Source organism: Wolffia australiana, chromosome 6 (genome assembly GCF_029677425.1).
Source record: "Wolffia australiana isolate 7733 chromosome 6, ASM2967742v1".
Taxonomy (NCBI): Eukaryota; Viridiplantae; Streptophyta; class Magnoliopsida; order Alismatales; family Araceae; genus Wolffia; species Wolffia australiana.
In genome coordinates, this window is record NC_135840.1 from 7,578,137 (window position 1) to 7,712,439 (window position 134,303).

Below are 134,303 nucleotides of genomic sequence, written 5' to 3' on the forward strand. Positions count from 1 at the left end.
GTCCGACATCACTATTGTATATGTATGTCCTCTCATTCTTTTTAATCATCATTTATAGAGTATTAAATCCCTAATTTTTATGTGACTCGTATGCATCCATTGTCTAGAATATTTATGTGAGAATGAGTTTATAGATTTTATGGATTAAACTCAAATCCAATGATGACGTATTTTAGACCTTAAATTTAAGTTTATCTGTCAGCACATTACCACCCATCTCCGCAACTTGAGGAAATCTCCTCCCCACCTACACAGTATATAGTGACCAACTATTGCACTACAACATCACCTCACCACTATCATATGCATGTGCACTAACTCATGATGATATTTACCCCTTCCATGAATAGGAAGAAAAGTTTCCATGTCTAGTACATTTTTTCCAGCCCCTCTCAAAATAATACTTGAAAAAGAGCAGAAGCCCTAAATAATAAAGAAACCCGAAGGATAAAAAGACAAAAATTTCACAACTGTTATAGATTTTTTTGCAAATAGTATGTGTTAGATTTCTCTTTCACCACATGATAATATGCATTTTTGATGCGTTCCTTAGTTTTGACTCTTTTCATTATTAATGATATCACATCAATAATAGTTCTAGTGTTCCATTTATACATGGTCACACACATTTATTAGTCATCCTTCATGTTTAAAATAGAAAAAATATTGAATTTTTTTACTAAGGCCTAAATTGCTGCATGAATTTATTTATGAGACTAACCCAACTTGACCTCCTTAATTCAAATTCATAAACTCTCGTGTCTCCGTGGACCTTATTTCAGATATCAGACCTTGGTGGATTCAACAAGAAGTTAGTGGTATGAAAAGGGAAAAGGAGAAGCCAAGCTCATTACATGGACCGGCTGAGGATGCTAAGAAATTAAGCGGATTATATAAGACTCAAACTAAGATAATTAGATATTTGGTTAAATCGTCAATCACATGGGTTTCCAGCTACAAATTAATTCAATGTGGCCCTTAAAGTCTCTAGGGTTTAAATTTCAAGGCTAGGGCAATCGGCTTCCCTCTATTTAATCTCCTCTCTTTGCTTTGTAATCTTAATCCTTCAGTTTTATTTCAAATACTTTTCTCCAAGAGTGGCTCATCTCTACAATACTCATTGGGCCAATACTTCAACTCCAAAGTTGTGGTTAGAATCTTTTGGCAAGACTTCAAAATGATCGAGGAAAGAATTGAGCTCTCCTTGGAATTTAGAATGGGTTCCTATCTTTGAGATTTTTTGCCAACTTTTGGTGGCAGGATGATTAAGCTCAAGAAGTCTTCTGTAATTCATTCTTTCAAAAAAAAATTAAGTTGTGGGAATTCTATAGAGCACAACAAGAAAAAAAATATGAAAACTTTGATCATTTATTTGGGGGTGTGGTTTGAAAGGTTCATGAGATCCTTCCTGTTTTGCATATTGACTTCCTCAAAAAAATTCAAGGTTGTTATTTGGTGGATAACCAAGATATTTAGGTTTCCAACACCTCTAACCACATCCCCAAGACCCTCTCTAAGCTCCATCTTGGTCTTCCTAAACCACCATAATTTTTTACTATTCACGGCCATTAGTCATGTACTACCAATACCAGTTTACAATTCCCCACTGCCCCATGCTATTTCCACTAGTTTTTTCATGTAAATCCGTGTTATTATCATCATTAAAATAGTAATACATGTGTATTAGTAAACCTAAAATTAATTATCACATTTTATAATGACTTGCATACTGTTCATGATTTTATGATATTTCAACATAATATTTTGACATTAATTTCATGAATAAAATAACTTTATATGTAAGAAAAAATAAATTTAGCTTTATGGAAATATTTTTAGTAGTTTATTATATTTTAACATAATATTTGAAATTATTTGATTTACTCATATTTTTATGAAATTTTCTTACGTTAAATTCGGAAATAAAAGTATTTTTATTTAAATATTTTAAATTTAAATTTATTTAAATATTTTAATTTTAAATTTATTTTGATTTGAAAAATATTTAAATATTTTAATTTGAAATTTATTCAAATATTTCAATGACTTTTTTACATTTACCACCTTCCTAAAATTTCGTGCCATGATTGAAATCCATCACATGGATCAATGGAGATAGAAAACTAGAGGAGAGAAAATCAGCTAGCTCAAATTTCTCCAAATCCGAACAATGATATCTAACAATCCACAAGTAGTTTCAAGCTGATTTTAGAGGTATTGTATTTTTACCTCATCTATTCATTTTCATTTTTAGATCTATAAATATAACCCCATCATTATAAAAAAGACACCCCTTCATTTTGTTCCTAATTACGATTGGTGGAATGATTTTCTCATTCATAATATATTTTTTGTCTTCAATCTAGCATTCCAATATTGAAGGGTTGCAGAATGAAGTTCAGGTCAAGACCCAATAAGAAAAATACCACTCGGTCTATTAGGCGCATGATGACAACGTTAATGTGATCTTCATCTTTTTTTGACTCACACCTATGTCGTTTTCCCTAGTTTCTCATTGCTGAAAGCCTAGGTTTCCACCATCATGCATGCATCTCCACTCTGCAAACTGTTTAAGTGTATCCACCTCCATCTCAATCCTCACCAACTAAGGTAAAATTTTATCACTTGTCTGCACTATGTCACTCCCCAACTCGTATTACCACCAACTCTGTCGCAATCAGTGGTCGTATTTATTTCGTCTTCTCCGCTCCACTCATGTGCACCATCATTGACCTAACCAGTGCTATCAAGGCATCGAGCTAAGACATTTTTACTAAAATTAATTAGTATTTATAAATATAAATTTCTATAAAAATTCCCTAAATTATTCATATTAAATTTTAACAAATTAGGTTAATTAGGATATTTATTTTCTAATAATTTTTGGATTATTTTGAATAATATTTAATTGTTTTATTTTATTGCATAATATTTAATAACTAAAATATATACACAAAATACAAAAATAGAAATTAAATTTAAATTTCACCTTTTCAATACTTGCTCCTTATGGATTCAACCCTCTCTATGTTCTTGTTAGGAAATTTTATTAATATATTACCATAAAATAGAAGGCCTTAAACAATATGATTAACCTTACTTTATGGTTCATCAAGTGTCTCCACACGTCTCACTTGAGGAAACAAGAAATCAAAAATCTGATCCATGCCCAGGTGATTTGATCAAGTTATTTAAAGTGTTGTTTCCCAACGCAGGAATCCCTTGAGTTTTATCCAAATCAAACCCATTTAACCCAACACCAAAAGGGGATTTTGCGAGTGATCTTTTGGACATTGGAGGATATACTTAGTTTCTAAGCTTTTTTATGAAACAACCCCCTTAGGTAATAGGAGAAAACTTAAAACCAAATTCAACCAGACTTGAATTCTTCAGGTTCCATCCTTCTTATCTTTGTCTAATTAGGCACCGTTCCCTTTGTGTGATTAGAGTACTGAAATGGAAATGGTGGATACATGACAAGGCTCATCAAGACGGAGTAGGAGATTTGAATAGCCGGGATCATGTGGATACATTTAGAGGCTTGGCACATGAACATCTCAATAAGTCTTCCTTTAGGAATTCATAAATTATATATTCAATCCTTGCAAAGGTGATTTGATCATTGATTTTCAAAGTCAATTAGATTTTGGTTATGTCTTCCAACAAACTCATTTAATCCTAATGCCAATCACTGCCATAAAATCCACCACAAACTCTTTAAATGGTTTCAAAATGGGTGGGAAAATGACTTAGGAATTTTGTCCCAATATTGGCTCAGCAGGTGGACATTATAAAGTCTAATAATTTTATAAAATATATCCTAAGTATAAAAGAGCAAAATTCTTAACTTTGGAATACCTATTGAAGTTTCTTCTTAGGGCCCCCTTTTTCTTCTTTGTTTCCTTGAGTACACTATCCCCTCTGTGTGATTGTAATGGTGGATAGTATTCGCCCGTCGAGATATCGGTGACGGATGACAAAATCTGGACTGATACTGTATCAGGTACCAGAAAGGGAATTTCCGGTATCCATTTTTTTTGATATCAGGATATTGGATATCGGTTGTTGCACTGCCGATATTTGATATCAATTTCCGTCTCAATGTTGTCATCCGCCTCCGTCTCAGAGGGAGGATGACGACATCGGATATGAGTGTTGGATATCGGATTCTGATATCCAACTTAGAAGGGTTGTTTAAAAATATAATTTAATCTTTATTAAGCAGAAGTTAGATGAATCATCGTGCGGAAGAGGGTAGTTAGGAGCTTTTAATTTATTAAGAGTCACGTTTAATATATAGAGCTCGAACTTTTTTTTCCCATATGGGATAACAGCAGGATTCCAAGTTTAACATCAAACTGCGAATCCTTTATCCCATATGGAAGAAAATAGACATTTCGGGCTCTATTTATTGGATGAGTTAATAATATCTTAAATATATTTTATATATAATGGGCTTAAAATATACTGAATTTTTATTAATATATTACTATATCGTTTAATAAATAGTATACTTTGTTTAATATATACAGCGCACGATTTCTACTCTCTTCCGTATGGGATAACAGGATTCGAAGTTTAATGTAAACTCCAAATCCTGTTATCCCATATGGAAGAAAATAAAAATCTTGCACTGTATATATTAACCGAGGTCGATAACATATCAAAAACGTATGACGTTGGATTTAAATAAATCATTGAAGGTGATGAATAGTATTCTTTTTATGTTGATACCGGATATTGATATCCGGATACCTGTTCAGCTATCCAGATATCAAAATCCGATATCCGGCATCCAATATCCATCTAAACCTAACGGACAGATATTGTCTGATATCCAAAATCCTATATCAGACACCGTTGTGGTTTTTTCCAGATATCGGATATTGGTTGTCCGATACAGGATATCAGACGGATGTCGGTTGGACAAACACTAATGGTGGATGATCGTTGCAGATCTCTATAGCTATTAATCTACTCAAGTACAAGGAGATCTCAATGTCAAGGATAACATGGATATGTTTAGAGATGGGACACATATTTGGCTCGCAAAAATATTGATCAAGGAATCAAATGGTAGTGATTTTGATCTTTATACTACAGAATTGATCATTGCATTTTTTGTTTCTAAAGGTCTGATTTGATATTTACATATTCTTACCTTAGACGGTGATAAAATAATATAATACTTGATCATGTGGCGTTTAGAGTTTCCAATATATTTATGAACATTGGGATATAATATTGACCATAATTATCACACAAACATACTGATTTTCCATAAAGCTTAAAATTTTGAAGATGTTGCCAATCTTCATGAATTAATGTTGATGACATGCCGCTGTCACCATTATGAGGATAAAAAATCATACAAAGTTCATAATATGATCACTGTATCTATCATGTTATCATGGGGCCTTCAAGGGTGGTGGTCTACTCAAAACCATAGTTAGCAATGTAAACAAATTAAAAGCAATATCTGAACATTAGGGAATGAACATAGTTTATAAGTTTGACCTTATCCATGAGATATGAAGTTAAATCAATATTGTCAAATATTGATTTTGTATTGGAAGTATTACCTAGAGTATATTGAAATGTAGAATGATATGTAAACTGATAAAGAGAAACAAATTGAGAAGATAATTGATGACAGTGAACTAGAATTAATTTCAATTCACGTAAATATAGAGTAAGTACATTGAAAAATATTGAAATGTCAGTAAACATTGAGTAAATTAGTAAGGAAAAGAAAATTTATTGTCTTATAATTGTATAAACTATGTTATTTATAAAGATATCTCCCAAATCAGTATTTCTAACATGTGACTCATGACATATTTCTTGCATTGTTTTTTTGTTTTCTTTGATATCAGTAATTTTGATTTCAATGTTGAATGAGGCTATTGAATGACATGCCTTCTATAAAGGACTTGATGGCCGAAGGGTCGCAGCCCTAGTTGTAGAAGCCTTGATGGGTGAGACCAGTAGATACTTCTTGTTTTTATTATTATGTTTCTATTATCATTTTTCATACGGCTAAGGCTTTTATTTCCTATACTAATTATACAACATGGTAAGAGTGAGGATATAAGGAAAACCATATTAGATATTAATAAGAACACGTATAAATTTGTGTGTCCATATCATTATTGCTTAGACTTATTCTCTGTATAGTAATATATATAGCTGTTATATATCTTATTACTATATATGAGTTTTACGCACTTAAATAAATTATATAAAATATCTAATCCCTCCTTAGGTATTACCTAACATCTAGAAACTAATAAATACCCCTATAATTTGTTTTTTTTCAATATTTTCTAAATATTCTAATATTTAAAGGATACTCAAAATATCATCACACTATCTAATTGTATCAATATCTTCAGTATGGTTGATCCTATAGTCATTGATGTGGAGACACGAAGGACAAACAATGGATGCTCATTGGGGAAAAAGTGTAATAAATTGATACTATTACTGTCGCTATACTTACACGTCAATTTGTTTGACTCTTTTTATGGCCCCGTTAGTGGTCCTAAGACATGAGAAGCCAAAGACATCTTGGGGATATATGACTATGTTTTGAAAAAAACTTATGAATCCCTAATCATGGGATTGGAATTAGTTATAGTTTGAATACAACTAGAAGTCCATGAAGATTATTAGAGGGTCAATATGGGATCATCCACCCGTAGTATGGGATGAATTTGATTCAGGAAAGAAGATGCATTGAATCCCTAGATAGGGGTAGTGGAGGAGTTAGAGAATACATTATCCAATGATCAACATTGCAAAATATTGTAAACTAAAAGGAGAAATCAGGGTTTGATGGAAAATGATTATACATAAAAGGCAACTAATGGTAGTAGGTTCCATGAGATTGTTAATACACTCCTCTATATATTCTAGGGCATGAGGTGTAGCTTGGCACCCCATGGGCTGGAAATTGAAGCTATTAATTAGATTAAAGTGATCATTATAAAATTGATTAATTTATATGTTGATATAGTTAATTAATAAGGTTGTTCAATAAATGTTATTTGGCTACTAAAGCTATTAACTAGAAGGATAAAAGGGCCTAAAGGGTTGTACACAAAATATCTATGGACATGGGAGGTATAAGTTTCTTATACCTTTTATGGAAATGTCCTAAAGAGTGTAAATAGGGAACACCCATTTAAGTGCATTTGCAAGCCACCTTTTTCTTCTTACCCTATCAAAATTATATCCTTCTAGGTGAACCTACATGGTGAAAGGATCAACTAGATCATTAAAAAGGGCCGAATAGATTCCAGGGATCAAATAGATAAATCAAGATGCAAAACATGCAAACAGCTTGACGACACTCTTCTATGGAACCGAACAAGAGTGAAATCTGTTCGACACAAGGTGATTTGGTCCTATGTTTTATAATGAAAATCTGACTTAGTTTTCGGTTTACTGCATAAAAATATCATTAAAATATTCAACCAAGCCTATAGAACTCCACACCTATTACATTAGGGATTGTGATAATCAAAACATTTTTTAATAAATTATGCCCACCGTCCTTCCTCTAATTCATAAAAATCTTTGCAACGTGACATCCAAACACTAAATATCTCCATTCATATGTCAACAAAGAGTGACATTCGTATGTTAGCCATATAAACCTATTAAGAGTATAGTGAAATTTAAATTAAAATATAATTCAATAGAGAAAATGAAAATCATAGAATGGAAAGTACATCGAGTCAAATAAAATTTATGGATATCATATTGATAAATTTTAAAAATACATGCAAACGAAAATATAAATGAACAGAAACTCATTTGTGAATACTTTTTATCAGGTTTCATCAAGTCAAAAAATTGATGCACAAGGTTGACTCGCCAGTAGGGGGTGCATAGGGGGAAAACAAAATTATTACCTTAAGAGTTTTTCATATTAGTATCTATTGCATATCTTTTATTCTCATCATCTGATCTTTTATTCAAATATTCACCCTATTTACAAATTTTTATCCCCAACGTCGGCTGCCACTGAATTCCACTAGTGCACGACCTTTGTTAACCATGTAGTGTTGCGCTATAGCCGATTCTCAAAGCTCACATTGCATCTATCATGATCATCATGACCACCACCATGATCATCATGGCCACCATCATGATCATCATGACCACCACAAAGATCATCCAACAATTCTTATGCAATAAATACATGGGCCATGAAAAATTGGCCCATTGGGTACTCTTTCCAGGCCCATGTCATGCTTAAGCCCTAAACCCTAGTCGAAGTCTCTTGAGCAACAGTAGAAAAACAGTCTAGAATCTTCTATCGTTCTGCTTTCGCCCTTCTTCCTCGTCCTCTCGATTGCTCATCGTGCGGATCGAAGTTGAGGGCAGAATGTATCGTGCCGTTGCTCGGCTTGCTTCCAATGCTCGGTAAATGCTGCTAATATCTTGATTTCATAACTTTTTTACGATCTCCGCCGTTCTTTTTCTTTGATTCTTCATTTTGATCCTATTCGATCCGTCGTCATCCTGTTTTTTCCTCTTCATCTTGTCAAATATCCTCTTTTCTGGCTAATATCCATCGTGATAAGCTTCTTGCGTCCTTATTACGTGTTTTTTTTTTACTTTCAGGCATGCTGGGAGTCAGAGCCAGCAGGTACAATGCTCTCAATCTGCGTCTTTGACTTATCGATCGATGTTGTCTATTCCATTAGTTTAGTTTCTGTCGATAATTTTTTTTAGGTGTTCTTCGCACTGCAACTACTGTCTAACTAATAGATTTGCAGATCGCCAGTAGGCTGCGTTGGAGCAGAGGCTATGCCGCGAAAGATATTAAATTTGGTGTTGAAGCTAGAGCACTAATGTTGCGAGGGGTCGAGGATCTCGCTGATGCAGTGAAAGTGACTATGGGGCCGAAGGTTAGGAGATGTCAATTGATTTTTTTTTTCTAAATCACAGCATGATTTTGCGATGATCTTCAATAATTTTTATATTGAAAATGGTTATTCACGAAAGCAGGCCCGTTGTTTCAGTTTTATTATTTTGAAAATGGGTCATCAATGGGTCACCATTTGCATTCTTGAAATAGTAGCGTTTATATTAATATAATTAGATTTGGGTTGAGGTAGAGGGCATTCTTCTTAACCGTGATGTTTGGTTAATTTTTTTTTGAACAATTGTGATATTTGGTTTATTAGTTGTTTCATGTATTCAGGGTCGGACTGTTGTTTTGGAACAAAGTTACGGATCGCCCAAAGTTACAAAAGATGGGGTCACAGTTGCAAAGAGTATTGAGTTTAAGGACCGAGTCAAGAACCTCGGTGCCAGTCTTGTTAAACAGGTGGCTAATGCAACAAATGATGTGGCTGGAGATGGTATGTTCTTAGGATATCCATCACGTATCCTTGCGGTTTCTGTGGATTGATTGTTTTTAAACCATAATCCCCAATCCCCTTAGTTCGGCAGTCGAGGCCACACCTGGACCAGTTGATGACATCATGATTATGCAGTTTAAAACAATTTATTAACTTGTTCAAAAAAAGAAAACAATTTATAAACCACAAAACTATAACTGTTAAATATGAACCTAAGCCCGAAACTCTCAATACTATACTCCAGTCCTGGAACTGTAATCCTAGTCCCTACAGTCGTACATTTTGAAGAACAATCCCTGTTCTATGAACCCATAAACTATATTTTTTGAACCCTTAATGCATTTTTATCTCCTTTTTAAAGGAGAGATTTATTTTGAATGATCACCATTTGCATACTTGTGCAGGAACAACTTGTGCTACTGTGCTTACCAGGGCAATTTTTGCCGAGGGCTGCAAATCTGTAGCTGCCGGGATGAATGCCATGGATTTGCGACGTGGTATCTCAATGGCTGTTGAAGCTGTGGTCACTAATTTGAAAAGCCGAGCACGAATGATCAGCACCTCGGAGGAAATTTCTCAGGTACTTAATTACTACATGTCATAATTTTTAACCCTTATGATTCTTCCTAGTTTTATTTTAATGCGCCTCTTGGTCAAAACTAAGTTCTGTGTTTCTTCATTTTTCGTTTAAAGGTTGGTACGATATCAGCAAATGGGGAGAGAGAAATTGGGGATCTCATTGCAAAAGCTATGGAGAAAGTTGGGAAGGAAGGTGTTATCACAATCGCTGTAAGTACTTCTAGTGACCGATTTTATGTTTCAATTTTTCAAAAATTTCACTTCTAATGCGGAAAATCTGGTTTTTCTTTTCTTTGGAGTAGGACGGTAAAACGCTGTACAACGAGTTAGAAGTGGTGGAGGGCATGAAGCTGGATAGAGGCTTCATATCTCCTTATTTCATCACAGACCAGAAAAATCAGAAATGCGTTAGTGGTTTTAACTTGAAATTGGTACATATTTGTAAAAATTAGTGTTCCAACTCTATTTTCTTGTCTTAATTTACAGGAACTAGACGATCCATTGATTCTTGTCCATGAGAAGAAAATTTCTAGCATCAATGCTGTAGTAAAGGTTCTGGAGCTTGCTGTAAAGGTAACTTTTTACTTTAATGGGTTGAAATGGGGGAGAAATATTCTTGTCCCTGCTAATTTATTTCCTTAAACTAGAAACAAAGGCCCCTGCTAATTGTTGCCGAAGATGTGGAGAGTGATGCTTTGGCGACTCTGATTCTTAATAAGCTACGTGCTGGGATTAAGGTTAGTCATTTATTATTTTAAATTTCTTCTCAAATCTGAACTGAAGTAGGCCGTTATGGGATTTTAGGTTTGTGCTATCAAGGCTCCGGGCTTTGGCGAGAACAGGAAATCCATCATGCAGGATCTTGCTGCTCTCACTGGGGGCGAGGTGTGTTTTCCTTCGGCCTTATTGTTTATTTTTTGACCAGTCATTTTGTCTCTCCCCCTTATTGATTGATTATTGTCAACTATTTTATTTTATAAAATTGCTCAGGAAATTGACAATACGATTATGATTTTAACATTTAGCTTTAATTGGTTGTCTGTTTCCGTCTGGCATTCCTGGGACGAAAACTCATACTGTCCGACCTGTAAACCCTAACTGAAGGCCCTGCTTTGAACTTTTCTCTTTTGTTGCGTACAGGTTATAACCGAGGAGCTTGGGCTCAATCTTGATAAAGTTGAAATTGACATGCTTGGTTCATGCAAAAAGGTTTGCCGAAATTTTGGTTAATCAATCTCGCTTCAGTTATCAAAACTGTTGTCAAATTTTCGTCTGTTTTTGGTTTTTTTAGTTATCTAATTTGTCAAAATCATATTATTTTTTAAATATATGCAGGTCACAATCTCTAAAGACGACACCGTCATTCTGGATGGGGCGGGTGACAAGAAAGCCATTGAAGAAAGATGCGAACAAGTTGATAATCTCTATTTCCCTAGCACCCACGTTTTATAGTTGAAATCGTTAGAACTCATCATCTGATCTGCCTTCGCAGCTGAGATCCGGGATTGAGTTGAGCACCTCTGACTATGACAAAGAGAAGCTTCAAGAGAGATTGGCCAAGCTTTCGGGGGGTGTTGCAGTCTTGAAGGTTCTTCCTTCCCTCTCTTCCGTCTCCTTCCTCTCTTCTCTTTTCAGTCCTGAACGTGCTCAATTCATACTAGATTGGGGGGGCCAGTGAAGCAGAAGTAGGTGAGAAGAAGGACAGGGTAACAGATGCCCTGAATGCCACAAAAGCTGCTGTGGAGGAGGGAATTGTAGCAGGTCATCGGCATCATCATCATCATCAAATCATGTTTTGATGATTCTTAAGTTTCTTGGAATTTTTTATCTTGGTGTCCAGGTGGGGGGGTTGCCCTCTTGTATGCGTCTCGAGAGCTGGACAACCTTCACACCGCCAACTTTGACCAGAAGATTGGGGTTCAGATAATACAGAACGCCCTCAAGGTATTGTCTTTCTTTCTCTTACGTGATCCCTCTCTCTGTGTAACTTATCTGTTGATTTTTATTTTTTTGAACGAACTTATTGGTTGATTAAGCTTTTATATTCGTGTGTGCTAGACTCCCGTCCACACAATTGCCTCCAATGCCGGAGTTGAAGGTGCTGTGGTTGTGGGCAAGCTGCTGGAGCAGGATAACTTGGATCTTGGGTTTGACGCTGCCAAAGGTATCAGCATTAATCTTCTACACACTTCCCTCACACTAGAGGGATAGAAATGGGGAGAGAGATGCATATATATAGAGAGAGGTTGAGAAATAGATATATCTATTGGCATGAAATTATAGTTATATATGTATACATACTGATGAGGGGATATATATAAATGCAGAAGGGGGAGAGATATATATGGTGACAGAGTTAGAGATATATTTATGTACAGGGATATATATATGAATACATTACATACACACACATACATATATATACGGTAAGAAGGGTCTATTTGTCTATTTCGAGAGAGGGATAGAGAACAATCATAGAGAAATGTCAGTATGGGGGGGGAGAGAGATATATAGAGGGAGGGAGATAAGTCTATATTTGTTTATGTATAGTGAGAGGGATAGAGAGAGATATAGAGCAAGAGAAAAAGATATAGACAGAGATATAGGAAGAGCCATAGAGAGATATATCAGTACGGGGGGAGAGAGTCTGTATATTGGGAGACATATCTACCTTATATAAAAAGGGATAGAATATTTCGGATCATTGATGAGATTAAATTGCAGGGGAATATGTGGACATGGTGAGGTCAGGAATCATCGATCCTCTGAAGGTGATTAGGACTGCTTTGGTTGATGCTGCAAGGTGAATGCCAGGATATCATCTATACATTTTCTTATCATCATATGTTCACTTGAATAATCTTTGCTAATAATCTGCCCATCATCTTGGCAGTGTCTCGTCCCTCTTGACGACGACAGAGGCGGTGGTCGTTGAGCTTCCCAAGGAGGAGAAAGATGTTCCGGCCATGGGCGGTGGAATGGGCGGTGGAATGGGCGGTATGGACTACTAACTTAAGTCACAATTATGGTGAGGTTCTTAAAGAACTCTTCTTGCCTGGTCTTCCTCTGAGTTCAGAGTAGAGAGATAGAGTGAGAGATATAGAGAGAGGGCGACATCGCCCTTGAGAGAGGGTCAGTGTTATTTTTCCCTTGGGAATAATGGATTAAATTTATCTTCAAGCAATAGTCACTTTAGCTGACTAATTCCCAGAGTTAAATATTTTGATGTCGTCTGTGGGATATGAAAAATTTTGAATCAGTCGTTCAGGAGTAGGTTTTATTTTGATTATTTTGGAACAATGATATATTTGGCCAAACTATGTTTCATTATATTTAGAATGATCTTTGCGTTTTTTGTATCCTTCAATTTAATTTCATTTGATTTTTGAAACCTATGAGATTTCTCCTTCTGATGGTAGTTCATGTTTGATTTGCTCATCTATGAACTTTGCCCAAATCTGGTCATGGCCTTTGGAATGGTCAGGAGCCCACCCTTGACGTCTTGGGCTAGAGTTAGTTTTTGTTTTTCTGGATGTTTTGAATAGACATGTTTAATGCACATGATGAGACAAATGCTCCTTTTGAGTGCCTCAAAAATAAAAATAAAATGAATAAGTAATCTTCATCATTTTTACACTGTCAACTCAAGAAAGTATATATATATATACATATATAACTCAAGAAAGTATCCACCAGGTTAGGAATGCAATAAAGTCTCCAACTTGATCACGATGAGCTCCTGAACACATTTATTTATTTAAATAGACTTACACAATTTGTTTTCCCAAAAGAAATTTATGCCATAAAACTTCACCACTTGATTTTCAGATTCAAATCAAAGGTTCTGTGATGAGACATCCTGTGACTAATTTTATCTCGTCGCCATGTTTGAAAGCTTGTGCCTGTCATAAATTAAATAAATCTGTACTAATATAGATTCAACTTATTACCAATGGGCATTCAACTTATTGAGCCAAAAGAATTAGAACGGATTCATACTAAAGTTATATAGATGACTATCACACTTTGTCAAACTATACCTCTCTAAATTTTGCACAAATGTATACCTCAAGAACTATAGGTCAGGAACTATTATACTATATCATCATGTTTATCTACAGTACATTGAATAATTCAGCCATATACTCGCACTGGTTGACCTTGAATACTGCATATTTATGTTTACATCATGTAGTACCTTAATCATGACTTGAATCATATGCAAATATTTATGATTGTATGTACGATGATTGCATCTAGAGAATTTAGTTTCCGTATCATATTTATTTAAATCTAAATTGACGAATAAAATTCTAATCATTGTGTATATGTTCAAAAATATATTTCTATCGCCATTTAGTGCTTCTGCTGGTACTATTTGTAAGAGTTATACATGGCTAAGCTATTCAAATGACAGTTACATGTTCTAGGTTAGTTTTACAATCATCACTTGTAATTGAAGATCACATGTAACATCATTTACTTAAAAATGTATATAATTGTTTTAATGACTGTCCAATGCATACCTTTTAATCAACGCTGTTTAATTTAGATAAACTAAAAAACAAACAAGCGGATATAACTGAAAAATATTGAGAAGCCTGACAATGAAGGCAAAAACATTTTAACTTGAATTTCTCAATATCTCCATCCTGTTAAGAGAGTTGACATTTGACTATACATTCCAGAGGTGTCAAATGTGATGTTGGGCATGAAGGTTTGGGGACACAACGATCAGTCAAGCTTAATGTGACCCATGAGATAGGAAAATGAGATCTAAATTAAACTGATCTAAATTTAAATTAACTTTTGGTAGGAAAATGAAGTCATTGTATCTATTCTATATCAGAACTTTTCATAAAAGTTAGGAGTTAATTTTTACAAAGACGCTGTGCATCTTTGTCAACGTGTGGGAGGGGGTCCTTAGCAATTTTTGCTCCCCCTCCCACACTTCCCTTTGTCTTTTTTTTCATTTATGTTTTAATTTCCCTCTAATTGTAATAGGGGGCCCATTATATAAGGGCCCCCTAATGGACCCCTTTTTCTTTTGTTGACCCACTAAGAGGGGGGGGCATTGACCTCTTCCTCGTTATACGGGAAGAGGGGGGCGCCCTAGCCTCCTCAGACCAGGAAGAAGGAAAATTTTCCTTGTTGTTTGTTCTCTCTTTGTCTCACCTCCCCCTTTAGAAAAGGAAGATCTAAAAGGGAGGAGAGTGAGGGTGAAGCATCGAACGGGGAGAGGAGGCTGTTCTGGGTAATGATAGAAGCTTCAGATCCCGTTCCCTGCCCCACCCATGAGCCACCAACAGTCCAGGGGCCAGCGACCCCCCGTAAACCGTGACTCACCCACCGACTCCGATCATCGCCCGTTTATTGCATTTCTAACTGGATCTGAAGGGGGAGTCACGATTTTCCCCGGCTACCCGTCGGGCGAGATGATGGGTAGCCGGGGAAAATCGTCCGATCCCTCCTTGCCTCCGCTTATGAGTCGCCCGTCGACCAGGGAATCCGCAGCTGTTACAAACGGCGGACTCACCCGCTGGCATCGATTGCACTCTACGGTGCGATCGTGGGTCACACCCCACCCGCGAATGATGGATCCACTCCCCCTAGTCAATTCTCGGGACAGGATCCACTACGTGGAACATTCTAGAGGCTTCGACAAGGCGATTACCAATCGTCGCCTGACGATCCAACCTGGGTGTGCGACTTGACAATCTGCACCGTCCGGGACTGGGACTCGACCTGGTCCAACCTGGGACGATTCTTGCCGAGGTTGGGCCTCCTCTCTCGCTCCCGAGGGTGCCCACTGCTCCTCTTGTGAGCACTGAGCGGAGCTTCGGGGTGCTCTCTCAGATCTTCACAATGGTGTGCTGTCCCACCCCTAGGGCCTTCCTCCGTATGCTGCCTGGTCCCAAGGGGGTGTAACCAGAGGGTCGGGGTTCCAGTGCCTCTACTAGGACCTGTTGTATTATACCCCATCACTGGGGTGTACAGTGTCTGCTCGACGATTTCTCCACTCCAAGCTGCCAACTGATTGAGCGCACATAGCGCACGAAACATTGGTTCAGATCCGTGCGGCTCCGAACTAGCACCTTGTCAGTCTAGTCGATTCAGCCATCGCACTGAACGCTCCACTTACGAAGTCATGCGCCCAAAGCTTGGTTAGTTGGTCGAGTCCTTCATCGCTGCTCGCCCTCGCTCTCATCCCTTCAAATGCTCCTGCGTCCGTCGCTAGTTGAGCCGCCATTAGCTCTCCAGCACCTCTCTGCCATACCTGCTTCCATAGCCGTCGATTGTTGACAAATTCTACACCACAAGCCACGCGCAGACGAGGTATGCCGCCCTCTCGCATTGCTTGTTTAATTACTTCTTGCAGTGTAATTTTTTATTGACTCCAGTGTGCTCGAGCTAGGTAGGTGAGAGAGGTTTTGAGAGAAACTACGACATTTTTGAGTGTCTTATCGGTACGCACGTGACCGTCCGTTACGTGCAAACCCTACGGATTGATTCCGTTCGGCGACCCCATCCAAGCTTGGAGCTCGACACCTCCCTCAAGTCGGAGCCTGCACATACGACACATGGGACATCCACTTTTGCGTCGTAGTTACATTTACCCATTGGGGTTTATCCATCAGACGATGACACCGTCAACGTTCAATACCACCATCCATTATCGGTACCAAGCCATCATACTCGGTGCCGACCGGACGACATCCTCGATGATGTCCGACATCAGTTTCTGTCATCTTTTTATGTAAGAGAACCTCAGAAATATTATGTAAACAGTGTTCTGTTAAAGGAAAAGGTTATCATAGAAAGAGAAATGTAAGATTCAATTACTGTATTATCACAAGTATGATATATACATACTGATATCCCATGTCAAAAGACAATAGTTTATTTATCAACTCTTTGGCCCATAGATGATGGGTTCAGCTTTAGTACGTGATCATTGTTTGACGAAGAGGGGCTGTAACTCCAGAAACATGAAATTCCAAGATTGGAGTAAAACTTAATAATATGAAAATTGCTTTAAAATATAATATTCCTAAAGAAAACACATATATGCACGCTTGTTGACTAAAATGGAAAATTTTCAACTAGTTTATTCGAATTTGAATTATTTTCAACTCGTCCTTAATTGTTAAAAGTTCACTTAATTGAGGAGCCCGATATTCTCGGTGTTAGTGATGGTTTTATTAATTGGCAAAAAACACGGTGCCGGGTATGGCCAACCCCAAGGTTGTGCCCGTAGACCTATCCAGCCGTGCCCTAGATGTCACCTAGGGGGCTTTTATTTATTAAGTGGATTTTTCATCAGCGTGGAGCGAGCGTAAATGTCCTACTTGCACACAGACCCTGCTCACCCACGCCCAGGGTGCAGCAAAAGAAAAAATACATGAGTGATACCTAGGAAGTGCCCAGAGAAGTTCTGACGTAGTGGTGATGCATGGAGTATGCAGGGCTCTTTTGGCCTTCATGAGGTGCCAACGTGGAGTTGCGCGGTGGGATCAACAATCAGGCGAGAGGGTGATCACTCCTGCCTCTAGTGCTCCATGCAATACGCCAGTTGCGGGGGCCATCCGTCGACAGGTCAAGGCGCTCTATGCAATAACATCCCCAAGCTTCCCGAGGAAGGTCATGCCAAGATAGGTGAAGAGAGGAAAGGGCTCGAGTGCATACCGCATGGTTGACAAGGGCATCCGCTTTCTGGTTGCCCTCACGTAGTTAGTAGCGGATAATAGTCAAGTTGGGCGACACTGCATGATGCCCTGCCACACGCTCTACAGGCGTCACTAAGAGCATCTACCTGCACAGAACATATCGACTAAAACCTATGAGTCTGACTCTATGACAATATTGTGAAGGTGTCACTCCTCATAGAGGAGCAAGCCATCACGTATCACCATAGCCTCCACTGTTGTGTTAGTTTGTATGTTGTAAAAAGATGAGAAAGTGAAAGGAATACTCCTTGTATGATCTCGGAGAATATCGCCTCATCCGGTCAGTCCTAGGTTCCCGTTGGCCACACCATCCACATTTAGCTTGAGAATGCCTATTGGCGGCCAATGCCAATAGAGAATCTGTAGCCGAGTGGTGATGGGGTTCAGAGTCACCAGAATGCTTCAAGTGCAAAGAAGATCGCATATAAGGTCGAAATTGCATGCAAAGGGTGGTAGGAGATGTCGGGTGCATCGTATCCATCGCTTGACTCCTCGCATGATATCCAACGCTCGCTTGGGGGTCCCTGAAAAATGAGATGAATTTTGCCCTTTCCATATCTCCCACAGTAAGCAATGGTGATGTGTAAGTACAGGCTCTTCTTTGAGCGTGTGGGCAAGATAAACATCTTGCCAAAACACTCCAGCAATGATAGAGAAGTGCAGTTGACGAGTAGTGGATGCCCACGATGTGTAAATTGGTGCCAATAGTCTAGAGCCATCTCACTATGGAAGAAAAAGGCGTTCAATCTTCTCAACCTGGGAAGAAGCAGGGCAACAATGACAATGCGAGCTGAGTGAGTGACCGATATGGGTCACCCGATGATCAGTCAGGAGGCCATGATGCATGAGTCTTCAAAGGAAGAAGGAGATGCGAGTGAGAATTGATGGAGGCCAGATGCGACAACCCCACGTCTGTGTAGGGGATTTGTCACAAAAATGGCCCCGAGAGGATCGACAGGAGAAGGAACCATTGATTGTCAGCATCCAAATGGGGTGATCACTAGAGGGTCATATAATAGTATTCAGAGCATGTGGTAACGTTTTGAGTGGGAGGCCATGATGTTCCAATAAGTGGCGTGTGTTGCTCGTGAGCAATTGTGCCACACTCAATCACAATCTATGTGGTACGAAGTGGGCATGGCGGGCTAGGGGCGCGTCGGCGAGCCATGTATCATACCACACGCTAATTGTGCCTTCGTCTAGATGCCAATGTGTGATAGTGGATAACGCTAGCTAATGTCTCTGACAAGTCCGCCACCTTTTGTGGCCCAGAATATCCGACTCTCTACGAGCCCAATCGCCACACCTTGGCCGAGATGAAACTCTCCACCAGGGAGTTTGTGGTATGCATACGCCACATGAGCTTCTTTTGAAACATGTCTTGGACGTCCTGAGGGCGTCTGATCCCTAGACCCCCCTCGTCCGTCAGCCGACAAAATTTTTGCCAAGAAACCTAGTGTTGCCTATGCTCTCCCTCGAGGTGACCTGACCATAGGAAACGCACGCATAGTCGCTCCACGGAGAGGACCGTGAACTTTAGTGAATGGACCGCTACGGTATGCAGTGAGATGCTCATGAGGACGTGTCAAATAAGTTGGATGTGCCCACGAGTGGAGAGAAAACAAAGTTTCCTTCCATCCAGTTTCTTTCTCAGCTTGGCCAACAACGCGAAAGATGGGGCATCCGAGATAGTCAAACAAAAGGCATCCTCATGAGTGTTGTGTATAGTGTTGGATAATCTGGGAGCGCTTTACGGTGGTAGATGAACCAACCATAAAGCTACTCCTTGCGGCATTGACGAGCTGACCAGAAGCCCACTCGTACGCAATGAGTAAACTCATAAGTTCCTTAATAGATTTTTTAGATCCATTGAGGAAAAGGATGGCATCATATGTGAATAGAGAATGCGAGAAGATCGGGAAACCCTTTTTTTTTAAATATGGTTGGTTGAGGCCTCGTGTGATCGCTCGTGTGAGAGATCGACTAAAGTCGTCCTCCATCAATATGAAAAGGGTGTGTGAGATAGTATCACCTTGTTGTAGACCTCGCCTGGTAGTGAAGAAACCAGTGGAGTTTCCTTCCACCAAGAGAGAGAAATGGTTCTCTCTAATGCAAGCATCCACAAGAGCAATGAATGCGTCGATGAAATCAAAACAGGATAACACTATGGTTAGGAAATTCTACTCGACTCTATCAAAGTCCTTTTCCATATCGAGTTTGATGATGACATTCAAACCCTGAATATGAGTGTCCAATGATTGTGCTAACTCGCGAACTAGCATGGTACTGTCCTTGATCTATCGACCCAGGATAAAACCGTACTGTTTAGTTGAGATGAGTCTATCAAGGAAGGTCCCTAGCCAATTTGTAATGATTTTGGATACAACTTTGTAGCATACATTAGAAAGACTAATAGGGCAAAAGTCTCTAAAAGAAGCTGGATTATCCACTTTGAGAATAAGCGCCAAGAAAGTGGACTTCCAGCTTCTAGGTATGATTTTACGTATAGAGATCTCGTTGATAGCAAACACCAAGTCTATGCCTACGATATCCCAACAAGTTATGTAGAATTCCCCAGAAAATACATCTGGCCCTGGGACTTTGTTCCTACTAAAGGAGAAGACCACCTCCTTGATATCTCAGTATTAGTGATGTATTATACAGGCATTCACAAAAGCCCTTGCGATTTCCAATGTATTCAAGTTTTTTCTTTATAAAATACTTATAAACATAGGATGTGGCTATTGAGACGACACAAATATTTCAGAGATATTTGATATTCAGTACATAAAAAATAAATTGTAGTTGGGAAGCAGACGATCACTCTGGGGAGACACAAACGACCTGCTTTCCAACGTTCTGTCCAGAGAAGAGACCAACGAAGGCTTTGGGAGCTATCTCAAGGCCATGGTGCATATCCTCGAGGTACGCAATCTTCCCTTGTTTGTAAAGATCCGAGACGCAATCCAAAAACTGAGGGAATAGATGGAGGTGATCACTTTGGAGAAAGCCTTGCATCTTCACTCTCTTCGGAATAAGCGCCGAAAGGTTGTGGATACCCTCCACAGAGGAGACACTGTGCTGAGAAATCATTCCACAGATGGCTATCCTGCCATTGATTCTCATGTTCAGAAGCGCCGCGTCGAGCGTCGGCCCACCAACGTTGTCGAAGTAGATGTCGATGCCTTCAGGAAAGTACCTAACCATGAGTATCGAGAATGTTAATCACATTATAGCGAGTTATCATGATCTAAGAAGAAGAAGAAGAAGAAGTTAGATCAGGAGCAACAAACCTTCTCATGGTGCTGACCAAACCCTTCTCCTCCTTGTAGTTGAAAGCCTCGTCAAATCCAAATTTGTTCATCAGGAGATCAACCTGCGAGACAGATAACAAATTTAAATGCTTATTTCTCATAGTCCTAATATTTTTTATTATTTCAGTCACCTTTTGCTTGGTGCCCGCGCTACCAACGACGTAGCAGCCATGCAACTTAGCTAGTTGGCCGACGAGCTGCCCCACTGCGCCGCAGGCCGCTGAAACAAAGACGCGATCCCCTTTCTTTGGAGAGCAGATCTCGTAGAAACCCACATATGCGGTAAATCCTGGCATTCCTGAAAGTCGACGTTTGATCTTAGATTAACATGCCGAATGAATTTCTATCGTAATATATATCAATATAGGCTTTGCCTGACCTAGAAGACCTAGGTGATAAGAGAGGGGAATCTTCTCATCCACTTCGATTTTCTTTAGTTGTTCCGTGTTCTCGATCAAACTATACTCTTCCCAACCTGTAAATCCCGATACCACATCGCCTGGCTTGAAAAACTCATCATTTGACTCTACAACTCGGCCGATCCCGAATCCTTTCAGTACCTTGACGGAATTAAGAACTGTAAACGACATGGCATTCCATAGGTAGAAAGTAAATAATAAGGAAATAAGGAGAAAAGATGCATCAAATAACGGGGCAATTAATAAAATACGATTAAAGTAAAACAAGATCAATTAACGGGGAGACAAGTAAGACAAATAAAAAAACAACGCAACGGAGAGATTAACGAGGAAATAAAATAAATGACGAGGAGATTTTATTGGTTAATGTTGGTTACCGATCCGGGGGAGAAGGGAGGAATGTATGAGTCGTAGTTTTCCCTCATGCGGCCTCTCATGTATGGGTCACAGGAGAGGTAGATGTTCTTGACGAGAGCGCCTTTGATGCCCTCCGGGATCTTGAGTCCCACAGTGCCTTCTCTGAGCTCCATGTCTGTCTCCTTTGGCACGCCTGTGATGAACCCACGAAACAAGATCTGCTTGTTCTTCACTTCCTTCATCTTGTCGATCCCTCCTCTCTTTCTCTCTCCTTTCTCTCTCTCTCTCTCTCTCTCTCTCTCTCTCTCTCTCTCTCTCTCTCTCTCTCTCTCTCTCTCTCTCTCTCTCTCTCTCTCCACTTACGATAAAGCAGTGAATTTCAAGATCATGCCAAGTAGTTGGTGTAAGAAGTGGTAGGCAGGTAGGTAGGTAGGTAGATGGGTGCGCCAAAGAACTTATTTTTCTCAAGCATTCCAGAAGACCGTTATTGGGTACTTCAATTTTGATAGGCAGCCCATTAGTTGTCCCCTTGAACGCCACGTGACTATCAAGTTCCTCAGTCCTGATGCCCTGGTCCTCCAGCTCCTTGCCCAGGCTCCCAATGTTAGACACATCGACGGTTTTAAGGATAATAATATAGACTGTATAATATAAATACATGAACCACAACGACCATGAAAGATCCACTAAAAGGACCAGTCACTACACACTCCCCCTAAGACCCAATAAAGGACGAACATGATGAGAGAACTGCTCTAGCTTGGGATAAGGATAGATAAGAGGGTGATCGAGAATCAGTTGTAATCGTTTTATCTCCCCATGGGAATTAACACTTGTTTCGTAGTTATAATACAGTATAATAGCCGTTAAGTTGCTAAACTTAATATAGCCGTTATAACTAACTGTATCAGATATTAGGATCTAATCCTCACCGTTAAGATGTTTCCAGCTAGATTTGATAATAGCCGTCTATCTGTTTTTCTATTTAGATTTAAGCTTATATTGAATCCTAGCCACTAATTCTCATAATGAGTATGGGGGCATATGTTTAGTTATTACTAGCTAGTATTAATTATAAGTTGTATTGGTCTATGTGGCAGCTGACTTTGATGCGGAGTTTTCTGACTTGTTTACAGCCTCATCAAGTACTATGGCGGAGGCACTGCCAAGATGTTAAGCATGTTCATTACTGTGGTAAAATGAGCTTTGGTAAGTGGCTTGGTCAACGCATCTGCCAACGACTAGCCACGTGGTCTTCACTGGACACACATTTGATTTTGATGTTCTTACTAGCCACTTGCTCCCAAAAAAAATGGAAATCAATCTCGATATGATTGGTTTTGGCATGGAATACAGCAATGACAGTGAGATATGCGGCTCCGATGCTGTTGCGCCATAGGATTAGTGACAAGTGGGGCAGGATGTTGTTTTCCTTTAGTAGAGTTTGTATCCAGAGTACCTTGGCTGCACTCTCGGTCATTGCTTTGTATTCGGCTTCTGTACTTGAGCGTGTCATTGTTAGCTGCTTTTTAGAGCTCTAGGAGAGAAGATTTTTACCAATGTAAACTAGGAATGCACCTGTTGATTATCTGTCAGTATGATCACTTGCCCAATCTGCATCACTAAAAGCATTCATGGTTAAATGTGTTTTTTTTTTGAAGGAGCAAACCCGACGAAAAGTTACCATTAAGGTAATGAAGCCGATGTTTCAAAGCTTGCATTTCAGTGTAGGTGGGTGAATGCATTTATGCCATGCTCAATACACAACAAAGGCTATGTTGGGTTGAGTGAGGGTAATATACTGGAGAGCCCCTACCAAGTGCCTATATAAGGTTTCATCGACATTGGTGGCCGCGTTGGAGGAGAAGCTTGAGTGAGAACATAAAATAGACAATGGTCTACAATTTTCCATTTGTGAACGATGTAAAAGGGAAGCAATATATTTAGACTGATAAAATATACCCATTTTTGTGTTCAGTGGGTTGGATTCCTAGGGAGTAATGTGTAGGACCAAGTCCTTGATGGAAATTTTAGACTGAAGTGAGATATATTATTAAAATATCATCAACATATACTGGAATAAAAATGGGATCATGATATAATATACAAAGCAAGGGTGTATCTATTTTGGACTCGAGATAGCACGAAGGGCTTGTTTAATTCCATTTAGTGATTTCCTTAACTGATAAAAATGTGTGGGATGAACTTTATTTTTGAAGCCAGGTGGCTGTTCCATATATATAGTTGATAATCTCAATTTTAGGGGTTTTAATTTCGTCATTGGTAATTAAGATTATTCGATAAAATTATATTTAACCGTACTTAGGAATATTTAGTTTGTGATGAGTACGGATCGTCTCCACAGGGAACACTGATTAAGGATTTAATTTTTTCTCTATAGTGATTATCGGTATGAGAAGAGATAAATATGAGAATAGAATAGGCGAGATATTAATATCAACAAAATATAAGTAGAATTATGCGAAGTGTTACGACAATAAGGTGGATGGTGCGCCGACTACTATAGTGATTGGATGCACCAGTATGATGATGAAGATAGAGACAAAATAATGGGGACGTAAGTAAGTAAAATGATAAATCAAAAGTTGATAAAAAACTATAATTATGATAATGATCATGTCAGGAGAGAAACAACGTAAGGCGAAGACACTTACCTTAGATACTTACATTCCGCAAGGATCATGGCAATTTGCAAGTGCCTCTAAGCTCCCCATGTTCTCTTATGCTTCTTCCCACACACCCAAGACACCAAGAACACACTTGATGGATCTCAAAACTCACTATCTTTCAATCAGCCCACACAAGTAGGAAACAAGTTCAAGATGAATTTACAATGGTTCAGGCCTCTATTTATAGATCTAAGGTAATGCTGAAAATTTCAGCTCAATCAGAGTTATAGATCAAAAGTTATGGCCGTTTGAAGTTGAACCAATCCGAGCCCTTGATATCCTTCTCTTTCCTTGTCAGCATCCTTGTTTTCTGGCTCGTTAAGAAGTCAGAGTGCTTGAGATTATGCTCTTTTCATATTCCATGCAGGCGTTCTTCGTATTCCGTGCCATGTGTAAATAAAAAAAGGATAAAGAAAAACTTTTAAAAAAATTCTCAAAGATGATATGATGCCACGTCACTCTTTTTCTTCTTTTTTTCTTTGTTTTAAATGAGTGGACATGAGTGCCCCACATCACCCTGCACTAGAAAAACCTAAAATACTTTAAAAATTCATATAAAATAAAGTAAAAACCCAAAAAGTATGTATAAATATATCTTTTGACATAGAAAAATCATATCTTTCCAAACTTAATGTCTAAAAATTCCAGAAAAATTATATTCTGTCTCAAAAATTATATTATTTTAGAATCTATTGTCAGAAAAATCCAAAAAAATTGAAAATTTAGAAAAGCATTCTAAAAATAGATTTAATCATTTTAAGCTTTGTAACATGCAAATATGAGTGATTTAATGAAAATATACATGTAAATATGATCATATTGAAGCGCTAAACATGCATGTTATCAATAGTCTCCTCCAAATCACCATGCAGGGATGTGTTGGAGACTTATAATTTATGTATCTTCCAATGGTGGCTAGCAGCTAAGAACTATAGTAGACGAATAATTGTATTAACTAGCCTTAAGGTTTCTTTAAAGTCAAAACCCTCTTTCGGACAATAGCCTTCGGCCACTAATCTGGCTTTGTCTTCATCAATAGATCTTGTAGGTGTATATTTCAATCAATAGACCCATTTACAGTCAATAACATGGGAATTGTGAATTCAAGGAACTAAAATCCATGTAGGGTTAATGATTAAGTAAAATCCTCAATGACAGCTTCCACTATATTAGTGCTTTTGGATGCGGCCATAAAGTAGGTGGGTTCTGCTGTTTCAGCAAGGTTAAATGTAAGGCCATGAGGCATGGAATGTTTTACCGAGTATAAACTTAAATTTTTGGAGTTAGATCCAAGATGTCAAATGAAATCCTCAGAATTGGTATTATCATGATATATTGAAGGTTTTTAGTTTTCAAGATAATTCCTTGTACAGGTGTATGATCTAGCATGGCAATGGTATTTTGATTGGTGTCAAGAAGATAATCAGATCAAACCTTTATTTATTTTTGGGGGATGCAGTTCAAATTGGTTTAGTGGGGGATAGATGTGTAGATATTGAAAGATGGTGACTTATTAGCCAACGAGTGGTCCAAACTAGTACATTCAGTATGGTCAATGGACTCGTGAGACTCACAAATGTCATGGGATTTTGGTTGATAATTGGATTATTGGGATGTGATCCAAGTAACCTAGGATGATTTTGATTTGGGGAAGTCGAGAAGGGAAATGAATATTTATAACAGATAACATGCCGTGAGATGACAAGTTTACCTTTGTGCAATGTGAGACATCTCTAACCCATGGGGAGAAGGTTGTAGCATAAGAAGACACTTCTCAGGTATGGGATAAAGTTTATGTTGGGAATATTGTTGTAAATATGGATAACAAATATGGCCAAATGTTCTTTATAAGGACTAATCTGGTTGCGGTTTGACTAAGATTTCATAAGCAATTTGTTTTTAAGAACATGGTTGTCATACAATTCATAAGGAATGCAACAATGGCAACAACATAATCCCATAAAAATTTTGGCCATGTGTGCTTTATGAATCAGAGAGAGGGGGGTTTCAATTGGATGCATGAGCTTTCTTTCCGTTGTTCCATATTGTTCAGGATTATTTGGGCATGATGCTCTATGAAGAATTCCCTTGGTTTTAAGATAGGTGTGGAGCTAGAAATTCATTTTCCTTGTGCTTATTCAAAAGTGGATAGTCCCGTTTCTTTTCGCGACTTTCGACCTATCAATCTTTGTAACGTATACTAGAAGGTTATATCTAAAATCATTACAAACTGACTTGGGGCCTTCCTTAATAGAATCATCTCTCATGAGCAGTGTGGTTTTGTCTAGGGCTGACAAATCCATAACTATATCATGCTAGTTCACGAGTTAACACAGTCACTAGACACTCATATTCTGGGTTCGAATGTCATCATCAAACTTGATATGGAGAAGGGCTTTGATAGAGTCAAATGGACTTTACTTACCAAATTATTGCGATTCTTTGATTTCACTGATACATTCATCGATCTCGTTGATGCTTGTATTAGAGAGAACCATTTGTCTCACAGCAAGGTGGAAGAGGTCTCATCACTCTCACAACTGCATTCATTTATTCACTACCACATGCAATCTACAACAAGGTGGCCCTATCTCACCCACCTTATTCATGTTTCTGAAAGAGGTCTTTAGCTGATCACTCACAAGTGCCATTGTCCGAGGTCTCATATTTTTTGAAAAAGGGTTGCCCGATCATCTCGCATTGTTTATTTGCTGATTGATAAATCCAAAATGATAGTAATTTATATGTGCAATTCTAGCTAATTTGTCTACTTATTTATCTTTATCTGGATATATTATCAACATTTATGTTAATTTGAGAAAAACCATGAAATAAAATCACCTTTTTCTAATTTGGAGTTAATTATTGTCATTTGTGGAACTAACCCCACTTAACTCAATGAGTTAAGTGGAATGAATCTCACTCTCTTCTTAGTTTATGTGGAAGATGCAGCAATTAGGTGAAACTTTCATAAATAATGGGGATAATTAAATGAAGGATAAGCCATTTGGCCCAAAGGAGCAGACCCAGCCATAACCCTGGGCCACGAAAGGGTGCCCAAATCAAGACTGCTGGCTCTAGTCTAAAAGCCCACTAAGGAAGCTCCACTAAGCCCACTATTAGAGGCATCTTGGGCCAAAGAAAGGAGGGCAAGGGGAAGGTCCAGTCATGATTATTTATGACCATTTTAGGTGCTTGGATGCTGATTGGAGGACACCTTGGACGTGGATCCAAGCCAGAGAAGAAGATCCAGCCATTCAATCCATAAAACATCCAAGGGTGGCGACTGAAAGGTAGCACCGTTAATGCTAATTAAGGAAAGAAGTCTTGAATGTCCCTGGGGTATTTAAAAGATCTCAATGCTGATTGGAGGACCATAATGGACGTGGATCATGACCCAGAAAAGAAGATCTGGCCATCCAATGTATTAAAAATCCAATGGCTCTCATTTGCTCTCTCTCCCTATATAAAACCCTTCGCCCTATTGTAATATTCATCTTGTGATTCAATCCAAAGCAATGTTTGGTGGCCTAAGTGCAATTGAGTCATAGATCCATTCACCTTAGTGAGTGCCTGGCTGAGCAGGAAGCATCCAGGGCTGAAGAAGCTGGTGGAAAGGAGAAGAACAAGTCCCTTGGGCCTTGGAGGGTGTGACAAAGAGGTTACCGTCTTATTTCTCCTTTTTTACTCATACCTTTTCGTCTTTTGTCATTTGATTAGTCTTGGATCAGCTAGCCAATATTCAGACGGTTCCAACCCATCAACCACGCTCAAAAATTCATTTTAGAACTCATTCTAGAGTGAAGTTAGTGCATGCCATTTTTTCTCTCTCCTCCGCCAAGCTACTTTCCCCATTTAGCATCCGAACTTAGCCAAATTTTGACTGAGTCCAGAGCGCCATCTGTTTCATTTCTTATTTTATTTGGCTTTAAAATACTCCTAAAAAAATCCCAAAAAAGTATTTTCTGCCTACTAATATTATTATACATATTATAATTATATTTTAACTTTCTTTGTTTGATATTTTTATTTAATTAGTTATTTATCTTCATATGTAGTAAACCTACTTCTAAAATTATTAAAAAATATATAACTATAGCACAAATTCATTAGAAAAAAACCCTTTCACCCTGTGGATCGACCCTTACACTCCCTACGCTAGTAAGGTTATTATAAATTTTTGTTGTTTTAATTCGGATAAACCAACGACATTAATTAGTGAAGTTAGCTCATCAATAATTACCTATAAAATATGAATTATCACTGATGATGCTATCATTTTCCTTAATGGCTCTATGAGTGTACTTACTATGCACAAGAGAGCCTCGAAGAGCAGCTTTATCGTAGGACCATCCACCACCGCAAAACACTCTCATATCAACCAACACTACACTTGATACTCATGAGGATTCCTACCTTTTGACTATCTTGGATGTTCCATCTTTCTCGACCCCACACTTCATGATTATTTTGATGTCTTATTGGCCAATATGAGAAAGAAACTAGAAGGATGGAAACTCCATTTCCTGTCCCCTGTGAGCGCATTCAACTCATACTCCATGTCCTCATGAGCATCACATTGCATACCCTAGCGGTACACTCTATATTACTCACCATTACTCGCTGTGGAGTGCCTATGTGTGCACGTCCTATGGTCGAGTCACCTATATGGAGGCTACCAACATCATTGGGTCTCTTGGCATTGACATTATTGACTGAAGGATGGGTGGGGGGGGGGGGGTGGTGGTAGAGGGACTAGGCACCCTCAAGACATATAAGACATCCTACAGAAGAAGCTTGTGTGGCGTATTCTTACCAAAAGCTCCCGTTGGGGTGGTTTATATCAGCCAAATACGACGCGTCTAGGACTTTGATATCAAAGGCCCAAAGCAGTGGTGTACTTGGCAACGCCATTAGCTAGAGATATCCCTTATGACCCATTGGCACGTTTGCTAAGGCACGGTTAGTGCTTGGTATGATACATGGCTTGCCAATACCCCCTTAGCTTGCCACCCTAACTTTGTCCACCATGACCTTCAGTTGATTGTGGCTCAGTTGCAAATGGGGAACATGAGACTCCTACGTGAGTAATATGGCTACAACAATAGGGAACTGCCTTGATCTCCTTATGTGGGCATTCACACTTGATGAGAATTTCTCTTGTTGGTCATCTTAAAAACACTTTTGAGAGATATTCCATGTACAGATTTGGGGCCGATGCATATGGCACTCGACAATTATTAGTCGCATTCATTCTTTCTCTGGAGATTCTTGCACCATGGCCTCTGTATTGATGCTCAGGTGATCTGTATTGGTCACTCCATTAATTCGCGCTCCCTACTCATTGTCTCTCCTCAAATTGAGATTATGGAACCCATTTTCTTCCATAATGAGATTGCTATAGAATTTTGGTGCCAAGTTACTCACGATTGGCGTTTGATATTCTGTACCCATACTACTCTAGCAACACTTGAGTGTTTGGACAAGAAATCTATCTCATTAAGACACTCTATGATTAGCCCTTATTTACACATCACCATATCATACTTATAGTGGGAGATATTGAAAGGGAAAAATTATTCTTGTTTTGTAGGGTCTACCATGAGCGTAATGGACGTCATGCAGCGCGTCAAGCAATGGTTATCAAGAATGCATAACCTGGTACTACCCATTGCTCGACGTTCACCACCTACGTGTGATGTACTCCAAACACGGGGAATCCTGGTTGCACATGATTCCCCGCATCAACACTTCTCTTTAGATTGTCTATAGGCACCCACTGCCAATGGGCTCTCTCTAACTCAATGTGGATGGTGCGGCCAAAGGGAACCCGGCCCAACCGGTGAAGGTGGTATCCTATGAGATTGCACATGATGGATTGATCCTTTGTGAGGAGTGAAACCTTCACAGTATCAGCATAAAATCAGACTCCCTGTTGTTGGCCAATATGCTCCGTGCAGGCTCACATTCCCAGTGGCATCTCTAAAACGTATGGTAGGACATCATACGGTGTCGTGCACACTTGACCAACATTCATCATCGCCTACCAGAGGGGAGCTAGACAGCAAATTTATTTTCCAACTATGCGGTATGCTTTCACACCCCTTCCCTTCACCATTCATGGTAAGATTTTCCTCGGGAGGCCCACGACTGCCATCACGTGGAGAAACTCAACCTCCTTCCTCTCCGCACATGCCGCACCCATCCTTCTGATGACTGTCACGACTGGAGTATTGCGTGGAGCACTAGAGGTAAGAGGGCATGGTGTCTTGCCTATATGTTGTACCTTTTTTACACCTCTACGATGATACTTGATGATGGCACAAAGAATGTACCTATTCCATGCATCACCAACTCCGAGGGACAAGAACAATCTGTAGGCGCTTGAGGTATCCTCAAAGATCTGCATCGATATCACCATTGTATATTTTTTCCTTTGTCTCATGGGCCTGGGCAAGTCAGATCTATGTGTAATTGGGATATTTACGCTCACTCAATGCCTATAAACTCTTATGAACACTCAACCTTAAATATATAAAACCCCCTCGGTGGTTCGCAGGACACGACTAGATCAGTCTACGAACACAACCCTTTGGGTTGGTTGTACTCGGCACCATGTTTCTTGCCAATAACAAAAAGATATGTGTGGAGAACTTGGCACTTTCCACCCCAATCAGATTGTAAATACTAGATACTTGTGTTGTATTTATTTTCTATTCTAGTTTGGAAAACTTGACGCGTAGCTAGCATATCATTTTTCTATTGAAGAGGATAACCATGTAAATACGCTGAAATCATTCATAAAAACAACATAATAAGAAAGGACAGAGTGTGAAATGACAAGAGAGGGACCCTAAAATTCTGAGTGGATTATCTCGATGAATTTTTTACAGTGATGATCTGTTGAAGGGAAAGGAAGCTTATGCAATTAGAAACATCACAAGAATCACATAATGTATGTCTATCACGATGAGTAGCAGTGATGCAGGACGTCATTGGGAACGTCGTCCGGTCGGTACTGCGATGATACTCGGATACCTAGATGTGTTGTTGAGTGTCGTCAGTGACGACGTTCAATGAGTAATTCCCTAATGGGATATGTAACTACGTGATGATGTGACCTACACGAAGGTACGTGCTGGCCTAGACTCGTGGGGATTGACCGAGATCCGAACTTTGGGGATGGGTGACCGACAATGCTGACGGTGACCTTCTGAGCCTCGTCAGAGCGACAACGGTGACTATGGCACCGAAACGGAATATTTCCGTTGGCACACGCACGTAACGGACGGTCTCGACCCATACCTAGGAAGACACTCAAATCGTAATTTTCTCGATATTTTCTCTCTTATATTCTAACCCGAGTGTGGTGGAGTGCAGCCAAAAAAATACTGAAAGATGAAATGTAACTGACAAGCAAGGGTAACGACGTACCTTGTCAGCGGCATCACTCATCGTAGGTGTATTCGTCGGTGCAAACCGGTAAAGGCGAGTGTGGTGAAGATGTGATGGGGAAGGGTATGGTGGAGCTCAACATGTGGTGACGAGGTGGCGTTGGAATGGAGTGCAAGAGGTAGTCGAGGATGAGGAGGACAGGGTGTGTGCGGCGGTCTGGAGGTCGTAGTGGCGCGAGTACAAAGGCCCCTCTAGCCATCCCGGGTTAGGGGTACGATGCAGTGTCTCAGGCCGAGAGCCTGCCGGTTAACCATCGTTGGCACATGCCCTCAAGAAAAAATCCCAGCTGGCAACCTCGGGCCAAGATTGGATACTGGATCGGGTGGCCTGATGGCAACGTAACGACCAAGTGACCAGTCGTCCAGGTGTGTTAGTAGAAAGTCGCCTGGTCACCGGCTATCGAGGTGCCGAGAAGACTGCAGTGTCACAAGTGTGGCGGGTGGGCGGTACAACATCCGCCCGCGTGGTGCACTCGGTGGACCAAAGGCCAAACGTAGTCCCGCGTCCCGCAGCTGACCGGCACCTCAGTTATGCATGCATGCAAGTCTGATGTGTCTGAGCGCTATACAACTACGTTGGAAGCATAAGCGGTGACAGTTAGGCGGCTCTTCTACTCCCCGGAGATCACACATGGTCTCGTGCACACGAGCGACACATCTCAACGAGGAGCCACAGCGCTGCAGGTGGGGCGAGGACTGGGACTCCTCGGAGCCGCAGTGCTTGTCCAGTCACGAGTCTCGTCGTGCGAATGGTGGTGGTTAACCTCTACACAGGATGTCCAGGAAATAGTTGTCTGGTATCACGGGGCTTCGTTTGTAGTTGAACTGCACGGCCGAGAGTGGAGAGGATTGTCAGCAGCATCACCGGCAAGGAAGGCAGCAATCCTATGGCATCGTCTCTCCCCTCCCCCCCCCCCCCCCCCATCCTGCATGTCCTCTTCTCCTCTCTCTTCTCCTCTTGTTGAGACCAAGACGAATGAACAACTCTTCAAAATGATAATCCTGTTCTGAAATTCTAGGGCGCCATTGTGCCCCCTTTTTATTCGGGCACGATGGCCCTTACTAAGGGTAGGGGTGCCCTTAGTAAGGGCACAAGTGCCCTTACTAAGAGGGGGGGGGGTGTTGTACATAGAAACCCCCCCCTTTTACAAGACAAAAAGAAATATGTTCGACGCTTACATTGACAACACAAGACGACGCAACAGGAGACGATACAAACACGTATGCGACACGATGAATATCGACTAGACGAGAACACAAACACGACTAAATGAAGAAGGCGAAAAGAAATCAAAACGTGATAAAGATACGGACGTGATTTCACCCGGGATACTCAAATCTGTGTGTCTTCATTGATGCCTCGGTGTGCTGGTCCGTTGGATGCGAACTGGCGGGCTGTCAATGGCAATGATGATGGCTCTGTTGACATCTCCGATAGAGCAAGCTGGCACGCTCCATCAAGCAGGTAAATCAAATCTTCTAACTATCGTTCGTAATGTTTGTGAATGAGGATGTCTTAGTTGGGGTGCCATAATTCAATTGATGTCTTTTTCCAAGGAATGTGGCTTTGGTCCATGGTTGAGGCTTCAAAAAGTAGAGACCATGTTTAACTATTCCTTAAACAAGTATTTGATGAGTGGTTTTGATTACTTGCAATATATAATGTAAAATTGATGAATATTACATACATATATGTGTTCTAGTGGTCATATTGGCATGTTATCATAATTAAATTGACATAAATAGCTTGCATTATAGTTTCATGATGGTTTTTAATTTTTTAGTATTTTTTACATGAGATATGACCTCAGTGCATTGAATATTTTTTCCATCTTCAAGCCCAATTTCAAAATCCCTTTCTTGCTTATAAAATCCCAATTTTAATATCAAAAAAACTATATTGATAAATCAGATTGATTTAAATCTTGGTAATCCAAATTAATCTTGTACAAGAATCAAAATTATCCTATCTAGAGTGTCTTGACTGAAAATACTAAGATCACTATTAATATTTTGCTTAATTTTGATTAATTACAAAACAATATAAACACAATTAAGGCCCATTAAATCCAAAAATTAATTCATTCGTGAATTAATTAATTGGAATTAGGATAAAAGTTTGGCGAAGTGCCTCCCTGTGGTTCGACCCCTTTCTCATCTTAAACTTTATATATTTTGAAAAGGGAATTCTATAAATTTATTGTATAAGTTTAAATCAAAATGACACTTATAAACTTACATTTAACAACACCAAATTTAGGCTTATCAGGCTTTGTTGTTCACAAGGCAATATACACCATGAAATCCAACGTTAACATTATTCTTGGATGTGAATTTATGAGTATAAAATAAATAGTTGGTAATGTCATGCACATGTAAACATGTGCTTTAATTAAGATTTCTATTATACGTTGAAGTTTTTGAAGAGCCTGTCAAAAAACTTCAAATCTGTGTCATCACCAATTTATACTTGGTCACTTCCATGGTATTCCTAATGAGTCAACATACTTTGATAGAAAGTATGTAATGTGTTGCCCCACTGTCAGAATACAATGTAGGCTTGGGCTGGTGATGACTCCCATTTATTGGCATCTGGGTTAAAATATTGGGTTCCTTCCTCTTTCTCTTCCTTGACTTTGATAGATTTCTCTGTTTTGACTGTAAATTTTGCTTTTAAAATAATTTGAGCATTGATGACATCGTTGCTTTTGTATCACTATTTGAACACTATTTGTTTTAGGAGGAAAGGGAGTTCTTCTTCTTGAGTGAACACAAGAAAGGCATCGTGAGCTTTGAGATTGGTCAAAATTTCATCAAGAGTTAATTTTTTTATGTTTTCATTTATGTAAATGGAAAATTGGGTATAGGCAGGCCCAAGCCTCTGCAAGAAAATAAATGTTATTGATGAATCATTGACTGATTATCCAACCAATTCTAGAGATTCAACAACTTACCTGAAGTGTTTTATATACTCATCTATGTTCCTGCATCATTTCTTCATGTTGTGGTATTCTCTCTATCATTGAAGCTCCATCACGCAAATTTGACTCAATCTGGTGAACAGAGTCTCTAGCTTTTCCCAAGCTTCATATGCTGACTTAGCTTTACTGATGTGAGGCATGACCGAATTCTGAAATGGTTTGATGGAGAAATCCCAAAACTTGTTGATCTATTCTCCACCATTTCTTGAAGTCGCGGTTCTCAATTGTGTTTCCCCAACCATCTGAAATGGAGATTAGATCAGGGAAATCTTCCATGAAATCCATTAAATCATACCCGTTAATAAGAGGCATTATTGCACTCTTGCATGTTAGGTGACTCTTGTTGTTGAGCTTCAGGTAAACCATTGATCTTGTCATAATTACCACTTGAAATTTTCGCATGGTTGCCATACACATCTCGTTGGCAAGCCTAGAAGAAGACGTCGTGGCAGAAGAAGACATTGTTATAGAAATATTTGTGTCTCTCACCTTGATGTTTTTTGTCAGCTCTAATACCATAAAGATAATTTATCTTTCTTGTAATAAGAAGGGAGATGATATGAGAAGTAAAATATAGAGTAGAGGGTGAGGGAGAATCAGTCATAGCCCCATAGTTAAAAAAAGGATCACGTAGGCAACACTTAACAGAGTAATTTTGATGCAAAAATCCTACTACAACAAATGCTAAATCATAATAAAATAGAATAATTATACAGATTGTATAAGTGTCACTTCGCCGCACATCAAATCACTACACATATATAACATAATCATTTGCTGATAATGATCAATAGAACTCCTTAACTACATGTGTCTTCATTCTTCTCTCCCTTTCCTTAACTGAGGTATCTATTAGAGCTTCTCTGCCTCACATTCTCTTGATCCTGACATTGAATTTTCAAGATTCACCAAATAAAGGTCCCTGCTCAGCCATTACAATATGTGATGCCCGGATCTGCCAGTGTTCCTCCATCAGGCATACAAATAGATACCTCAGTTCCAACTTACACTTACATTTGCCAAAGAAAATTCTCTTAAGAAAACAAAAATTCTCACTCATACTGCAGGGTTGTGTCCTCAGGCATATAATACTATAAAATACACAACCAAATATCATAACCCCAAAATGAAAATGAAAATAACTTATCAAAATGAAAATGGCACAGAGAATTGTGAATTTTACAAAATCCCAAATCTGACCAGAAAATATATCTTCTTTATCTAAATGTATACTTCCATACATTTTCAGAATAACCATTTTAGCTAAATTTGTAATACTTTCATAAAACATTTTCCCTATACAAGAAATAAAAAAATATGTACTTACAGTCAAAGCCACAAAAGAGGGACTCGTCTTTGTTAATGAATTAACCCTGCCTTTTCGACACATCTGTGGTGAGCTAGCTACATCTAACAACCATGTGGACAAATCTTGTCTGATAATATTGTTGGTGTGAGTACCAAATCTCTATGCTCTATCTTTTGATGATATTATATGTGTGATTAAAAGTGTATTCCAAGACACCACAAACTTTCCTTTTAAATATCACCAAACACTTTTAAATGATAAATGTGTGTCTTTCAGGTACAGCCCCTCTCGTCTCACCTTTTTGTTGTTTTAAACATGTATCTTTAATGGATAACTTGAGTAGGTTAACATGGCTTTATCCCTTCAACAAGAAGAGTAATGTCTTAGATTTCTTCACTAATCTATAATGAGAGTTAAGTGTCAAATCTTGGCACCCATCATTGCATCTAGCCAGATTGTGGTGGAGAATTTCAAACCATCCAGTTCCATTGAAACAAAAGTCATCAATCATCATGTTACTGATCTCAACACACCTTAAAAGAATGGAACCACAGAAAGAGAATACTGACATATCATTTAAACATTTCTATTTCATAAAAAATTATGTATTTATGTTACAATGCTTCTATGTGAGTTCAAATACTTGTAAGAAGCTTTTTCCACTTCCACAGTCCTAATAAATCAAATGACTTCCATTTCTCAACAACATATTTATTAAATAATATGGCCTGAAACTCAATCACACATTCACATGTCTTATGAATTATGAAATTCAAACCATATTCATTTTTTTCATGCTTGATGTTTATAACGAAGTCTAAGGATATGGTTTGAATTTCATAATTCATAAGACATCAAGCATTCATCGCATATTCAAAAGGGCATCAAAATATGTGGTTAGAAGGTCACTATCTAGTTACTGTTAATATGTAGATGACAGTTGATCCTGATTGTGTGGAGACAAAGGAGAGATAGGGGTTTTCTATAGAGAAAAATTTCAGTATATGGATGATAAGTTAAATTCAGAGTTTTTTAATGTCATTGCTTCAATTTAGACTAGTGCAGTAATAACTATAATGATGGGACAATTGAACTGGAAGGTGCAGCCAACAACAGACTTGACGATCTGACATAGGGTAGCATCCTTCTTTCAAGGTAGAATACCATCATCATGAAAATATATGACTGTCTGAAAAAAGTGGTCCTCACATCTCTCACTAGCAAGGTCTCACTCTCACTGGGTGTGGCTACACAAACCCTGGAGATCCCTAATAGCTTTCTTCCCACCAGAAAGTCGAAATAGTCTTTTTTTTCTCCTATGCTGGCACAACATGTCAAATGTGTACCAAGAAAAGAAAATATTTGACGATCATAAAAAATTATGGCAAGTATTTCACACCATTCATGAGTTACCAGATTCCAGATATTTATGGCCCTGGTAGTGGACATGTCTTTGTGAAATATCGTTGTTGAGTTAAGTATTGGTAGTCATGTGAATAGCTTTAGGATATGACTCTAGGTATAAAATTTTTGGAATACCTGTCTTTCCATTCCTTATGTTTTTTCCCCAAATGAGAACAAATTTAATATTAATATGGAAAGGGACTGTTTCTTATTCTTCCAAATCCATATTTTCCTCCAGTCATGTATATTTTATTTATTTTCCACTTTTTAATTTTTGAAATCATCCCATATTTTGATATTGACGAATTGAAACATGAGGCAGATGAGTCACTATTACAAAGTTATTAGAGTTTTCTGTTCACTCATATGAAACATAAAACTTGGCAATAATGAAAATGTCTTCTAATTTATGAAGATTTACATTTTCATTGGACTGAAGAAGAAATATGCATGTCCTGTTCCAAGGACTCCTACACATCTCAACTTTATATAAGCTTTGTACACAGCCGCTCAACTGACTCAAACATATGTATGAAGGCAATATGTTTACGTAATAAACCATCAATGACCAATGGTCAAAGAAAGGAGTCAATGAATAAAATAAATAAATGTAATAGTTTAATTTTTTATGACACTATAGATTAATTCAGTGATGGAAATAAACGACGCATGAAATTTTTATGTCTGTGGTTTAATTTACCCAAATCAAATAAAAATTATGTAAACTCACTCAAAAATATATAAATATAGTAGGAGTGAGGTAGTCTCCACAGGGACTGGCTTTCAGAGGTGAATCTAATGATTCAGTTAGGCTTTAGGGATAATAAGATGATGAGATGAGTGATTAGAGGAGTTAATTATATAGTATGATAATATAAGAGATGAGTAATAAAAAAATACTGAGAGAGTAGAAGATAAATGATTCCTAAGTGGGAGAAGGTAATAAAAATATAATATAATTTAAGATAATATGTAATAATAAGTAATAGTAGATGATGTTAGGGAGAAAAGAAAGAGATAATAAAAGTTATTATGCATATTATTATCAGGGGTAATATGTTTATAGATATTAGAGATAGTAAGGAAGTTGGACGTTTAAATGAATTTAAAGTATTATAATCAATTATGATATTAATATAGGTAGTAGCATAATTATCTTTTAGAGTTTTAATTTTTTGTAGTTTATATGTAAGAGAGATAGAGAGGATCTAATAGTGAAGAAGGATGATTATGAAGATATTTAGCTAATAGGAGTATTAGATTTAGTAAGATATATGAAAGAGAACAATAAAAGTGGGTTATAATATTAATGATAGTAAGATAGAAACTATATATATCACTTGAGTGAGGCAATTATTGATGTAGATAGGAGATTAAGAATGAGAGGAATAATATGATAGTTTTAGAGGGACTTAATTAATTAGATTGTGATGGAGAAAGTGGTAGAATATGATAGAAAACAATAACTATTAATTAAGTATAAATTATACATAGTAATATATAGTTAGGGAATATCATATGATAGTATAATATGGATTATATATTTTATATAATCAGGGAAAATTATTTTAAAATATCTGAGGCCTTGAAGGTCTTTGTGAAAATACCTTAAAGAGGCTGTGATGTAAAAATAGGAATAAGTTTAACTTCAAACTGCCTGGGATCTAAATATTTGCATTTGTATATTTTGGTAAATTCACTATCAACCGGATAAAGTTCAGAAACACGCCGGATCCACTAACAAAGCAGCATCCTTGTCAGCATCCGCTAACAAATCAAGTGACTAAAAAGCATGATCGGGCCTCAAACAGACCTGGGCCAAAGCCTGGGTCATCTTGGACCGATTTAAGTGCATCGATATAATCTCGGGCATCCCATCCTTTGAAGGAGATCAGACAGCGAGATTTAGAATATCCAAAATAGTTTATGTTTCCGCATGGAAAAATAGTTTCTATTTATAATATATATTATAAGAGCAAAAGAGCTCCCTGTGCAGGACTAAGCCAAATAGCTAAGTCTTGAGTCAATAGGGCCAAGCCCAACCGGGCTGACGCACTAGGCATTTAATGGACCGGATTCGGGCCATCGAACCAAGGGTCCAAATGGGACAGGCGCCGGCGGCACTGTCGCCGCTAACGCTGGCAATCTCAGGAGAAGAAAATATTTTTGCATTTAAATATTTCAAAAAATTAAGAAAAAAGCATGAAAAATTATTTTATGCATTATACAATTCCAAAAAATCATTAAAATCCTAAAACTAACATAATCAATTTCTAGTGATTTAAACATTTAAAAAGAATTATAAAAAAATCTCTAACTCGTGTTTCCAATATTTCAAGTGTATTTTTTATGTAAATGAAATTCTGGAAAATTCTAAAAGGATTTATTTTCAATTTCTGGTTAATAAAAGTATAAAAATTAGGATACATATTTTTGGTATTTTGCATTGTATAAAAATATAAGTCAAGTAAAGGATCGATCCACAAAAAGGCAGAAATTTAATTCCGGAGTTTTTCTTGAACTTGAAATAAAAGAAAGGAGTTTAAATATGAGAGATATATTTTTTGGGATTTTTCTGGATACTTAGTTGATTTTTATAATTTTCTGTGATTTAAATTTAAGGAGAAATACAAAAAAAATTACTAAAAATAAGTTATCATTATTTTCCTACTTTTATTAACACCAGAAATCGAAGATAAATATTTTTAGAATTTTCTGGAATTTCATTTACATTAGAAATATTAACAACGTGAGTTAGAGATTTTTATAATTATTTTTAAATGTTAAAATCACTATAATTTGATTATGTTAGTTTTTAGGACTTTAAATATTTTTTGGAATTTTTTAATGCAGAAAATATTTTTTCCTCTTTTCTCTTAATTTTTTGAAATATTTAAATGCAAAAAAATAAATATTTCCTTCTGCTGAGATCGCTGCCGGCACCTGTCCCCTTTAGACCCTTGGTCCGGTGGCTCAAATCTGGTCCATTAAATGCCTAGTGGGTCATCCTGATTGGGCTCGGCCCAATTGACTCCGGACTTAGCTGATTTGGCTAAGTCCTGCACAGGGTGCTCTTTTGCCCAGCGGGTGTGTGAGCTGCCCATGCATGGACAGTGAGCAAAAGAGTGTTCCCGTCTCACACACACCGCACGGCAGCGCATGGCAGCGGTGGCAGGAACAAAAATCCAAAGTTTTTAGCCTAAATGATGAAATCCCTGTGCGATTTTTTTGGAAGTTTAAATGGGAAATGGAGGATCTAGAGAGATAGGGATAGATTTTAGAGAGAGAAATAAACTTATCTAGAGAGAGAAAATGTCCAAATGAGGAGGTAGAGAGAGAAAATGAAGAAGTGGTGTAGAACATGTTGGAGACGGAATTTGAAGGTGTAAATGAAGGAGATTTTTATGAATTTTTTAGGGGATAAACTAGGGATATGAATGAAGATCTAGAGAGATAAATCTTCAGTTCTTTTTTCTTTGTAAGGATTTTGAGATCCCAATGGGCATGCCAAGTTGTGGCCCGTCTCCCTTAGGTTTCTATTTTGAAGACTCACAACACCCTTTGCTCCTTATAAGCCCCTTTTGAGAATCACTAAACTCTCAAAAATTCTCCAACTCTTGAGGAATTGAATCTTTTCATTCCTCTAAATTTCTACACATATAAAATTATAAAATATTCATCATTACTAAAACTGCTTGACTTGAGAGAAGTCAAGGAGGTTAGTCAAAAAAAACCATAATGTGCAAAAATTGGAATTTCTAGCTATTGCATAAATACTTAGTTCATTAAAATAATAACATGATAAATTCTAAATTAATAATACCAAAAACATCTAAAATTATGTAAATAAATATGCATTTATCATGTTATCAGACCTATTCAAAATATTTCAAAAATAAAATAGGGTCTATTAATATCATTTTTAAGGTTCAGGATGATATTGCTCCAATGAGCAAAATTCCACTTTTAAAATAATATGTTGCATCAATGTCCAGAGACGTAAGAAATTATATCTTCTATGTCTCTATTATCATTAGGAGAAATCATAAATAAGAGAAAAATGAGATGAGAGTAACATGCATTGAATGGATCAATGTGAATAAAGATGCAATGTAAGTTATATTTGATGGAATATATTTAATGATGGAATTATATGGTGTTTTACAAGATATATATGCTTATAAATTCATATATTTAATGGTTTTTCAAGCTAATATGATATGAATAATAACACACATTATTAATAGGTTTATATGACAGCATTTACATGTTTATGTGCTATAAAGTGTCATCAAGCCTAAAATGACTATCCATTTTTAGAACAATGTTTTGTATCCTGTATTTTTAGATATTTTTAGGGATTTCATTGATATTATACTCTGAAATAAAATCTGTTTTTCATGTATTTTTTGACATTATATTCACGAAGATATGACTTTCATAAGTTGGAAAATATTTTTTTATTTTTCAGAATCACATTAAATTTTAGAGAAATTTATTAATGTACGATTGGGTTAAAAAATTTGCGCACCACATGTTGTCATTTGATGGGAGACCATCCAGCTTCAAAGACCCGTCAAACCAATTCATCGGCGAGGGCTCACGCGCGAGACCTAGCCTTCAGAGTACCCAGCCTCATCAACAGGCCACAAAGGTTTGACGTTATCTTTCCTTAAGTTTTCTTTGTTTAGTAGGCCTTGTATGTCAGTCGAATATGTGTCTGTTTCCTGTTTGTTCGCACGTGTTTGGACCGCTGTATGGACCTACACGTTTGCGAGTGTGTGAGCCCTTGTGTGGGCGTATTAGTGAGTTTCTCTCTCCTATTAGGGGCCCTAATTAATCTTAATTGAGCCGTATCCCCTTTATTTCTAAGGGGGGGCTCATATTTTCTCTTATAAAAGGTGGGGCCACCCATAGGAAGAGAAGGAGAAGAAGAGATTAAAGAAAATGTAATTTCTAAGGATTTTTTCTATTTTTTTAGTGTTTATTGAGTTTTTGCCATATTTATGAAAATGCCACTACAAAGCTAGGAGAGAGAAAAAATCTTAGAGTTTGCCGAAAACCACCGTCGTCTTCAGCGTAAATAGTCGCCGCCGTCGCCTTTGCTGGAGCTCCGGCCGCCGCCTCTCAAGGCTGCCCAGCGTCGCCTGCGGCTGCCACATCAGCGCGCGCAGCCGCTGTAGCGCCCATGGCCGCTGCAGCTATAGCAGCCCGCAACTGCAGCAGCAACACGCAGCCGCCGCAACAACCCGCAACCACCACAACAGCCACTCGCAGCCGCCACAGTATCACGCGGCCCCTACAGCCCTAGCACGCACCGCAGCCCACCGCCGTCACCGCCGGAGTCCTGCCATGCCTTTCCCTGTTTGGACCTAACGGCTGGCCCTGTTACCCTTCAGAATGGGGCATCCCTGCCCGCGGCTGTGGCCGCATTCACAGTCGCAGTCAGCAGTCGCCACCGAGGCCGCACTAGTGGTCACAGCTACCATCATCAGCCACGGCTACGTGCCACACCGCCTCACTGCCGCCATGTCTTGCCATTGTTGTGCCACCGTGCATTGCTGCCACCGCTCCAATAGCTGCACTTTCACCACCATGCTCGTCGCTACACCCACCGCTGTGCCTCGCCGCCGCACACATCGCCACGGTACCTTGCCATCGCACCCGTCGCCATGCTAGCCGCCTGCTTGCTCCGCCGTGCCTACTTGTGCCACCGCGCCAACTTGCGCCGTTGCGCCTACTTGTGCCGCCGCCTACGTGTGTTGTCATCGCGTGTACATGTTTGTCGCATTCCACTATTGCCGAATCAGACACCACCCGGGCCTATCGCTCCTAGTACGCTCATGAATTCCCTCTCGGCGTTATTTTATTTCTTTTAGTGCTTCCAAATGTTTTCTCCACATCCGGAGTTAGATTAGTGTAAGATAGGATTCACGTTCTGAGGGTTTGGATTTTAATCGGTAAGTCCTTGATTAAGACCGTCGAGGGCGTGCGCAAAAGCGGTAGTAGCCGAGCTCGCATCGTCGGCCTTCAACACAACGTCCGGATCATTGGGAGCCAAGTATCATTTCCAGCTCATGCTTGTCGTAGCTGAATGATCATTGGTATATGTTGACGCCAGATTTATACTTCTCATTGATTTCATCGTTGCATCATCACTTACATTATGTTCACATTAGTCTTCTCCACTACATGACATGATTGCCCTTGACCTCCCTTTGTGTAACACAGCCATTCGATCCCGGCGTCCGTCGTGTTACATCACCATTTGATTCCAAAAATGGTGAGAAATAATTTATTCTCATTAGCGATAGACATAAACCAACCATTATAAAGATTTCATTATGGCATCATGATTAGCTTTTTCAATTTCGGGAAAACTAAAAACGGCAAAGGAGCTTCCTCAATCCTTATTGGCCAGGAAAGACAAATCATATCCATGTCAAACATTTTCTTGCATCTTGAATTCAAACTGCAATTTTCTTCTAAGTCTTCTGATTTCCTTTTTCAATGCCTCAAAAATGCCAAAGCATACGTGACACATACGTGCTGCAGATTTTTTAAGATGAATAGGAATTTATTGAATTCTGAGATTTGGAAGCATAAACATTTGTCAGTTATGCTTGTTGTCTTCATTACTATCTTTGATTCAAAGATCTGTTTCAGATTAACCTGAAAATTCAACTTCCCCCAAGTTCTCATTATTTTCTATCTCTATAATGATTTCCCTTTTCTGTCTCTAGATTAGGAATTATACTTTTCCATAAAAAGTTCCTTATTTAACTTCTCTCTCTCCAAAATTTCATCAAAAAATCATTCATCTTCCCCTTATGTTTCATTTTCAAATTTTCTTCACTCAAATCGGGAATGGATGCCGTTAAAATTTTAATCCAATATTGTTTAATCCATTTGGAAATTTATTTTCAGTTTCATCTTATGTTTTGACATATATTGCAGTCCTGTTTTTTTGAACGAAAACTGAAATCCATAAAATTCCTATTATCCTTTGAAAACATCTAAAGTAATTATCTCTTTCTATATTTCCATTTTCATCTACATAAATTCATTTTTTGGGCATGATTGCCTCCATGAGGATTGATCCCTTTCTCTTTTAAAATGTCTCTATTTTGACAGGAGAAAATATTAATATTATTTCATAGGTCTAAAATCCAATTTGATGCTTATCACCCCGACCACTTTTTCATTAGCCAATGTTAGTTAGGTAGTGTGCTCTTTCATTAGGTAGAATATTATTATGTTGTAATTTCAGTCATTTATCTGAATCCAAGGAACATAATTCATCTTTTTTAATATACCTAAGACCATTTCAACCTTTACCTAACCTCTATCCATTACACCCTACATATCTACTATCAACCTTGCACATTCCTTTGGTTTACCTATCCATCCTAGGAACCCTCAATCTATTCACATAGGAGATGCAGACATCTTAAGTAATATTCTATCCCTCCTCAGAATTCTTCCTCCCATTCGTAATCATCATGTTCTTCTTATTATGAAAATTCTTCTACTAAAATGGCTTTTTTTCTCATATATTCCTAACAGTGATTCCCCATGCCATGTACCCATTGTTTTCTACTTCTTTATAGTTATGTTTGTAAAAAAATTACATATTTATTTACACATTAATAAGTCAAAAAATATGATGTGGATATCCTTGTTTGAATTGGACGTAAGAAATAATAATTATATTGATTTGTTTACTTAATCACATGGATCAATCAAAAGGAAGAAACTCACTTTCATTTTTATTCTTCAGTTTGGAATTGACCAAAATGATTAGAAGCGACAATTATTTTTTGAACTAGTTCTGTATTTTATAAATTTAAAATATTTTTACAATATATAGTTTATCAGGAAGGAAAGAAATATGACTTAAAAATTATTAATATTTTCTCAATATGTAAATTTAGATGTGAAGTAGAAGAAAATATTAAAACTCTATTAGAAACGAGAATAAAATCCCTCTGTCGACCAGGACTGCTTTCCCTCGGCCATCAAATTTCCAACAACTGATGAACATTCCCTGCCTTGCCCTCTGTCGCGTGCGACTCCATTCCTGTCTCACTGTTTGTCATGGCCCCAGTTGCCCCTGCGCCCTCTCATGGTGGGCCCCCCCCTTCATGGCCACCTTCTCTCTAGTGTGTGGCAACCGTGGCTACCGTTGGGCGCCCGTCGTCCAGCCGCTCTGCATGTTGCTCCTACTGCATCGCCAGCGGTTGAACATCCAGGTCGAGCCCGCAGGTCACATCCTCTTTCCCTCTCTTTATAGTATTATTAAGTTCTTCAGTGTCATCCTCATCAGCTCCGCTACCAAGAGTTTACGAATTGTAGGAACAGCCACCGAATTCGCGTTAGGAACTTTTATCTCTCGGTGTCAGATCTGCATCGATCTCGGTGATGGTCGTGGACGCTCACTGAAAGTGATTGTCCCCCACTATGTCGTCCTTCAAGCCACTCATATGGGTCATTTTGAGTTTATCCGTTGCCAAGTCCCCTCGTGTCGACTATCTGGCCTACCATCCCAAGTTAGTAGGTTTTTCCATTGTACTTCTCGTTGGATTTCAAAACTAACACATCATTTATTCTTGTTTTCATAACGCATTATCGCCCCTCCCCTGTGGTGGGACACGAGCCGTTCAATCCTGGCACCTCGTATTACATCAGCTAGTGGGCCCATGCACTCTTGAGAAGCCACATTAGGGGAGTCACATGGTTTCAGATATCCTTGACCTGCTCAGAATTCAGGTGCAAATATAACTTTTTTGCCATGAAAATCCTTGACCTGATTGCACATTCCTAAAAGTGCTAGCACAAGTAGTAGCGTGCCCAATTGACTAGTGGCTAGAGAGACAAATCAGCTGAATGATTTTTTAGATTTTTTGAAATATACTACAGATATTGGGATTTAGACAGATAAAATGGCAGACTTTAGAGAGATAAAGTGGTATAAATTAGTAGATATAGAAAGAAAATGATGGAAATGAAACAAAGTTAGGAAATGTATGGAAGGATGGAGAAAATATAGATATAGATTCCTAAAGTTTTGATGCTCATCTTGAGCCCCCAATGCCATTTCCTCAACTTGTATCTTTATATTTTTCTTTCCAATAAAATAATGCATAGAGGATGAAAAATAAAAAAATAACATTAACTGTATTTAACAACCAAGATATAATAGAGCCATTTTCTACTGACAAGATACTGCTAGAGCACATCCACAATAATTTAATATGAAAGATAAAGTGAATATTTAACATGTGCATGACTGCTGAAATGTCCTTATATCATTTCCTTATTTCTTTCCACTCCATTTGTTCCTCTTTTATGATTGGTTGAGAGCTACATCATTTTATTATCTGCACTTCTTCAGGAAATAATTTAGAAGAATCAACAGAAGGATCCAGAACATTACCCCACCACTATAACTGCTGCTTTGAAGCCAAAAACAAGAAATGCTCCAATATGGCCCAATAGCCCAAACAAATAGATTCATCCATAGTTCATATAATTTCTACATATTTGAGACTTGAAAATATTTGGCCATATTGAAACTACTTTACATAAATATCATACAAGGTTATTATTATTAAAATTTCAAAATATGCAGAAAACATATTTCATACAAGAGTAGGAAATATCCAATTCGTATTATAAATAGAGTATTTGGATGCCTAATTTCATATAAAATGCACAGACCTATGGGTACATTTATTATGTGACCACACACTTAGGCTTATGGTTAGCCGTAGTAAAATAATGAAAGTCCTCAAAATCAATAATCAGCCAAGGAGAAAAAATAAAAATATGAGGTCTTTTTTCAAAGCAAATGCTTTTAAATATTTTTCTTATTCTTATCACCATTAATTTTCCTTATTTTTTTAAGACATCCATTCAGGATATTTCTCAATAGCTTTCATCTCACTCTCTTGTCTTTGACATTCATTCTCTCTACTCATCCAAGGTGTTATGTCCATTCATTATGTTTTAGTATCTTTGTTTAAAATTTTTCCTAGCTCATGGATATCCTTTCTTCAACCCTCTATTTTTCCATTCCTTTCACCTCGATCCACATGTTCACCCTTTCATATTCTACAGATAACTATCCACCTTTATATGATGTGCTCAATGGGAGTAAAATGTGTCCCTTTTACTTTCAGATAGAAGGAAGCTCAGTTGTGATAACAATTGCTATGTAGCCATCACCAATCTGAAATTTATCTTGATTATGAGAGATGTCAGGTGCATCATACACTGAGAACAATGAGAGACTCTAGGATCATAAGGTAGTATCTCGAGAGAATGAAATCTCTCTATTCACTTCTATTAGCTCTTTACCAATCAGAAGAGTAGACTGTTGTGCCTATCAATCCATGCTAGGTTCAGCTTCACACCTGGTGACATAGGGAAACCCCTTCTGGACTCGGCCAAATTATGGCTAGGACTAGAACAGCCCAGTTCACCATTGGACTGGCTAAACTGGTTGAACTCAGCGAGCCAAACAAGGGGCCTTTCCCACATGTCATTGCATTTACTGTTGTCACTAGGTGTGATGCTAAACCTGGCATAGATTGATGGACACAATGATGTGCTCTCTGGAGATATGGAAAGGTGAAAACCACCATGTGTCATCAGCATTCCCATGTGTCTCCCAATAGGGACTTTACAATCATTTGGCACTGATGATGAAAATATAACGATCCAGATATCATATTAAGCTGATTTTTAGTGCAAACCTGTATTATCATCCCACCTCATCCTTTTTTGTTTTTTTTGGGGGGTGTGGGGGGGAGGTTTGGGGGGGGAAGGGATTGGCCAGGTGAACAGGAAAAATCTGGAGCCAACGTGCTTGGGTTTTGGTCTGGAAATTTGTAGGTCCTTGATTTAATGAATCTTTCCTTATTGATTTTGAAACAGCAAGCAGGCACAAACTTTACTTGTGCTATGAAGTGATCCTTTAATAAAAAGCACTGAAATTATTTTCTGAATTCAAAGTAAAAATTTACATAATTATTTTAAAGTTATCTTGGTTCTATCTTTAGAGGTTAGGTCTGTCAAATTTCATCAAAACCTATCTCTATATTTTTCCTACTATTCCTATTTCACTTCCTCTCTTAATAAAAAAGTTCCTCACTATTAATCTGTAATTTCCTTATTAAATCTAATTCTGTGACTTCCTATCTATTCCCCAACTTTTTTGCAAAAAATATATTCCCTTTTCCTTTTCCCTAAAGTCTATTTTTCTTACATTCATTATTGTTCTATTTCCATTTGTTCTCAAATTCTGGCCAAATTTCAGCTCAGCCTCTTGACTCTCCTGCTTTTGTGATGTAGCCCGGAAGCCCATTTTCTGAGGCCCATTGGCAACTTGTGGCCCAAGAGGGAGATTCTTCTAGAACTGACAGGATCTGCAGAAAACTACATAGAGCCCCTCAAAATCCTCTGACATGATTTTCTCTGACAAGATCTTCTGCCAGGATTTTCTCTAACAAGATCTTCTAACAGAATCCTCTGCCAGATTTTTCTTCTTCCCAGATCTCTGCTCTAACTTGTCAGAACTGCATATCTTTTGTTTTGTCCCATCAGGATCTTCTTGAGCCACACAAAAATCTACAGGCCCCAGAATCTGAAGGATATCTCTGCTCAGCCTTGTCAGGCTACTTATCCTCTGTTTTAGCTTTTCAGAATTTATTTTCTCAATGTTTTGACTTGTCTTGTCATGGGTACAGTCTTTATGGACGACCATGCACTTCTTGTGGCCTATATAAGGCCCCCATGTACCCCTGAATGAGAATTATTGAAATTTGTTGTCTTGTTGAAACTTTTTATTCTCCCCTCTGAGAGTACTCTTTGTTAGAGAGTGCTTCTGTGCTTGTGGATACAAGTACAACCCCTTCGGGATTCAAGGGTTGGAGAGGCTAGTTCTGTGGATTCAGGACTTAGCTCCTTCAAGTAGAGCAAGGCTTGTGGATTCAAGTCCTATTCCCTCGCTGTTCGTGTACTAAGGCTGCGTCATTGTGACTGCCAATCATGTGCCAGATCCATGCACAGGTGGCACTATTTGCATGTGCTGCCACATAAACACATTCAAGTTTCAGATTTTCAAAGATGTGAAAAGTGATGAAAGAAAATTGGTAAAATAGAAGATAACATTCCAGTTTGGATATTCAAATGACATGAAATGTTGTGGACTAAGCATCCATATCTCATCTAGATGTCTGTCATCATTGGCCATTTTCCATGTATATTTATTCTCAGTTTGAAATCCCTCAAGTTGTGGAATGAGAATCCTAAATTGAGGTACTAACTTATGTAGGAGGTACCACCTTGTATCTCTTCTTCTGAATCAGCATGAATGAGGAATTGTTTTGAGAAAAATGTTATGATTTACCTCAGTAATCAATACTTAATGTAAGGTTGGCACTTATGCCATGAAGATAGATTACTAACATCAACTTATATGAAACATTATGATCAAAGGATGATCACATATATGATCACTGAATTATATGAAACATCAAGCACATGTGTATCCATGATATTGTCATAGTGGGTTAGGTCAAGTAGGATGTTGACCTGGTCTAATAGCACGACAGGAAAGGATGACGGTGTAGATGCGTTATGGTTTGCATCCCTGAATAAAACAAGTTGCATGGCTGACATCACCTAGTAGAGTAGCTCATTGTTTTCTTTCTCGTCAACCCTATAATTCTCTGTAAAATTACTTTCTTGGGCATCATCCCATCGTTCATTATTTCTCCCCCAAATTACTAAAAATTTTAGGGTGAATTTTGGGCTCTATAATTATGTGTATAATCCAAACAGAAACAGAGAAAAAGATGGTGCGAGGGAGAAGGAGAGAGACATGAGGGTGTTAAGAGGGCGGAGTCTTGCCACGGCCAATGGCGAAGCCTCTCGTGCCGTCAGGCATTCGTGGACCTATCGGGTGCTTGGCAGTGGGGGCCTGATCAGCAGCAGCTGCACGCAGCGGGTGCCCAACAGGCATCGCGGCGCAACCAGGAAGGTATTGACCACGACCGCGTCCCCGGGCGGCTCGGCCCCGGCCACGGCCTCTCTGGCCACCTCCGTCTCTCTCGTGGTGATACCCCTCATCACCCTGGTAAAGACGGAACCCGAATTAGCAAGAAGAGACGTAGCCCAATCAACTTATGTATAAATTTATGAATAAACAATTAAGGAAAATACACAAGAGTAGAAGAGGTGAGAACGACATGACCAGAAAATGGAAGAAGAGAGGAGAGGAGAGAGATAAATAGCAAAGATTAAAGGAAAAAGGTGAAAAGAGAAAGAGAGGTGATAGAAAATGGGAGACAAAAGCTATGGAGAAAAAAAATATAGGAGATAAGAAAGGGGAAGAGTTTGTGTGTGTGAGAGAGAGAGAGAGCATGGTAAGACAGACGGAGACAAAAAATAAAGCCAATCAAAGAAAAAAACAAGCCGTGAAGAAGAGAGACATACAAATATATAAATATAGAGATGATATAAGAATAGAAGAGAGAGAAGGGAGGATAGAGAGGGTAACCCTCACCAGATGTTCGTGAGATGCTTCGTAGGGTAGAGCAGGATCATCAGAATGCCTGTCATGAGGGTGGTGATTAGAGGTGGATGCGTCTTCATCCTCAGCAGTCCCTTCCATCTCGCTGCCCCCTTTTCTAACCCGATTCTGCCCATGTTTAATCTGAAATTCGGTCATAAATGCATCAGAACAGTTACATTCTTAAATCCGCTCCAATTGACTACTTTTTAAAATTTAGGATACAAATTATTTGAGTGCTTTTTTGTGTTTTGGAAATAAAACAATACCATGCATCTGGGGAGAAGTCGAAGTCTGAGCCCGCTTCTCCAGTTCTTCTCCTCGTTAAGCTCCGCAACCTGATCAACGCAGAGATACAAAGTTTGACCAGAGATTTTCAGCAAATACCGTCATCTGACATTTTAAAAAACATACCGCTCTCTCAGCCTCATCAGGAGTCTCGTATTCCACAAATGCATGCAGCTGTGAAGACGAAAACATCATCATTTTTTTCGTGAAAGCAGTGACTGGTGACTCCTTTCGAGTGCGTAGAACCAAAAGTTACCTTATTTCCGAGGAAAATATCCATTTTTCCAGATTTAGAAGTTGCAGAAGATCCCATGTTGGAGGTCTGGGGATAGCAAGTGCGAATCGACTTTACCCTATCAAAATAGAGCAAAATTGCTTAAGATTGTTAGCAAACGTACTGACCTCAGTATTACGTCGCCCACAAACTTGCTCACCTTCCCACCATAGAAAAAACCCTAACCAGGTTTTGATAGGAGTGATCTTCAGGGAGGTTCTCAGCAACAACAATACGCGACTAGAGGAATGAAAAGAATCAAAAAATTTTAATCAATAGAAGCAGAGACAAATGACTGTAGTTAACAGCTGAGAAAGACGGAGGAAATCGAACCTGTAATTCCTCTAAATCAGCATCGGTAAAAGGTTGCACACGCCTCACCTTCTTCCCATCATCGCTGACAACCTAAAAGGTGGAGAAATTCCAAAGCAAAGTCCGGTGATAGAAAAATGGTACGCCCATTAAGTTTACAGAGGCGCACGATTCTCATATATCAAAAGAAGATATATAAGTAGAAGATATGAAGTAATATAAACAAAACTATAACATGAAATAGGTGTCAGCGACTGGATTAAATTGGATTGGATCAAAGAAGTTGAACCATCAAATGGCCTAGATCATGATTTTGTCAAACAAGTCGATTGATGTGATTGGCCGCATGGAGATCAAATCGAGTAGGCTGATCTGATCAAGAGGGATATTTAACAATAGATTGACTGATCAGATCAACAAGTTTGATATAATCGGCCCATTAAGTGGAGAGGCTGATGGGTCTATTAGGGTGCTGGCCTCAAGGTCAGGCCCAATAAATCCAATAGTGGCAGTCTGTAATGCGGAGAGGTATACATCTATTTGGCTGAGTGTCTGTTGCAAAGACAATATAATGGGTCATTATTGAGAGAGAGCAGAAAGAGTAATTGTTTTTCTTAAGGATAGATGATGAGCGTCATGATCATGACCGATAGATCAAGTAGGATTGCAATTTGATCAATCAATATAGGTCAAATCATCATGATTGATCATCATCAATCGTGATGATGAGTACGATTGATCAATCAAGTTGAAGATCCATCCAAGCAGTTGTCACGATTCATTGAGTGCATGCTTAATCAAGTTTACAATCAATCCAGCCAATGACCTCGTTTGTGATAAAATAAGTACGTGATCAATCAAAATCCAGAAAGATCAAACCAACCAATCAGTCAGGACTGATCAGCGATCAATAGAAATTTTTCATACATCAAAAACGATTGGTCTCGATCAGATTCAAGTAAAAGAAAATTTTCCTCATTAAATCAGAAAAAAGGCTAGACACATTACTACATTGGATGATTTCCAAAATTGGAACAAGATCAAATACAAAAGAGAGATAGCATGGAAAAATGAAGAATAACTCACTAGTTTGGAAGAAGTTCGTAGTGCAGCCGCTAGCTGTGAATTGCTGCCGATGAGGGCTTTTATCTTCTTAAATCCCGCGATGACTGTCACTGGGACTGCAGGAAAATTAAAAAAGGAAAAATGTAGGAATATGTTCATCAAAAAGTAATTAGAGAACAGTATCTGAACAAAGAAATTAGACAGCGTAAAGATAATCAAACGACGCAATATTCCGTAAAACTTTCAAAATAGAAAAGAAGAAAAGACCAGTAAAATTACTCACCAAAGCCTTCTGGATCTTTGCTGATGAACCTCATCAGATGCTCAGTGGTGGCCAAATTTATGTCACTGAAGTAGTACTCAACCTACAGCATTAAAGTAAAGATTATTTTCACGAATGAAAGCCCTTATAAAAAGTTAATACTAAATTCGAAAGCCAAATTTGAAATCAACCCACTTCACAAAAATTAAATCTATACAGGAGAGCAGAAATAGAGTTATTTCCAAATAATGATTTAAACCAAAAGGCATCAGCAGATAATTTTAGCCAACACAATTTGACTGCCGAACGAAATTAATACACTTCCCTTATCAGCCTGCCAAACTACCATCATCTCAATCTAATTTTACCATATTCCCAATGCAGAGCCATTACACACTGATCAAATACTCAGAAAATTGATTAAATACTCGCAACTCAAAAATCGGAGGAGAATAACCTGATTCGTGATCTTGTGAATAGCTTCATCAGAGAGGACATCCATCGGATCCAACCCCGGGGCAGAAGAACGGTCCGGATCAGAGTGGGAGTTCGTCACCTCCGCCTCCCTGTACCCACCCCCGCCGCTGCCGTAATAATCAAACCGATTTTGCGCATGAGGAACATGATGGAAGGCATGGGCGGACGGATGCTGGAAGATACGCATCACCGGATGCATCTGCACCATCCTGTGATCGACCCTGTTCGAGGGATGGCCAGGGGGGGAGGTACGGGGGACGAACTCGGGCGCCCGCGCGTTCAATCGACTCAGAGAGTTGTTTCTGGCGAGAGTGGACTCTGGAGAAGCGCCGTCTTCCGTAGGCTCGTCTCCCTGCCTCTGCTCCTGCTCCGTCGTCTCCTCCGCCATCACCCTTCTTGGATTTCTGCGCGCTCTCTCGCTCTAGGGTTTGGCCGGGAAGGGGGAGATAGTGGAGATCTTCCGAGCAAGAGGAAGCTCTCGAGCACTCACATCTACAAGATTGGGGGTAATATCGGTTCGGGAAAACTACTTAAATTTACAGAATAAAATTATGATATCGTTTTATTTAATGATAAATGACGTCAGTAAAGTTTGTTTTTTTTTTGCCTAAAGTTCTTGTGTTTAGGTGTGGAGATGTTAGGGCTGCTGGTAGGGAACGGCACGTCCGGGACGTGACAGGATGGATGACGAATGGAGATGGATGGGGACGTGACGGGTATTTCGTCACGTCCGCGTCCCGTCATATGTCTCAAGTTTTTGAAAAAAATCTGTCACATTCCCGTCATACATCACCGCACGTGTCGTTCCAACATCGTCCCATCACACGTCCCAGGTTTTTGAAAAGATCCGTCACATTCCCGTCATACGTCATCGCACGCGTCGTCCCATCACCGGACAGCATCACCGTGACAGGTGATGAAAATTCAAAGCTCAGTTTTCTCTCTCTTAAGGAGATAATTTTTTAATGGTTTTTTTGCAATTTTTCAATGTTTCTATAAATCCATCACCTACGTCATCCATGATGTCCGTCCCATCACGTCACCCGACCAAGGACCTCCGTCATCATCACGTCACCATCACAGATATTGCGTCACCGTCACCGTCACGGGCCAAGAATTTCATCACCGTCACCGTCACATCATCCATCACAGTGCCGTCACCGTGACATGTGACAGATGATGTCTGTCGTTGCCTAGCTGCTTGTAAAGAGTGGAAAAAGGGGCTGTATAATTTTCTTAGTCTCTGATTTGCATAAACTTCTTAGAACCAACATCAAGAGGATTGGAGTAACTTAGTCTGAAGAAAAAAGTTAGATTTTTGTGCAGCAAGTGCGCTTGGCCAATGGCATAACAGCGTAGAGACGAAGGGGCAAATGACAGATTTCCAGAGAGATAGGTTGTGTTTTGAGACTGCAAATGGTGGATTCTGGATAGAGAAAATGATGGAAAATGAAGAGAAAATGGAGGAAACGGATGGGGATGATGGAGACGATGTATATATGTTCTTAAAATCTTGGTGATAGTGTCTTGATCCTCCAATGTCTCTTCCTAAATTTGTATCCTTATATTCTTCCCTATAATAAAAGAATGAATAAAGGATGGACATTTCAAATTATTTATATCAGGGAGGTTGTAAAATTAGGATCCTGGTGATCCTTATCTTGCTGCCTAGCCACTGCTAGAGCACATCTAAAATGAGGAAAAGAAAGATAAATAGAGAATATTTACGCATGGAATGGTTACTAAAATGGTTTTCAACCATTTTACCTTTTTTCTCAATGTCATATCTTCCTTTTTTGTTGGTTGAAGGCACCATAACTTAAATTTTGTCGTCCTCTTAAGGAGGGAAGTTAAAGAAATTAACAGAAGGATTTAGGATTTTGTCCATGGCTTTCTAAATTCTCCTTAGGAACCAGAACCAAAATTGATTTAATCTGGCCCAAGTGTCTCTAAGAAATAGCTTTAAAAATCACATGAAATGTTTTAACCCGTTGATAATCATCCCATTTAATTTGTGAAAAAAATCCACACAGAAAAGTCGAAATTTTTCAACACTTACAAAAAATTTTGACATAGAACTCAAGTAGGTTCAATAAAAAATCCAAAACATGTGGAAAATGATATCCATTTGATATTCAGGAACATTTAAATAATCTAATTGATAAAATGATAAGTTTAAATTTCAGATGATTGAAGACATCAAATGCATGGAATTATTGGTTCATTTATCATGTCATTAACACCTCCAACTTAATTCATTACTTGGCCCTTCTCAATGTCTTTTATATTCTCATTAGGATGTCCGTTTATTCTTGAAATATGAAGAAAAAAGTACGAAGCATGAAAGGAAATTCAACCTTAAAGAGTGAATACCTGCAAGAAATACAAAAGCATCTTTGACCAACTTCATTGTGGTGTTGGTTATCCACAAATAGTGACAAAGAGATCTTTCAATAGAGAAATATAAAAGCCACTTTTCATTGAGAGAGATCTAAGCGTTGCCAAATAAGATTCTACTATCATGAAAAGATCTCTCTCTCCATGAAGATTTGTTCTTAGGTTTCTTTGTAGAAACACCTCTCATTACGCATGGATAATCAAAGACAAGATATCTGAAAACTCCACTAGCCTCCTTCCCACACAAAATTCTAAATAAGTCACTCTTACTCCCCCATGTTATCACATGATTTCAAATAGGTACCAAGAAAATAAAGTATCCGATGAGGATAAATAAACATGGATAACTATGAGGAAAAGAGAAAAGAGAAAGGTGGAATGACACAACTCTAGGTAAAAGGTTGACAAGGAGGATAGAAGTGTAAATGAATGAAGATAAAACAGAAAACCTTTCATCACATAGACTAATCCAAATAATATATGAAAAGAGTGATGAACACATATGTAAAAAGGGTTCTCGTGAAACATTCTTAAAAGAGCAGATAAAAGAAAATATACATCCACATGAGACAAATAAATAAATGATTGGTATGCAAAAAATTAGCAGATGAAAAATAAAACAAGACCCTTAGTTAAACAAAGTACAAATGTTTAAAACAAAACCCCTATTTTGAGTTCAATTGATGTTATTCAAAGTAACCCTTATTCAAAAGTTTTAAAATAATTGTGCACAGGTTCTAGAAAAAAATTAGATCATCTTTTGGATGATATCAGCTCAATTTTATTAAAGGGCATTCCAAAAAAATCATTTGAATAAAAGGGCCCTTGGAGCTAATATGATTAAATATAGATAGGAGGAAATATTTTTAGTACATCGCATTTAGATTTCTGGTGTGAGTGTAAATGTAAAGTCTAAGGCTCTTTGTGAAAATTTAAACTTGGAGATGTGGAGTGTATTTTATTACAATGATAACTATTTTTTGAACCTATTAGTCAGACCTTTGGAATATAACATGATGTGATAGTTAAAAAGTTCAGAATCTATAGGTTTCATAGGAATAGATATAAAAATCACAGGAAATTTGAGTCATACATACATTAACTTGGACAGGCCTTTCCCATCCATGGCCAGATACATAGACTTGGATAAAGTCACAATTGAATTAAAACTCGGAACTGAAAATATTGAATTTTCCTTGTATAAATTAATAAAATATCATAAATTAGCTACTGAAGATTGATTCTTTTTAACCTTAATGAAAGAAGATGATTTTGATTTCCATCCATGATGTTATAATTTAATGACTCTTCATGATGATCAATGGATCAGATCAATAAAACTATTTTTGAGCCATTAAAATTTGTACCTTCCCCTGAAGTTGAATTTAAACCATTCATTCTGTTTTAAATATATTTTTTAGGACCTGCTATTCTTTTTTATGTTATTATCTCAACAGTTGTATCTTCAGAGAATGAAATGGCTTTAGTCCAAGTCCAATAATATTGTAAATTTGCAATAAGTTGGATATTTTCTGATATTAATGGAATTAACCCACAAATCTAAGACCATAAATATTTAATGACGGAAATCCTAATCCCACTATAAAAACTCAAAGGAATCTAAACCACCATTTGATAGATGTTATAAAGAAATAAACCATGAAATCAATGCAGGCTGGGTTTTTATAGTGGGATTATCCTTTGGTGAATCAAACACATAAGTTCTTAAGGAATCAGTAATAGTTGAGAAAAAAAACAAAAATGATGAAGAGGTTGAGAGGATAATTTGTGGAATACATCTATTGATGTTATGAAGTTAGATTCTTAGAGTAAGACAGGTCACATTCTTGAGACACCGAAAAAGGCAAACTGGGGTGTTAATTTTAATGTCATTGTAAATTTAATTTGCCTGCATCAACTGAAATTTGCAATTATATAAACTTTGTATATGGGAGTGAGTTTGTCTCCACATGGTCTGGCCTTTAGAAATAGATCTAATGTTTTTAAGTTACGATTAAGTATAATTGGATGGTAATAATAATAAGATGATTTTGTTATAGAATAGAATGCAATCAGTGATGAGGGATAATAAAGAAGATAGTGAAAAGGTGGAAGATAAGTAAAAGTAGAAATAAGCGATGAGAGTTGGGAATACATAGAGAAAGGTAAAAGTCAGATATCTATAAGATAGGATATTTTTATCATCATTAGGAGTAATATATTGTATAAATATTTGAAGCAATGAATATGTTGGAGAATGAAATTTATTTATAGTATTATAATAGAGGGAGAGAATAAGATAGATATTGGAAGAATTATTTTTTAGATTTTTTAATTAATATATGATAAAATGCAAATAAGCATGATAATTCATGTTTATTTTGTGCATTTTAGAGTATAATTAAGCTAATTTTATACATGTTATTATGAATTTTATATAATTTTCACATATGTCCGCTAAATAATTATTCTTGCATTAAAATAAGTTTACTTTGATGTTATAGTATTATAATAAAGGGAGAGAATAAGATAGATATTGCATTAAAATATATTGAAATGGATATTATATTTAAAAAGAATTAATTTGGTTAAAATTTCATCCAAAAAGGAGTTGTATTTTTCAAGTATTTAATTTTGAATTTTAGAGAATTTTCTGGATTATATTTGATATTTTCAAGTATTTTTGAAGGTTAAAAATGGCAAAATCAAAGCCCACTAAGGAGGGATGATGCGGAACAACTGGTGGTTTTCTTTTCTTGTGGAACAAGTCAACTTTGTGCACTACAAAAAGGGATGATGTGGAACAACTGTTGGCTCTCTCTTCTTGTGGAACAAGTCAAATTTCTGCCCTACAAGGATGGATGATGTGGCATGCTCTAGTGGCTCCCTATTTTGGTGGAAATACTCAAACAAATGAATGGATAGAAATGCTCAAAACTCAAATAGCCATAACTGCTGATCTCATGGCTAGTTTTGGATCAAATGGCCACCTGTTATTTCTCTTTCCATGACCTATGGTAGGCCTATAAATAGATCCCTAGATTAGGCTCTTCTTGTACTTCATTTTGCCTTTCTCCATGTGGGAGACCTTGTGAAACAAAGGTTTATGAGTGCCATTTTAGGATTTTTCCTCTTCCAAAAGTGAGTTTCTTCCCTCTCTTCATCTATCTTTGTGTCTATTGCAACACGCCAAGGCAGCGGGCGCAATATACAGGTCTATGAAGGGAGATTAATGCTTGAGAGCATCACCAGAGGAAGATGTAAGTCCTAAACATTCAATTGGGATTTTTATTCCATTTCCCCCATTTTTCTATCCATTCCACATTCTCTTATCAATTCATTCTCTGTTATAAGTTATTAAGCCCTATGAGTAGGGATTAATGGCTTATACCACCCATTACTAATTAGGGTTTTCATAGGAAACCCCTAATTAGGGTTTCTTCATCATATTCTTTCATTCCCCTTGTCTCATCCTCACTCCACGATTTTAATACAATCATAATCTGTGTTATAAGTTCATAATTCTTATGAGTAAGAATTAAGAACTTATACATATTACTTTAATTAAAATCACAATATATACATCTAGTATCTCTTCTTTCCACGCTCTCTCATCTTAACAACTTTCTTAATCATTACTTTGCGCTAAATATCAATCTTAATCACAAAGCCTTCTTGTAGTTCCACCCTTAGTCACCTATTTACGTCAGTAATAAGTGAATTAGGGTTAATTATAAATATTATTGCATGAGTCTCAAAATTACACATCAACTAGGTTAACCACCTAAATTTTGACTTATCAATTGGCTTCATTGCCGTGGAAGGCATTAGCATTGGAATTTTGATTTTAAAACAGTTTATCTTGAGCATTAAAATATTTGCATCCTTATATTAAACTAACAACAACTAATCATTTTCTTGAGTGGTGTTTGATGAACGGAAGGAGATCGCTCAATCAACAACTCTTTGACGTCAAACTAAGTGAGGGTTCAACCATAATTTCACATCCTAACACTGCTGGTACAGAGGAAAAGAGTAGCATAGAAGAAGAAATGGATCAAAAATCAAGCTCCAAATCACACTCAAGCCAACGAAAACCAAGGTATGGGTCACATGCGTCTTAGAGAGTATTTTGATCTCATTGAAAGCCAGACTTTTACTAGGATATCTTCTCCATTAGCTGAGAATATTTCTTTCCAAATCAATCCCCAATTGTTACAACTCCTACCTACATTCTTTGGAAGAATCAATGAGGAACCGTATGAGTTTTTAGAGGAGTTTTCTGATATTTGTGACACATGAAACTACCTGGGGATATCACATGAGAACTTGAAAATGAGATTATTTCCTTTTGCTCTTAAAGATGAAGCTAAGGATTGGTTTAAATCCTACAGACAGGAATTCACATCATGGAATGAAATTGAGAAGAGTTTCCTTCGAAAATTTTATTCATTTGGCAAAACCAATTCTCTTATGAAATTGATTAGGAACTTCACCCAATGAAATGATTCTTTCAGTGAGCCATGGGATATATTTAATTCCTTGATCAGGAGATGCCCTCATCATGGGATTCCATCTTGGGAGTTAGCCCAAACATTTTATGGAGGCCTAAATGATTATGAGCGTGATATGGTAGACATGGCGAGTGGAGGTGTATTTGTGGAGCATTTCGCTGATGAATCAATGGCTTTCATGGAAAAACCAGTAGAGAACTGGGCATATCAACAAAGTTTTTCTAACAATGGCAGAAATACAGTGCAAAAGAGAGGAGGACTAATCGACGTTAGAGCTGTAGAAACAGATCTCCAACTCGACACGATGAAAAGGAACATTGGTAAGTTAAGTAATAACATGGAGGAATTAACTTGTCATATGAAAACTTTGATGCAGAGACCCCAGATTCAAACTTCTAATTATGAGGTTAATAATGTTTCTACTGTTTTATGCTATATATCTTCATCTCATGATCATATTGATGAAGCATTTCCAATGATGGAGCAAGTGAATGCCTTTGAGCAACCCAACAACAATCAAGGAAATTGGAACAGGGGAAACTGGCAATCTGTTCAAGCACAAGGAGGGAGAAACGTTTTTCAACATAAACCTATTAGTCATACTCAATATCCATCTTATTCTAGACCTTTTGTTAACTCTAATTCTTTTAACCCTACTAATGAAACATTAAATGAAACAGTTAGGGGATTAAGAGAAGACAAGAAGAACCAGCAAAGGATCATTTAGCAACAAGAGGCTATGATGCAACGGATGAAGATGGAGTTGGAGCAACTCAAGAAGAGTGTCAGACAGTTAGAGCAACAACCGAATCTGAAGATGAAAGGTAAAGTTGATGAATATGATCATCATGATCAAAACCAAGGTCAACTCCCAAATCCTTTCTTTAGTGATATGGAGGAAGAAAATTATGACACTAATCTGAATCTAACCTTAGGAGTGGTAAGATATTAGTTTACCTAGTTGAATCTAAAGGAGATGAGAAACCGATAGAAGTTTTAGAAGAAACTAAGGATATCAATATGGAAAAGGAAAATGTGGAGGATATCAGGAAAATCCTAAAACAATCATAACCAAATCCTAAGGATTATATTCCTCCAATTCCTTTCCCTAATGCTTTAAAGGCTTCAAACGAGAAACCTAATGATTCACATCTTTTAGAATCCCTTAAATATGCAAAGATCACTATTCCTTTAGTAGATGCAATTCAAAATACTCCTTCTTATGCAAAGTTTGTTAAAGAACTTTGTACGACCATCAGGAAAACTAAGAGAGTACATCTTTCTGAAAGTGTTAGTTCAATTCTATTGAATGAAATACCTAGGAAAAGAAGAGATCTAGGAGCACCGTTGATCAAGTGTGAAATTGAAGGAATGATTTTTAGTAGATCTTTGTTAGATTCAGGAGCTAGTCTTATTGTAATGCCTAAGGCTCTATATGATAAATTTAAACTTGGAGATTTTGAGCAATGAATGTTAGAACTTCAATTAGTCGGTGGGTCAATTAAGGAACCACATGGGAAATTAGAAGATGTGATAATTAAAGTAGAAAATTATCAAGTCCCTGTTGATTTTGTAGTAGTTGATATGAAAGTATCTGGAAATATTAGTCGTGCCCCTATAATTTTAGGGAGACCATTTTTAGCCACCGCTAGAGCCGTCACTGATTGGGATAACTTTAAATGTGGGAGGAAATGAAATTAGTTTCCTTATTTCCAATACTATAAGAGCTCCTAATGATAATGGCGACGATATGTGTTTATTAAGTTTAGTTGAAGAAGATAATTTTGGTTTTGATTTGCAATACCTTCAAGTATTTAATATTGATTCAAATAATATCGAAGCGCAACCAAATTTTCTTCCTAACGGCGGACGTCGTCGGTGATGGCGTCCAGACGGGTACCGAGACAATGCTCTGATACCTAGATGATGACAGACATTGGCGAGGACGTCGTCCGATCAGATAATTCCCTTAGGGGATGTAACTATGTGATGATGTGTCCAAGGTGGGTGTACGTGCAGGCCCCGATTCGTGGGTTTTTGCGGAGCTCCGAGCTCCGGGGTGGGTGACCGGTGATGGTGATTGTGACCTTCTAACCCTCGGCGATGTGAGGATGGTGACTACGGCATTGAACGGAATAATTCTATTGGTGCTCACATGTAACGGACGGGTTCAACCCATACCAAAAAACTCACTCAATTATTAGCTTTCACAAGATAATATCTCACCTATTTCTACCCCGAGCGCGGTGGAGTACAGCTGAAAAAATACTGAAAGACTTAATATAATTGACGAGCAAGGAGAATGACATACCTTATCGGTGGTGTTGCTTGTCATCGATGTCTTCGTCGGCGCGCGCCGGTATGGGCAGGTGTGGTGGAGAGGTGCCAAAGAAGGGCATACCATAGCTCAACAGACGACGGAGGCACGGGTCGGCGCGCGATGTTGGAGGATGAGGGTTAGGCTAAGGGATGAGCGGAAGGAGAACTCTGAGCGCAATGTGGGCACAGGCGCGCGTGGCATGCGGGCTCAACGTCGGTTGAGCGTCACGACGCAAGGATGCGTGCAACAGCAGTGGTGACGCAAGACACAACGACAATGACACTCGCTCAACATGCTGCGGCCCATGGGGGCATGGTTCGGTGCAACCCAAGCAGAGGACGCGGGTGATTCATGTTGATGCCGGTGAGCGTCGGGTAGGCAGCACAACAGCTGGTGTCGAGGAGCGTGTTGGGGACGGCACGTGTGATGGCGTCGACATGCAGGTTGCGACATGGTGTAACACTGACGAAGACATGAGCATTCTCGTAGTGGCACCGTTGGCACGAAGAGTTGGGTTGTGGCCAATGGTGGTGACAAGTACGACGACAGTGGGTGCAACGGTCACCACCTGCAGTGCCTTGATCAGTAGGCGTGCGATGAGCTGTGGATCGGGTCAAATGGTGTGGCAGCGTCAGGGCAGCGAACGAAGGTTGTGCTGATCCATGGTTTGGCGGGTGCAAACCGTGACAATTATAGGTTCCGCGCGGCGTAGACTGACCAATTGCAGCAACACGGTCAAAGCGTCAATAGAGAGCGACAATCATCATATTCAGTATGCGATGCGTGAAGTAGAAGAAGCCGACAGAGGGCCTTGGTCATGGCGGTCGCACGAGGGTGTGGACACAGATTTGGTCAAGGCCGCATGCAGATTTTCCGGGCAGGCAGTTTTGTGCAATCAAGCGCCAAGGAGCAGGGCGGCAGTCAAGCGTCGATGCGCCCTCCAGATGCCAGCCGATGGAGCTCGCGGTTACTGGCATGACCTCTGACTCACGAGGAGAGTGGATGGTGCTTACGCACGAGTTACTGACTAGTGGAGGACGGCGGTATTCCTGCTTCTCTTCTTCCTTCTGTTCTCTTCCTCCGTCTTCCTTCTCTGCTTTTCCTCTCCTTCTCTTCTCCCTACGTGAGACCAGTCAAATAACCCAAAACTTTCAAATTGATGATACCTGGCATGCCAACCTAGGGCGGCCCCTTCTCCCTTACATAGGGAGTCAAGATGGGCCCCAAGGGAGGTCTAGTAAGAAGAAGGGGGGGGGGGGTCCATGTTCATAGGACCCCCTTTAAAACCAAAGGAAAAATATAAAATCTAAAGAAGCAAAGGACACGATGGCATATGATAACGCGACAAAAATAAAACGACGCATGATGCAACAATCATGACTCGACGATCATGGACACGATGATGACGCAACGGTGCGACACACGACGATACAGACACAACAAAAAATGAACACACAAACATGATAAAACAACAAACCAAACGAGCATGGATGTGCTTTCACCTAGGGTATTTGAACCCGGGCATCTTCACCGTCGCCTTGTCATGTTGGATGCAAACCGGCGGGGCTGTTGATGATGACGATGGTGGCTCCGTAGGCGTCTCCGGTGGAGTGGCTGGTGCGCTCCACCACTTCTTCTGAAATAGAGCTTATACCCTTAACCTCTCACCTTAATTATGCATTCTTAGGTTCTGGACATTCTCTCCATGTTATTTTTTCTTCTCTCTTATCCATCACGCAAGAACAAGCACTAATTAAGGTGTTATCATCTTATTGGGATGCAATTGCTTGGAAAATTGATGACATTAAAGTAATTACACCATAAATTTGTGAGCATAGAATCATTATAGAAGAAGGTTTTGAACCTTCCAGACAACCTCAGAGAAGACTTAACCCACATATGTTTGAGGTTGTGAAGAAATAAATCCTTAAGTAGTTGAAAGCTGGTTTTATTCAAGAAATTTCTAACAGTCCTTGGGTTAGTCCTATCCATGTAGTTCCAAAAAATAGGTACTACAATAACCAAAAATAAGAAAGGGAAAGAAGTTCAGTTTAGAATAGCTTCAAGTTGGAGAGTTTGCATAGATTATAGGAAGCTTAACACCATTACAAAAAAATATCATTATCCTCTTCCGTTCATTGATCAAATCCTTGAACGATTATATGGACCAAGCTTTTATTATTTTCTGGATGGATATTCAGGTTATAATCAGATAGATATCCATGAGAAGGATCAAGAGAAAACCATATGTACATGTCCAGTAGGTACATTTGCTTTCAAGCACATGCCTTTTGGTCTATGTAATGCACCCACTACTTTACAACGATGTATGAATGCTATGTTTTCATATTTAGTAGAAGATTGTTTAGAAATTTTTATGGATGATTCCTCTGTGTTTTGTTCTTATTTTGATGCATGTTTAGCTAATTTAACTAAAGTTTTGCAGATCTGCATGAAGAATAAGTTGGTCCTCAGTAGGGAAAAGTCCCACTTTATAGTAGAGGAAGGAATAGTGTTGGGACATCAAGTCAGCAAGAGTGGGTTAGAAGTGGACAATGCCAAAATCAAAGTGATCAAGGCCCTTCCTCTTCCAACCACACTCAAGCAGCTTAGAGGGTTCCTTGGACACGCTGGTTTCTATAGAAGATTTATTAAAAATTTTGCTACAATCTCCAAACCTTTGACTCATCTACTCTCTAAAAATGTTGATTTCTTTTTAGATGATAGTGCTAAAAGATCCTTCTTGCAGATCAAAGAAGCTTTAATCCATGCTCTTGTTCTCCAAGCACCTAACTGAAATTTGCCATTCGAGCTTATGTGTGATGCTTGAGACTTTATAGTGGGAGTAGTTCTAGGACACAGGTTAGACAAGAAACCCGTGGCCATCTACTATGCTAGCAAGACCTTAGGCAGAGCTCAGCTAATTATACTACTACTGAGAAGGAATTCCTAGCAATTATTTTTGCTTTAGAAAAAAAAAATCATATTTGTTAGGCAGTAAAATAGTTGTTTATACTAATAATTCAGCATTGAAGTTTTTACTCTAAAAAAAGATCCTACTCACGCAAGAATGAGGTGGATCCTACTCATGCAAGAATTTGACATAGATATCAAGAATAGGAGAGGAGTGGAGAATGTTTTAGCTGATCACCTTTCTAGGCTCTCTACATATACACCTACACCTATCATCGATAACTTTCCTGATGAATACATTCTAATGGTAAAAAGCCAAATCTCACCTTGGTATGCACACGAAGTTAATTATCAGTCACAGGATTGATTCCAGATGATTGGGATGTGCAAGATAGAAAAAAAAACTTTAGAGATATCCAATTCTACTATTAAGAAGAACCCCAATTATTTCACTTAGGAGTTGATCATGTCTTTAGAAGATGCATACATGACGAGGAACAATGGAGTGTTTTGAATTTTTGTTATGCTTCCTTGTGTAGAGGACATTAAGCAAGTTGAATAACAGCAATCAAAATCCTCCAATGTGTATTTTATTGGCCCTCTTTATTTAAAAATGCATGTAAATTATGTTCTAATTGTTTAGAGTGTCAAGCAGCAATAAATATAAAGAAGAAAGATCAAATGCCATTTAAACCTATTATTGAGGTTGAAATTTTTTATATTTGGGGTATTGATTTTATGGGGCCTTTTCCTAATTCAGAAGGATATGAGTATATTTTGATGGCTTTCAATTATGTGTCAAGGTGGGTAGAGGTCATACCCACTAAAAACAATGATCATAGAGTTGTTGTCAAGTTTATTCGACAAAATATCTTTTTGAGGTTTGGATGTCCTACAGCTATAATAAGTGATGGAGGAACTCATTTCAATAATCATCAATTTAGTTCCCTCCTCAAGAAATATGTAGTAGATTATAGGATTACTACACCCTATCATCCACAAGCCAATGGACAAGTAGAAGTGTCCAATAGAGAAATTAAGAGGATCATATGCCTGGATGGAAAATATTGGTCGACTAAACTTTATGATGCACTTTGGGCATATAGGACAGCCTATAAAACCCCATTTGGAGTGTTCCCGTACAGCCTATTTTTTGGGAAAGCATGTCATCTTCTAGTGGAATTAAGCATAAAGATTATTGGGCTATTAATCAATTGAATTTTTCTTTAGATGTTGCAGGGAAGAAATGTTATTACAAATGTATGAACTCCAAGAACTCAGGAATGAAGCTTACAAGAATTCAAGGATTTAAAAAGCCAAAAATGAAAGTTTTTCATGACATGCACCTTAATCGACGAGAATGCAGCATGGGGCAAAAGGTTTGGATTTATAATTCACGATTAAGACTGTTTCCAGGGAAATTGAAGACAACATAGGATGTGCCTTTTGAGATTATTGATTTTTTTGACAATGGACAGGTCACAATTTCAGATCCTAAAATGCACACAAAATTTAAAGTCAATGGTCAAAGGCTTAAACCCTATATAGATTCTTCATCACTATCTCAGCCCAAGCCAATTTATCTTGAGGAGCCTCCAAAGTCTACTCGGTCACTGCCTTCTTCATAATTGATTCATGTTTTCTTTTGTTCTGTATTTTTCTTAAGTTATTTTTATTTCTATTGCTTTGGTTATTTATTTTTCAGCAAAAAAAATCACTCCAAGAATTTTGTTTCACAAGGCATATGAGGAAATTTTACAACTCCATGAGGAAAAGATATTCTTAGTTAATGAATATTTGTTTATTTTATAGTTATTTATACATAAGATGGTAGATATAAATATAGAAATTAAATAAATATTAAGATTCAAAGAGATAGTGAATAAATGTATTTATTTTTAATAAATATAAGGGGTATGGAGAGGAAAGGTACAATAATTATGATGATAGTAAGAAGAGATAGTTTAGTAGAGATATATTATATGTATTTGATGGGAGTTTAAGATTAAGAGAGATGAGATGATTTATTTTAAATTTTACTGCAATATAGAAAGTTAGATTGAGAGAGGGAAGTGGAAGATATTAGGGAATAATATAACCAAGAGTTAAGTATAAACTAATATGATTAGGGAGGAACATTATATTAGTAGAATACATATTAATTTATACAAGGAAATTTATGATACTTTATTAATATGGGCAGCTCAAAGCTCGCTTATTTTTTCTTTCTTAATTTTTCTTTCTTATTTTATGCAGATATCACCTTGTCGAACTGGATCCTCCTCCTCTCTTTTTTGTCAAGCTTAATGCAAACTGAAAGAAAACCAGTAGATAGATGTCTCATATAGGAAAAATTAAGAAATATGGCTACTAAATAAATATAAACTAAAATAAATGACTGCGTGCATTCCTCTATATTTTGGCGTAATCTGGGCCTTGCTTCTCCTGGCTCCATGCAGGGCTCCCTTGTGCGGCAGCTTCCCTTGATATGATTTGTATGGTTGTCATTGGTGTTCACTGGCCACTAGTTGGCTTCAGCAATCTACGCTTGCTGGCATGTAGTTTAATTTAATGTTGTTGCACCTAATTGGCTTGGTCGTTGGATGCTGAAGCCAATACCCTTTTTTATTCTTGTGCTCTCTTTTTTCATCATTTAAAATCAACCCTTCAAAATATAAAACAATATAATCAAGAGGAATCAGGCCCAAATAATGTTCTACCTCAAAAAACAACAAAATTAAATTATTGGGCATGTGAATCAAGTAAAAATCGTAACAAAAAAGTGTACTTAAACAAGTTGTGGGAGTCCCCTTCATGTGGGAGAGGGATTTTTCAAAGTTAAGAGAAGTCCCACCATGATAGATGAGGAAATGTATGGGCCAACATATCAGCAAGTATATGATAGATATAGACAAGGCCAAAATATAAGTTTTCAAGGACTCAAATCCACCCAGAACCATTACACAAATTAGAGGCTAATATCAGATATCCATTTTAGACTTTGATACTATCTCCAAACTCTTATTAAATTATTTTAAGATGATGAAATTTCTTGTGTTAATTCCAAGGTTACATTTCGACATATCAATAGAACTCTGATTAGGAGGCCATGTTCCATGTTCCATGCTCCTTATCGGGAACATCTTTCTAAATTTGTCTGTGATTTTTCATATTTTGTAGTGGAAAAACAATGGAGTAAAAAGTTAGACAAGAAGCCAGTGACAGTCTACTGTAATAGCATGACATTACGAGGTGTACATGTAAAGCTCATTTAATATAACTGTTTTAACAATAAAAGTATTATTTGGCGTCATTCTTGATTTACATGAATAAAGGATTCAACCAACGGTTTATATAATCATTTGTCCTCTTACTTATTGAAGTGATTTTCTCTATTTTTAAGTCTTACTAATTTCCCTCTTCCCTAGGCTATCTTCTTGGAGAATATCTTATGTCTTCACTTTTCAGCATTCCATCACCATCTCTGCCACTCAACAACATGCATTTCCCTCCATTTTATGATAGTAATCAGTGGCATTTATCAACATGTGTTGCTCCACTATCTTTATTACCAACATGCACATGTCATCATTTTCTAGTGCAATCAGTTGAAGTGTCCCACAAACCCTGCTTTACATCATCGGCACCACTGCTAGAAAGAGTCACCAAGTTCTACCGAACCACTGTCTAAAGCATTTTGATTAGATGAAAGAAGTTATGAGCATGAATTTGGAGCATATGAAAGTTGTGATCCTTATCATCCATGTCGGAAAAATCATTATATTTCAGTCTATAACAGAGACTTTATTGATAGTGCTAGACATTATTCACATTATAATAAAAACAGTTATGATCATCAGCTTTATAACCATCTTCCTCACACTCATATTTCTCATCTCGATGGTTCTCCTAAAAATAATGAACTATTTCAAAAATTATGGAGTAAGAAACAGATTTTGAAGCATAATTGTCTTTACACAATTTGGTCACTTCAAATTTGCAGTATTAATTATTGTGATATTTATTATTTTTAATAAGAGAAATATATATTTTTAAAAAACTTAATTGAAGAATATGCATTTTCCATTAATTATACTATTTGAATGTTGTAATCATTAGAATTTCTATTTTTATGGAAATCATGAATAGAATAAAGATGATTTTTAGCATCATTTTGGAATTAATAGAACAAAAAAAGACATGGATGTAAATTGCATAGCATATAGTTCTGTTTGCTTTACTGATCATCACACATATAAAGAATGTCAGAAATGTAGGAGATCGATTCTATGGATACCTACAAAGGACAAAATCACTGTAACATGCTGGGGCATCAAGGAAATGCTAATTTCAATAGAGGGCCTAGACCTTCCTTTCAACACAGACCGATGGAACTCAACTTTAAGTATCAAATCTCATTTATATTTTAATTTTTTCCTAAGACCAATCAGAATTTATACTAAAGGATGATAAAGATTAAAGGTCAAGTAATGGAATCCCAGATCCAAATCGACGAGAATGCCAAATGGAGGAAGAACACGGAGTACACAGAGAAAATCTGGGAATCATGAGTATCATGACCAATCACATGAGGGAGTTGAAATTAACTCCCAAAAAGATCAATCCTACACTAAGTCTTCTATCATTCCTGAAATTGTGTTTGGTGGTATGCATCATCTTACATTTTTTAAGTTGATGAAATTATTTGTGACTTTCATATGTTATTTTTGGTCACTCAAAGCGAGATTGTGATATATTATCATGAATATTTAAATAAGAATATGATAAAATATTAATAAGCTGAAATTATTTTTAATAGGAATTATTTCAGATGATATCCTACATTATTTTAAGAATCTGAAATGGTACAAAACTGTAGATGATATTTCAGTGGATATGCATCATAATTTTCATGAACATGTGAATAACACTGAACATGATTTAGTTGACAAAAGAAAGAATGATTAACTTATGATAGGGTTATCCTAGAAAATAAAAACAGAATTAAATTATTGATCTTATAGCTAAAATATTCTTGGAACAACATATTTTACCGTTTTGGGATGATCATTAATTTGATTTGGATATGCATGAGAATTTTATTTATTCCAGATTTAAGGTGTGTTCTTAGTTTTATTTTTAATGTTAAAGGCTTTCTTTTACTCTTCTGCCCCATCATTTAAAGGTACAATCACATATGTATGTTAGAGATATTTTTTTCTTTATTTTCTTTTCTTGGTATCCTTTTCTTCTTCTTTTAGAAAATTTGCCTTTTTAGTAAAATCTATCTACTGTAAAGTCAGTGCAACATTCAAGATGAGAATGTGAAGTATTGAGAATAAAAAATATATCTTATGTTTCCAATTCATTAAATTTTAAATTAATTTATTTATTATGCATTGATTTGTATGCATCAAACTATAGGGTGTATGCATTCTATGTTGGTATAAAGTATCTTATTTTTAAAACTTCATGAATTCATCTAATTTGGGGAGTTAAAAATAATTAACTTGAGTAATATTGACCCCCTTTTTTTGCGAATCCCATTTATGGTCTAGCAAATTAGCATGCGTAGAGAAGTTAGGCTCCTAGAGCAGATCAATAACATGTTCTGGATGGTGCAAACTATGATTTCAGACAGTGTGTAGTTTATTCCGAAATGGGAAGGGTATATGGTTGGGTCACATAACAGGCATGAAAATAAGTTCAAATAACAAAATCTTTGGATGGAGCACTGAATGAGTTGTGTGAACACACAACACCACCAATTTTGTAGGCTGACTCCAACTTTTGTGTCTTTGATATCCATTAGGTGACTCTTATTCTATGGTACGAGTATGCATCTCTTCAAATCATAAATCAAAGAGTCACCGAATTTTATCTTTCAATCCTTTATTTATGCATCACTTTCACCCTTTTCCATGTAAAATCTTACAACATTTCACTGTTTCTGTTTATTCCTATAGGAAGACATATTTCCTTCATTACCCCTAACTAATATAAATATGATTTACTCCTAAATTTTTTCTCTTTCCCCTTTGAGATATCAGCATTTTGTGATATATTTTCCTTATCTTCCCCTCTTTGTTCTTCTTCTACATTTTCTGATTCGGATTGTTCTTTTTCTCAGTAGCCTGCGATGAGTTGTATCAAGATAATTTTATTTGAAGAACATATTTGCTTGTTTATTCACTCTTTCTGTTTATTCTTATAGGAACCCGTATTTCCTTGTTATTGATATTATAATTTTCAACCCTTTCAGAAAAAAGAAAAAAAACTAGATAAAAAACTAGAAGACACTATCATGGGGCTTCTTATTTTAGAAACAAGTATTCATTATCAGTTTTTTCTCAAAGGATCTGTTGATACACATCTATATCATCAACCATTTTTAAGGATTTGAGATACTAATTTTCATTCACACCCTAATGGTGTATTCTGCATTTTTTTATTATAATTGGAAATAAGCTAAGCATTACTTATCTATCTGTTAGACTTTACCTATCCTAACACTTTCTCTTTGTACGTCCAATTGTTATCTATTTTACCCATATTTAAATGGGAGCTGCATCATCCACTTTACATTAATAAACACTTAAGTGAAAAGACCTAAAAATAAGTATGTGTATTTCCTTATTTTAAGAAGGAAGAAAGTTATCGAATACCCAAAAAACTAACATCCTCCTGTGAGAGAGTGATATTGCTTGTTAGAGATGCGAGTCCCACAATTTCAATGGGGGAATTGAGTAAGTTGTGGGGCTTATTGTGTCAAACCTAGCAATAAACAAGCTCAGCTCATGAAAACTAGCTCTTCCCAGACAGAGAGAAGTTAGTAACATATTAATGAAAAGGTTAGTATCTAAACTGTCATGGGGAGTATTCATACAAAACACATGATTTATTTGTAATGCTAGTCTTTTTTTTCCAGGAGAAATGAAATCTAAAGAAAAACTAACAAGAACTCTTAAGGGACTGTCAACATATTTTGCATTAAATTGAAGGACATTTAAATAATCACAATTACATGCTAACTGTTAAAATTATATCACATATTTTGCATTCAAATTTTCATTCAAGTATCTTTTATTCATGAAATCAGAGCATTAACTACTAAATCATATGTTAAATTTGATATTCTCATTGTTTTTTTTGTTTTTAAGGAAAAATTCTCGCATCAAAATTTGAACTAATATAATTCTAGAACTCAGAATATATATTTTTTAGTTTCACTGAATATTGTAATGGGATTAGTTCATTTGAAGATGGTTTATTTTTTCTGCCATTTTTCATAAGCCAACTCTTTCACAAAAAAATCCATTTAATTGCTCTACATCAAATATATGGGCAATGGGTTAATCCAAAAGAAAGCATATTTTAATTCATTAATTTTATTGGCCAAAAATGCTAGAAATAGGTCAAGAAGTGACAAACATATTTATAGAAATTGTACGTGTGATGTTAATTCTCAGTGTTGGAATACAAAGCAAGGAAAATTGACTAGAAATAAATTATATTATTCTTCCTAATTTTAGTAAATATTTGAAATGTAATAGAACGTTAAATATAACATTAAACATGAAAATTACATTTTCAAATATTGTTTCTGATTTTTTATGGGTCATATTCAAGATATTTAGGATTTGAAAAGATATATATTTTTTAATAATATTAATATTATTCTAATTAATCAAAATAAACAATTTCTCTAACTGACGGTCAAGAAAGGTGGGCAGTGACACATATTCCTCGTTCTCTCATATCTTAATCTTTCTGATTGGTTGAGGGCAACATAACTTGAAATCACATGCTCCACTTCAGCATGAAGGTAGAGGGCTTTCTTGCCCAAGCACTTCTATTTTATCCTTTGGAACCAAAAACCAAATATGATCTCTTTTAGCCCAATAGCCAATGATTTAACCCTCGAGCTCCCCTAAACTGCACCAACCCTTTAATAATATTCCCATATAACTCTTTCTGTATGCATGAGATTGATGGATAATAGGTGATCATCAAGTCAATCACATCACCATGTTGTGTTTAAGTTTATTGAAAGAAATATGTATTCATTATTATTCCCATGTGATATTTATACTGAAGTGCATGAATATGATGATAGCATAATACATTGATCATTATTTATTAAACATGTTTTGTAATTTTCATATTTAAAGGATACTCGAAGTAGACCTTGAATTATATGAATGGAATATCAATATTGGATCCTTATTATATAACAATTATCACTCATCTTGCGGCTTTAGTGTAGAGACACTGAGAACAGATGATGGGAAATCATTGGAGAAAGATTTCATTAAATTCATCTGAATGAATACCTGAGTGGTATTATACATAAATGGTAACCAGGTTGATTGACGCCATGGTTCTATAAGTGATTTGTTTACTTGAGATAGCAAGGATATCTTGTGCAAGGACTATATTTTGATTATGACTTATGAGTCTCTAACCATGGGTTTGAAATAAGTCTTAGATCAGATTTTGTAATAAGTACACTAAGGTGATTGACTAGTCAAGATGAGATCATGTGCCTTTATTATAGAAGGAGACCCACTCAAATAAGACGATACTGAAGAGGGGTCAACAAGTCGCCAAAAGACAACAAGGAGATGACGTAGACAAATAGGAACATTATTAAAGAGTAGCTAGTAAAATTAAGATACATACCCCTTATACTTGTTATGAGAATAGTGGTAAGGATTAAACAAAGAGAGGATTAAGTATAGATAGGAATAAACGTAGATAGAATCCAATGGTCACAATTTTTTTTGTTGCAGCCATTATGATTTTCTATAACTATGATTATAATAGAGTATATGTTAGGTTATGTGCCTTGGTTCGTGCATGCAAAACACGTTTCCATAGATGCAAAAGCATGCCGATCAATTCACAATCAATCTTTAAAATAAAATATTACATGTACCTTTTGGGGAACTTGTTCCACCCTTGACTTTGCCGCTCCAAGATCGTTCTGAAGCCGTTCATGCGTCCGGCCTTTAGAAGTATCCATGCGATCACTCGGCGCTTGGATCTCCACGTCTTCTTCTTCAACTCTTCTTAAAAAATCTAGAAGATCTCACCATGAAGACACTCTTCCTTGGATGAGTGGAGAAGAGAGTGAAGCAAGGGGAGGGGCTCTCAAATCAGACTTGTATGGGTGCTGAAAATGAAATCCCTTTCCCTCTTTATATTTCACTTCAAGGTTTTTTTCAAAAACCCTACAAAGTAAAATATATCCACCAATGCCATAATGACCTTGTGCGTGTGACCCTGTAGGCCCATGTATCGTTCTAGTTAATAACTTTAGTGGTCAAATAAAATTTATTGGCCAACCTTATTAATTAACTATATCAACATATAGATTAATTAAATAAGGATTGATTTAACACAATCGATAGGTTAAGTTTCTAGCCCGTGGAGTGCCAAGCTATATCTCGTGCTCTAGAAGATACCGAGTAGTCTCGAACTCTCTCATGGATCCTTTACCGTCATCGGTTACCGTATATCTATAATCCATCATCTATGCGAGACTCTTGTATGACTTAGGGTATGGTTTATCGTCAAACCCTAATCCGTCATTTGATTAGTACTGATGCATAATGGGAATCATTGGAGAATACCTTCTCTAGTATCCTCACTACCCTGACCATTGATTTTCCTGCATCGCCATTCTTGAGTCAATCTCCTCTTATATCGAGGGCGTATGATCCCATCTTAACCACTCAATCATCTACGTAACCTTCTTACTACATCCGATCTATAACTTATTTGAATCCCATGATTAGAAGCTCATAAAGTCATAGTCAAAATGTAGTGACCCACTCAGAAGATGTCATTGGTATCTTAGATCAGTGGATCACTTATACAACCGTGACATGAATCTACCTGATTAACGTTTAGGTATAATACCATTCAGGGATTCGTACGGATCAATTCAGTGAACTCTTTCTCCAAAGAGCACTCATTATCTGTCCTTAGTTTTACCACACTAATAGCCACATGATCAGTTATAATTATCGTATAAGTAGGATCAGCTAGTGTTATTCTATCCGGATAATTCGTTGTCCATCTCGACTATCAATCGAATAGGAATATTTAGAATATGTGTTTAAAATTTTGTGATCACTGTATTATGATCTCATCATAATCCACTAAGTCATTACACTTATTCATGGATTTCGTTATAAACATCACACTGAATAATAATGAACATAAATATTTTATTCAATGAACATAAATAAACTTGGTAGTGTGTTGGCTTGACGACCACATAATATCCATCAATATCTTCATATTTACAACGATAAATACAAACCAATGTCAATCACCAATGCGTGGAATAATAATGATCTTGATCATACTTCTCTTCCCTTCTCTCTTCTTCCTTCTCCTCTCATATCTTCTTGTTCTTGAGTGGGAATGTGACTCCTACAAATGGAATTAAATCCCTAGTCGGGGTAGAGAGGATATTAGAGAAGGTGTGCTCCAATGATCCGTGTTACACATCAGATGGGAATGACAGTTTCAGTCTCGGTTCGGTTTTTGGCGAGAACCTAAATTTGGATATGGTCTTGGTTCAGTCAGACGTCAATTTTGGTTAGGTAAAACCTATAAGTCATGTCACATGCCTCTGAAAAAAGTCATATTCAAAGTTTAAAAATCAAAGTCAAAATTTTGATAAAATACTAATTACAAGATTTAAATAAACAACTGTACTATGTAAAGACTCCATGTTTTCCATATTTTCACTACAGAATCAAAGGCAAAACAGTATTTGTGGACATTTTATATATATATATATATTTGAACTTGTGTATTTACATTGTCATAAATTTACATATTTGCATATTAGCATAGTCATACGTTTACATATTTATATATTTAAATATTTAGGTATTTATACAATTACATATCTAGGTGTTTACATTTTTGTGTAGTTATTTTCTTGGATTTTGACATATTCATGTCATATGTGTAATTTTTTTATTTATAGTATTTTTGTATTTGTATATTTATGTTATTTCATATTTATGTAACTTTTGTATTTATTTTATTTTTTATTTATGTATTTCATATATTTTATTCGTGTCTTTATTTGATTTGCATATTTATGTATTTTTTTTATATGTTATTTGCATATTTATGTGATTTTTATATTTAGTTAATTTTTACACATGTAATTTTTGTATATGTTATGTGTGTATATATCATATTTTCAGATACATTATTTGCATATTTATGAGATTGTTATATTTACGTATTTTCATACATACAATTTTCATATATGTTATTTGTGTATCTGTCTATCTTATTTTCTTATTTATGTATTTTTTATATATGTATTATTTGCATATTTATGTTATTTTCATATTAATGTATTTTTAGTAAATGTTATTTTTGTATATCGTATTTTTGTACATCTTATTTCTGTAACGACCTTATTTTCATATTTTTTATTTGTGTATCTATCTTATTTGTGTATTTATGTATTTTTTGTAAATGTATTATTTGCATCTTTATGTGATTTGTATATTTATGTATTTTCATATTTATGTATTTTTGTACATGTTATTTATGTATATGGTATTTTCATAAATGTTATGTCTGTATCAATCTGATTTTTGTATTTCTCTTACATGTTATTTGTGTATATATCTTGTTTTCGTACATTTTATTTATGTATCTATCTTATTTTCATATTTTTCGTATATGTTATATGTCTATCTATCTCATTTTCATATTTTTCATTTTTTTGTGTATCTATATTATTTTGTATTTTTCATAAATGTTATTTGTGTATCTATTTTATTTTTGCATTTATGTATTTTTCTATATGTATTATTTGCCGACTGATGTTTAAAATTTATAGATTTGTCCTATTTTAGTTAGGTATATAGAATGCAAATATGAGTAGCGTAGTTGGCGCAGTATTTTTCTGTGTGCATGACCAACCCAAAGTCAAATCTGTATGTGAACATATTTTTAAAAAAATTTTACCCATACAATATGCAGTCCAGTTTTCAGTTCCGCTTTTTCGTGAAACCGAACCAGTACCAAACTTTCAGCACATCTGATATTGTTGAACCAACGGTATTGGTTCAATTCGGTTTTACAAAATTTCAGTAAAAATTGGCGAACCCTACACATTACTCACTGTTTGATGGATTAAACTTTGATGATTAACCATACCCTAAGTCATTTGGGAGTGTCATACAAATGAAGGATTATACATATTCAGTAAATCGATGTATGTAAAGGTTCCATGAAAGTATTCAAATACTACTATCTTCTCGAGCATGAGGTGTAGTGTGGCACATCATGAGCTGAAAACTTGACCTATCAATTGGATTTAATCAACCCTTAGTTATTTAGTCTATATATTGATATAATTAATTAATAAGGTTTGCTAATAATTGGTATGGCCATTAACGTTATGACTTAGGGTATGGTATATAATGATGGATTGTTTTAGAAATTCATTTGGAATATATTTCAGCTTCTGGTGCCTAGAAAATTGTTTTACAGATTTCAATCAAGCCCTAGAACTAGCATGCACAAAACACTAATAAACAATTGTAAAACTGTTTGAATTTATAGAAGTGCAACATGGTTAGTAAAAATCTCCATAACATTAAGAAAATGGTATGCGTATAAATTTTAAGACAAATTAAATTATATGGTTAATCAGAGATGTTATATTTATGATTATATGTCTAAAAATATATTAAATGTGGGGCTTTATAAGTACATTTGCCATGTTATCACCAAGCTACATCGTGTTTTAAAAATGTAATAGACAAATTTCTTGATTTTAAAAATGTAAGACAAATTCCCTCATTCATGCTTCACTCATTGAATGACACAATGTACTGTCGCAAGTTTTAATTTAGGGCTTTATGTCCTTTTAAAAAAAATAGACTTAAGAAAATGTATTTTGTATTTATTTTTTCCAAAAACTCCTTCAATATTATAGCTCGAGTAAGGAGTAGGTCCATAGGGAGACAACTTCAATTTCTAACTTCATTAAGCTTCAAATGAAAAAAATAGGCTTATAAGTTAAAAAATATATTTTTGGTACCTTTATGTTCTATAAAATATTTATTTTAGAACGGTTATTAGATGATTATAAATATTTATATAATTCATCCTAATTTTCTACATTCTTAGAAAATGTAAATAAAAATTTCAATTTTATAAAATTTTAGAATCAAAAGTTTAAAAAATGACTGAAATGATACATAATATTGTAAGATATTTTTATATAATTTCTGTTCAGTACTTAAATGACTAGAAGTAATAAATATCACTTCTTACATTTTGTTTTTATTTCTATTGAAAATCCAAAAAATACAGTAATTACCTTTTAGATGGTCGGAGACTGAGGCTGGAAGAGGGCACAACAGATTGGGATCTGGCTCTAAAGTTATGGGCCTCAGTCCAAAGGGATGTGCACAGATCAAGGATTAACCAAGAAAAACCAGAATTTGGCCGAGTCCAGAGAAACAAACATAATGGGACACAACAGAATTAGACAAAATTGTTTAATTGGTTTGAAAGGAGAAAAATGGGATGAGAAACTGGAAGGGTAAATGGATCATTCCTTTACAAAAGTTTTCACGTAGAAAGTAGATCCAGTTTTTAAGTTTAGTGGGGGGGAAAAATAGATTCTATAGAACTAGTATGGCAGTAAATGGGTAGATAGAGAGAGAAAGTGTGGAAACAGATTGGATTGATATTTACATTGTTGATCTAGGTTCTTAAAGTGTGGATGCTCATGCGTTGAGCCTCCAATGCCTCTTACAAGAATTGCATCCTTATATTTCTCCAGGATCATGCATTTACTCTTCAAGGAAAAGATGAGTAAATGATAAATATTTCAAAAAACTATCTTGAACCACCACATTTGTGGACAATTTTGTCCTGCTAGTTTACCCCTTCTGGAGCAAGTCTAGAATAGGGTTGGGAAGAAATTTTTTTGTTCGTTCGCGAACATGCCAACGAACAAACATGAACACAAACACGAACAGGAAAAATTGGATACGAACATGTTCGTGAACGGTTTGCGAAAAGACAAACCGTTCGCGAACATGTGGCATTCCTGAGGTAATGTAATAAAAATTATTATTTCTTTACTCTAAAAGAGAGATAAAGAGAGAAGGAGAAAAGATATCCCTCTCTCTCTCTCCCCACCCTCCTCTCCCGCCTCCCGTGCCCCCTCACTCACTCTCCCCGCTCCCTCTCCCGTGCCCCCTCACTCTACCGTGCGGCCGTTCCCCCTCTCTCTCTTCCTGCCCCTCTCTCTCCCCTGCCCCCCCCTCCGACCTCCACCTCTCTCTCTATCTCTTTCTCTCTCTCTCTCCAGTCTCTCTCTCTCCTGACTCTGGTCTCTCTCTCTCTCCCCAACCCCTCTCCCGTGCTCCCCTCCCCCCTGCTCCCTCTCATTTTTCTCTCTCTCTCTCAGTCCCCCCCCCCTCTCCCGTGATCCCCTCCCCTTGCTCCATCTCTCTCTCTCTCTCCCTCTCTCTCTCTCTCTCTCTCTTTCTCTCTCTCTCTCTCTCTCCCTCTCTCTCTCTCTCTCTCTCTCTCTCTCCCTTTCTCTATCTCTCTCTCACTCTCTCTCTCTCTCTCCCACCCCCTCTCCAGTGCTCCCCTTCCCCTTGCTCCCGCTCTCATTTCTCTCTCTCTATCTCTCTCATCATACATTTTTTTACCATTTTCAAAAAGCCAGTAGCGTTTGTTTTCGTTTGCGGACGAACACGAACAAACCGAACACAAACACAAACAGGATTTTTCGACTGTTCGTTTGTCAACTAACAGTGTTTGTTCATTGACGAAACATGAACTTCCCTACCCTTGTCTAGAATAATATAAATAGCAAGATGAAGAGAATACTGATACATAATGCATTATCTAAATACCCCTTTATTATTACTACTGTGTCTCCTTTCTATTTGCCCCTCTTTTATATTTGGTTAAATTTGAATTTCTAATGCTCTTTCAATTGAATTGCCTGATCTGTTTTATAAGGGAAGTTAAAAAGAATTTTGGAGGTATCCTGAACATGGCCCACACCCCACTAATTAATCTTTTGAAGCCAAAACCTGAAATTTCTATAATTGGGCCCAAAAGCCCGAAGAAATACCTCTAAAAATTACATGGACTATTCCATCCAATTATTTTCATCCCATTTAATTTATTTAAATTTCTGCATACATGGGTGATAATATTCAGAAGCAGTAAAAAAATTTAACATAGAAGTCAAGTAAGGTTACTTCAAAAATGCAAAAAAATTAATTAAATGATGTTTAAATGAAATTAAAAATATTCAAATAAACTATTTAGAGACATGATGAATTCAATATTTCAATGCTTTAATTAATATGAATTTTGTTAGCACATTTACCTTCTTATCATACTTTCAATACTTAATCTGATTTTCTATTTACCACCACTGCATCAAAAAAATCAATGGAAAGCTCTTCATATGATATTTTTCATAACCTTGAATTAAAACTTCATTCCGTCATCTTCCTTTATTTCACAAGTGGTTTGATCCCATGTTGATTGCAGAATCACCTTCCTAAAAGTGTTGGTACATCCAAGATAATCCTGTTTGGAAATATGTGAGTAGGTACTCATAAGTTGTAGACAAACATAAACCTCTGTCCACAATATGTATTAATTGTATCAAATTAAAGTATAAAATCTTATGCGTATTTATTTATATGGATCAGTCCAATAATCTATTGATGTACGTATCATCCCACTAGCTATCACTGTCTTCATAAAAATAGTATCGAGTTGAACCATCCTTATCAAATGAGCTTGAGTACATAGTGGTGTTATTCTGATATTTTTTATTTCCTTAAACATTCTATGAATATGAATGCTTAGGATAAGTCTTTAAAGACCAGGGACTAATTATAGTCTGATGTCATGATCATCATTCATTCACTCATCATTGCAAATATCCTCGGAATTGATGGTAGAAAACACACCTGAATAATAACGAGTATGATTTAAAGTAATACCTTGAAAATTATGTGGATGTGTCATTGGATTTCAGTCCATATAAAATCATCCATCTCTTGTTGTATGATCTTGTTATGGTTCACTTATTACTTTACATGGCCTTAGGGTCTGTTGTGAACATCTCACATTAAAAATAATAGTGAATATGATTTATGGTAATTATTTCAGGCACAAATTGAATGTGTGATTGGCTTACAGTCCCTATAACTTCATCTCTCGAAAAAAATCTAATCCCTCTTAGAGAACAAACCTGGTAATTGTACTGATGTCAAAGACATGTTCGGATAATGACTAGGTTATTGGATCTACGTATAGTTGGTTGATGGAAAATTTACATCATGATATCTCCTCTACTAATGATATTTCTAATCAAGTGATCGTACATTATAATATTATTTACATCTGATGAAACCAAAGCTCTTTGGAGGTGCAATGAACACCCAATAGATCAATTAATGATAGTGAATCCACAGTTCATCACCTGAAGGTTCATATTATGTGACATTAAAATCATAATGCAGTATGTATTGAATATCATATGCCTACCAATCTTTGCTGATAAAGGTCGAACACACCTTGATGGAATCAATGCAAATTGTGATCCAACCATGGATGATAATTTTTTTGCGGGATGATAATTATTGAATTGATGAATTATTCATTACCATACATGAATTAACATAGTGGGTAGAGAAATCTGAAGGATTCTAAAATACTGGGGATATCCAACTTTAGTAATAACCCCTTAGATTGTCCAACAAGGTGCAATTGGACTTATGAAATGCTAGTTATTGGAACCAAAAAAGATATGTCCTTGAAATAATGGTTATCATTGTGTTTTAGACAACAACCTTAATCCTCAAAAGTGGGAGTTAATAAATAAAATTGTGTAAATATTGCAAATTTTCAAGAGAGCGACCCAGCCCACATATTATTGTAAGGCTCCAAAGGCCAATGGAGCTATTGCCTTAAGTATAGAATGGAATATTTTGATATAATAACCCAATGGATATATCATCGGATACTATTTTTGGTCAGTAACACTAGTTGAAGACAGCATCATTAATGAATTGTGCTACAATGAAGACAAAGATGTCTAAGTACATGACATCCATCCCTTTGAAATTGCTTCCTTAGTTGGAACTTATTTTGAAGATGTGTTTCATCAATTATGCCTACCAAACTGATGTTATAATATTGTGTTTATATTATTAAATGCATCCGTAAACATCACAGATGCTACCAGTGATGACACACCTTTCATCCACCGATTACAGTCATCTTAATCATCTGAGTGCAATCACATCGGCAACTGATGAATTGTTCCTCAGGTACGACTTTCATATTAATTTTATGAATGAATAAGAATTATTTATTTACTTAAAAGTGATATTTCATATGCCTTTTGTAGACCAGGACACAAATTTGAAGTCTATATCAATGTTCCTTTTATAGTGGGATTAAACCTTAAAGTCTATTAATTATAATCTAATTATTCGAGCATATTAGTTTGACAAGTCTATCTAATTATTACCAAAAAAATTATTTGAGCATATTAGTTTGCATCATTACGTATTATTCAATAAATAGGAAGAAACGCTGTTATTATTACAAATATTATGATAAATAAATTCATTTATTAATTAATATCCAAAATAGTATGCATTCCATAACTGAATACTCAATATCATTTTTTTCCCTGAATTACCATTTAGTGCCCTTTATTTTTCTAACTAAAATAGAAATATATTTAATTACTATTTAATTAATTAATATTATTTAATTATTAATTTTTAATATCCTCATAAAAATTTATGTATATTTTTATTTCATCATTCATTTTTAACGAATTATTTTTACATCTCCCCTAGATTTCTATTTTTTCCTTTCTTCTCCAATAAAGTAATAATAATAATAACCCACCTACACAATGCACACTATCTTCAATACTACTTACTATATGCATGAATACCATTATATTATTAATAATAAATAACTAAATTCATGATATTATAATTAATTTCAATTTTTAAAAAAGAATCCCCCTTTTGAATATTGTAAAAATCATTATCTGGTGCCCCGACATAACAAAAATCATGGATAGTGGGTGATGAGGCCATCAGAAAATAACACAATATATAATGGATTAATAAATAACTATCATAATTTATTTTAATTATTCAATACATACATTAGACTTATAATCTGAAATTTGCTTTCAAAAATTCAAAAATCTGTGAAATATTTGATTGAAAATTTATTTTTGAAGCATTTGGAGGGAAAATATAAAAATATTTTAGGAAATAATTAATAAAAATAAATTCCAAGATTAAACTTGTTTGAATCACGAATAAATCAGACGCATTAAAACAGTGAAAATATATTTTTTAGGGATTTAAGATTAAGACTCAGCGCATTTTTTTAAATGCTAATTTTCAAAGGGGATTTTGATGAATCTAGAAAATGGATTATGCTAAGTCAGCCCTTAATCAATGGTTTTACATCAGATAAACTATTTTTATTCCTATTTTAAACTATAATATGAAGATGGCCGACTTCATATGGTTTGTACTATGGAACTCCCGTATGAAATATAAATGTATCTTCATGTATATGAATATGTGTTGTTTCAACATCCTGTGAATGGGTAAAATCATCGTGTTAGGACTAAAATATTTGTGTGACATTTTGATAACCAGGTCATGTGTCAGTGTGAGAGAATTGTAGTTTCATATACCATTTGGCCAGTAAAATGAGATGACAAACTTGGAATTGAGTTCCTAACTTAGATATGCATGTTCAAAATGAAAGGAGACAACTTAGGATTTGCACTGTCAAAGACATAGACATGAAACATTATTTCTAACATTAATATGAATCTAAGGCCTTGGTAAGACTTTGGGGAAAAATATTATTTCTAACAAAGCATTATTTATAAATTTGTATCTAACAAAAGTTGTCTTTTATCACTTTAGATATATTTTTTAAGTTTATTGAGGAATAATATTATTTCTGACATTTTTATGAATCCATAGCCTCTGCCGTTTTATACATGATTAAAGAATTTACAAGGAAACAAAGGAGAACATTCTAAAATTGTGGATAAAAGTAAATATACATCTCACAGAAGTTTTACACAAAAATCACCCAACAATTCATCAAAAAATCAGCTTATGATTATTCTTTCAGCTTCTCCAAAGTCTGTAAGTAGTTTACTGGAGATTTTTCGTGTACTATTTTGAAAGTTGCTGCCAATAAGAGGAAGAATCCGGAACCGCTTGGAAAATATTTGGAACAAGAATATTGATTTCAACACATCTTGAACTGGTGGTGAATTTGATCTTGGGAAATAGTAAATGTGCATCAAAGTTTAAGGAGAGATATAGATAATCAAAAGGAAATAATAGAATCAGGAAATATCTAAAATAAAGATACATTGAACTATCATGTTATACTTCCAAATATTCAAAGTTTTTTCATTTGAAATATATTAAAGGATTATTTATTACTTATTATCCTTGAATATCTATCTTGTTGAGTTTATTTCCATTTTGACTGTTTTATATTTAATAATATACAAAATTAACGTGGATCCTAATAGGTTGTAGGGTTAAACTAGGTGAATGGTTTTGTACTGAATAGGTGTGGACTTTTGGGGCAGAGTTAAAGGAGGTCAAGTATCATCATTCTCTGGAATATTTTGGGGTCAAGGTTCACCAACGTTTTTTTTTAGGTATCCTTGCTATGTGTTATGTTCAAGTGTTTTGCTTGGGAAGCATTCACACAAAATTGGTTAGGTCTCATCTTAAGCTTGAGTTAGATACCCCCAAACAGCATTAAGGACTAGCCTAAGCTTTATATAATGTTAATTGAGTATGTCATATATCTCATTCCCTAGGTAGGTATTCTGTATTTCATGTAGTTAACTAGATTATTGATACCTTCACCACTTAACTTAACATGGATTAATGTAATAAGCGGGCTGTTTGTAATTTTAATTTGAAAGAAATTTGATGATGAGTTATAATTATAAAAGTAACCTGTTTTTGAATAAAGTCGTAATGGATCGAAGCTGGATCACATTTTCTTGTCAATTCATCTAGAGTGCCCTTGATTCAATTCATCCTCTTTAGAGTATCAGTCCGTGCGAAACTGCATCAATCTGTGTAGATCATTCACACCATATGTATGAATAAAACTGTATCACAGTGAGTAAAAAATGGGTTGTAAACTTGAAAGATTGTGAAGCAATTCACCTATCTGATAAAATTCAGATCACATAGATGATCCATTTTAATGGTTATGTGTCCCCTAAAAACCTCTCAGCATATTCTCCACTTGTTAAGCTTACAGTGTGTCAATCCGAATCATTCCTCATCCTGCTCAGCACACTCCAATATATCTTTGCTACATGGCCAGTCCCTGAACCCTCTTATATCAAGCCCACAACTACAGGAAAGTCACCTGCTTTTCTTGTGGTATAAGCTGCTTTTCCCAGAGCCTAGAAGTTGGTTATGGCCATGGTCCATGAGCAAGTCCTTTGACTGCTTTGTTGGCCCATTGATGGCTCTAGCTGGTCACTATATTGCTTCATGGTTTCATATATGGATACGTTTTTCAAAATACCCTAAATAAATTAAATCTCCAAAACTATAAATTTTTATATACATCATCATACTATTTCAAATAGTGATTATTCCATTTCAATCCCTTAGTGCAGTTACATGCTTTTCTTCAATGCCAGATGAGACAAGAAAGTCTCCTTTACCTTAATCAGCTTTTTACTTCTTCATGTAGATAATTAGTAAAAAAGCAATATTAATTGAATGAGCAGCCAATTATCAATAAATGTGAGGATATTTACTTCCACAATCTTAATATTTTTTCTTTATTACAACTAATGGGCTAATTTGTTAGAGATAATAAATTTGAATGAAATAATATAATTTATAATAATGGCATCATAATGATATGAATTAAAATATGTGCATGAATGATGATATCTAATCTCTTGAAGATATTCCCGATTGATAAATAATATGACACATGATGATCTTTTATCCATATCAAGTAAAAATTGGATACATGGTCCTCTAAAAAATAATTGATTTTATTTTTAAAATAATAATTAAAAGGTTCCCCTTCAACTTTATGAGATTTCTGTCACTATTCAGCTCACAACTTTATGATTTTAGGTGAAAAGTCTTGGATAATGTAATTTTGGTATGATAATTAGCTATGAAGCAATAAAAATACTATATATATTGACTCATTAAATGTGTAACCATATGCCATAACAATAGGAGCACTGTAATAATTAGGTTTCCCCAATTGTTACCAAACACAATGAAAACCAGACCTCACTGACAATCAGTTTGAGATCCAAAGTTTAATTCGAATTTTAGTATCAATTCACTACTAAGAGTAGTATGAGACTGAACTTATAGGTTTTATCTAGCCGAAATTGGTATCTATCACCACACAAAGGCCATACCAAAATTCAGGCATACGTTAAGATTATTGCAAAAAACTGATATTTAGATCAAAACTGGCATTCCCAAACCAAAATGTATGATGGATTAAGAACAATAAAAATGTTTCTTCGGAATAAAATACAACAAAAAAATTATACATCTAATTCAATTATCTCAATCCAGGGATGTATGACTCCTAATATCAAATTATTTATGCGTAAATATAATTTGATATTTATGTGATAAAAATTTAAAAAATTAAAATAGAAAAATAACCACCTAGAACTATATTATATTCCCTATTTTATTTTTTTTTGCTTCACAAAAATACGTAGAGAAACCGAAAACATTTTAGGGTCCTCAGATCTTAGTGTAGTAATGGGGCTTGGTCCTTTGATGTGAGACACTAAAGACATCTTGTGGATGGACAGTTGTACTTTGGCTATGACTTATGAGTTGTTAATCATGGAGCTTTAATTTTCTTTTGACTGTAGTGAGAAGTTCATGAAGCTGATTTAGTGGTATTTATTCCCCTCAGTGTATGAGGAGACAACTCAAGGAAGACGATGAGATGAAGTCTCTGCCCTAGGCAATGGAATATTAGAGAAGTGTGTGATGATTTTTGAATGCATTAGTATTAACTCAGATTAACAATTAGGGTTTGATAGTTGACTATACCCTAAGTCATCCTAAAGGCGTGAAGAAGATGGAGACTATATATACACAATAATTGATGATAAACATGTTCCCTAAGTGGGCCGATACATACTTCTTTGTAGCTTCTAAAACAAAAGGTGTAACTTGGCCCCCCACAGGATGAAGACTCAGTCTATCAAATGGGTTTAATCAATCCATCATTAATATATATATATATAATATAAGAAATTAATTTATGGGGCCAATAAAGGTTATTGGGCTATTGGAGCATTAACTACACTAACATATGGGCTTAGAGTGTCAAATGCAAATGATCTTTTGGAAGTAAAATGATATATTTAAAGTCTGGTATCTTAATGAAAAATACATATTCAGTATAAATATGGATGGCCATATTTAATTCACCCAGGCTAGCATTATTCAGAGCACTCCTCCCTTCTTCTCCCCTCTTCTCATGGCTCTTCTGCATTCTTGATATGATCATGATGATGTAACCACAACAACGGAGCCAGGATTTGACAAGGTGATAGAGGAGATTTGGTGTGCCAGGATTACATGGATATGTCTACGGGCTGCATACTTGAGCAACCCAATACTTCTTACTCGAGGATCCCAAAAATCACATATGTTATTTGTGCCCTAGTGAGTTGATCAATTGTTTTTTAGATGTCGTTTATATTCCATTCAATGCCTTTTGCTTAGGAATCAATTTTTTTCATCCAAGTCAAGGCCATAGAAACCAAATTTTTTTATATCTCGATACCCATACATTAATAATAAAACGGGTTACAATTGCAATAATATTTGTTGCTTTTATTTAATATAATATTGATTATCAATCCTTTAACCATAACAAATCATGAATTTTACTTTTATTAATGTCATATAACTAACATATCAGGTGTCTATAAAAAAATGAGGTCATACTCAAAATAAAAGAGAGGCAAACTTTCAGACTTATCTGAATTTGAAGAAACATACAAAATTGCAAACAAATTTATTACCATCCACATTAACCACTCGGTCATCGAATGAAGAAGAATATATATCATACGTGATGAAAATATATGTGGTTGACAAGACAATCACACATTCTACATCTCATTATAAGTTCATAAATAGAATATATTCATTATAGTGCACGTGTGATGCTTATAATAAGACTTAGTGAATTATGATGAGATCATAATACGGAGAACACTCATTCTACATCTTGTTCCATGTTCATAAATAGAATATATGTAAGCATTTGTTCTAAAATTCAAATCCAAAGGATACTCAAGAAGGATATTAAAGTATTCGGATAGAATAACACTATCTAGTCTCACCCATATGATGAGTATGGTCAGTCTCGTACCCATTAGTGTGGAGAAACTAAGGATAGATAGTAGGTGCTCTTTAGAGGAAAGAGTTCACTAAATTGATCCGTATGAATACCTGAATGATATTATACCGAACTGTCAATCAGGCTGATTCAGATCATGATTGTGCAAGTGGTCCTTAGACCTGAGACACCAAAGATATCTTGTGGATGGAAAGTTGTACTTTGATTATGACCTACATGTGGTATTCATGGGATTCTTAATAGTTTTAGTTCGGGTGCATCAACAAGTTCACGAAGATGATTGAGTGGTCAAGATGGGATCCTCCACCCTCGGTATAAGAGGTGACAGCTCAAGGAAGAAGATGCAATGAAGTCCTTGGGCAAAGTAGTGAAATGTTGGGGAAGAGTTCTCTTATGATTTCTGAATGCATCAATACTAACTCGGATGACTAATTAGGGTTGGACAATTGACCATACCCTAAATCATCCTAGGAGCTTCAAGTGGATGAGGTACTATACGTACATGGTAACCGATGATGAACAAGTTCCATGAGTGAGTCGATTCACACTCCTTCGCATCTTCTAGAGCACGAGGTGTAGCTTGACCCCCCACGTGTTGGAGACTCAACCTATCTATTGGGTTAAATCAATTTGTCATACAAGGATCATAGTATGCTGACTTTTTTTGGAATTTAAGAACAAGATTAATATCATTAAAGACGCGAGGAAAGACAAGCAATTAAAAAGATAAAAACAAATGATAAGGTTTCTTACCGTTCTTGAATTTAATAATCCAAAAAATTGTTATAGGTTAGTGGAAGTTCCATAGTCATATTGGGACTCATATTGAAGCATAATATTTTTTGCTTCATTATATGCAAACAAAAAAAAATTAGAATCACAAGAATTTTGCATGAATTATACTAATCTATATAAACTAAATGATTAAATTCATCATGTTACTGATGCACAAGCATAACATGATGATAATGGAATATCAATGCATGCTGTTTTAATGTTATCACTCGGGTTCTACTCGGATTCTACATTTTCTATGCATGGTGTTTAGAGGGACAAGAAGCTGTCTGGCATCGTCATGAAGAGGATTGGGGTGATATCTATTGAATAAATCAAGTAACACTAAATATATTACTATTTTAAATTCATATTGTTCTTCGGGTAAAAAAACATTGATTTAGTGGACTGGTTACACTGATAGGGGTCAAAGTGAACGGGAGTTTCAGGTAAGTGAACCACAAAAGTCATTTGTCACGTCACTAGTCATGATGGCGGATTCATGGCAGATGACATGATGGTGACATGCAATGAAACTTTGTCCCCTGACGGTGATGGTGACGGTTATGGTGATGCAGTACCCATGACGGTTGACATGACAGTGACTAAGGGTCTCAGACGAGTGACGTGACGAACATCATGGATGACGTTGGTGATTGAATTTTAAAAGCATTTAAAAAAGGCAAAATGGGAAAAAATTATCATTGGAATAATAGGATAAATAGCATGAAGAAATTTAATAAATTTAGTACTTTTAAATATTTAAAAATTCATTAAGGTGTATTATTTTTATTACATAATTGGAAGGAAATATAAGTGGTGATATGAAGTATAATATTTTGCCAATATATATAAGAAGTATTATATAAAAGCCTATGAAGTAAAAAAATTCAAATTATGGAAGAAGAAATTAAAGGGAAATTGTTTTTTTCTCCTAATAATAATAGAATAAATAGTATGGAAAATTTTAATAATTTAGTACTTTTAAATATCTGAAATTTCATTAAGGTGTATTTTTTTTTACGTAATTGGAAGAAAATATAATTGATCATATTAAGTATAATATTTTTCCAATATATAGAAAGTATTATATAAGAGCCTATGAAGTATAAAAAATTTAAATTATGGAAGAAGAAAATTAAATGGAAATTGTTTTTTTCTCCTTAGAATATTATGATAAGTAGGATGGACAAATTTAATAAATTTAGTACTTTTAAATGTAAAAAACTCATTAAGGTGTATTATTTTTATTTCGTAATTGAAGGGAAGTATAATTGGTCATATTAAGTACAAGGTGGAGGGAGAAGAAGGTGAAAAAAGAAGATGTGCAGAGATTAAGACGGAGAGAGTAGAAAATGCAGAGAAAGATAAAGAGAGTAGAAAATGCAGACCAGATGATCATTAGAGAAAAATACAAACCGGATGATCAGATAGTTTATTTATAAATGATCTGCACTTTTCATTTGAAATTAGAAGTACTCACAGCAGGCAACCCCTGCCTAGTGAAAACCTTTTTTTTACAAGACATTATGGTGCAGGAATTACGGATGGGAGATCTTTCTATGAAAGCAACATAGTAATCAATTAATGTTGAATTTATGATTTGAGTTGCCAAATGCAATCCAGAAGCATCATCAATGAGACAAATGGCTAGAGAGAGAGAGAGAGAGACACCGTAGAGATACACTTCGCAAATGGAATTCAGAAACAACATAGATGGGGAGAGTGCAGATTAACTTCAAAGAAAAGGTTCTAAGAAGTGGGAAATCTAATTGAATTCTGATGATATTTTAACAATAGAGAGAAAAGAGAAGCGAGAAAGGGAGAGTGTAGGGAAAATACCAAGGCTGGATGATAGCATTGAACAGCGTCTTCGTGTCGAACAAAAGAATAAATCCCGCGCAGAAGAGAGAGTTCTATAGAGAGAAAGGGGGAGATTCCACGGAGGCGCTCTCGTTGTGCGATTGGGAGTGATAGAGACGAGCGATAGAGAACAAGCAAGAGCAGGCAAGAGAAAATGAGAGAGAGAGAGAGAGAGTGAGAGAGCAAGAGCATTGTATTTTCATCACCGGTGACACAAGGACACGAGCGGTGACACACGACGTCAACGTGACAGATATTTTCACAAACCTGGGGCGTGTGATGGAACAGTGACGTAACGAACTACTAGTCATATCCCCTTCGGTCACCACTCGTCATCCGTCCCGTCACGTCTCGGCCATCACATTCCGGACGTTCCATTCCCTATTTGAGGCTACGAAACAGCACATATTTCGTGCAGGTCAATGTCCTAAACATACGTTAGTGGGTTGCCTAGGAAAAGATTATTCAAAACATAGAAGCCCAAAATATTGGCGAGGATCAGGACACGATGAGTTTTTATTGGGAAAAAATGATAGATATCGCGTTGACAGACTCTCTGCCTCGTTCTATTTTCCATCTTTCTCACTCTATTTCTCTTTGTATCTTTCTCTTTCGTGACTCTCTCACTCCCTTTCTCTCTCCTTTGTCTCTTTTCCTCTTTCTCTTGGGTTCTGCATGTTCTGACTTCGTTGTCATGTTATGTTAACGTTGAGTAATGATGTGTTTGATGATGTTGTATCCGTCGAGGGACCCAGTTGACGTTGACATTCATGGAGCTGACAATTTCTTCGCTAAAATTTTAACAAGTTGACCGCTGACGTTGACGGACGACGTCAATTGTATATAATACCCCGCCATCATCGGCGTCAACCACCCGTAGATCATCAATGTCAACAAGGGTGGGGAGACGTTGACGAGTGTCTGACCATACTTTCTCTCTATCTCGTTCTCTTTGTCTTTCTCACTCTCCCTGTCTTTGCCTCTTACTCTTTCGTGTCTCTCTTTCACTCTCTCTCTGCCTTTCTCTTTCCTGATTTCGTCACACACTCTCTCTCTTTCTCTTTCATGTCTTCGTCATTCTCTTTCTCTCTCTGTCCCTCTCTCTTTCATGTCTTCGTCATTCTCTCTCTCTCTTTCTGCCTGTTTTTCTTTGTCTCATTATTTTTTCCTTATCACCCTCTATCTTTTTCTTTCTTTACTTTGCCCATTTCTCTTTCACTCTCTCTTTCTTCATGCTCTCATTTTTCTTGCTCTCTCTCTATCTCTCCCTTTCATCTCATTATCTACCTCCCCCTCTCTTCCACCTCTGTTTCCCACGCCAACTATCTCTTTATCTCTCCCTCTTTCTACAATTCTCTCTTTTTCTTCGCTGTCATCCACACACACTCTCTTTCTTTCTCTATTCCTTATTCCCTCGATCCATCTATCCCTTGATTCTCCTATAGTCTCTCTTTTTCTCTAGCAATCATTCTACCTATTTATTTATTTTTCTATCCCGTGTTCTCTCTTTATGAATCTCTTTATCTATCCCTCATTCTCTATATCTGTATCTCTTAAATGTATCCCTTATCCTCCTTTTATAAATCTCTTTATCTACCCCTTGATTATCTTAGAGTTTCTCTCTCTTTCTCAATCTCTTTTTCTCTCGCGTTTTAAAGATTCCTTATTCTCTCTCTCTCTCTTTTAATTACATTATTCTCTCTCTCTCACTTAATTACATTATTCTCTCTCTCTCTTAATTACATTATTCTTCTCTCTCACTCTCTCTCTCTCTCTCTCTTAATTACATTATTCTTCTCTCTCTCACTCTCTCTCTCTCTCTTAATTACATTATTCTTCTCTCTCAGTCTCTCTCTCTCTTAATTACATTATTCTTCTCTCTCAGTCTCTCTCTCTCTCTTAATTACATTATTCTTCTCTCTCTCTCTCTCTTAATTACATTATTCTTCTCTCTCAGTCTCTCTCTCTCTCTCTCTCTTAATTACATTATTCTTCTCTCTCTCTCTCTCTCTCTTAATTACATTATTCTTCTCTCTCAGTCTCTCTCTCTCTCTCTTAATTACATTATTCTTCTCTCTCAGTCTCTCTCTCTCTCTTAATTACATTATTCTTCTCTCTCAGTCTCTCTCTCTCTCTCTTAATTACATTATTCTTCTCTCTCAGTCTCTCTCTCTCTCTCTCTCTCTTAATTACATTATTCTTCTCTCTCAGTCGTGCTCTCTCTCTCTCTCTCTTAATTCCATTATTCTCTCTCTCCTGTCGGTCCTTCTTAGTCTTCATCTTCTCCGTGCTGGGCGCTGAAAATTAAATATCGACAGCGGCTGCTGCGCATCCTCTCTGGCCATCTGATCGTCTGCTAGCACCAGTACTCAACAATAACACGCAGCTATATATTAACTGCCCCTGCCCCGACTCTTACAGCGATATCGTTCTCTCCATCTGTCGACCTATTTCCACCTCTCTTCCTCTAGGCTGTTTCTGCCTCTGTCACCAACGAGTTCATGAATAGCCGTAGGCACTTTATTTAACTCGTTCATTTTTTATGCTAAAAGTGAAACTTTTGCGTCCAATACTCCACCCACGGAAACGTGCCTCACACGGCGTGTTCCTGAAGGAATATGCTCCTTCAGGTTCCATCTCTCTTCCTATATCTCTCTATCTCTCCCTCTCTCTGTATAAATATCACATCAAATTATCAATTGATATCTCTATCTCTTTCTATCTCTGTCGCTCTATCTTTATCTCTATCTCTTTCCGTGTCTCTCTCGCTATCTATCATTCTATCTCTCTCGCTTCCTCTCTAACAGCAATTTAGATGACTCTTCCTCAGACGACGATGTGGAACAGTTTCCCAATTCTGAAATAATCTGCATTGGTATTTGCTCCAAGAGCCCTACTAGGGAGAGGCTGAGCTGCATGAGACAGAGTGTGAGAGAGAGGATTCACTGGAGGGAGGCGTGTGCAGGGATGCAGGCATTGAAGAAGAAGAGCATCATTGCCTTGGACGCGTCAGAAATCTATGCACAGTTCGTGGCTTTGACTACGTCTAGGATACTGGCAGCGAGGCAGAAGAGGATACCGAACTATTTTTTCTCTGTAATTATTGTGTGTTCCCGATTTATGGTTTCAGATCACTCTTCGCCTTGTATTATGGAGGAGAATAAGATGCTGGGAATACACACTGAATCTGCTTCATGGATTCTCTCCGCTCGAAGTCTATTTATCTATCTACCGGTATACTGGTCTATCTACTGACCCGTCAGTTTTTACAGCTTTCCATATATCTTTCTAGCTACTCATTAATCTAGCTTCCAATTTCGGGGTCATTAATAAAATTAATTCGTACCATATGGGTCGCGGACAGAGTCCCCGATAGAATTTAAAACTGTACGTACTCAAGTATGATGTGAATACGGCGAATCATGTTTGAAACTTCTCATAGGCGACTGTCTTGGCGTCAGTGAACAACCCCCCTGTGCCAATACGAGGCTCCAAAATTATTTCTTCGCACTTACTCTCCCACATACCAGAAATGGAATAACCAAAGTCTAAACAATTATGGATGGTGAAAAGCAGAGGTGAGAAAGGATGGCGAAAACTTCAACAATTCCTTGGTATATCTTGTGTGCTCTCATGATGATCGTTTCCGTCTGCTCTTGAACTTGAGACAATGATATAGAGAGAAAATGAGCGTTCCACAGAGAGACAAAGATCCAAACTTGAGGAGTTTCTGATACTAAGGCGGCCCAATGGCCTGCCGTTCATCGGCGGCCCTCGCCTTGGAGAACTGACCACTTAACGCGCCGAGACCCGCCGACATGTTCATCGCCGCCGCCATGAATCCGGCGTCGTATCCGGCGTTGGATCCAACCCCGCCGCCCATCTCCGCTTCGTAGCCCCTCATCAGAATGTGGTGGTGGTGCTCTCTCCCCACGGCTATGCCGCGGAAGTTCACCGGCTTGTTCACGTTAACAAGGGCAGACGTGGCGGAGGCCTGGTACTTGGAAAGCTCTGATTTGGCGCAAGAGAGGTCCATCTGGAGCTGTCTGAGCTGGTGTTGAAGGATGGAGATAACGCCAACGCAGCCGTAAACGGGGTCCCGGAGCCTCATCTCTGCTTCGTAGGCTAAGGAGTTGACAGCGTCTTCTCTCTGGTACGGCGTTAGCTCGTTGAGGAGCTTCGTTACGTTGCTCGCGCCGAAGATTTTGTGAACGTGGGCGAACTTCTGCGGTTGATCTGGCGGGAAGTAGGGCGCGAAGATGCAGTCCGGCTGGCACTTGCGCCTGAGGAACTTGCACGCCGCGCATGGCGAGCTAGTTGACGACGCCATCGCCGCCCCTGTGTTCGTTGTCAACACCGAAGTCGCTGATGATGGCGCCATCATACTGATAACCCCACACTATAATCTGAAGTTTGATAAAGATTTGCACGGAAAATTAGTGATTTTAGCGTAGTGCACATAGCAAGGTATGGTAAAAGCTATATTGCACATAGCAAGGCCGATACTTTTCTTCTTAAACTACAATCGGCGGGGTGTTGTTTTCATGCGATCCATCTTGACCTAAGGTTTATTGTGTTGTGCTTATGATTTGAACTCTCAACCCTGGTTCTGATTACAGGGTAAGATTCAATCGCTTATCATAGCAAGGGTGCATAGTTAAACGCATAGTTCTGTAGACTTTTATAGATTCGGTTTTTTTCCTAACCTCGGTGATCATTGTGGCAAAGACGAGCATATCTAGATCTAAATAAGGTATAGAAGACGCAAAAAAGGAGGGTGAAGTTCAGCAGCAATTTAAAATAGTGATAAGGGAAAAATTGGTAAGAGAAATATGTTCTTCCGTTTAACAAGTCTATGATGCGTCAAGAAAGAAGAAACGAGATAAAACCCTCTACCCTTTCGCAGAAATGTTACCTCTTTTGCGCCTGGAAATTCTCCTTATATGTTGCTGATCCTCGGAGGTATGCTAATATTTATAGAGGAAACAGAAGCTGATGCAGGCGAGCTGTGTATCTCTCCTCTTTTTTGAACGTTTCTTGCTACACAAATATGGGAAGGAGGAGATGACGATAAACTTGTCGGCTGCTCTCTCCAATTAGGAATTGGTGAACTTGATCTTGTCTCGTCTCGTCTCGTCTCTCTCTTTCTCTCTCGCACACCTTAAGCTCGTCTCCAGACTCTCGCAGTCTGTGCCTTCACAAGCCTTCGGCTTAGAAAGGCGGTGGGAGAGGAAACAAGGGTTAGGTTTACATAGGTGCGCTCAGAGAAATAGAGAGAGAGAGAGAGAGAGAGAGAGAGAGAGAAAGAGAGGAAGAGAGACAGAGACACAGAGAGAGAGAGAGAGGAAGAGAGACAGAGACACAGAGAGAGAGAGAGGAAGAGAGACAGAGAGAGAGAAAGGGAGACAGAGACAGAGAGAGAGAGAGAGTCAGAGATTTAAAACAGATGGACACTGAAAGATTGTGGAACTGGGTCGCGCTAGAACATGTAAAGAGAGAGAGAGAGAGCACAAGGCGGCCTCATTTCAGCACAGTTGAAAAAACATAAGAAAGTTTAAGATTATTAATTTTCGTATTACCACCAGATACATTTGAGTATCAATAACATTAGCATTTTTTTATTGCGACTAAAATTTTGGGTGGGAAAAAACCATAGAAAAGGACAACAAAGAAAAAATTGTGATTTACATTAATTGTGTTTTTATGTAGTTAATATGGTATCAGAGAGAAGCTAGGTTTTTATATGTTGTTTGGATACCCGTTCATCTTTTGTACAGGGTCATCGCATGTCATGTGTACTGATTTGATATCACAGGTCATTAAATTATGCGACTTTTCTTGCGCTGATGCAGATTGGGGATGAGGCTCATCCCCTACGGACCGATATATTTTTAACTAATTATCTCCTCCTTCCTATGCAATCAATGCCGAGAACTTTCATGCACTAAACTCATCTCTCTCTGGCTCTATCTACCACATCGCAATCGTTACCGTCTATAGTCAACTATTCGTACCTCTTTCCCGCCATTCTCGCGTCAGTCTCCATCTCGCTCAACATCTTTCACTGTCAGCGTTTAGCCCATCCCTCTCTTTCTCCTTTCTCTCATTCTCTCTTTCTCTTTCGTTCTTTGTCTCTTTCTCCGCCTTTCTCCGCCTTTCTCGATCTCTCTCTGTCAGTTCTCGCTCTCTCTACTTTTTCTCTCTCTCTCTCTCGTTCTCTTTCGTTCCCTCTCTCTTTCTCTCCCTTTCTCGCTCCCTCTTTCGCTCCTTCTCTCTTTCTCTCCTTTCTCGCTCCCTCTTTCGCTCCTTCTCTCTTACTCCCCCTTTCTGTCTCTTTCTCTTTCTCTCCTACTCTCTTGTTCCCCCTTTCTCTCTCTCTTTCGCTCTCTCTCTCTCTCTCTCTCTCTCTCTCTCTCTCTCTCTCTCTCTCTCTCTCTCTCTCTCTCTCTCTCTCTCTCTCTCTCTCTCTCTCTCTCTCTCTCTCTCTCTCTCTCTCTCTCTCTCTCTCTTTCGCTCCTTCTCTCTTTCTCTCTCTGTCATTTGCTCTATCCCTTTCTCCTTTGTACTTTCTCTCATTTGCTCTATCCCTTTCTCCTTTGTACTTTCTCTCATTTGCTCTCTCTCTCTCCGTCTTTCTCTTTTTCGCCTCTCTCCCTCTTAGTCTCTCCTCTCTTGCTCCTCTCTCTCCTTCTCTATCTCTCTCTTTCTCTTGCCCCTCTCTCTCCTTCTCTATCTCTTTGTCTTTTGTACTTTCTCCCTCTTAGTCTCTCTCTTTCTCTTGCTCCTCTCTCTCCTTCTCTATAGCTCTTCGCTCTCTATCTCTCTCTCTGGTTCTTCACTCTCTCTCTATTTCTCTGGCTCTTTTCTCCCTATCTCTCTCTTGCTCCTCTCTTCTCGCTCGCTCGCTCGCTCCTTCAGGTTAAATATATATAAATTTGTGTATATGTAACCTGATAACCCTAAGAAGTGCTCTCTTCCCTAAGCGCAGTAAATACCTCGATAGGCGCAGCGTCTTCCAGGGAGGCCCGTGCGAACAACAATAAAACAAAATTACAAAGGAGCTTCAATGCCGGGAGGCAAAGACCAGGGCCTCTTCATTGAGTCGCATTGGAGCAATCTCATGACTCCTGTAAATCTGACTCATACTGCATCGGCGGCGTGTCGGCTTCTGACCCCATAACTCTCTACTTTCTCTAAACGCTAAAGTCAACGGTATCTTCTGATCAGTAGATTCTCCTTTTCCTTTGTTTTCTGTCAATCCAAACTTGGAATAAATCGACCCTTTTTCTCTCTTAATGACTCAATGAACTTACCGAGGAGGTGTGTTCATCATGTATGTTGGAGACAAGAATCGAGATTGAAGAGAGAGAAATAACTGGAGAAAAGAAGCGAAAGAGAGAGGTGACATAGAAATAAGAGAAAATGAAGTATAAACTCGTAGAGAGCGAAGGAGAGTGTGGTGACAAGTACAGACAATGAGAGACGTTTATGTGTCAAAAAAGAAGCAGAGAAAAAGAGTGAACTAAAAGTATAGAGAAATATAAAGAGAGAGAAATGTAGATGATATAGAAAATAGAAAAGTAAACAGAGGAGTCGAGTGAAATTTGACTTCTAGATAAATACAGATAAGGAGAGATATATATGTAGAAAAATAGAAAACAGAGCAAAAACTGTAGATATCGAAAATAGAGAAGTAAACAGAGGAGTCGAGTGAAATATGACTTGTAGATAAATACGGATAGAAGGAGAGATAAAAATGTAGAAATAAATTGAAAACAGAGCAAAAACTGCGAGTGAAAGATAACTCTAGAGAAATAGAGGAAGAGATGATTAAGAGATGGAGAAATTAATAGTGGAAGAGAGTGAAGTACACTTCTGTCGAAAGGGAAAGCCAGAAGGCAGATAAATACAAATAGGAGAGAGAGAAAACATCAATATAAATTGAGAAACAATGTAAAAAGAAAGTGTAAAAGAAAAGTAGAGAGAGGCGGATAGAGATATAGAGAAAAGGGAGAGAGAAGGAAGAAAGAGAGGAGAGAGATATAGAGATAAGGGAGAGAGATATAGAGATAAGGGAGAGAGATATAGAGATAAAGGAGAGAGAGAGAAGGAAGAAAGAGAGAGGAGAGAGATATAGAGATAAGGGAAAAAGAGAGAGAGAGAGAGAGGAGGAAGAAAGAGAGGAGAGAGATATAGAGATCAGGGAGAGAGACAGAAGGAAGAAAGAGAGAGGAGAGAGATATAGAGATAAGGGAAAGAGAGAGAGAGAAGGAAGAAAGAGAGAGGAGAGAGATATAGAGATAAGGAAAAGAGAGAGAGAGAAGGAAGAAAGAGAGAGGAGAGAGATATAGAGATAAGGGAAAGAGAGAGAGAGAAGGAAGAAAGAGAGAGGAGAGAGATATAGAGATAAGGGAAAAAGAGAGAGAGAGAGAAGAAAGAGAGGAGAGAGATATAGAGATAAGGGAGAGAGACAGAAGGAAGAAAGAGAGAGGAGAGAGATATAGAGATAAGGGAAAAAGAGAGAGAAGAGAAGAAAGAGAGGAGAGAGATATAGAGATAAGGGAGAGAGACAGAAGGAAGAAAGAGAGAGGAGAGAGATATAGAGATAAGGGAAAGAGAGAGAGAGAGAGAGAGAGAGAAGGAAGAAAGAGAGAGGAGAGAGATATAGAGATAAGGGAAAGAGAGAGAGAGAAGGAAGAAAGAGAGAGGAGAGAGATACAGAGATAAGGGAAAGAGAGAGAGAAGGAAGAAAGAGAGAGGAGAGAGATATAGAGATAAGGGAGAGAGAGGAGAGAGATATAGAGATAAGAGAAAGAGAGAGAGAGAGAGAGAGAGAGAGAGAGAGAGAGAGAAGGAAGAAAGAGAGAGGAGAGAGATATAGAGTAGAGAGAGAGAGAGGAGGGAGCGATAGAGATAAGGGATAGGAAGAAAAAGAGAGACAGAGACGTGACAGTGAAACAGAGAGAGGGAGAGAGGGAGAGATAGAGATGAGGGATAGGAAGAAAGAGAGAGAGAGAGAGAGAGAGAGAGAGAGAGAGAGAGAGAGAGAGAGAGAGAGAGAGAGAGAGAGAGAGAGAAGCTTTTCAGAAACAGCGCCGGAATAAAGGCTTGTCATATTAGGCTTTCAAATGAAGGATTGGATCGATGTGAGTGTTTAACGGTGGCAAGTCAACGGTCACAGGGAATGAGACATCTCAAAGGTCCACTGCCGCCCCGAACTTCGAAAACGAAGGTGGGCAAGAGAGAGGGGGGGTGGGGGGGGACAAAACGCAGGGATAGATGGATTCGCAGGTGGGTAGGTGAAGAGGAAATATGCTCTCTGTCATGGTAGTTGGACGAAGTTATGACATCGCCATTGGCATTATTTTCCACTACATTAACGCTCTATTGCTGCTTTGATGGGCCCTAGTTGCCCAGAGAGCAACGGCAGGGCAATCGAGTAGGGAAGGTCAAGAGGTAACCCTACAGTTGTACCTCTGACTTTCCCATTTGTCCATTTAGGTCAGGCTTTAGTGACTACTAGACCCACTTCCTCAATCCCTCGAGCAGATGAGAGCCTTTCTGACCCGCACATATTTCCCCTTTTTTGACTTATAGAAATCTGTATCAACTTAGTTTGAAGGTGACAGCCCAAAAACGCTTTCAAAGTTGCGATTATTTCTATGATGATGTATACAATCTGTAGGCAGATCTGTATTTTTTTCTATGGGATACGGTCGCCTAGAATTGTCTTCAATAGGCCTCCCATGTTCGGACCAGACGCCCACACTGTAGGGTCCATAGAAGTAAAGCATCATTGCTGAAATTTAATTGCAAGTTCCAACTCATGCTCATTCTCTAAAAAAATTGCAAGTATCCAAGTCACCCAAAGAAACTCTCCTAATCATGAAAATTAAGAAGTCTAAACTGTAGAAAATAATTACGAGACTAAACAATTATTGAATATCATGGAAAATAACTAGGATGTGGGCAAAAGTGCTGCATCTTGGAGAATGATATCTGAAGGTCCGATATGTTATCAACGCGAAAAGGATGATATTGCGAGTTACATGGTTTTGAATATACTGAGGAATTTTCTATATGTACGATGTGTTGATTTCATGAACTCCGCTTAATAAGAAATCATTAGTCATCATTAGACATGACATTCTATGTTATAATTTCGTTGAACAATGGCAGCTAAAACACTGCCAATGCATTCATTATTATGTACAGCCTCATTCTTATTGTAGATGTTCCTATTTTTAGCCTAACATTAGCCTTATTGTAAGAATCATAATTTTAATTCCATTGTAAAACAGTGATTATATTTAATTCCATTGTAAATTAGGAATCTAATTTTAAATACAGTTTCTCAAATGAAGATGGTCTGAACATTAATAAAACAATGAGTTTCCGTTGTCTCTTTTAGGTAGTAAGAAAAAAATAAATAGATGATATATTCATAATAATTAAATTGTCAAAATATCATCTTAGTTTTTCTTATTTCATCCATTCTTTGATGTGAAATTACATTTTCAAATCACCAACCAGATATGGACATATCCAATAAGATTTCATTCTTGAACAAACATATATTTTCGCTGTATTTCATTCATTCTACCACAGGAATAATGAGGAATACATACTAGCCCATGCTTTTAAACCAGAAGATATACTCCAAGAAATGACGCATCTATTCACTCTATCAAAACATGATTGGCCTTTCTTATCAATATGGTTTGAATCAGAATAATCTTTATTAGGATTTTGAACTCCATATGAATCAAAAAACAAACATCTCATTTATGAAGATTATTACATTTTATATAATGAAAAAAATTGGATTAATAAGAGAAAAACATTCATGAAATTTTACATTATTTCATTCGTATATCATAATTTTTGGGAATTTATGTCATTTTTTATGGGAGAGCTATGATGTTACATTTTACCTTATTTAAACAATGTTCCAAATTTCCGATTAAATCACAGATATCACAGAAGGGAATATGTCTGACTTGTCTATGAGAACTGAATTATTAAAAATAAATAATCTTATTTAAACAAAACCCTTATTAACTAATTGAGGATTATTAAATATTTTTACTTGGTTCTGGATATTGGAGTGATATAATTTTGCTAATAATAAAAATACTTTTATTAGTCTCCCAAATTATTAAATTTTTATTAATTTAATTTATTTTACAAATTATCAATTTTAGTAAAACTCGAAAGGTTAAAGGGTAATTTTTTAATCAGACATTAAAGTAGTTAATCAATATTCTCTCGTTTGCATTTAAAATTTATGTATTTTGATTTATTTTACTTCACCAAACAATTCTCTTTACTTGAATAGGTATATTTCCACAATCCTCTGTATTTTCCCAGAATTATTATTACCTAGATTTTTATGTTTTTTCATAAATTAATCTGAATATGGTTGAAAATATTTTATGCAAGTTATTTTGTATTGGATATAAATTAAAATTGGACGACTTAACAACTTATCATAATATTATTGTTATATATATTATAAAATTTTAATTATTTAAATTCATAATTAATACATTAGATATGTGTAAAAAATGTTTTCTTGAACTCACCACATTCTTCATGTTTAAACTTACATATTAAAATAAAAAAATAAAGACGCCATACATAGTTTTTTCTCTCCTCACCTATATAACATCTCTAACCCTACTAATTATTGTAAAATAATATGGTATATCCACACTCTATAAAATATTTTAAATATATATCTTTTGCACGATTTAAATACTAAGCATCATTAATATATATGTATTCTCAAGATTAAATATCTCCTAATAATAATAATTGTGATATGTCCATATTAGCTAACAATTCACACGTTTATCTATAAATATCTATAGTTATATATATATGATATTCTCTACCACTCTTATTCATAAAAAATATGTTATCCCTTATTTTTTATAATATTTAAATCATATTTATTCCCTATGTTTCATCTCATAATTATAAACAGATGTACCACCGTCATTATCAATTAAATATATAGCTAAAATTCTACATAAAAATATTACTATTAAACACGATAAAATATGATCCGTATCCACAACATTGGCGATTTAATTAATTTATATTTCCTAAATTAAAATAATATATATCTTCTACATTGTAATATTAATGTTATATTTTATATTTACTAATATGTATACATCTTTCTTCTCACATGATACGCTCTTTACAAAGTTACTTTATGTATATCTATCTTATTGTCTGTATTTATATGAATATTATCTTCCAATAAAAAATAGTTATATAGAGTTGCATGCATAAATAATATAATTTACTTTAAGTTTATCATATCTTAGCCTACTTGTGATGTCTTGATTGAGGTTGTGTAATAGTTTTCTAGTTTTTATGGCGTTGGGCACATATGTTAATTTGACTGATTTTAAGTTAATTTGATGTGGAACAAGATAGTTTTTTTTTTTTTAAATGAACGATACGGGTTTTTCCCTTATGCAGAGAATAGAGAAGAAACCCTAGAGGGGAAGGGGGAGAAGTACAATAATACCCCAAGGAGGGGGATATTCACTCACACTCCCCCTCAAGCTAGAGGGTAGATATCAAACATGCCGAGCTTGCGGGAAATGACGTCATATGCGGCGGTGCTCAGCCCTTTGGTGAAGATATCTGCCAACTGCTTCGAAGATCCCACGTGTGGAGTAGTGATGAGGCCAGCGAGCACACGATCACGAATGGCATGACAGTCGATCTCGATGTGCTTCGTCCGCTCATGAAAGGTGGGGTTGTTGGCGATGAAGATAGCAGCTTGATTGTCACAGTACATCGGCATAGCCTCCTGCACAGGAAAATCAAGCTCGTGAAGGAGAGAGCGTAGCCACAGTAGCTCCGAAGAGGCGTGCGTCATGGCGCGGTACTCGGCTTCCGCACTCAAGAGGGAGACAACCCGCTGCTTCTGACTCCTCCATGTAACCAGGTTCCCACCAACAAAGGTGCAGAAACCTGAAGTAGACTTCCAGTCCCCGCGATCCCCAACGTAACCGGCGTCCGAGTACGCCTCCACACGGAGGTGTCCATGGCATCGGTAGAGGAGCCCGCGGCCCGGGGCATGTTTTAAGTAGGCAAGCACCCGTAGGGCAACGTGCCAATGTATGTCTTGAGGTGCATGCATGAACTGACTGAGAAGTGCCACTGGATAAGCAATGTCAGGACGTGTGACCGTCATATATATGAGCTTCCCCACCAATCGTCGATAAGGCTCAACGTCAGTAAGAAGCGGAGAAGTAGAGTCCCAGAAGCAAGATTTACTGTCAATAGGAGAACTGCGAGGTTTGCACCCCAGTAACCTGGCTTCCTCTAGCATATCCAGGACGTACTTTTGTTGATTCAAGATCAACTTACCCGGCTGGTGAGCAAACTCAATGCCGAGAAAGTACTTGGGAGTGCCCAAGTCCCGAATGGTCAGATGCTGGTGGAGGTAAGCTTTTACCTGAGCAATGCCTGCATGATCATTGCCCGTAAGTAAAATATCATGCACGTACACCGCAAGGATGACCGTGCCAGTGGAGCCGTGTCTGCGAAACACCGTAGGGTCCACCGTGCATGGGGTGAGTCCCAGAGCAAGCACAAGTTTCCTGAACTTGGCGAACCATGCACACGGACTTTGCTTGAGACCGTAGAGGGCACACTGAAGATGACATACCCGGCCAGTGGAGCCTGGAGTAGAGTATCCAGGTGGTTGCTCCATGAAGACCTGCTCGGTAAGCTCCCCATAGAGAAAAGCATTTGAAACGTCCAATTGATGTAGTGGCCACCCCTGATTCACCGCAATGGATAGAAGGACTCGAATAGAGTTCAAACGTACCACGGGAGAGAATGTCTCCTTGTAGTCGATGCCATATGTCTAGGTGAAGCCGCGTGCTACTAGCCGAGCCTTGTATCGATCGACGGTGCCATCAGGTTTGTAATTCACCGTGAATATCCATCTGCAGGTGACGATATTCATATTGCGTAGACGAGAAACAAGAATCCAAGTCCGACGCTTAGTGAGTGCCGCATACTCCTGATCCATAGCCTCCTTCCAGTGGGGAATGCTCAGGGCCTCCAAATGGGACCGTGGTATCGACTCGGAGGTGAGGGATAGGGAGAAGGCACGATAGGTGGGGCGAAGGCGGTCATAATTGACGTTGTGGGAAATAGGATGAAGGGTACAGGAGCGAGTACCTTTCTGTAGATCAACGGGTAGATGGAGGTCATGCACTGCCGACGCAAGGGGCGCCGAACTTGCAGACGTGGGCGAGGACCCGCCTGGTGGCTCGACAGAGTCCGGCGCTGGGGTAAATACTGACGGAGCTGGAGGTTCCAAGCGAGGAGGAGTGGCGAATGACGAGACGGTCTCAAGTGGGAAGTCCAAGAGGAGCGGAGGAGTGGCCGCAACGGAAGGAGAAGTGGGTGGAAGGAATGTAGAAGGTGGCGTCAGAGTAGACAGAGGAGGTGGAGAGGTGGGCGTAGATGAAGTAGTGGAGAAGTACCGAGTGGTCTCAAAGAAGGTGATGTCGGCCGATACAAGATATTTGCGCTGATCAGGAAGGTATACACGATAGCCTTTCTGAGTGCGGGAGTAGCCAACGAAGACTCCTTTAAGGGAGCAAGGTGCCAGTTTGGACAAGTTGGGGGTGTGGTCATGGACAAAAGCCACACACCAAATGTCCGAGGAGGCAGGACAAATAGCTCACGATCGGGGTGAAGACGACAGAGGGGAACTTCACAACCAAGAGGAGAGGAGGGTAAGCGGTTAAGAAGATAAGCGGAAGTGAGTAGGGCGTCCGACCAAAGATAGTGCGGGACGCCCATCTCGATGAGGAGAGTGCGGGTCATGTCCAGAAGGTGGCGGTGTTTCCTCTCGGCGACACCATTTTTCTGGGAGGTGTAAGGACACGTGGTCTGATGGATAATGCCAAGAGAGGAGCAAAGGTCCTAGAGGGCTGACTGGATAAACTCCAAGGCATTGTCAGTACTAAGAATTTTAGGGGTGGAGGAGTATTAGGTGGATATCTCTTGGAGGAACTGACGAACTGAGGAGAGGACGTCGATGCGGTCATGGAGGAGGTAAATCCATGAGAGACGAGAGAAGTCATCAACAAAGACGATGTAATAGCGAAAGTTAGAAATAGATGAGACACCAGACAGTCCCCACACATCTCAATGTACAAGATCAAAAGGTTGTTTGCTCGGAATAGAGTCAAGGCGAGAGTAAGTAGAACGAAAATGCTTGCCCAACTGGCAAGACTCACAATCAAAAGGAGACAAGTTTAGCCAGGGAGGGGCCTGTCGAAGTTTGGTAATGCCAGGATGACCCAAACGACGATGCCATTGGAGGGAAGTCTCCGACTGGGAGAGAAGACAACGAAACCCAGTAGGAGGAAATCGGGAACGAGCTCGTAGATACCCCAGCCGGTCTCACGTCCCAAACCAATCCTCTTTCCCATCCGCAAGTCCTGAAAAGTGCAATGATAAGGAAAAAAGGACACCAAGCATAAGAGGGATTTAGTGATAGCGCTGATGGAGAGGAGGTTAACGGGAAATTGGGGTATGTAGAGAACATCAGATAAGGGGAGTGATGGGGTCGGTAGGGAACGTCCTTTGCCCCTAACAGGGCAAAAATGGCCGTCCACAATGGTGACAGTTTCAGGATGAGGGAGGCTAGAAAGGCGGGAGAGGAGAGAAGGGGTACCTGACATGTGTGCAGAGGCTCCCGAGTCGATGATCCAGGAACCCGAAGGAGAGGCAAGAAGAGCAATACCTGAGGTCGAGGCCGATGCAATATGGGAGGAATGAGAGCCCGTGGTACTCGAGGGATACGTCGTAGCCTGAGTAGCAAGGAGGCGATCATATTCCTCCCTGGAGATGGTGAGGACATCCGAGGCCGAAGAGGAGTCTGTCGTGCTGGAGTTGGCAACCAGGCCGGGCTTGCCAAACTTCTGCCAGCATTTGTCGGAGCGATGTCCAAACTACTGGTAGTGAATGCAGGGGGGGTAAGGTTTACCATCCCGACCGCGTCCCTTATCCCGACCATGACCACCGCTAGTCGATCCACGGCCGCGAGGTCGGGTCTCCGAGGAGAGGGCGGTTGAGTTAGTCGACAAGGGAGTGGTAACGGGAATAGCGGACCCCGGGGAGCTAACCCGTAAAGCAGTGGAGAAGGCCTCACCCAAGGTCGGCAGAGTGGCAGAACTCAGAATGTTGCCGCGAATCTGCGAGCCAAGGGTGGGGTCGATGCCCGCCAAAAAAAGGCCAACGGCGATCTCCTCGCGGTAGCGACGCTGCACATTGAGATCGGCTGTGTAGGGCTGATAAATCTCAAGCTGGTTGAGGAGGGAGCGCAGTGTGGCATAGAAATCCTGAAGAGGATGAGTACCCTGCCGAGCGCGAAACATCCCTTCCACTATCTCCACCGTCTGACCAATGTTGGAGCGATACTCGTACATGCGAGCCCATTCGTCCCAAATGGCCTTCGACGGAGAGATGTTCTGCATTGGCTCTGCGATGACCGGAATAGCCATCTTCAGGAGCCAAGAGGTGACCGCCTGATCTTGAGTGACCCAGGTGGAAAATCGAGGATCTTCAAGAGAAGGCGGGTCGTCGGTGAGGTAGGAGAGGCGGCCATGAATCTCAAGAAATCGACGGAACCCCACAGACCACGTAACATAGTTAGTGCCAGCAAGGAGGGTTGTCGGCCCTTGAAGGCCGGTGATGAAGCTGTGGGAAGAGATGTAGGTTTCCGGATGTGTACCCAGAGACGGAGTCATCGGCGGCAGCAACGAGGAGCCGGAGGAATCAGCCGGATGCTCCATGAGAGACGGCGTCGAGCAGAGCGAACGGCGCCGAGCAGAGCAAGTTGCGCCGGCGGAGCGGTCGGCGGCGGCGGAGCAGTGGGCGCCGGCGGAGAGGGCGGCCCAGGCTGAGCGGGCGGCGCCGGCGAAGCTGACGTAGGACGACTACGGGTAGGCGAGGAAGGGCGGGACGACAGGACTAAGGGTAGGATGGGTGTGAGGGATAAAACAATCCACAGAAATTCACGGTCGGATTCGGACTTTAAAACCGATGAAAAATCTGGTGGTGCAGCTCCGACCCTTATCGAGGGCGGGAGTATTGTCTTCCCCCATCGCGACGATGCCTAAACACCGAAATCAATAAGTCGGATTCGCGTCGCGAGGAAACACTCGAGAGGGAGGTAGAAGAAGCAGAGAATCCAAACCAATTCAGATTCCGACGGCGGTGGAAACTTCCCGAGAAAACACTGGACGGAGAACACTTCGACACCAAAGAGTTCAGGCGTACCTCGGCATCGTAGTGTGTGAAGAGGTTGCGGGCAATTCTGATCGTGACAAAGCTGGGCAAATCCGGGCGTTGAACGGCCAACTGGACGAAGATAAGGCTGGACGTTCCGGGCGTTGAACGGCCCTGGCTGAGTGCGGTTGTCGTGGGTGAAGCGTCAAGCGTGGGCGAACAACCGCGCGCGCGAAGCGCGCGAAGGGTGCGCGGAGCGCACGAAGCGCGCGGAGCAGCGCGCGCGGGCGCTGAGCGCGCGAAGCGTGCGGAGCTTTGGTGCGTGCGCGGAGTGCGGCAGAGCGCACCCTTCGCGAGCTTCGCGCGTGGCTCGAAGCGCAGACGGCACCCGGATGGCTCAAAGCGCGGATGGCGGACAGGAGGCGCACAGACGGCGCACGGGCGGCATGCGAGGGCGTGCGGGCGGCGCGCGGGCAGCTTACGAGGGCGAGCGGGCGGCGTGCGAGGGCGTAAGGGCGACGCGCAGACGGTGCACGAGGGCGAGCGGGCGATGCTCAGGGTGCGTGGGCGGCCCGCGGGTATGCGCGGGTGCCGTGCGGGCCTGCCCGGGCGGTGTGCGGCGGTGCGCGGCGGCGCGCGCGGGTATGCGTGGGTGCCGTGCGGCCTGCGCGGCGGTGTGCGGCGCTGCGCGGCGCGGCGCGCGCGGCGTCGTGGCGGCACGCTGGCGTCGCAGGCGGCGCGCGGCGCAGCGGCGCGTGGCGTGCGCGGCGCGCGTGGGCGTCGCGGCGCGCGGGCGGGCTGAGTAGCTCCTTGGCGGGGCTACCCGTGCAACCTTGGGCGAGAGAGGGAGAGGGTGAGAGAAAGAGAGAGAAGAGGGGAGGCTGACGTCGCAAGGCCGCGGCGGTGACGGCAGCGGCGGCGGCGACGGCGGCTAGGGTTTGAAGGTGGAAGAGAGGGGAGGCTGGGCAATCCTCCAAGAAGAGTTAAACAAAAACTCGATTCTTGAATTATGATTGCGTAAGAGTTGCTTGAAAACAATGGCCTTTATATAGGCCTTGGAGGAAAGAGAAGATGACAATAAAATAAAGACGTGCGCCGTGTCACGCCAAAGGGCAGTTGTGGATCTGCCTTTGGCGTCGTGTCATGACGCGCGTGGGGACGTGCACGGGTGGAGACGTGGTGGTCGACGGTTGCGGCGTGTTTTGACTCCCGTTGACTGCGGTGACGTGTTTGACGCTGAAGTGTTGGCGTCCTCGCCATCAGAAGCGGGCGGCGCCGGCGTAGCCCTCGGCACCGAACGAAGCAGGTGGCGCCGGGCGGCAGGGGCGACGCCGGCCGAGCGAGCGGCTCCGGCGGAGCGGGCGGCGCCGGAGGAGCCGCGGTTGACGTCGGTAAGCAGGGGCCCGCGAAGAGAAAAGAAGGAAAGAAAAAAAAGAAAAAAAAAAGGAAACCAGCAAGCAGGGGGCCGGCGGACCAGGTGGCAGCATTGATCACGAGCAAGGGGCGGCGGCGGCCGGAGGCGTAGCGGCGGCGCCGGTGGCGACCAGCAAGGTTAAGGATGGTGCTCTGATACCATGTGGAACAAGATAGTTTTTTTTTGTATTTTTTTAAAATGAACGATACGGGTTTTACCCTTATGTAGAGAATAGAGAAGAAACCCTAGAGGGGAAGGGGGAGAACTACAATAATACCCCAAGGAGGGGGATATTCACTCACATTTGACAAAGAAAAAAAGTCAAAAAACTGATAAGAATGTACCTACTTATTGGATGGGATTTTAGGTGTATATCAGTTTAACTTGCCAACACTGGGTAGTTTATGAACAGGCACTTTCCAAATACCTCCACAAACTAAACCAGATGGCATTTCATTTCTATCATAACCCTCATGAAATCCAGAATACCCTTTTGTACGAATGGCATTCCTAACTGCCTTAGATGCAGCAACAAGTCCATGAATGTGATTATATGGTCAAGATAAGATATTCACCCCCAATATAAGATGAGATATATCTGATAACCAACCATTATTATAGGGTTTGAGACTATAGGGTTTTTGTATCATTTTTAAACTTAAAACTTTATTTGATAGATTGAAAAAAAATCAATATTTTATTTCATTTATTAAATAAAATGTCTCTAATATTCTTCTTCATTTTTTTATATAAATGTGAAAAACTGTTGCGACCACCACAACTACTAACTTCCAAAGAGGTCATACACTGTATTTGATGCATTTAAAAAATAAAAAGGAAAATCTCCAAAAATAATCCTAATTTTTGTCATTTTTTGTCTAAAATTATTACATAAATTTGAAAATATCCATAAAGAATATATTTCACTTTCAAGTATTATATTTAACTATCTATTTCATTAAAAATCTGTAAAATAAATATACTACATATAATCATATTTTATTCATTTTTAATACACTTAATTCCTATTAATTACGTCAAAAGCTATAAAATCCATGAATAAGTATAAAAATACATTTATCATTTATACAATTATTTCTTTCATTTCCAAACTAGGAAATTTTTTCTTATTCCCTTTGGATTAAACCATGGCTTAAATGAACCTAAAATTAGGGTAAAATTACATCGTTGATATTTTGATTTTATCAATATTATGTTATAAACCTTTACTCATAATAATTTGACTAGTTAGTGATGAGCAAGGGTTGTCTCTACAGGGAGCATATATTTGGATTTAATTACTCTTTCAATGATCATTTGAGAGCGACGCAAGGAGATATGTATGAAATAGGATTGTGATGTTATAAATATGAGGTGGTGAGAGGGTGATAATAATTATCTAATAAGGATGATATGAATAATAATATGAGGAATAGGTAGGAGGATATGGATACATCAAATGGAAATGGGAGAGTGAGATAGATGAAGATGTGAAGTGATGACGGATGTAGAGGATGCATAAGAAGTTAGGATAATGAGATGGGTGAATGGATATGAGTGGATGTCGATAGATGATGGTGAAATAGAATGCTGGAAAAATACATCACAATTACCTGACTATTGGATTTGATGGAATAATGGATATGTGGTTGCAAGATGGAGAAAAGGATGATGGACTAGATGATTTAGGCTTCTTCTATGAGACAAAGGTGACATGATCTAGATCGAGATCGGAGATGGCTGTGGTAGGGTGAGATGATGGAGTATGGTGACAAGAAAGAGATGATGAAGATAAGAATGAATATAAGAATGGAAACCTGATCTCCATGGATGATAAAGCGTTAATCGATTCCTCAATTGATCTTTAAAACAATACATCACATTACCTTATGGGGAGCTTGTTACACTCTTAACCTGCTCATTTTGAGATTTTTCTGAAGCCGTTCACATGGCCAGCCTCTAGAAGTATCCATGTGATCTCCCTACGCTTGGATCTCCACCTCTTATTCTTCAATTCTCACCACTCTCCTTGGTTGAGTAGAGAAGAGAGCAGAGTGGAGAAAGGGCGCACTCTGAATTCTGGTTGGCTTGGGTGCTTGAAATGGGTCCCCCTTCCCTTTTTATATTTTACTTTAATTTTTTTCAAAAACCTCAAAAAGTAAATTATATTCACCAATGCCATTATGATCTTATGTGTGTGAACCTCTAATTTATGGATCTTATGGATGCCAAGCTACACCTTGTGCTCTAGAAAATACCAAGTAGTGTATGAACTTTGTCATGGAACCTTTACCATCATCAGTAACCATTAATGTATAATTCCTCATCCGCATGAGACTCTCAAATGACTTAGGGTATGGTTAATCGTCAAACCCTAATCCATCATTTGATTAATACTAATGGATAATGAAAATTATTGGAGAACACCTCCAATATCCTCACTACCCTGACGGGGGATTTGCTGCAACATCTTCCTTGAGTCAATATGCTCTTACACCAAGGGCGAATGATCCTATCTTAACCATTCAATAATCTATGTGAGCTTCTCACTACACCCTAGCTATGGCTTTTTTGAATCCCATGACTAGAGGCTCGTAAGTCATAGAAAAAATATAGCCATCCATTCAGAAGATGTCCTTGGTCTCTCAACCACTTATACAACCGTGGTCTGATCAACATTTTGGTATATTACCATTTAGGGATTCATACATATCAACTCAGTGAACTCTTTGTCATAATATAACCCACTATCGACCCTTAGTATTGCCACACTAATAGCCACAAGATCATCTATACTTGTTATATAGATAAGATTTCCACTTCCAACTATCAACTGAATGCTAATATTTACAATATATGTTTAAAAACTAGTGATCACTATATTATGATCTCATCATAATTCACTATGTCATGGCATCTATTCATGGACTTTATTATAAACATCACACCGGAATAATAATGAACGTAATATTTTACTAAATTAACTTAAATAAACATGGTGGTGTGATTTGGCTTGACGACCACATAATGTCCATTAGATTTAACTAAATTTATGTGAAGGAGAGAAATTAATGTGAGGCAAGAGACTAACCTTTAGATCCCTATGTTCTGCTGGGCTCAAAGCATTTTCCTAATGCAGACCCGCCTCTCAACTTCTCTGTTGATCTTCACCAATTACTCAATACTCCAAAAACACCCTAGATGGACCTTCAAAAACTCACTGTCTTTTAATCAGCCTCTTTAGGAGGAAGTGATTTCTAACATAGTTTTACTAAAATACAAGGGCTTTTTTATGAATCAGCCAATATGGATAGAAAGAGTAGGGAAAAGGAAGCTCCACTCAAAATTTCAGCATGAAACTCCTAGATCGTTAGATATTGCGATTTCAAATTGGCTCATTCTCATTCCTCCAATTTTCTCTCTTTAATGGTTTTGGAAGTTCTGGAAAAATCAAAGAGCCATTAAATAATTCCAAAAAAGATATCAATTCATAAAAATATTTAAAATATGTATTTTGAACTTGAAAAATTATGTCTCTTAGAATATAATGCCAAAACATTTGAGGAAAATTATATGCGGATTCAAAACAATGTTGTTCTTTAAGAAATTGATTCCATAAAAATCATTAAAAATAATTAAAATTATAAAATTAAAATTATCATTCTAAAAATAAATTTAATCATTTTAAGATTGAAATACATGTTTATAATCAATTTAATGCAAGTAATATTGAAATATGGGCATATTAACCTCTTAAAATGAGTGTTATCAGACTTTCCCTATACTTAGTGTTTTAGGAATTTTTTGTGTAAGTATGTTTATTTGGAAAGTACACAAGTATTTTTGGATGTGTAAGTAAATTAATATCAAATCCCTTAATTTGGACTTATCAATTATCATCCACAATTGATGTAACATGACAAAAGTCGGGATCGAACGGCTCATGTTACACCATAGGGAGGGTGATGGCAGTCATGTCAAGTAGGGATATGACTAGTGCGGACGTAATGCAAGGGATGATGATGCAGTGTTGAAATCACTAAGAAGTATAAATCTGGCGTTGACGGACACCAACGACCATTAGTCTATGGTAAGTGCAACCTGGGAATGCAACTAGGCTCTTGATGATCTGGACGTCAGGTTTAAGGCCGATAGTGCAAGTTCGGCTACTGTCGCTTTGGCGCACGCCTTCGACGATCTCAACCAAGGACGTACTAAATGAAATCCTGATCCTCAGAACTTGAATCCTATTTATCACTAATCTAACCCCAGCGGTGGAGAAAATGTTTGGAGGCATTAAAAGAAATAATATAATGCCGAGAGGGAATCAAAGAGCGTACTAGGAACGGTAGGTTCGGCAGGTGTCCGATTCGACAACCGTGGAAGACAAGCAACAGGGTGCGACAACGTCAAGGCATGGAGGTACGACAGGCACTACGGTCAGTCGAGGCGACCGACGAGCGGCTGCGAAGGCAGGTGTGGGGCGACCGCAGGGCAACTGAGGGGCGGTCGAAGAGGCGACCGTAGGGGCGAGCGTGAAGCGACCGAGGGAGGCGACCGAAGGGGACTGCGTGGGCGGCCTAGGCATGGCCGCAGGGCATCCAAAGGGAGATCGTGGGGCGGCCGCAGGGTTGGCTACGGCCTGTGGCGGCAGGACGGTCGAGGGGCGACCTCGGGGAGGGCGGCCTCAGGTCAATCGTGGGGCAACGGCCTCTAGTCAGCGGTGCGGCGATGGCCTCCGGTCGATGGCAAGGCAGCGGTGTTCAATTGGCGGGCGGGCAGCAGCCTCAGTTTGGCCAGGGCGGGGCATTGCGGCCTCAGGTCAGCGGCGGGGCGCGGTGGTCTCTGGTCAGCCGCGAGTGGCAGCGGCCTCTAGTCGGCCATGGGGAATGGCAGCCTCGGGTCGGCCGCGTGTGCGGGGGCCTAGGTTCGGCGTCTACAGGAGACCTGGGCGGCCGTGGGCGACCCCGGGCGGCTGCTAGCGGCTATCTGCGGCCGTTGGCGGCCCTCTACTGCCACTGGCAACCCTCTGTGGCGATGGGCGGCTCTAGGCGGCTGCATGCGGTGTTAGGCAATGCTGGGAAGCCTCAAGAGCAGCATCCAGATCTTTGGCAAAGACGGCGGCGACAACGGTTTCCTGGGTTGCTAGATGACATCACATTATCATGACAGTGAGTAGTGAGGGTTTGGCGTCAGTGTTGGCACCGTGGGCACTATTGTTTGCCTGAGGTCTTCGAATCGTGGTGGAGCCATCGTCACTGGCGGCTCACTATTGTGAGTAGGGTTCCTAGGTGAAGACTCCCAACGGGCACAAGTAGATGATTCGGCCTCGACAATGTCAGGCAAAGCGACCTGAGGAAGTGCTAAAATGGGATCTTCCATGAGAAGATCCGGGAATTCAGGATCGAACAGTGGCTGCGTGATGCACCATCCATGATGAATCGTAATTGGCCGCGTGTTTGAACCATCCTATGACCAGATATCTCGTTCTCTAGGGTTCCCTATCTAGAATGATGCAATGACGAGTAATGTGCGATGTATCGATGCACGTGCAATGACTTTCAAGAAATGCATGCATGAAAGATGTGAAAAACTAAAAATAATATTTTTTGTTTAATTATTTTTTTTTACCTCGGACTGACAGTGCTAAGCATAGAGGTTAGCACGGTTGGCTCTGATACAATTTGATGAAACACGATGTAATGCAAGTGATGATGATGCAATGTTGAAATCACTAAGAAGTATAAATTCGGCATCGACATACACCAACATCCACTAGACTACAACAAGCAAGACGTGGGAATGCAACTAGGCTCCCGATGATCCGCACGTGGGGTTGAAGACCAACGGTGCGAGCTCGGCTACTATCACTTTTGCGCACACCTTCGACGATCTCAACCAAGGACGTACCAAATGAAATCTTGATCCTCAGAATGTGAATCCTATCTATCACTAATCTAACCCCGGCGGTGGAGAATGCGTTTGGAGACACTAAAAGAAATAATATAATGTTGCGCCGGAATCGGAGAGCGTACTAGGAATGGTAGGTTCGTGAGGTGTCCGATTCGGCAAATGTGGAAGGCGAGCAACAGGGCGAGGCGGCGTCAGGGCAAGGAGGTGTTGACAGGCACCAGGATCAACTGAGGCTGGATACCGATGGTGACCGAGGAGTGGCTATAGAGGAGGGTGAGGAGCGACCGCGGGGCAACTGAGGGGCGGCCAAAGAGGCGATCGCAAGGGCGGCCGCGAAGCGACCGAAGGAGGCGACCAAAGCGGCGCCCGCATGGGCGGCCTAGGCCTGATCGTGTGGGTGGTCTTGGCGCAGCCGCAGGATGGCCAAGGGGGAATCCAAAGGGAAACTGTGGGGCGGCCGTAGGGTTGGCTGGGGGCGTCCGAGAGAATGGCGACAGGACGGCCGAGGGGCGGCCTCGGGAGGGCGGCCTCAGGTCACTCATGGGGCGACGTCCCCCGGTCGGCGGCAGGGCGGCAGAGCAGCAGCCTTGAGTTGATGGGGGGGCAGTGGCCTTCGATCGATGATAGGGCGTAGTGACCTCCAGTGGGTTGCAGGTCGCAGCGGCCTTCGGTCAGCCGGGGTTGCGGCAGCCTTCGGTCGACCGTGGGTCACGGCGGCCTTCTGTTGGCCCGGGTCACAGCGGCCGTGGAGCACCACAGTCTCAAGGTAGCCATGGGATGAGGCGCCCTAGAGATGATGCCCGCGGTCGGCCCTGGCGTCCGCTAGCAGAACTCTGCGGCCACTGGCAGCCCTCGGCGGCTGCTGGTAGCCCTGGGCGGCCGCGCGGTGCTAGACGGTGCTGGGAGGCCTCAGGAGCAGTGGCCGGAACTCCGGAGAAGGCAGCGATTTCCAGCAATTTTGGCAATTTTTATGGTTTCCTTTCTTTCTCCTAACTTTGCAATAGCATTTTTGTAAATATGATGAAAACTCAAAAAACACTAATAAATAAAAAAAAAATCACTAAAAATCACAGTTTTTCAATCTTCTTCTCTTTTCTCTTCCTATGGGCGGGCCCCACATTTTATAGGTGCAAATATGGGCCTCCCTCTTAAAAATAAAGGGGAGAAGGCCCAATTAAGAATAATCGAGGCCCCCTAATAGGATAGAGAAAAACACAAACATGCCCACACATGCGCTAACACACGCGCAAACGTTAAGTCTACACAGCAGTCCAGACACGTGCGAATAAACAAAAACAAACAGATTGGTGGCCGACATACATGGCCGACTAAACAAGGAAATGCACGGAAAGATAACGTCAAACCTTTATGGGCCATTGATGAGGCCGGATACTCCAAAGGTAGGGTCTCGCGCGTGAGCCTTTGCGCGACAAACTGGATTGATAGGGTCTTCGAAGCTGGATGGTCCCCCATCAAAAATGGATATCATGGAACAAAAGAAAAACAAATGAACAAATTAGATTGAACACTACTCTTGTTGTCTCACTAGCCGCGGTTGAGATTATGTATTTATCTTGGTATCATTCTATTCACTATAAATATGATTTCAAAGACCTTCTCCATTAAGGGATTTTGGAGAAGATAACTTTTGTGTTGGGAATACATATTATCCAAGTCCATGAACACACAAATTCTGACCAAAAGGATTTTGGCATAGAGAACTCTAAGATATGTCTCATGTCGATGCAATATGTATTTCAGATCTCCAAGGAGAATTACTACATAATTCTAAAGAAAGAGATATGATAAAATGAATTCATCTTGACATGGCAATCAAATTAATCGTGTATGCCATTCCTCAGGTCTTCAAATGGCCTATGGATATATCTCTAGTCCAGAGAAAAGAAGTTTTGAAACTAAAGTGTTGAACAAATTAGAGTTTTCAATTATATCCAAATGATTATAAAGTCTACATTTTGACTTCATGCATAAACTATTGGGTTCTAGAGGGCTTGACATGGATGAATAAATAAAAATGATTCGCAGGGGAAGACTTGAACGAATCGAATGACATCAACAAAAAACATTAAACGAAGTACCTTCCCATGGATCGCATCCGTGATTTCTTAGATCCCTCAGTAAGACGAGTCAAGCTGCTCACATGTGCTACCTCTAAAGATATCCAAGTGATCCTCGGCACGTCGAATCTCCTCCTTCTCCTTGACAAGCCCACCGTCATCATTATGTCATTCTGATCGCATCGGGCATGGAGAGGGGTTGTGGGGAGAGTGCAGAAGAAGGGGAAAGCCCCCTGAACAATTCTAGCCTGGGTGAATTTTGTTCAGGGCCTTCCCCTATTTATACTAAGTGGGTATTTTTCATTAAAAAACCCCAAAACTTAAGTATATCTTCCGATGTCCAAAAGACCATTTGGGTGTGACCCTCTAGGCCCATGTATCAGTCTAGTTAACGACTCCAGTGGCCCAATAACATTTAGTGGCCTTCCAAATTAATTAACTATATCATCATATAGATTAATTAATGTCGGATTGTTTTAACCCAATCAATAGGTCGAGTCTCCAACATGTGGGTTGCAAAGCTACACCTCGTGTCCTAAAAGATACAAAGGAGTGTGTATCGACTCCTTCATGGAACTTGTTCGTCATCAGTTACCGTGTGTGTATAATCCCTCATCCACTTGACGCTCCTTGGACAACTCAAGGTATGGTCAACTGTCCAAATCTAATCGATCATCCAAGTTAGTATTGATGCATTCAGAAATTATCGGAGAACTCTTCTCCGATATTTCACTGCCTTGAACGAGGACTTCAACGTATCATCTTCCTTGAGCTGTCACCTCTTATACCGAGGATGGACGATCCCATCTTGACCACTTTATCATCTTCATGAACTTCTTGATGTACCCAAACTAAGACTGTCTAGAATCCCATAATTAGAGACTCGTTGGCCATAGCCAAAGTACAACCGTCCGTCCACAAGACGTCTTTGGTGTCTAAGGTCTAAGGACCACTTACACAGCCGTGACGTGAATTAACCTGATTAACAGCTCGGTATAATACCATTCAAGGACTCGTACGGATCAATTCAGTGAACTCTTTCCACTAAAGAGCACCCACTATCTATCCTTAGTGTCTCCATACTAATGGCTACGGGAACGGCCATACTCATCATATGAACGAGGCTAGATAGTGCTATTCTTTCCAGATACTTGGATGTCCTCCTCACGTATCCTTCGAATAAGAATGTTTAGAACACATGCTTAAAGACTAGTGATCTCCGTATTACGATCTCATCATGATTCACTAAGTCCGATCACGTATCCATGGACTTCATTATAAGCATCACATGTGCACTATAATGAATATGTTCTATTAGGGAATGTGGAATGAGATGTGGAATGTGTGATTGGCTTGCCGGCCACATATATTTTCATCATAAATATGGACATATAACCCTTTAAAAAAGTTCCCGATTGGCCAACCTAAATTTTGATGTTGAAGATTGAGCACATACCTACAACTGGTGTCTCAAAGGAGAAAGTCTAATCGAAATTTTCATCACTAATCTTTGAGTCAAACCATTTATCATCAAACCTATTCTATTATTTTGTGACAATAATGCTTCCATTACACAAGTGAAAGACTTAAGGTCTCATTATAAGTTGAAGGCATTTCTAAGAAACTTCATTTGATTAGGGAGATACAATATGTAATAGTTACATTGATTAAAAAAATAGTATATACATAAATGAAGCCAATAGCTCAATGTATTTTAGAATCACTAGAAAAATAAGAATTCATGTAGAGTAATTGATTTTTGTCTAGGTGAAATATTGATAAACATATATGTGTCTAGTAAGGCAAATATATGTTCCTTATGTCATTTAGTGTTTATTGATACAATATATTCATTATAATGGATGTGTTATGTTTATGATGAAGTCCATGATTACATGATCTGACTTAGTGACTTATGAGTAGATTATAAATACATAGATTACTAGTCTTTAAGAATGTGTTCTAATATTCCTATTTGAAGAATGCTTGAGAAGGACATCAAAACATCCAGATAGAATAACACTATCTTATCCCACTCATATGATATGGCCAATATCCAAACCATAGTATGGAGATAATGAAAACTGATAACAGAACTATTTTAATGAATTGATATGTATGTATCCCTGAATGTTATTATACCAAACTGTTAATCATGTTGATTTTACGTTATGATTGTGTAAGTGATATTTAAATCGGAGACACCAAATATGTCTTGTCGATGGACAGTTCTAATACAGCATGAAGTTCATGAAATAGTTGAGTGGTCAAGATGGGATCATCCACCCTTAGTCATCTCAAGTAAGAAGATGTAATGAATTCCTTAGCCAAAGTAGTGGGCTATTAGAGAAGAGTTTCCCAATGATTTCCTAAATAACATCTACAAAATTTGATGACCAATAAGGGGTTTGAAAGTTGAAAATACCCTAAGGTTTACTGGGAAAGTTGACCATACACAATCGCCTGATAGAAAGGTCACATAAATGAATCTAAACACTCATTTATATCTTCTAGAGCATGAAGTGTACCTTTGCACCCCATGGGCTGGAAAATCAGCCTAACAATTGGGTTAAAATGATCCATGATTAATCTATATGATGACAGATTAATTTGAAAGAAGATAAAGTTTATTATGCAACTTTAGTGAATTTGACAGACATGAGCCTAGAGGGTCATACCCTTAGAGTCCTCCCTTTGATCGTAAACACTATTCTATTGTTGTATGTCATCAATTGTGCTAATACACAAATGAAAGAGTAAATGTGTGATCAGTAGTAAAAAAAAATTTTAAGGCCCTTCAATTGATCAATGAAATCATCTATAAGGGTGATGCCATAGCAGAAATTTTCACTCACGTAGAATAAATCAGATCAATAGACAAGGTCATTAGCTATTTGTATTTTATGCACATATGTAAAATGAGGGAGACTAGCAGAAGATTTCCACAATAAAAAATGGGATTGTCATCTAAGATTGATCGTATTTTGTCTGAGTGTAATACTGATATAGATATATGTTACTAAAAATATCAAATTTCACATCTCATTCCTTATTCATTGATACAATGTATTCATTTGATGTACAAGTGATGTTTATAATGAAGTCTTTGAGTATATGAAATGAATGAGTGAATAGTATGAGTTATTGATGCGGAGAATACTAGCCATAAAATGGGTGCTTCAAATATTCATAATCCAAGGATAATCAAGAAGAATACAAAATTTCCAAATATAATAGTTCTGTCTAGTCTCGCTCATATGGTTGATCTCGTAGTGATTAGCATGGAGACATTATGGGTGGCGTGTGGCAAGAACATGCTCCATTGGCATACATCACATTTACATAATTACTTCATATAATGAACTCATCTTAGGTACCAAGAACAAACTATTTGCAGATATACTGAATTGTATACGTATGCACTTATATACAAAATAGCAATGAAAATGCAATTAAAAATGACTTATGACCTAGATAGCAGATTATGATGATGAGGCATTGAATGTGATATCTCATGAATATTCTTATACTTCCTTGAAAATTTGGATCATTCTGATATTCAAGATCTCATCTCAAATATTTATATACTTTTGAGTCAGAGATGTGAAACAAGTGAAAGCAATACTCAAAGATGCGAAGAGATGATAGTTGGACAACATGAGAAGCTCCCTACCGTAGAGGTTTCACTGCCAAGGGAAAACCCAAGGGGGAAGAGAGGCACGACAACACAATAATAAATTAATTAAATACAAAGGATATATAACATGCCTTTAGATTGGCCAAACAAAAAAGACAGATATCCTGTATGATATAAAGAAGACACATACCAAAAAATATAGCTGTATATGAGCCTAATGGACCCACTAGGCTCATTATGCTTTTACAAAATAATGTTAATGGATTTTCTATAAAGAATATTACTGTGAAAAATTCAGAATATATTCAATTAAGTCAATTTTAATATAGAAGTTAAATGGAATTATTATCAAGATTATTTATCCAAACTTATAAATGGTATTTCCTAAGATTTATTTAAAATAAATTAGTAATCATGATGAAAAATACCATCATGTAGCCTCTCATGAGGAAAAAATAAAAAATGCATTTCCAAAAAAGAGATCTTATTTACATTAAAAAGGGAAACTATGTCAATTGAAAATTTAAATGAACATCAATCATATGGTTGAAATTCAAAATGATCCATTTATAGTCATAATCTATTGGATGAAATAAATTATACAGCCTCTTTTGGAAAACACCTTCCTTATTTCAGAACCGAAGGTTCATAATTCAAAGGTTCAACCAAAGGGAGAAGAATAATGGGAATGAAAAGAGAAGAATCCCTAGAGGGGCCGTCATTCAGTCCACCTATCTTGATTATGAGGTTGCAAAGTGAGACATAGACAAATATCCAAGGTGAGACTTTAGGAGCGATGAAGATGCTGAACTTGAAGTTATTAATAAGTTTTCTATAATTTGTGATACACACTCAACATTAAAAATAATTATTATGTACACCTTTGATTGACATAATTGTGACCTTAACTGAAAATCAAATAAAAAATTGGAAGCTTAAGGTTTCATTAATTTTAACCTTCTATTTTGTGCTGAAGGAATGATGTGATTTCAACTGAACTAAATATTTTGTGGGCTTTCAGACCTATGAAATAATATTTTAAATTTCCAGTCAACGCACAACAGAAGGCTAGTGAGAGAATGGGTCAGTCTGCAGGAGGAGCTTCTGCAATCTGATATGCAACTTTACGAGTAAAAGAGAGAGCAAAAGATTTAGAGGTAATGGAAAGATCGTGGAACATCAAGTAGTAGAATTTTAGGTTAGATCGGAATCTTAACCTAGCATAAATTTTCTCTTGAAGATCTAGGTTGACCTAAGGTGAGGAATAAGAATTTTAGGGCTATCCAGATCTTGATCTTCTGAAGAAGATCAAGATCTAGGATAGGAAAGAGAAGGATGAGCAAGTAGTATCCTCTTGATTTTAGTAATTTTAATATCAAGATCTTGAAATTCAATGAATAGGAATACAAGATAAGACATTAAACTTTGGAGAGTAACTGATGATTCTTCAAGTGAAGATATGCCTACCTAATTTAAAAAGATTTCTTTCTGCACTCTTGGAACACTATGATGATTTTGATAAATAAACCCTTGTAGAGCATGTAATTTCAACCATGCGTGGAGTATTAGAAACAAACAAGATGATGATTAAGAAATAAAGAAGAAGCTCACAGATTCAATCCAAAAAATGCCAAGAGTATTTAATCTGGATGCATGTTATGTCCATTCAATCAGCCAATGTTGGGCAAGTCACAAATAAGATTTTACCCCTTTTGGGTCTATCCTAGTTCTCTGCAAGGACGAAAAGATAAGGAAAATACAAGCACACTGATAACACCCTAAATTTGGTCTTTATTTCATGCCATTAGCACAATTTTATGCATTTAAAGAGTTTAAAATGGGATTGTTATCATCTATTTACATGAAAACATTGTCTTCAAGTGATTTCTGATTTTTCCCTAATTTTCTGTCAATTCTATGAATTTTAAGGGATTTATTTGAGCTTCAAATATATATTTTGTAATGAAAATGGCAAGTTTAATATTTAATTTTGAGATTTATCAGCATGGGGATGAATCAGTGAAATTTCTAGAATTTTCTAGGATTTTTTTAGGATTTTCTAGGAATTTTCTGAGATTTATTTGAAGAAGAAATGCATTTTTTCTAAGAAAAAAGATATATTTATAAGGAAAAAATGAGTATTAAGATAATTTTTGAACTTTGAAGGGCTTTTCGTAAATTTCCGTTGCAATTTTACCCTCAAAACAGCTCTCGGATATGGTTGTCGGCGTAAAGATGTTATTTAAATTCTTCTAGGGTTTTATTGCAAATGATTTAATAATTTTTTTAATGTTTTTAGGAGAAACCAGAGGAGAGAGAGTGCACAAAGGGCATATACACAATTACCTATGGGCGGCGTCAGACTGCAACTCCAGTTTTTTTTTAAGGTTTTTTTTACAAAAGCGCAGGGAAGTTTTCGACTGCTCGACGTGGCCCCATCGTGGCCGTTGGATGAGAGTCCAACGACGCTTGATGAAGACCAGCGTCGGGAGGTAAGTTCACCGCCCGCATGACGCGTACAACACGCGTGCACGGGCGGTTACGTGGCGAGCTCTAATCAGTCGGGGCGAAGACTAAACGCATGCATACATGCGTATCAAAACGTATTTAAAATGCGACTTTTGAATTTTTTTCTGTTTTTATTTTCGCCAGGGGGGTACGTGGCGCAACGCGAAGAAACCCGCCTGGAGAAGTTGAAAAGTCACCGGCCAGTAGGTGGGCAACACATCAGCGCGTAGTTTAAAAAAATATATATAAATAAATGGATTTAAATCCAATGGGTAGTATTGGTATAAATTCATTTACTCATAACTTTTGATCCATAAGTCCGACTGAGATGATTTTTGTATGGATTTGCTCGTATTGATCCCCTCTTTCTATTTTTTTGATCATTGAGATCAAGTCTAAATTGATATATAAAAATTAATTACTAATTAGGGGTAAAATGGTAATTTTTGCCATTTTACCTAGGTATAAAAGCCAAATTTCGAGAGGAGGGGGTCATTCTTGATGGTTCTCTATCACAGCTGCAAGAGAGAGAGAGGAGCCCCAGACTGGATCAACCTGTTTAGTACCTTTTCCTTCATTGTATTTGAATTTTGGTGCATTTTGAATGAAATTAGTTCAATTTCTTGATTGTTCTTCTTGATTCTGGTCTGAACCCCTAAATCGCGTGGCTTGAGCATCATGTACAAGCCCTAATTAGGATTGAGAGGATAAATTGAGAGATTTAACTAGGTATTCAAGTGCATTTCCAAAGAAAACTCTAAAAAACTTTAAATTCTAGGGTATTAAAATTTATTTTTATTTATTTATTTATTATCTAATAGTCTAGTTAGTTCTGAGTTATCAAATCTACAAAAACCAACTACCCAAATCAAAACTTTCTTCTTAATCCCTCTAACTGAATTCCTTGATCCTTGCATTTGGATCAATTAATTCAACTTAGAGCTCCCTCATTTCTTCTACTCTTCTCATCTCTTCTACCTCCCTCTCTAAAGTCCTTGTCTAATTAGGTTAATTTGATCTTCATTGAAGATCAAATTAATCCTAATTATCAAAAAAATTATCGAATTGAACTCCTCACTATCCTCCCTTGGACGATACCTCTACTCATCATTGTGCATCTTAAGTGAGGTTTTATAAATTTTATTGTATAAGCTAAAATTGACAACGACAAGGGTTTAAAATTGCATACAATTTACCCCTAATTTTCATGTCAATCAGACCATCAGATCTTGTGATGTTGCATCTTGCAAATTAGCAAATTCTACACATTGGATCTTTCTTCTCACTCCTCCACTCTGCTACCAACTAGTTAGGGTATCCATGATTTTCATTCACCAAAAAAGATGTGCCTGCATTGAAAAAAAATTATGAAATTTATTAGTCACACTGGAGTGAATCCCATGTGCACACATGTTGATGTGTAGTTGGATCAAAATTAATGATCGTTTAATAATGGATCATCAAAATTAATACATTTTCCCTTAAATATTAATAGGCCACGTGTTTGGGAAATTATGGCAGACAATTCTGTGATTAAATTATTGGGTTTATGCATTGATTGAATGCTAGAAAACACTTTTCTATGCGGCAGAAGTTATGATTGATTCAAAAGCAATCACTAAAAAAATCAAAGTTGGTGTACCATGAGGGAAACTTGTTCCACCTTTGACTTGCTGATTTGGAGATTATTCTGAAGCTCTTCATGTGTTTGGACTCCAGAAGCATCTATCCAATCAAGGTGCTCTTGGAGCTCCACTTCCTCTTCTCCAAATTTTCTTGAAGCTCTTGTATATATTGTCACCGTAAGGACATTCTTCTTGGTTAATGCGAATATGAGAAGGAAGAAAAGGGAGGACCTTAACTCTGATTAGCCTGGGTGCCTAAAATGGGTGCCCCTTATTTATACTTTACTTAATTCAAAAATTCATCAATTAAAAGTATATACACCAATGTCCCTACAATATTATTTATGTGACCCTCTAGGCCCATTTATCATTCTAGATGATAACTTTGGTGGCCCACTAAAAATTATTAGCCAACCTTATTTACAACATATAGATTGATCACCTAAGGATCTATTTAATCTAATCTATAGGTCAATTTTCCAACTTGTGGGGTGCCAAGCTACACCTCGTGCTCTAGAAGTTACATATTAGTGTACAAACTCTCTCATGGAACCTTTACCATCATTGGTTACCGTATACTTGATGGAACCTTTACTGTCATCCTTCATCTACACATGACTCCCAAATGACTTAGGGTATTGTTACTCATAAAATTGTAATATGCCATTTGGTTAGTACTCATGCATAACAAGGATCTTACGAGAATGTCTTATATAATATTTTTATTACCCTTTCCAGGGAATTATCTGCATCATCTTCCTTGACTCAATCTCCTCTCATACTAAGGGCAAACAGTCATGTCTTGACCACTCAATCACCTCTGTGTGCTTGTCACTACATCTGAGCTAAGGCTTGTTTGAATCCTATGGTAAGAGACTCATAAGTCATAGTCAAAACATAGTTGTCCATCCATGAGATGTACTTGGTGTCAAAGATCAAAGGATCATTTATACAACTGCGACATGAATCAAACTAATGAATATTTAGGTATAATACCATTTATGGATTCATACATATCAATTCAGTGAACCAATTTTCCAAAGAGCACCCACCATCTGCCCTTATTGTCTCCACACTTACGACCATAGGATCAACAATTCTTATCGTATAAGTAGGATCAGATAGTGTTATTTTATCCAGATAATTTGATGTACATTTCAACAATCCATTGAATAGGAATATTGAGAATACATGTTTAAATACTAGTGATCACTATATTAGGATCTCATCACAATTCATTAGACCAGTCCACACATTCATAGACTTTATCATAAACATCACATGAGAATAATAATTAATTACTATATCTTTAAATTAACTTAAATAAAAACATGGTGGGATGATTGGGTTGAAGTCCCCAAAATATCTATCTATCTCTCGATTGGAATAAAGTGAATGACCCTTATCTAACTAACAAATACGTTGCTTCATGGTGACACTCAAAAACATTGTGTACTCAAGGCTTTGTTATTGGGTTAGCTATGTTTTCAAATGATCAACTAGAAATAAATCATTATTCCTTCTCAAGAACTAAAGGATATATTTCATCGTTAATTAATGATCTCTATAATCAAGTGAATTCACCTTAGATTGTGCTCCAAATTCTAATGAAATCATGGCTCTTTTGCTTGTGCTATTTCACCATTTTTGTCACACAAAAATGGAATAGGTTCTGAGATATAAGGAATAACCTCCAAGCTCCTTGATGAATTTCTTCAACTAGACTGCTTCCTTGGTAGATGCGCTCGCTGCAATACATCCAGCTTCTCTTCTCGAGTCTGCAGTAGTGCTCTATTGGAACTCTTCTATGATATCTTGCCTCTGTTCAGTGAGAAGAGGAAACCATATACAGGTTTACTATACTCTAGATCTGATTGGGAACTTGAGTCAGTGTAACCATGGAGCTTTAGCTCCTCTTCTCCATAAGTTAGAAATAAATTATGAATCCTTATCAAGTACTTAAGGATACATTTCACCATTACTTATTGTTCCTCTCCTAGGTCTTCTTGAAATTTTATTGTAACACTTAGAGAAACTACAACATCAGCTATATTACGTAGCATTGTGTACATGATGGATCATATATCCAATGCACATGGAACTTTCGTCATCATGGGTATATCTTAAAGAGTCTTAGGTGAGTGATCCTTAGATAATTGAACTCCATGTCTCATTGGTATGATACCTCTCTTACAGTTCTCCATACCAAAATTTTAATAATGGTGTCTATGCACATAGATTGGGATAATCCTAAAAACCTTCTCCATCTATCTCTATACATGTGTATCCCAATATGTAGGTTGCTTCTCCTAAATCCTTTATGGATAAGTTCTTGGACAGCCATGCCTTTAATACCGACAACATTCTTACATCATTTCCAATGAGTAAAATATTATCAACATAGAAAATCACAAAAGTGATCGCACTCCCACAAATCTTCTCGTACACACATGGTTCATCTTCATTCTTAATGAAGCCATACGATCTATTAGCCACACCAAATATAAGATTCTAGGTTCTTGAAGCTTAGTTTAATCCATAAATGGATCTTTTCAATTTTCCTTCCTTATCTAGAAATGATATGGGTGCATAACCCTCAAATTGTATAAAATACACTTCTCCCTCTAGGTTTTTTGTTGAGGAAAGCAATCTTGACTTCCATTTTCCAGATCTCTTAAACATGGTGTGTAGCTATGGTGAGAAGGATTATGGATGACTTAACTATGACAACTGATGATAATGTTTTGTCATATTTAACACATTTCCTTTCATGATAACATTTCATAACTAATCTTACCTAGTAGTATCAACCTGTCCATCTATACCGATATTTTTGGTAAACATCTCCTTGCACTGGATAGATACAATACCTTCAAGAGGGTAAAAAAAGTACCATAATTGTTTTTGGTGCTTGGGCTGAATTTCAGAATCCATCACATGATTTCTGAGAGTTGGAATCTTGAAACGCCTCATCGTATGTTAGAGGATCATCATCCTTGAGATATAGTGTATGGAATTCATGTAATCCAACATGTCCAATATAGTGATCAAGTTGTATCACTATTGTTCCTAAATTTTTTGGCTTTTGTGTACATACTTGACCATGTTTAGGAACTGAGCCCTCCTCGGATGAAGCAGTATTTATGTTCTGACTTGGAATTTCTTCCAAGACTACTTTACTACCACTATCTTATGGTAGAAGATATTCATCTTCTAGGAAGATGACCCCTTTTGCAACAAACAAATTGTTCTTTAGGGCAGTAAATGTAGTATCCATGTGTTTCTTTTAGATAACCCAAAAATCCAACTTTCTTGGATCATGCCTCATCGTGTGGGCATGATATCCCATATTTTTGCATACATAAAGTTTGGTTTCTTCCTTTCCATATTTCATATGTTGTGAAAGTCACCAACTTGCTAGGTAACATGTTCAATATATGTGCTGATGTCTCATGGGCATATCCCAAATGGGACATTGCACAATGTCTAACAAGGTTTGATATCTCATTTATGACACCCCATTCATTTGTAGAGTGTATGGAGGAGATAGCTAAGTCAAGATACCATTATACTTTGTATACTAAGTGAACTCTGTACTCAAGTATTCTCCTTGATTTGATCAAAGAGATTTAATGCTCTTTACATATTGTTGCTATACTTCATTTTTGAACTCCATGAATTTCTCAAATTCTTTGGACTTATACTTCATCAATTATACCCATCCGTATCTAGATAAATTATTAGTGAAAATAATGATACAAGAACAACTGCCTCTTGCTTGGACATACACACGACTACATACATCTGAATATATATTAGTTCCAAAATTCCCTTGGTACATTAGAAAATGGTGATTTGGGAATTTTACACGTGATGCAACAGATATACAAGTTGTGTATGATCCAAAATTAAATGAACCCAATTATAAATCTTTATGAAACTGAAGTAATCTTCTAAGTGGCTATTGTAACAAGGAACATCCATCAGATACAAACCATTTAACAACATGACTAAATAAACCAATTAATTCTTAAAAAAATGGAACAACATTTTTCATGATGGTCATGGTGCACCACAGTCTATCCAAACAAGATACATAAATAAACTTTACTTATTAAGTTAGTAACATAATATCAGTATTCTAAAGATAAGAAATCTTTGGATGGAAGCCTGAGGTTCATGTCTCCACAGTGATGGCAGCAACTCTTGTGACATTCCCCATCTCAGCTCCACCTTGCCTTTGATCCACTTTCTTCTACTAGTCAGCACCTACAAGTGATTGCAAGTATGAGAAGCACATCCAGTATCCAATACCCATGATGTCAAAACTGTATAAGAAGCTACCACATAGATACATGAATCATTGCCATGCGTCTTTTGAGCTATCTCATTGAGGTACTTCTTGAAGTTCCTCTTCTAGTGGCCCTTCATTCCATAGTGGAAGCACATCCCTTTTCATCGTTGTCCTTCTTTGACAATGTCATTTTTTGGGTTATAAGGTCCTTGATCTGAATGAAAACATCAAATGATTCACACCAGAAGACTGAAAAGGGTATTGTTATGACATCATTAAAAACATTGAATCAGATCATTTGGTCTAGGATTGCATTCGTAATTTATTGTATCCTCGAGCGAGTCGTGTTGGGATTCTCATGTGTGCAAGCTCTAGATGTATCCACTGGTCCATGGCACATTGAATCTCCTTCACCATGAAAAAATCCATTAACGTTCTGTCATCGTCCTTATGCCATCCCAATGGCATCAGGAATGAAGAGGAGCTATGAGGAGAAAGGAGAAAGAAGTAGAAGATCCTTGAATAATTTTGGCATGGGTGAATTTCATAAAGAGCCTTCCCCTATTTATATTAAGCGTGATTTTTTTCATAAAAACCCTCAAATTTTAAGTATATCTTCTGTCATCCAAAATATCATTTGTGTGACCCTCGAGGCCCATGTATCAATCTAGTTAACAACTATATTCACCCGATAACCTTTATTGGTCTTCCAAATTAATTAACCATACAATCATATAGATTAATTAATGTCAGATTAATTTAACCTTAAAGATAGGTCGAGTCTCTAGCATGTGGGATGCTAAGCTATACCTCGTGCTTTATAAGATACAAAGGAGTTTGTATCAACTCACTCATGGAACTTATCTATCATTGGTTACCCTATATGTACAGTCCCTCATCCACTTCATACTCCCAGGATGATTTAGGTTATAGTCAATTGTCATACCCTAATTAATCATCAGAGTGAGCACTGATGGACTTGGCCAAGGACTTTACACCATCATTTTCCTTGAGTTATGTCCTTTAATACCGAGTGTGAACGATCCATCTTGACCACTCAATCATCCTCATGGACTTCTTGATGCACTTGAACTTATACTATTTAGAATTCTGTGATTCGCAACTCGTAGGACATAATCAGTGAATAAATTTTTATCTACGAGTATAATTTAGTGAACTCTTTCCACTACAGGTCACCAACATTCTATCCTCAATGTTTCCACACTAATTACTACGCGACCGGCTGGATAATCCTTCTCGAGTATCTTTGGAATAGGAATATTTAGAACACACACTTAAAGACTAGCGATCTATGTATTACGATCTCATCATAATTTATTAAGTTTGATTATAAGATACAAAGATTCCACCGTCTATGATGGTGGACTCTTTTTTTAAGGAAGGGAAGAAGGGGCCTAAGCATGGCATCTGCCGTACACTTGAGTGAGATTCTTGCAGAACCTTCGGAACCTATTTTTCTGGACATACGGTTTCCGCGGAAGATCAAGTTGGTGAGGCGTGTGATGGGAAACCTTCCCGCACGGTTCAAAGAGCACTGAAGACGAATGAGAGGTTAACCACGCAAGGGGAGCTCGCTCGATTCGCAGATTGGTCTGACTCGTAATTCACTTCTGACCCCGTGTTCGATAGCCCGACCGTAGTGATGTTAATTGTGGTTACATCCATATATATCTATGAACATGTAAGAAGAGATGGAATCTATGATTGTTTTTCCGACCACACATATGTCTATAAGCTTTCACTTGCTTCTTCCCTTTTTCTCTTTTTGAAGCCGACATGGCCTTTCTATTTTTGTTAGTCCTACTAGTGATTATCACTTGGGGCTTCTCTTTCTAAAGGTTTCCCTAAGCGGTGGTAAGCACATTGAGTAGCTCTGGTAGTCTGATATGAAATGGAATGGGAGAATGATTAAAGAGGGACTGAAGAATGAGGTATGTACACATCTCAATGGGGAGTTTCAATTGCCAACCTTTTTCCATTCAATATTTTTTTTACATTGTCTTTCTAATTCTGATAGGAAGTGGATCTCCTAATCACATCACATGATAGCACTTTTCATGTAGCATTCTACAAGTGGATTACATGAGAAGAAATGTCTTTCATTAGCATGTAGTACTCCACATCATTAGCACATCGTTAACACCCTACATGCATTGATTATAAAAAAATGTGACGTAGGACGACTACGGGGTGTACGACTATGGGATAGATGACGAAGGATGGGACGACGGGATAGATGGGCTGACTATGAGAAGGTGGACGGCTAAGGATGGAGCGGATATTTGAGGGATAAAACAGCCACAGAAATCACACGGTCGGATTCGGACTTTAAAACCGACGAAAATATGGTGGTGCAGTTCCGACCCTTATCGAGGGCGGGAGTACTGTCTTCCCCCACCGCGACGATGCCAAGCACAGAAATCAATATGACGAATTCGCGTCACGAAGAAACACTCGAGAAGAAGAGAGAAGAGGTAGAAAATTCAAACCAAATCTAAGTCTGACGGCAGTGGAAACTTCTCGAGAAAATACTGAACGGAGAACACTTCGACACCAGAGGGTTCAGGCGTACCTCTACACCGTAGTGCGTGAAGAGGATGCGGGAAATTCTGATCGTGACGTGGCTGGATGAATGCGGGCGTTGTGAGGCCCACTGGACGATGGGATCTGGATGTCCCGGGTGTTGAATGGCCCTTGTTGAGACTCGGCCTGGTTGCTCAAAGGCCGGAGTGTTTGGGCATGGGCGTCGTTGGCGGGACGACTGACGTGCGCTACGACAGGGTGTCGTGAATCCAACTGCGCGGTCAGCTGCCGGGGGGTCAAGGGGGGAGTCTCCCCCTTACGGGGTTCGGGGCAGTGCCCCGAAAACTAAACGGTATGCCCCACTGTATGAAGCTTCGAGGGCGTCCGAAGAGTGGATGACAGGCACGCAGCGTCCGGGGCGGGCGGCCAGGGGCGGCCTTGGGCGGCCTTGGATGGGCGGCCCTAGCAGCCTTGGGTGGCCTTGGCTGGGGCGGCCTGGGCGACCTGGCGGGCCTGCCTGGGCAGCCTTGGGCGGTCTTGGCTGGGGCGGCTTGGGCGGCCCTGGAGGGGCTGCCTGGGCGGCCTTAGCTGGGGCGGCCTGGGCAGCCCTGGCAGGCTGCCTGGGCGGCCTTGGCTGGGGTGGCCTGGGCGGCCTTAGCGGGCCTGCCTGGGCGGCCTTGGGCGGCCTTGGCTGGGGTGGCCTGGGCGGCCCTGGTGGGGCTGCCTGGGCGGCCTTGGCTGGGGCGGCCTGGGCGGCCCTGGCGGGCCTGCCTAGGCAGCCTAGGGCGACCTTGGCTGGGGTGGCCTGGGCGGCCCTAGCAGGGCTGCCTGGGCGGCC

General features: G+C 38.2%; 5 protein-coding genes across 5 annotated transcripts; 1 reads left to right on the plus strand and 4 right to left on the minus strand.

Annotated features, from left to right (window-relative positions):
• Positions 1 to 8,284: 8,284 nt before the first annotated feature.
• On the plus strand, positions 8,285 to 13,160 carry LOC144704549 (chaperonin CPN60-2, mitochondrial-like). The gene is made up of 18 exons (XM_078577003.1): positions 8,285 to 8,433; positions 8,635 to 8,659; positions 8,790 to 8,921; positions 9,218 to 9,377; positions 9,782 to 9,957; positions 10,071 to 10,166; positions 10,259 to 10,363; positions 10,443 to 10,529; positions 10,604 to 10,693; positions 10,761 to 10,841; positions 11,097 to 11,165; positions 11,292 to 11,369; positions 11,449 to 11,544; positions 11,618 to 11,717; positions 11,797 to 11,900; positions 12,015 to 12,120; positions 12,681 to 12,759; positions 12,850 to 13,160. The coding sequence occupies exons 1-18, from the start codon at positions 8,396 to 8,398 to the stop codon at positions 12,965 to 12,967; spliced, it is 1,740 nt and encodes a 579-aa protein (XP_078433129.1). The 5' UTR covers positions 8,285 to 8,395; the 3' UTR covers positions 12,968 to 13,160.
• A 7,267-nt stretch (positions 13,161 to 20,427) lies between these two features.
• On the minus strand, positions 20,428 to 22,126 carry LOC144704857 (Zinc-binding dehydrogenase family protein). The gene is made up of 5 exons (XM_078577417.1): positions 21,794 to 22,126; positions 21,377 to 21,557; positions 21,129 to 21,295; positions 20,977 to 21,059; positions 20,428 to 20,882 (listed from the first exon to the last, which is right to left on the minus strand). Exons 1-5 carry the CDS (start codon positions 22,013 to 22,015, stop codon positions 20,504 to 20,506), a joined length of 1,032 nt encoding a protein of 343 aa, XP_078433543.1. The 5' UTR covers positions 22,016 to 22,126; the 3' UTR covers positions 20,428 to 20,503.
• A 28,283-nt stretch (positions 22,127 to 50,409) lies between these two features.
• On the minus strand, positions 50,410 to 54,364 carry LOC144704230 (la-related protein 6B-like). The gene is made up of 10 exons (XM_078576569.1): positions 53,846 to 54,364; positions 53,410 to 53,491; positions 53,148 to 53,242; positions 52,083 to 52,154; positions 51,910 to 51,989; positions 51,732 to 51,828; positions 51,602 to 51,649; positions 51,457 to 51,525; positions 51,182 to 51,331; positions 50,410 to 50,749 (listed from the first exon to the last, which is right to left on the minus strand). The coding sequence occupies exons 1-10, from the start codon at positions 54,251 to 54,253 to the stop codon at positions 50,507 to 50,509; spliced, it is 1,344 nt and encodes a 447-aa protein (XP_078432695.1). The 5' UTR covers positions 54,254 to 54,364; the 3' UTR covers positions 50,410 to 50,506.
• Positions 54,365 to 95,750: 41,386 nt separating this feature from the next.
• LOC144704808 (protein ASYMMETRIC LEAVES 2-like) lies at positions 95,751 to 97,605 on the minus strand. Its single transcript, XM_078577343.1, has 2 exons — positions 97,085 to 97,605; positions 95,751 to 96,575 (listed from the first exon to the last, which is right to left on the minus strand). Exon 2 carries the CDS (start codon positions 96,551 to 96,553, stop codon positions 95,906 to 95,908), a length of 648 nt encoding a protein of 215 aa, XP_078433469.1. The 5' UTR covers positions 96,554 to 96,575; positions 97,085 to 97,605; the 3' UTR covers positions 95,751 to 95,905.
• Positions 97,606 to 106,066: 8,461 nt separating this feature from the next.
• On the minus strand, positions 106,067 to 107,040 carry LOC144704941 (uncharacterized). Its single transcript, XM_078577528.1, has 2 exons — positions 106,899 to 107,040; positions 106,067 to 106,800 (listed from the first exon to the last, which is right to left on the minus strand). Exons 1-2 carry the CDS (start codon positions 107,038 to 107,040, stop codon positions 106,067 to 106,069), a joined length of 876 nt encoding a protein of 291 aa, XP_078433654.1.
• Between the last annotated feature and the right edge of the window lie 27,263 nt (positions 107,041 to 134,303).

Coding starts and splice junctions, on each gene's coding strand:
- LOC144704941 (XM_078577528.1), bottom strand. CDS start 107,040: ATGACCCGCACTCTCCTCATCGAGATGGGCGTCCCGCACTATCTTTGG. Junction 106,801..106,898: donor CTGTCGTCTTCACCCCGATC/GTGAGCTATTTG, acceptor GCTCCCTTAAAG/GAGTCTTCGTTGGCTACTCC.
- LOC144704857 (XM_078577417.1), bottom strand. CDS start 22,015: ATGAAGGAAGTGAAGAACAAGCAGATCTTGTTTCGTGGGTTCATCACA. Junction 21,296..21,376: donor TTATCACCTAGGTCTTCTAG/GTCAGGCAAAGC, acceptor GTCGACTTTCAG/GAATGCCAGGATTTACCGCA. Junction 21,060..21,128: donor GCGCGGGCACCAAGCAAAAG/GTGACTGAAATA, acceptor TCTGTCTCGCAG/GTTGATCTCCTGATGAACAA.
- LOC144704230 (XM_078576569.1), bottom strand. CDS start 54,253: ATGGCGGAGGAGACGACGGAGCAGGAGCAGAGGCAGGGAGACGAGCCT. Junction 51,990..52,082: donor CTGATTTAGAGGAATTACAG/GTTCGATTTCCT, acceptor TCATTCCTCTAG/TCGCGTATTGTTGTTGCTGA. Junction 51,526..51,601: donor CTGATGAGGCTGAGAGAGCG/GTATGTTTTTTA, acceptor TGCGTTGATCAG/GTTGCGGAGCTTAACGAGGA.
- LOC144704808 (XM_078577343.1), bottom strand. CDS start 96,553: ATGATGGCGCCATCATCAGCGACTTCGGTGTTGACAACGAACACAGGG.
- LOC144704549 (XM_078577003.1), top strand. CDS start 8,396: ATGTATCGTGCCGTTGCTCGGCTTGCTTCCAATGCTCG. Junction 8,434..8,634: donor CGGCTTGCTTCCAATGCTCG/GTAAATGCTGCT, acceptor TTTTACTTTCAG/GCATGCTGGGAGTCAGAGCC. Junction 10,530..10,603: donor TTCTGGAGCTTGCTGTAAAG/GTAACTTTTTAC, acceptor TCCTTAAACTAG/AAACAAAGGCCCCTGCTAAT.